The 137,159-nt window shown below is 48.2% G+C and overlaps 3 protein-coding genes across 9 annotated transcripts; 1 reads left to right on the plus strand and 2 right to left on the minus strand.

Annotated features, from left to right (window-relative positions):
• The first annotated feature begins 9,171 nt into the window (after window positions 1-9,171).
• LOC119844393 (dual specificity testis-specific protein kinase 1-like) lies at window positions 9,172-79,054 on the plus strand. 5 transcript variants are annotated; one of them, XM_038375147.2, is made up of 9 exons: window positions 9,172-9,317; window positions 50,158-50,357; window positions 59,071-59,192; window positions 59,336-59,384; window positions 60,886-61,035; window positions 67,876-68,049; window positions 69,220-69,303; window positions 71,055-71,141; window positions 73,517-79,054. In XM_038375147.2, exons 2-9 carry the CDS (start codon window positions 50,169-50,171, stop codon window positions 73,616-73,618), a joined length of 957 nt encoding a protein of 318 aa, XP_038231075.1. In that variant the 5' UTR covers window positions 9,172-9,317; window positions 50,158-50,168; the 3' UTR covers window positions 73,619-79,054. The 5 variants fall into 5 exon arrangements, with proteins under 5 accessions (XP_038231075.1, XP_038231069.1, XP_038231076.1 ...); XM_038375141.2 differs by having other exon boundaries at window positions 9,206-9,317; window positions 50,161-50,357; XM_038375148.2 differs by lacking the exon at window positions 9,172-9,317 and adding an exon at window positions 9,528-9,702.
• A 32,817-nt stretch (window positions 79,055-111,871) lies between these two features.
• LOC119844163 (ficolin-1-like) lies at window positions 111,872-123,587 on the minus strand. The gene is made up of 8 exons (XM_038374605.2): window positions 122,537-123,587; window positions 121,018-121,131; window positions 119,872-119,925; window positions 117,713-117,748; window positions 116,704-116,834; window positions 115,420-115,549; window positions 112,998-113,132; window positions 111,872-112,469 (listed from the first exon to the last, which is right to left on the minus strand). The coding sequence occupies exons 1-8, from the start codon at window positions 122,667-122,669 to the stop codon at window positions 112,222-112,224; spliced, it is 981 nt and encodes a 326-aa protein (XP_038230533.1). The 5' UTR covers window positions 122,670-123,587; the 3' UTR covers window positions 111,872-112,221.
• Window positions 123,588-129,921: 6,334 nt separating this feature from the next.
• LOC119844247 (zinc finger protein 436-like) lies at window positions 129,922-134,802 on the minus strand. 3 transcript variants are annotated; one of them, XM_038374846.2, is made up of 3 exons: window positions 134,550-134,802; window positions 131,887-131,992; window positions 129,922-131,508 (listed from the first exon to the last, which is right to left on the minus strand). In XM_038374846.2, exons 2-3 carry the CDS (start codon window positions 131,924-131,926, stop codon window positions 130,538-130,540), a joined length of 1,011 nt encoding a protein of 336 aa, XP_038230774.1. In that variant the 5' UTR covers window positions 131,927-131,992; window positions 134,550-134,802; the 3' UTR covers window positions 129,922-130,537. The 3 variants fall into 3 exon arrangements, with proteins under 3 accessions (XP_038230774.1, XP_038230775.1, XP_043354454.1); XM_038374847.2 differs by having other exon boundaries at window positions 129,922-131,505; window positions 134,550-134,801; XM_043498519.1 differs by lacking the exon at window positions 134,550-134,802 and having other exon boundaries at window positions 131,814-131,946.
• Between the last annotated feature and the right edge of the window lie 2,357 nt (window positions 134,803-137,159).

The following is a 137,159-nucleotide window of genomic DNA, read 5'->3' on the forward strand; positions in this document are numbered from 1 at the left end:
CTCTGGGGGTGGGTGCATTGTTGTGGCGGGGGCTGCGTTGCATTGGGGGGCTGTGTATTGCTCTGGGGGTGGGTGCATTGTTGTGGCGGGGGCTGCGTTGCATTGGGGGGTGTGTATTGCTCTGGGGGGGTGGGTGCATTGTTGTGGCAGGGGGCTGCGTTGCATTGGGGGGCTGTGTATTGCTCTGGGGGTGGGTGCATGTTGTGGCAGGGGGCTGCGTTGCATGGGGGGCTGTGTATTGCTCTGGGGGTGGGTGCATTGTTGTGGCAGGGGGCTGCGTGCATTGGGGGGCTGTGTATTGCTCTGGGGTGGGTGCATTGTTGTGGCAGGGGGCTGCGTTGCATTGGGGGGGTTTATTGCTCTGGGGGTGGGTGCATTGTTGTGGCGGGGCTGCGTTGCATTGGGGGCTGTGTATTGCTCTGGGGGTGGGTGCATTGTTGTGGCGGGGGCTGCGTTGCATTGGGGGGCTGTGTATTGCTCTGGGGTGGGTGCATTGTTGTGGCAGGGGGCTGCGTTGCATTGGGGGGCTGTGTATTGCTCTGGGGGTGGGTGCATTGTTGTGGCAGGGGGCAGCGTTGCATTGGGGGGCTGTGTATTGCTCTGGGGGTGGGTCATTGTTGTGGCGGGGGCTGCGTTGCATTGGGGGGCTCTGTATTGCTCTGGGGTGGATGCACTGTTGTGGCGGGGGCTGCGTTGCATTGGGGGGCGGGGTATTGCTCTGGGGGTGGGTGCATTGTTGTGGCAGGGGGCTGCGTTGCATTGGGGGCTGTGTATTGCTCTGGGGGTGGGTGCATTGTTGTGGCAGGGGGCTGCGTTGCATTGGGGGCTGTGTATGCTCTGGGGGTGGGCATGGTGTGGCAGGGGGCTGCGTTGCATTGGGGGGCTGTGTATTGCTCTGGGGGTGGGTGCATTGTTGTGGCAGGGGGCTGCGTTGCATTGGGGGGCTGTATATTGCTCTGGGGGGGGGTGCATTGTTGTGGCAGGGGGCTGCGTTGCATTGGGGGGCTGTGTATTGCTCTGGGGGTGGGTGCATTGTTGTGGCAGGGGCTGCGTTGCATTGGGAGGCTGTATATTGCTCTGGGGTGGGTGCATTGTTGTGGCGGGGGCTGCGTTGCATTGGGGGGCTGTATATTGCTCTGGGGGTGGGTGCATTGTTGTGGCAGGGGGCTGCGTTGCATTGGGGGCTGTATATTGCTCTGGGGGTGGGTGCATTGTTGTGGCGGGGGCTGCGTGCATTGGGGGGCTGTGTATTGCCTGGGGGTGGGTTGCATTGTTGTGGCAGGGGGCTGCGTTGCATTGGGGGGCTGTGTATTGCTCTGGGGGTGGTGCATTGTTGTGGCAGGGGGCTGCGTTGCATTGGGGGGCTGTGTATTGCTCTGGGGGTGGGTGCATTGTTGTGGCGGGGACTGCGTTGCATGGGGGGCTGTGTATTGCTCTGGGGGTGGGTTGCATTGTTGTGGCAGGGGGCCTGCGTTGCATTGGGGGGCTGTATATTGCTCTGGGGTGGGTGCATTGTTGTGGCAGGGGGCTGCGTTGCATTGGGGGGCTGTATATTGCTCTGGGGGGGGGCATTGTTGTGGCAGGGGGCTGCGTTGCATTGGGGGGCTGTATATTGCGCATTGGGGGGCTGTATATTGCTCTGGGGGTGGGTGCATTGTTGTGGCGGGGGCTGCGTTGCATTGGGGGGCTGTATATTGCTCTGGGGGGGGGTGCATTGGTGGGGCAGGGGGCTGCGTTGCATTGGGGGGCTGTATATTGCTCTGGGGGTGGGTGCATTGTTGTGGCGGGGGCTGCGTTGCATTGGGGGGGCTGTGTATTGCTCGGGGGGTGGGTGCATTGTTCTGGCAGGGGGCTGCGTTGCATTGGGGGGCTGTGTATTGCTCTGGGGGGGGTGCATTGTTGTGGCAGGGGCTGCGTTGCATTGGGGGGCTGTGTATTGCTCGGGGGTGGGTGCATTGTTGTGGCAGGGGGCTGCGTTGCATTGGGGGGCTGTGTATTGCTCTGGGGGTGGGTGCATTGTTGTGGCGGGGGCTGCGTTGCATTGGGGGGCTGTTATTGCTCTGGGGGTGGGTGCATTGTTGTGGCGGGGGCTGCGTTGCATTGGGGGCTGTATATTGCTCTGGGGGTGGGTGCATTGTTGTGGGCGGGGGCTGCGTTGCATTGGGGGCTGTATATTGCTCTGGGGGTGGGTGCATTGTTGTGGCGGGGGCTGCGTTGCATTGGGGGGCTGTATATTGCTCGGGGGTGGGTGCATTGTTGTGGCGGGGGCTGCGTTGCATTGGGGGCTGTATATTGCTCTGGGGGTGGGTGCATTGTTGTGGCGGGGCTGCGTTGCATTGGGGGGCTGTATATTGCTCTGGGGGTGGGTGCATTGTTGTGGCGGGGGCTGCGTTGCATTGGGGGCTGTATATTGCTCTGGGGGTGGGTGCATTGTTGTGGCGGGGCTTGCGTTGCATTGGGGGGCTGTGTAGTGCTCTGGGGGTGGGTGCATTTGTGTGGCAGGGGCTGCGTTGCATTGGGGGCTGTGTATTGCTCGGGGGGGGGGTGCATTGTTGTGGCAGGGGGCTGCGTTGCATTGGGGGCTGTGTATTGCTCTGGGGGTGGGTGCATTGTGTGGCAGGGGGCTGCGTTGCATTGGGGGCTGTGTATTGCTCTGGGGGTGGGGTGCATTGTTGTGGCAGGGGCTGCGTTGCATTGGGGGGTGTGTATTGCTCTGGGGGTGGGTGCATTGTTGTGGCAGGGGGCTGCGTTGCCTGGGGGGCTGTGTATTGCTCTGGGGGTGGGTGCATTGTTGTGGCGGGGGCTGCTTGCATTGGGGGCTGTGTATTGCTCTGGGGGTGGGTGCATTGTTGTGGCAGGGGCTGCGTTGCATTGGGGGGCTGTGTATTGCTCTGGGGGTGGGTGCATTGTTGTGGCAGGGGCTGTGTATTGCTCTGGGGGTGGGTGCATTGTTGTGGCGGGGGCTGCGTTGCCTTGGGGGGCTGTGTATTGCTCTGGGGGTGGGTGCATTGTTGTGGCAGGGGGCTGCGTTGCATTGGGGGGCTGTATATTGCTCTGGGGGTGGGTGCATTGTTCTGGCAGGGGGCTGCGTTGCATTGGGGGGCTGTGTATTGCTCTGGGGGTGGGTGCATTGTTGTGGCAGGGGGCTGCTTTGCATTGGGGGGCTGTGTATTGCTGGGGTTGGGTGCATTGTGTGGCAGGGCTGCGTTGCATTGGGGGGCTGTGTATTGCTATGGGGGTGGGTGCATTGTTGTGGCTGGGGGCTGCGTGCATTGGGGGGATGTCTATTGCTCTGGGGGTGGGTGCATTGTTGTGGCAGGGGGCCTGCGTGGTGCATTGGGGGGCTGTATAATTTGCTTCTGGGGGTGGGTGCATTGTTGCCATCTGTGGCGGGGGCTGCGTTGGCATTGGGGGGCTGAATATTGCTCTGGGGAGTTGGGATCGCCACATTGTTGTTGTGGCGGGGGCTGCGTTGCAAATTGGGACGGGGCTGTATATTGCTCTGGGGGCTGGGTGCCATTGTTGTGGCGGGGGCCCTGGCATGCGTGATTGGGGGGCTTGTATTATTGCTCTGGGGGTGGGTGCACTTGTTGTGGCGGGGGCTTGCTCTGCGTTGCCTTGGGGGGCTGTATATTGCTCTGGGGGTGGGTGCATTGTTGTGGCGGGGGCTGCGTTGCATTGGGGGGCTGTGTATTGCTCTGGGTGTGGGTGCATTGTTGTGCAGGGGGCCTGCGTTGCTTGGGGGCTGTGTATTGCTCTGGGGTGGGGCATTGTTGTGGCGGGGCGGGGGGCTGCGTTGCCTTGGGGGGCTGTGTATTGCTCTGGGGGTGGGTGCATTGTTGTGGCAGGGGGGCTGCGTTGCATTGGGGGGCTGTGTATTGCTGGGGGTGGGTGAATTGTTGTGGCAGGGGGCTGGTATGCTCTGGGGTGGGTGCATTGTTGTGGCGCGGGGCTTCGCGTTGCCTTGGGGGCTGTATTGCTCTGGGGGGGGTGCATTGTTGTGGCAGGGGGCTGCGTTGCATTGGGGGGCTGTATATTGCTCTGGGGGTGGGTGCATTGTTGTGGCGGGGGCTGCGTTGCATTGGGGGGGCTGTGTATTGCTATGGGGGTGGGTGCATTGTTGTGGCAGGGGCTGCGTTGCATTGGGGGCTGTGTATTGCTCTGGGGTGGGTGCATTGTTGTGGCAGGGGGGGCTGCGTTGCATTGGGGGGCTGTGTATTGCTCGGGGGTGGGTGCATTGTTGTGGCGGGGCTGCGTTGCATTGGGGGGCTGTGTATTGCTCTGGGGGTGGGTGCATTGTTGTGGCAGGGGGCTGCGTTGCATTGGGGGGCTGTATATTGCTCTGGGGGTGGGTGCATTGTTGTGGCGGGGGCTGCGTTGCATTGGGGGGCTGTATATTGCTCTGGGGGTGGGTGCATTGTTGTGGGGGGGGGCTGCGTTGCATTGGGGGGCTGTATATTGCTCTGGGGGTGGGTGCATTGTGTGGCGGGGGGGCTGCGTTGCATTGGGGGGCTGTATATTGCTCTGGGGGTGGGTGCATTGTTGTGGCGGGGGCTGCGTTGCATTGGGGGCTGTATATTGCTCTGGGGGTGGGTGCATTGTTTGTGGCGGGGGCTGCGTTGCATTGGGGGGCTGTATATTGCTCTGGGGGTGGGTGCATTGTTGTGGCGGGGGCTGCGTTGCATTGGGGGGCTGTATATTGCTCTGGGGGTGGGGTGCATTGTTGTGGCGGGGGCTGCGTTGCATTGGGGGGTGTGTATTGCTCTGGGGGTGGGTGCATTGTTGTGGCAGGGGGCTGCGTTGCATTGGGGGGCTGTGTATTGCTCTGGGGGTGGGTGCATTGTTGTGGCAGGGGCTGCGTTGCATTGGGGGGCTGTGTATTGCTCTGGGGGTGGGTGCATTGTTGTGGCAGGGGGGCTGCGTTGCATTGGGGGGCTGTGTATTGCTCTGGGGGTGGGTGCATTGTTGTGGCAGGGGGCTGCGTTGCATTGGGGGGCTGTGTATTGCTCTGGGGGTGGGTGCATTGTTGTGGCAGGGGGCTGCGTTGCCATGGGGGGCTGTGTATTGCTCTGGGGGTGGGTGCATTGTTGTGGCGGGGGCTGCGTTGCCTTGGGGGGCTGTGTATTGCTCTGGGGGTGGGTGCATTGTTGTGGCAGGGGGCTGCGTTGCATGGGGGGCTGTGTATTGCTCTGGGGGTGGGTGCATTGTTGTGGCAGGGGGCTGTGTATTGCTCTGGGGGTGGGTGCATTGTTGTGGCGGGGGCTGCGTTGCCTTGGGGGGCTGTGTATTGCTCTGGGGTGGGTGCATTGTTGTGGCAGGGGGCTGCGTTGCATTGGGGGGCTGTATATTGCTCTGGGGGTGGGTGCATTGTTCTGGCAGGGGGCTGCGTTGCATTGGGGGGCTGTGTATTGCTCTGGGGGTGGGTGCATGTTGTGGCAGGGGGCTGCGTTGCATTGGGGGGCTGTGTATTGCTCTGGGGGTGGGTGCATTGTGTGGCAGGGGGCTGCGTTGCATTGGGGGGCTGTGTATTGCTCTGGGGTGGGTGCATTGTTGTGGCGGGGGCTGCGTTGCATTGGGGGGCTGTATATTGCTCTGGGGGTGGGTGCATTGTTGTGGCGGGGGCTGCGTTGCATTGGGGGGCTGTATATTGCTCTGGGGGTGGGTGCATTGTTGTGGCGGGGGCTGCGTTGCATTGGGGGGCTGTATATTGCTCTGGGGGTGGGTGCATTGTTGTGGCGGGGGCCTGCGTTGCATTGGGGGGCTGTATATTGCTCTGGGGGTGGGTGCATTGTTGTGGAGGGGGCTGCGTTGCATTGGGGGGCTGTATATTGCTCTGGGGGTGGGTGCATTGTTGTGGCGGGGCTGCGTTGCATTGGGGGGCTGTATATTGCTCTGGGGGTGGGTGCATTGTTGTGGCGGGGGCTGCGTTGCATGGGGGGCTGTGTATTGCTCTGGGGGTGGGTGCATTGTTGTGGCAGGGGGCTGCGTTGCCTTGGGGGGCTGTGTATTGCTCTGGGGGTGGGTGCATTGTTGTGGCGGGGGCTGCGTTGCCTTGGGGGGCTGTGTATTGCTCTGGGGGTGGGTGCATTGTTGTGGCAGGGGGCTGCGTTGCATTGGGGGGCTGTGTATTGCGCATTGGGGGGCTGTGTATTGCTCTGGGGGTGGGTGCATTGTTGTGGCGGGGGCTGCGTTGCCTTGGGGGGCTGTGTATTGCTCTGGGGGTGGGTGCATTGTTGTGGCAGGGGGCTGCGTTGCATTGGGGGGCTGTATATTGCTCTGGGGGTGGGTGCATTGTTGTGGCGGGGGCTGCGTTGCATTGGGGGGCTGTGTATTGCTCTGGGGGTGGGTGCATTGTTCTGGCAGGGGGCTGCGTTGCATTGGGGGGATGTGTATTGCTCTGGGGGTGGGTGCATTGTTGTGGCAGGGGGCTGCGTTGCATTGGGGGCTGTGTATTGCTCTGGGGGTGGGTGCATTGTTGTGGCAGGGGGCTGCGTTGCATTGGGGGGCTGTGTATTGCTCTGGGGGTGGGTGCATTGTTGTGGCGGGGGCTGCGTTGCATTGGGGGGCTGTATATTGCTCTGGGGGGTGGGTGCATTGTTGTGGCGGGGGCTGCGTTGCATTGGGGGGCTGTATATTGCTCTGGGGGTGGGTGCATTGTTGTGGCGGGGGCTGCGTTGCATTGGGGGGGCTGTATATTGCTCTGGGGGGGGGTGCATTGTTGTGGCGGGGGCTGCGTGCATTGGGGGGCTGTATATTGCTCTGGGGGTGGGTGCATTGTTGTGGCGGGGGCTGCGTTGCATTGGGGGGCTGTATATTGCTCTGGGGGTGGGTGCATTGTTGTGGCGGGGGCTGCGTTGCATTGGGGGGCGTATATTGCTCTGGGGGTGGGTGCATTGTTGTGGCGGGGGCTGCGTTGCATTGGGGGGCTGTATATTGCTCTGGGGGTGGTGCATTGTTGTGGCGGGGGCTGCGTTGCATTGGGGGGCTGTGTATTGCTCTGGGGGTGGGTGCATTGTTGTGGCAGGGGGCTGCGTTGCATTGGGGGGCTGTGTATTGCTCTGGGGGTGGGTGCATTGTTGTGGCAGGGGGCTGTGTATTGCTCTGGGGGTGGGTGCATGTTGTGGCGGGGGCTGCGTTGCCTTGGGGGGCTGTGTATTGCTCTGGGGGTGGGTGCATTGTTGTGGCAGGGGGCTGCGTTGCATTGGGGGGCTGTATATTGCTCGGGGGTGGGTGCATTGTTGTGGCGGGGGCTGCGTTGCATTGGGGGGCTGTGTATTGCTCTGGGGGTGGGTGCATTGTTCTGGCAGGGGGCTGCGTTGCATTGGGGGGCTGTGTATTGCTCTGGGGGTGGGTGCATTGTTGTGGCAGGGGGCTGCGTTGCATTGGGGGGCTGTGTATTGCTCTGGGGGTGGGTGCATTGTTGTGGCAGGGGGCTGCGTTGCATTGGGGGGCTGTGTATTGCTCTGGGGGTGGGTGCATTGTTGTGGCGGGGGGGCTGCGTTGCATTGGGGGGCTGTATATTGCTCTGGGGGTGGGTGCATTGTTGTGGCGGGGGCTGCGTTGCATTGGGGGGCTGTATATTGCTCTGGGGGTGGGTGCATTGTTGTGGCGGGGGCTGCGTTGCATTGGGGGGCTGTATATTGCTCTGGGGGTGGGTGCATTGTTGTGGCGGGGGCTGCGTTGCATTGGGGGCTGTATATTGCTCTGGGGGTGGGTGCATTGTTGTGGCGGGGGCCTGCGTTGCATTGGGGGGCTGTATATTGCTCTGGGGGTGGGTGCATTGTTGTGGAGGGGGCTGCGTTGCATTGGGGGGCTGTATATTGCTCTGGGGGTGGGTGCATTGTTGTGGCGGGGGCTGCGTTGCATTGGGGGGCTGTATATTGCTCTGGGGGTGGGTGCATTGTTGTGGCGGGGGCTGCGTTGCATTGGGGGGCTGTGTATTGCTCTGGGGGTGGGTGCATTGTTGTGGCAGGGGGCTGCGTTGCATTGGGGGGCTGTGTATTGCTCTGGGGGTGGGTGCATTGTTGTGGCAGGGGGCTGTGTATTGCTCTGGGGGTGGGTGCATTGTTGTGGCGGGGGCTGCGTTGCATTGGGGGGCTGTATATTGCTCTGGGGGTGGGTGCATTGTTGTGGCGGGGGCTGCGTTGCATTGGGGGGCTGTATATTGCTCTGGGGGTGGGTGCATTGTTGTGGCGGGGGCTGCGTTGCATTGGGGGGCTGTGTATTGCTCTGGGGGTGGGTGCATTGTTGTGGCAGGGGGCTGCGTTGCATTGGGGGGCTGTGTATTGCTCTGGGGGTGGGTGCATTGTTGTGGCAGGGGGCTGTGTATTGCTCTGGGGGTGGGTGCATTGTTGTGGCGGGGCCTGCGTTGCATTGGGGGGCTGTGTATTGCTCTGGGGGTGGGTGCATTGTTGTGGCAGGGGGCTGCGTTGCATTGGGGGGCTGTGTATTGCTCTGGGGGTGGGTGCATTGTTGTGGCAGGGGGCTGCGTTGCATTGGGGGGCTGTGTATTGCTCTGGGGGTGGGTGCATTGTTGTGGCAGGGGGCTGCGTTGCATTGGGGGCTGTGTATTGCTCTGGGGGTGGGTGCATTGTTGTGGCAGGGGGCTGTGTATTGCTCTGGGGGTGGGTGCATTGTTGTGGCGGGGCCTGCGTTGCATTGGGGGGCTGTGTATTGCTCTGGGGGTGGGTGCATTGTTGTGGCAGGGGGCTGCGTTGCATTGGGGGGCTGTGTATTGCTCTGGGGGTGGGTGCATTGTTGTGGCAGGGGGCTGCGTTGCATTGGGGGGCTGTGTATTGCTCTGGGGGTGGGTGCATTGTTGTGGCAGGGGGCTGCGTTGCCTTGGGGGGCTGTGTATTGCTCTGGGGGTGGGTGCATTGTTGTGGCGGGGGCTGCGTTGCCTTGGGGGGCTGTGTATTGCTCTGGGGGTGGGTGCCTTGCCCCTGCAGGGGCATGCGGGATTGGAGGGTAGATGCCTGGCCGTGGGCCTGGCCCGGGGACGGGGACGGGGACGGGTGAGTGCACGGTGGCTGCCTCGCCCCGGCAGGGGGTGCCCGGTGGGGGCTGCGGAGCAGCCGCTCGCTGTGGCGCTGGCGGGGGAAGTGCGGCGCTCGGCCCCTCGCCGCTTGCCCGGGAGGCGGGAGACAGGGAGGCGCCGAGCTCAGCCCCGCTCCCGGCGCCGGCGGGCTCGGCTGCCTCTCGCCTGCCGCCGCGCGCGGAGCTCCCCGGGGAGCGGAGCCGGGCGCCCCCCGCAGCGCACCGGGGCCGGGCGCCCGCACCTGGAGCGCAGCAGCCGCCGGCGGCCCAGGCGGCAGCAGGTGAGAGCTCGCCGCGGAGCCGCGTCCGCCAGGCGGGAGCAGGGCTGAGCCGGCCGGGACGGGCTGGGGAAGGGGACGGAGCGCGCTGGCGAGGCGGTGGGCTCAGCCGCTGCCCGAGGGGGAGACAGCCCCCGCCTGCCTGGACCTCGCAGCCCCGCCACTTGGGGGGATCCACCCCCGCCTTGGGGTCCTCCGGGCCCCTCCGTGCGAGCTCCGCCTGCCATCCCTAGCCCTGCCCAGAGCCCCCCCACTGTTGTTGTCTCTCTGTATGGCTGCAGCACCCTCAGACCGCAGGGGGGATCTGGGCCGCGGGTGCCCCGGCGCTCTGCACACTCCCACTCGCTCCCGGCCCCGAAGAGCTTGCACCGCTCCTGGTTGCAGAGTGGTAGGTGCCTTACGGACTAGGCGTGCAAATTGAGGTGCCTTCTCTGAAGGCTCCACAGAGCATTAGTTTCACGTGTGATCATTTTAGCAGGAGCACCTAATCAACCAGTTTTCTTAGTGGTCATCGTTAGGTTTCAGAGTCAACACTCGGTATCTGACTATGGATGGTTCACATCTCTCTGCGCTAATGGGTCAAATTGAGTCCTGACGCAACAAGGGTGCAGCTTCCATTGACTTCAGAGGGTGCTGCACCCCCCCCCCCGTGTAAACACTAAATTTGGTCCATTGTTGCTGACTGACACTGACTGCAGACAGCAACTGTATCAGGTCACGTTGGGAAGGTGCTTTAGAACCCTGAGGGTAGGAAATTTTCTTCTCTCAAATAAAAGCTTAAATTCTGTGGAAACTGATGGGGCTGCCAGAGAAATGCCAATATGGCTGAGGCTGACTTGGACAGACCCCCAGGAACTAGAGTTCAACATACTAATTAATGACTATAGTAGCTGTAAATGCTTATCAGTTGCCCATGTGTGCTAAGCAGTTGTCCTGCAGAGGGATCTGTATTTCAGTGCTGGTTGAAGTGGTCCCCAGTGGTCCCTGTATATCTGAGAGGCACCTCGCATGCGTACTGTATGGCTAAATTAATTAATGTTTAAAAAGAACTTTAAGATTTTTGACTGGAAGGGATTCTAGAATGGTAAAATAATTATTTGTATTAGTTAAATGCTGCAGGCGAGTTAGTTCTCCTGCAAAATGGCTTTTTGTCCCATGGGCCTACTTTGCGTTTTCCTACAAAGCCTTCTGAATTGAAGAGAAACCCTGCCAGGGCGAGGATCAGGCCTATTGCTGTGCTCCAAAGCTGTCCTTTTTGGGGAGTGGAAAAGAAGCATGTTTAGAAATTAAGGGGCCTGAACCTGCAGTTCCACCATAGGCAATATTCTCATTGCATTCAGTGGGAGTTGAGCTTGATGAGGACTGTAGGGGAGGAACCTCAAGGATGCTGTCCTGGATCAGCCCAATGGTCCATCTAGTTAAGTATCTCGTCTTCAACAGTGGCCAGTAACTGCTGCTTCAGGGGAAGGGCCCTAGGTGTTTTAAATGCTGCAAAGAAGGAGCAGATACCCGGAGAAAAAATGTGGATGTGACTCAGTGTGAGGTTTTCTCTCTTAACGGGATGCCTGTGACTCTAAGTAACTAAAATAATTTGCTGTTAATGTTGACCACAGACCACATGTCAATGCACGTTTTAGCAGTGAAGGGAAAAGGAGGTTCCAGCTCAGTTTATTTTTTTGCAGAAAGTTTCCCCTTCCCAGCTTGTTTGTGATGGGCAGCTTACCACAGACGTGACTCACGGACATCATTCTACAACTGAGGAAGTCAGGGACAAGTGCCCAGTTCATTGTGGTTCAAGTGACTGCACAACAACTACCCCAAATTAGTAGGGCAAGAAATTCCAAAATAGGTTTGTGAGTATTCACCCAAGGCTGAAATTTACTTTCTCAAATTCAGCATTTCCGATGTGCAGAAGATCCAAGAACAAGACGCTGGGGAAAGCAGATACTGAGTGTAAGGGGTGGAAGGAATGAGAGGACTTTACCTCTTTATTACTCTTGTTTAATATCTGTATTACGGTAATGTGCAAAGGCCTCAATCAAAACAGGGCCCCATTGTGGTGGGTACTGAACAAACCCATGGGATGTCAGGCCCCTGCCCAAAGAGCTTGCAGTCTAATTTCAGACAAGATGCAACAAGCAAATAATAGGAGTGAATGGGGGAAGGGGAGTCTGATGGTGCTATGACCAAGTGATTGCATAAGGTCTCTGTTGCACAGCTTGATTGTGTTACCCTCCCCTCGGGTATGTAACTTGCTCCTCTTCCCCCTTGCCCAGTGTTACCCCATCTCCTCCTGGTGTGTTGCTGTCTTTTTCCCCACCTCTTGAGTGTGATTCAAGCCTGGTTGTGTCTCCCCGTTATCTCTCCCAGAAGTATCACCCCTTTCACACCCATGTGGGGTGTGATAACTTGGGAGCGCTATCCCCCCCATGCTGCCTGGCAGCCACATTCTTCCCTGCTACCAAGGCAGTTATTTTCTAACTGGCTTGTTACCTCATCTCCTCCCTGGGTACCCCCTCTCTGACCTCTCGCCATCTGGAGGTGTGCCACCTCCTCCTCTGTTTACTGAGCTGCTGCTCTATCTCCTGCTCCCATCTCCCTGTCTGTTACCCCAGGATAATAGAGGGGCCTCTGGAAGTGTAGGGCTGGAAAGTTCTGTTAAAGGGACAGTGTCAACTTCATAGGCATCCAGTTTAAATCAATGAGTTGAAAGTTGTTTTGGTTCCTACATCTGCCCCTAAGTCTGCTGCCCCAGCCTATTTTTGTGGTTTGACAACTACACTTTCAGATTTGTAAATGTGTTTTTTCTCCCCAGCTACTATATGACAGACTCCTACAAACAACAGGAGAAAGTGACCGTACAAGAGCAGCAGGGAATGCAAAGTGCTGACAATGGGACAGAGTAAATACACTGAAAAAAGCAAATCTTGAATCATAAAAGAGCATAGGAATACTGTGTCAGCCAATAGCAGTGTGGCCTTAAAAGGGGCTGAGCTGAAGCCAGTGGAAGCTGAGGGTGCTTGAGACCCTCAGCAGCATCAGCCCCTGTTTTAAGACCATGAAACAATGGGTTTTATCATACACTCTGTAAGGAGAGTGATCACTTAAGATGAGCGATTACGGGAGGGGGGGGGAGAAAACCTTTTATGGTGATAATCAAGGTGGGCCATTTCGAGCAGTTAACAAGAATGTCTGAGGAACGGTCGGGGGTGGGGGGGGGGGGGAGAAATAACATGGGGAAATAGTTTTACTTTGTGTAATGACCCATCCACTCCCAGTCTCTATTCAAGCCTAAGTTAATTGTATCCAGTTTGCAAATTAATTCCAATTCAGCAGTCTCTCCTTGGAGTCTGTTTTTGAAGTTTTTTTGTTGAAGGATAGCCACTCTCAGATCTGCAATCGAGTGACCGGAGAGATTGAAGTGTTCTCCGACTGGTTTTTGAATGTTATAATTCTTGACGTCTGATTTGTGTCCATTTATTCTTTTACGTAGAGACTGTCCAGTTTGACCAATGTACATGGCAGGGGGGCATTGCTGGCACATGATGGCATATATCACATTGGTAGATGCACGGGTGAACATGTTCTCTGTGTGTGTATAGAAATCTCCCCACTGTATTTTCCACCAAATGCATCCGACGAAGTGAGCTGTAGCTCACAAAAGCTTATGCTCAAGTAAATTTGTTAGTCTCTAAGGTGCCACAAGTCCTCCTTTTCTTTTTGCGAATACAGACTAACACGGCTGCTACTCTGAAACCTTTTTTAAGACCGAGTGAAAGATTGGAAATAGAGAGCCGTTGGTTTAAGCCAATTTTATCACAACATTTCCCCCAAATCCTTTAGAGTCAGGAGATTCAGAGCCGAGATTAAAAAAGATCATGTGGTTTAAAAGACGAAATATTAGATCACTGTAGTTTAAAAAACCACAGTGTTAGAAAGATTTGGAAGTCATCAGGCCTCAATCCAAGAAAGTTCTTAAACCCATGACGGATTAGAAGCACCTAGTTCCGCTGACTTCAATGGGATTGCTTACATGCAGAACGTTGGGCACGTGTTGCTGTATTGGGGCTTTTGGGCCTCATTCTATCTATGATAGGTTTCAGAGTAGCAGCCGTGTTAGTCTGTATCCGCAAAAAGAAAAGGAGTACTTGTGGCACCTTAGAGACTAACAAATTTATTTGAGCATAAGCTTTCGTGAGCTACTGCTCACTTCATCGGATGCATAGAATGGAACATATAGTAAGATAGATATATACACATATACAGATAAATTGGAAGTTACCATACAAACTGAGAGGCGCGAATTAGTTAAGATGAGCTATTATCAGCAGGAAAAAAAAACTTTCCTTGTGATAATCAAGATGGCCCATTTAGACAGTTGACAAGAAGGTGTGAGGATACTTAACTTAAGGAAATACATTCAATATGTGTAATGACCCAGCCACTCCCTGTCTCTATTCAAACCCAAGTTAATGGTATCTAGTTTGTATATTAATTCAAGCTCAGCAGTTTCTTGTTGGAGTCTGTTTTTGAAGCTTTTCTGTTGCATAATTGCCATCCTTTCTATCAATCCATTCTATCTATGGAAATCAGGAAGGCTGAGATCAGGGACCTGTTGGCACCACCGCCTTCATCTTTCCATCAAACCTTAACACTGACCCGCTCAGTTGAAAGCTTGCTCTTGCACATAACATCACTGCTGTCATCACTCAGGGCATTGTGCATTGATGGAGAGATGCAGCTGTATGTGCAATATCACACAGGCTATTGTCACACAACACCCTCCCTGTCTGGATAAATTCCTCAGTTCAGCACTAAAAAATAAAAATAAAAATCAGCAGCAATAAACTCTGTAATAATAAGGCTTGATCTTTCTCTAGTTTCTGTCTTTACAAAGGCTTCCAAAGCACCTTACAAATGTATGGACTGAAACCTAATGTCCTAAAACAGGCAAAACTCCCTTGAAAGCCAATCAGCAACGCTTTTGGGATTTGGTTCTCTGTTTACACAGCACTACTTAAATGCACCCACCTCTGGGGTGTGGGGGGACAGTCCATGTGGAGAGCACACTGAACAACAGGATAAGGAAGAGGGGACGTTTTGCCTGCAAAGGAAATGAATGTGTTTGTGCTCTTTTCCCTACCTATATGATATAGATAGAAGGCTGCTTGGTTTTTACCTTAAAAATGTCAGGTGAGGTCTTCCTTGTTTCTGCTGAAGGTCATTGTAGAGGACTCCAGGAGGTTTGTCAGCCATTATTTGAATGACCAGAGTTGTTGGATCTTTAAAGAGGTCATTTCAGGGTCTCTCCTACCTGATGCTAAGACATCGAAATCAGCATAATCTCTTTTTCCCCCTTCCCTTCAACATTAATATTTGCAAGTGAAATGTTATGTAAAGTAGCTTGGCTAGATTCACATTTATACAGTCTGGTTTATGTGGCTAGAGACCATGCCTTGGCACTTCTTGGGGCACTGAGTACCGATGGCAAATGCGTTGACTACTATTTCTCAAGTTTTTAATATGAGCTTTCAGGGCTAGAGGTTTAATTCTGTCTCCCGTGAATCCTGAGTGTCACTGCCATACAATGAATGTTTCGAATTAGTCCTTTTCCATTTGATCATTGTAGGTATCAGTGACACCAATATTTCTTACAGGGCTGGTTGCAATAGGACAGATGACAGGTGCTGCGTTTAAAAACAAAACTCTATGGGTCACATTCATCCCTGTGTAACTTCATCAAAGCCAGTTATGCCAGGGATGAATCGGGTCCTATATGGTTTGTGATATATAGATAATTAATTAACTCTATCATAATTACACTGAGGCTACAGCTACTGGGATAAGAATAGTATATTTTTACTCCTAGTGACTTAGCCATAAGTAAATAATGAAAATATACTTCTCAATAATCATTCATGATTCCACTCTGAAAAGTGACTTTATAAACCCAGCATTGTGGGGCTCTGGGTTCATTTCCTCTCGGTAACCCCAGATCAAGTCTGCTTGGTTTATAATTAGGAAGGCTGTTTCCCTGCAATCGCCCCCTGTGATCCAAGAGCCAAGCTGGGTACTTTCAGGCTCATGTGTCAAGAACATTGAAGAGTCTGCATTAAGAACTCAGTGTTGATGGTGCATGAGCCAGAATTGATCCAGCTCTCTTTCCCAGAGCTGCCTTGGCTCTCAGGGACTCACTGAAATACGATATAGTAAAAATGTAGGGCCAGATTCATGGGTGTACTAAGGTCATTCTGCTGATATAAATGTGCTTTGTATCTTGACTGAGCCCCCTGACATTGGATAACGTGTGCTGGCCTGATTCTGTGCCTACATAGATCACCGGTAGTGCAGCAGGCAGCACAGTTGAGAAAAGGGGTATGGCCAGCTGGAAAGAGGGCATGGTGTAGGTGTTCCTCCAGGTGCAGCATCTGGGCATTTTCCTTGGTGATCCACATGTAAATCACATGGAAAACTCTAATGTAAATTAGAGCATCTGAAAGGTTGTTCCGCATGTCTGTAGTTTTGGGGACACCTGTGCATATGGGGTATGGAGGGAACAACTCTGTTCACCACCACTCCCGAGTGCTAATAGTCTCTTACACTGACTCACTGTATGTCCTTGGGTTAGTTGCCTAGCCTCTCTTTTGTTCAGCTTTAGTTTTCCAATCTGTAAAATGAGGATAAAAATACATGCCTGCTTCACAGGGCGAAATGTGGTTATTGATGACTTATTGTCTGTACAGCACTTTAATTATGTTAAGCGCTAAGTATCCTTATTCTGTATGACCACGAGGTGTCTATTTCAGGTGTTAGCCCAATCTCTCATATTGCCTAGGGCTGTTACGATCTGCTGTGTGCCTCCCTGCTGGTTGTGTGCTAGTTGAGATGGACACTCATTGAAGGCATTGTGTTAGATGCGTCCAACATTAGCAAGAGGTGGTTCCTGTGACATTGCATGTAAGGTTCCTGGAAACAGCCCGGTTGCCTTGAGAAACTTTGGCTAAAACAAGTTCCTGTGCAAATATTGTCAGTTTATACTGTGCTGTGTGTGGAAATGCATTTAATCCAGCAAGGACAGCTGGTCTTTCAGGGAAAGTGTATCACGGAGATGGATAGGTCACTGACAAGCCATGGGGAAGTTTTAATGCCTCGCAGCTGTGTCTACGCTACGGAGCCTATGCTGGCATATCTGTATCATATATATCATAACTCTGTAGTGTAGAAGCAACCTGCGCCAACGGAAGGGATTTTTCCATCGATGTAGCTATGTTGACCTACTTTGTAAGTAGAAAAGGAGTACTTGTGGCACCTTAGAGACTCTCTAAGGTGCCACAAGTACTCCTTTTCTTTTTGCGAATACAGACTAACACGGCTGCTACTCTGAATACTTTGTAAGTGTAGACCAGGCCTAAGAACTCAGCAGGCAAAAGGGCAAGGCGCAGGGAGGAGGAAACTCAGCAGCAGAGAAAGAGAGATCAGCAAGATATGAGCTGATCCTTAATAAATGTGCTGTATCAAGTAACGCCCTTACTAAATCTGTTCTCATTTCTTGGACTCAGCTCATCCCTGGTGTGACTTCACTGATGTCAGGCATGACGTCTCAACACCAAAGAGATAATGCCTGGATTCATGCCTGGTATAAGCAGGTGTGATTCAGAGGAGTTGGACATACTGACATGGGGCCTGGATTTGACCCCAAACATCTGTTCGAGTAGCCTGCTTTATGGGTATCTGCTGATAAAAGCAAGGAACTGACTCTTCCTTATTGAGTCAACAATAAAATCATCATCAGCCAGGAGAGTTTGAGATATCACTCTCAGTGTCTGAATGGCTCTGTAGAGGGGTAAAACTATACCATATTCCCCAGGCACCCTACTACATGGCTAGTTAGGAACATCAAGGATGGCCTTACTCTGCAGATTGCTCCTTGCATGTGTCCCTCTCGCATCTGTTCACCCCCAGCCAAAGGATCAAAGGATACAGTCATTAAATACCTCAGATGGCGAGGCGGGGCCGGGATAGCCTGAGACGTGCCTGCATAAGTCAGCAGAGATGGCAAAGAGGGGGAATGTAAGAGGAGGCTGATGGGTAAGACACTGGACTAGCCCTTGGGAGATGTAGGTTCAATTCCCAACTCCGCCATGCACTCTTTGTGTGAGTTTGGGCAAGTCTCTTGACAGGAGCACTGTAGAAGCACAAGAGCCGTAGTAAGCCTAAGGGATTTGTGCTCCAGTCCCTTAATCTCGCCATGCCTCAGTTCCACAGCTGTGGAATGTTTTCCTTTCTCCAACCTTGTGTATTTATCCTGGAAACTCTTCGGGGCAGGGGCTGTCTCCGACTGTGCATCTGCACAACACCTAGCCCAATGGTGCCCTGATCTCAGCAGGGGCTCTAAAGGTACATTTACATTGTATTATAAACTTGACTTTGTGGGACCCAGGCTTGTAGACTTGAGTGTCCCCACTGCATTGTAAACCTGGGCTTACAGTTGCTTGACACGGGTCTCACAGCCATGCTAATGCGTCCACACTGCACTGTGCAGACCTTCTGACTCAGGTCTGTGGCTTCCCCTGCATTCACACTAGAAAATGACAGGGCTTGGACCCAAGTCACAGTGGGATTCAGGGTCTGGCACACCCCGCAGCAGAGTCCAAGGACCCAGATCCTGAGTAGAGTCAGTCTGATTTGTGTGTGGACAGGAGTGGGGCTTTGGCTCAAACCTGACTCCACAGCCTGGGCTGAGAGTGTGGTATAGACATACCCTAAGTGCCACAGTAATACACATAATACTAGTAATGAGGGAATGCATCCTGCTCTCTCTAGGTCAGGGGTTCTCAAACTGGGGGTTGGGACCCCTCAGGGGGTCGCAAGGTTATTACATAGGGGGTCGCAAGCTGTCAGTCTCCATCCCAAACCCCGCTTTGCCTCCAGCATTTCTAATGGTGCTAAATATATAAAAAAGTGTTTTTAATGTATAAGGGGGGTTGCACTCAGAGACTTGCTATGTGAAAGGGGTCACCAGTACAAATGTCTGAGAACCCCTTTTCTAGATAGCTATGGTATAGCCCCAGTTACCCTAGGGCAGTGATACTCAGACCTCAGTGGTTCAGGAGTCAAATTAGTGATCGACATTACCCAAAAGAGCCCCAGGAGTGTGAATTCAGTGTTGCATTTACTGTAGTTCTCTCTCTCTCTCCATATATTATTCTCACAGCAAATAAGTTAATAACTGACTTAATTAGTTAATAACATAGTAAAAGCATCCCCATTGGTTAATTATTAAACCACCCAGTGTTTTAATATAATGTGCCTCAAAGAGCCGCAAGAGACACATTAAAGAGCCGCTTGCGAGCCTCAGTCTGAGTATTGCTGCCCTCGTGTCTGAGCACCTCACAGTCTTTAATGTTTTTATCCTCACAACAGCCCTGTGAGGCAGGGCTGTGCAATTATCTCCAGTGTACGGAGAGGCACAGAGAGACTACAAGTGACTTGCCCAAGGTCACCCAGGGTGCCTGTGGCAGAGCAGAGAGTTGACTCCACCTCTCCCAAGTTCTAGGCTAGCGCACCCTAAACACTGCCCCCTCTCTCAGCAGTTCATGTGCCTATATACGTTGCTTTTGTGAGCAGCTGCAAAAGGGCAAGGCTTCTCTCACCCAGTGTGGGCTTACAGCTATCACCATGAGTTAAAGTGCGGTGCTAATAACTTCATTTCTCTCCTATTGAGTGGCCCCACCACCACTTAGCTGCTTCTTAGGGTGTGAAGGAACAAAATATGGACACCATGTAGAATCAAGCACATGGGTTTATTACGCACAGCGCTGGCGGAGTATCACCTTGCTTATTAGGCTCAGAGACACTGCCAAACAATTGATTACAATGGATTATATGGATTTTCCGTGGGCGGAGGGAAATGACAGGGTAGGCAGTCCCAAACCCTTGGATAGGTCTAGCAGCAAGACAAGATAAGCACAGTAGCCAGTGGTCAAAAGGTTACATGATGTCTCTGCCCATGGTTTCAGGTTAACACATGACACTTAATTAGTACACAGGTGTTTTCCTTTGAACAATATATAGAGTGTGTTAGTATAAAATATATACGTTGAATTCTCATTTGGGATCCATAGGAATGAAGTAGCTTCCCTGATTGTCCTACAGGTACACATCTAGGAATTAAAGCAAAAGGACAAACGAAAAGTATATAGCAATAAAGATTCTTTTAGTTGTTCATTTGTGTTTCTAAGGCAGGCACTGGCAATGGCTTGGAGGAGAGGTGCACATCTGTGAGAGGGAGGATATCATATCTCATACTGACAGGTTTCAGAGTAGCAGCCATGTTAGTCTGTATTCGCAAAAAGAAAAGGAGTACTTGTGGCACCTTAGAGACTAACAAATTTATTAGAGCATATGCATCCGATGAAGTGAGCTGTAGCTCACGAAAGCTTATGCTCTAATAAATTTGTTAGTCTCTAAGGTGCCACAAGTACTCCATATCTCATACCGACATGTTTGAACGTCTTCTATAAACTCAAGGCTGGTGTGTAGGAAGGTACCTCTTCTACAGAAGAAAAGGCCTTTTTCATTCCTTAGGTCTGTTTGCAACTTTCAGATAAAGCCCCCAATTATAATTTCCACCTAGCTTCTTGCTGACCAAGCTTATTTTAGCAAAAAGCAAGGTTGTCCTTTGTTTGTTCAGCTTCTTAGCTAATATTGTTCACTATTTGCTAGGCCTCTGTCTTCTTGACCAAACTCTGGATTTTGGGCCTGAAAAAAGAGCTGACACAGTCTATGTAATCAGGTTGTAACATAAACAGCATATGGATTATAGCCCTTCAGGGTGGCACAAAGTCACATTTTGTTTTTTGAAGGAGAGTAAATCCGTTGCATAAAAAAGCCAAAACACATTCTTAGAATTCAGAAACTGGACTAAGGTTGATATCTGGTGTTGGGATTCCCTCCGAGACCTTTTCCAGTTGGCTGATCTGGATTCCCTCGTCCGGTCCTGGGAGAACATTTTTTATCCAGGTCTCTGGAATCCAGACTCATCACTGAGGTTTCTTTATTATCACTTCATAAAGCTACACATGAGGTTCTGGTGCAGGGGTTGGGCTAGGGTGCACCACAACGGCAAAAGCACATAATAATAAATCAGATGCTATGCAAAGACTAATACCCACTCACTGCGTTTTTATATTGCATTACACTTTATAATTGGTTTACTGATTTTTATAACCAATCCCTGTATAGATCCTAAACTGTCTACACATTACAAAATATACAAGTAAGCAAAGCTGCAGCTGCAAACTTATCCCACTTACTCTTCTTATTATTTCTTTATTCACGAACTACATGTTATTTTCAAGGTCACTTGTGAATTCATGCTCTGTCCATTAATTAATCTCTGTTTCCTGACTTCTGTTTTCTTTCATTGTTCATGCAAGGCCTACACCTAGAATCTTGGACTCTCTCCTTTATTAGAATCCAGATTTTTGAAGTTGCGTTGCTGAACCAGCGCTGTTGTCAGAGAAACAAGCATAAGATGGATGTGCACTTGGCTATCATGTCAGAGAACAACTAGGAGTGTTTGTATGATGAAGTCCTAAAGATAGGTGCTAGCTGTACTGAACACTCCTTAGTCATGTTGAATTTAACAGAATTCATTAAGTTCCAACCCCGTCATTGTATTGCAAGAGCAGGTATTTTGCTTGTGAGGATGAGTTGCATAATTCAATAAAAGGGGCTTTGAAAATGTGTCTTCTAGGATTGAAAAACACCCAAAACACAACAGCCTCTGGGAGATGTTAGAACAATTTTGCACTGTAGCCTTTTTAGGGGAAGTGCTAAGTTGCGGAGTGCTTTCCTTCTCTCACCCCTAGATAGTAGCAGAGAAATTTGCCTAAAAAACCAAATCCTTTGTCCTTATTGAATTTGTGCCTTTGAGCAGCATCTAAACTGAAATCATTTAACTGTCCAGGAGCCATAGTTTCAACTTGGGAAGTGAGAATCACTGTGAATTGATGGAACTAATGTGATTCATTTTCCAATTTTCTTTATAAATATTTTGAAGTGTTCTAGATGGCGATTAACTTTCTGTGCTTAGAATTAATCACCGTTCCACTGGGGTTGCAAAAGGAACGGCATATGCCTTGATAAATGGGCTGGAAGATCGTAGGGTTCTATCAGGTAAGCTTCCTCCCTGGTGTAAGCCATCTGAAGCCAACGGTTACAATGAGAATGGCTTAAGCCCTTAAAGTCCCCCCTGTGCCCTTAGCAGAATGCTGGTTTGTGGCAGTGATGCTCCTGAGCAGAGATTCATTTGCGGCAGGATTTTTTTCTGGGGAACTATTTTTCCTCTTTTCTCAGTGATGGAAGAAAGGTGTGTGAAATATTGCAACATCTCAATCCAAATGTGGGCTCCTGGGAAGCCATTTGATTGGGCCTCTTCATTACAAGGCCCAAGGTTCAGGGTGGAACCTTGCACCCCACACAACCCATGGCAGTTTGGGGCAGGGATATTGTTTAATTTGTGCCAGGGCTTGCTAGTGCTGAGCCCCGCACCTCTGGGCTTGCCGCATCAGTTATGAAAATAAAAAAAAAGAGCTTGAGCTCCAGCTTCTCTTTCATTACAAATTAAGTAGTGGTGGGGTGGGGTCGCAGGAGAGAGCATCAGTTTGGAGAGAGGATTAGGGGCTCAGGAGTGAAGGTTTCCTGCTAAACAGAGGATGGAGCTGGCAGCGTGTCCCCAGAAATGTGGAAAGGAGAGGCCCTGATTCTCCAGGTAGTTTCAAGGCATCATCATCACAGGGCTCTGTTAGCACAAAGCCTCATGAGCTGGTTCAGAATGATGAGCGGTAAAGATCCCGGTACCATTTCAGCCGTCCCGGGAGGGACGGGGTCTCTCTGCAGCTGCAGGTTAGGTAGCGTGGTGTGAATGGTCCATGGCTCTGTTAGGCCGGACACACTCTCCCTATCTGCGCTGACTGCTGTCGGCTCAGCACTTAGTGTCGGAGTCCTGGGATAACCTTACACAGCCCGGAGAGCCTGGTGGAATCTGCAAGAAGCAGGAGAGAAAGCCTCTGAGTCAGATTGCGAAACCACCCCCTCAGATGGCACCAACCAGGCCCCGTGTTGGCAGCCTCAGCAGAGAGGCCAAGCGCTGAATGGGCCATTGACCGAAGTCCCTTTGTGCCCTCAGAGCCGTCTGTGCAGGCCGGGGTGAGGTGCATCAGCAGGGTGGTGGGAGGGAAGCCAGCTGCCCAGGCTCTGTCAGTTCTGTGAACGCACAGAACTGGATTCCCTGGGGCTGTTGACCCTGCGCCATTCATCACCACAAAATCCACTTCATTCTGTTGAGGTTTTTCCTTCTCTCGGGCATGTTTTACTTGCTGTGGCCTGACCTGCATCTCTCCTTGCTGTTGGCTGCAGGGCTGTTGCTCCTCTGCCAGCATGCTGCAAGGGGTCTAATTTAGGGGGAAGCATTCGCTTGTCCAGGAACCAGCTGAGCCACAGCTTCTAGGGTCCGCCTGGTCTGATTCTGACTTGGTAGATTTAGACAGGGGGTAGCTCAGTTCTGGGACTGAGGACACAGAGTAGCCCCCTGTGGCACCGTTCCCTTGGAACGGCTCTGATCCTGGAGACGGTGATAGAGATATCGGACTCCTCTCTGCCCATCTTCTCCAGGCTTTTCTCTTCCCCTCTTTGTGGCACTGTGCTTCCTTAGCTGCTGCTGGGGGCTTCTCTTGCAGATCTGAAGATCCCTGTAGTTTGAGAGGATCCAGTTTGACTCGTCTGCTTATTAATAGACGACTCATCCTCCACTCTTTCCACTGCCTCTGTTCAGGCCTTACTTAAGCATAACTCCCACTGACAACAGTGGGGACTGAAGCTCAGCGTTGGACCCCAGGAATATAGGGGTCAATGGGGATGTTGGTGATGTGAGCCACACCCCAGCTTTCCACTACTGGAGATAGGGTTCAAATCTAATTTGTACCACAAGAGGGACTCCGCATTGCGGTCTCGCCTTCTGCATTTGTGCCTATCGCAGATCCACAGCATGGTGTGGAGCTTCTGCTAAGCCGAGACCTCGGATTGGAACGGCAGAGGATGTGGGGCACAGCAGAGGTGCATTAGCAGCTTGGTATGGGGAGTGCAGGAAAGGAATATTTGGCCGGGGAGGGCTGTGGGTCGGGATTGAGATGCATCAGCTGAGCTGTCTGGAGAATCCAGGGGTGAAATAGCCGGAGGCGTTGCAGGATTGAGGTCCCCTGGCAGAGCCCAGGAGTGGAATGGCAGTGAGGCTGCAAGACCAGACTGAGGTTCATGGCACAGATCTATGTGGGAAGTTAGCACAGCTCCTCCCCACACTGTTCCTTTATCAGAACAGCACAATTAATGCTTTGTTTTCGTGAGAACTAAATTCACTCCTGGGTCTGAAAATGGCTTTAAGAATAACACAAATTGCCTTGACAGACACTTTTGCATTTTTATGAGGTGCCACTTAGCGTCAGCCAGGTTCTCAGGTGTGGGAGGGTGAGGAATGGATCTGAGATACTTGGAACCGGCAGTGTGGCCCGGGCACGGAGTGTGTCACTTTGGTGCTTGCCTAGAGCCAATGGGCAGATTTGCCAGACTGCAATGCAGAGCTCTGTCCTGTGGGCTGGCTTGTCCTTCCCCAGACTCCCCACATTGCAACTCTCACATCCGGGTGATGAGGCTGTAGAGAGGGTTGAAATTAGAGATGGAAAGACCTGCTAGGACCCATCAAGTTCATCCCTGTGGGGGTCTCTAACAGGCTGGCTCGCTGCTGGAGGCCTGGGGCTAGCCAACCCTGATGGCAGAATGAGGCACACCTGGGCTGAATCAGGTACTTCCTCTGTGGAGAGTGAGGAAAGGCTCCTGCAAGGAAGACCCTGAACCAGGGGAGTTGTCCCAGGCAGGGAAGTCTGGGAGAGACCCTGTCCAAGCAGGAGACAGACTGCAAAAGCCCCAGGCAGGAAAGCCTTGTGTTGGGTGAATTTAGGAATGGCCTTTGTTTGAGGATTTTGAGTTTTGTTTGAAGTTTAGTTTCTATGAATGAACCCAGTCCCCAGGGAGGGGTACTTTTGACCAAGAAAAAGCCTGAAGGGAAGTTTTATTTGAACAGTCAGAGAGGGGAAACTTAAGCAGGCTGCCCATAGTGTAACCCCTAGGCCACGAGAGGCATCCAGTCTGGTGATAGGGGCCAGGGTTGTTCCTACAGCGAATTCTCTGATGCGTGGTCTGGATTAGGGTTGGGTTTTTTTTGTTTAAGTACAAACAATGGGATTTCCATCCTTTTCCGTGGACTATTCCAGCACTTCATAGGTCTCACCGATGGGAAATGTTTCCTGCTTTTCAACCCTCACAGCCAGAAGGAAGCATCTAGTTCAGGGGTGGGCAAACTTTTTGGTTTAAGGGCCACATTGGGGAATAGAAATTGTATGGCGGGCCATGAATGCTCATGAAATTGAGGTGGGGGTGCGGGCTCTAGGGTGGGGCTGAAGATGAGGAGTTTGGGGTGTAGGAGGGTGCTCTGGACTGGGACCAAGGGTTTTGGAGAGCGGGAGGGGGATCAGGGCTCAGGTAGAGGTGCGGGAAGGGGTGCAGGCTCTGGGATGGAGCTGGGGATGAGAGGTTTGGGGTGCAGCAGGGTGTTTTGGTCTGGGATCAAGGGGTTTGGAGAGCGGGAGGAGAATCAGGGCTGGGGCAGGGAGTTGAGGCGTGGGGAGAGGCTCAGGGGGTGCAGGCTCCGAGTGGCGCTTCCCTCAAGTGGCTCCTGGAAGCAGCGGCATGTCCCCACGCAGGCACCACCCCTACAGCTCTGTGATGATGCGGGACTGTTCTTAATGTTTCTTCTGAATACTGTAGGGGTGCCTCAGTTTCCCTTATGCAGTTCTTAAGTGTCTAGGTAGTGGGATAAGGGTGTATGATTGTTGCAGAGCCCTACAGGGCAGGTGTGTGCAGGGGTCTGGACACAGAAAATGGCCGACACTCTGTTTCCTGGCAACTGATGGCCTGGGCCCTTCCCCCCTGCAAGGTGAGAGCTAAAGGGTTGGAGAGCAAAGGAATCAGGTGCCCTCCTGGCCCGGGAAAGGGACAAAGTCCAGAGGAGGAGGGGCTGGGGAGAGTTTCAGTTTGGGTCTGGCTGGGGACATGGAGTGAAGTGCAGATGTGGTTGTCTGAGCTCACTGCGCCCCAAAATGGACTCGGCTGAGGGGTCCTGTTCTCTGTACCTACAAACTCTGTGTTAGACCATGTTCCTGTCATCTAATAAACCTTCTGTTTTACTGGCTGGCTGAGAGTCACGTCTGACTGCAGAGTTGGGGTGCAGGACCCTCTGGCTTCCCCAGGACCCCGTCTGGGCGGACTCACTGTGGGAAGCGCACGGAGGGGCAGAGGATGCTGAATGCTCCAAGGTCAGACTCAGGAAGGTGGAAGCCAGGTGAGCTGTGTGTCCTGAAGACAGGCTGCTCCCAGAGAGGAGACTTCCCCAGAGTCCTGACGGCTTCGTAGGGAGCAGTTTCAAAGCATCGCCCAGGGACTCCGTGACAAGCTCCCATTGGAGAGCCCCCGCTGTGGTGCGGCCCCAACTCAGCATCCCAGCCGGAGCGGGGCTGAGCCACGTGATGCGGCCCCGACCCAGGACCCCGGCCGGAGTGGGGCTGCACCACACAGCTCGGCTCACGGGCCAGCTTAAAGTGGCTCGTGGCATGGTTCTGGCCCGTGGGCCATAGTTTGCCCATCCCTGATCTAGTTTGACCTCCTGTGTATCAGAGGAACCTCACTTAGTTACCCCTGCACTGAGCTCAGTAACTGGTATTTGGCTAAAGCGTATCTTCCAGAAAGGCATCTGGGCTTGATTTGAAGAAATCAAGAGATGGAGAATCCACCACTTCCCTTGATAATCTGTTCCAGTGGTTAAACACCTAACTCCTACTTCGTTTGTACTACTCCATAAAAATCTTAGTTCTGTCTGTACCCTTCCTTTGTTCGGTGACTTATAACTATCTGAAAAAAAACTCTTTTGGCCATGAAAGTTCATGTTTTCTCAAAGGGCTTGTCTGCATGGGAAAGTTTTATTTAAACATAGCCAGTTCCTCCAATGTGGACATCTCTAAAGTATTTTTATGGCCCCCATCTCAGTAGTATCAGCCCCTCACAATCTTTAATGCTTTTAACCTCACAACGCCCTTGGGAGGCAGGGAAGTGCTAGTATCCCCATTGTACAGATGGGGGACTGAGGCACAGCTAGACTAAGGGCGTGTTTGCACAGCAGATTACTGCGTGGCACTCCAGGGCTTTCACATCGGACGTGGCCAGATAGTGAACTGTAGATTCACCCCCTGGCTTACTTACGCACCATGTAGACAAGGCCCTCGTGGCTTGTCCGAGGTCACATACGAAGTCTGGGGCAGGACAGGGAAGTGAAACCAGTCTCCCACGTCCCATGGTAGTGTCCGAACCACCTGACCATTTTTCTCTCTTGTTTTGGTTTGAGGACGGCTTATTTTGCGTTATTTTAACTTGAGTAGAAACCGGTTTAAGCAAACTGAAACAAGCTACTTAGACTGAAATACGAGTGTCCACACAGGGGCTTGCGCCGCTTGAACTACATTGGCTTAAAAAGTTAAAGCACCTCAACTTTCTTGTGTGGACAAGGCTGTAGTGCAGCAGAGAAAGTGTTTGGCAGCGTGGGTAAAATCCATTCAGTTATTGCTGAGTTACGCAGGTTTTAAATTTCAGTCAGTCAGCTACCCTGCCGCATGCCTGCTACACTGCTGCTGCTCCATGCAATTCTTTATCTTTGTGCAGAAGGGAGAGTAGATTTTGTAGGTTCTTTGTGGAGCCCTTCTACGTACAAATGTTTCCCTGTTCAAGGAGACATGGGAAGGGGGGAAGAATTTGGGTTTGTGCCATTGTACCCTGGAGAACTGTATAATGGCAGGAAACCTGTGAAACTACGAAACCATAAGAAACAAGAGAATGAAGAAGGAAAAAAAAACACGAGGAGTCCTTGTGGCACCTTAGAGACTAACACATTTATTTGGGCATAAGCTTTCGTGGGCTAAAACCCACTTCATCGGATGCATGCAAGTGGGTTTTAGCCCACGAAAGCTTATGCCCAAATACATGTGTTAGTCTCTAAGGTGCCACAGGTACCCCTAATGTTTTGTTTTTGTTTTTTTTTTTTTGCTGATACAGACTAACACGGCCACCACTCTGAAAAGAGAATGAAGCCTTAGCAACTAAGTGGAGAACGGATATTTAGACTGTTTGTAACCATGTATTAACACCTTTCTAACTCCATTATCTAATCAACAATTGAGAAAAGGGCTTCTTTGTTACAGTGTCAAACACCAAACACCCCCCTCCCGCCATTAAAGTGTGAGACCTCACCATAGACAACCCTACACAAAACCAGAGAAGGTGTCACATTCTGCCCATGGTCCCGCCTTCTCGTGTCTGTGCTCTTTGCTTAGGCTGGTCAAAAAAAGAGTCCCCACACTTCTTCCAGGTGTTTCACTCGTGTCTCTTTATTTACAGTGCTTAGTGCAGCCCCAATTCCCCCCAACACCAATCCCCACACTGACCCTTCTCTGGGTCTTCTGGCCCCTGAGGCTTGCTGTAGTCGGTAGAGACAGAGCTGCAGTCCCCCTGTCTTCTCCCCTTGCTAGCCCCCCCTCACTGAGCCTTTCCCTGGGCTTATATCTCCTCCCAGGCACCAGCCCAGCTGGCTCCACTTGGCTCAGCTGATTCCCCTGAGCCTACCCTTGTTAGGGTCTGCTGCTGAGCTCCTTGCTGAGTGTCTGGACCCCTGCACCCAGCTGCTCTGCTGGGAAGCAGGGGAGGAGCCACCCCTTTAGCAGGGCATCCAAGGGGTTTATACCCCTGCCCTGCCACAGAAGGCCAGACTGGATATTCCTAATACTTTTTTCAATTAAAAAAACAACCAAATTTTGTTATTCTTTTCAACTCTTCATCATAAAGAAGCAAAAAAGGCCACAAGACCAGTTAGAAACAATCCTTTGCAGATCATCTTTGAAATAATTCCTGCAGTTGGCTCAAAGGAGACTCAGATGATTGCTATGTCCCTATTTCCAAAATGGCTGTAGTGGCTAGTGCAGAAGACTAAGGGTGTGTCTACACTGCACTCAGGAAGAGTGATTGCAGCATGTGTGGACGTACCCAAACTAATTGGCCCAAAAATTACAATGAAGCCATGGGAGCCAGGCTAATTGCCCATTACAAGCCCATCCCAGGCCCTGGGCATGTAGTAGATGGTTAATCCATGCTGCCTTGCCTTTGTTGCTATTTTTAGAGCTAACTCAGTCAAAGCTAACTTGGGTATGTGTGTACATGTGCTGCACTCACCCCTCCTGATTGCAGTGTAGACAGACCCCGAGAGTCAGAGCTTCAGGATTCGATTGACCACTGTGACCCTTAGCAAGACGCTTCACCACTGCCTACTCCAGTTTCCCTTCCTGTCGGAGATAACCCGAGTGGGTGTGAGGCTTAATTAGCATAAACCACTTTGAGATTATCAGATAGCAAAGGACAAAGTACTGGCACTGATTACCATTCCCATGTAACGCTTGCCATTTTGCACTTAGGCATGGACAAACCTTGTGCTTTTGCCTGGATTGCTGATATTTCTTGCAAGCGGCCCAGAACACCTATGCCCTTCAGTACTGGACTACAATCAGTGTTATGTCTGCCTGGATCCATACTTGTGTGCTGATCTGTGCACATTGATTGATTGATCTCCCTCTCCTGTGTCAGGCCCATGGTCTCATCACGTCTGTTCTTTGTTGCCCAGGGGTTGGCTGTGTAGATGACAATTCATATACCATTCTCGCTTTGTGGTTAGGCATGGAACTGTGCTACAGAGAATGCCCCAACACCAGCTAAGGTGTGCTGATAAGGGAGGCATTACAGTGTAATTAACACTCCAATCAAGCAGGGCATTTAAAAAAATCCTTTGCCCTTTGTGTTTTTTGATGTGAGTGGGAATGATCAGGCCTCTAGTGAATTATTCTGGCGCATTATAGCCCTCTTGTGCTCTCGTTAATCGTTTTAAACCTTGTGGTAGTCTGCTGCACTGGGTCGCTAAATGGATTGTAGTTTATTCCAAATGCAGCACAATTACTCTCTGCTTTGGGGTAGCTGGTGCAATTGTCCCTTATGTGTTCATTTGGAGAGTGAACCCTGCACTCGGCATTTTAGATGCTCACAAATTAAATGCCGTGGGAGTGGTTGGAGAGAGCCCATTTGATTCCAATTTATATCCCATTAAAAAGAGAGGAAACAATAGTGGCATGTTAAGCTGTTCCTTGATGCAACGGGGTGAAAAACTTGGCCTGTAAGGAACTGCTTTTTAACGTGGGTGCTTTGCATCTAACCTCAGGTTTTGGGAAGCATGAGATAGGGAAGTAGAGTTTGTATTGCTTGGGATGATGAATAGAAAATGCAGACAATGAAAAGAGGGACTGGTTGCTAGACAAAGCAAAGGGCCAGATTTAAAGCTGGTGTAAGTGGGAGCCACTCTAGAGATGCTGTGGTATGTCACCTGGTTGACACTAGGTCTGAATGTAGTGGAAGGGGCTCTGTTCTGTTACAGGTTGATATAAATCTCCACTGAAGATAAGGATGTTCATTCTGATTTACACTGTGGTAGCTGAGATCAAGCTGTTTCATTCCGATGTCTGACTGCCCAGTGTGCCTGCGTTATGTGGAGGAATTACACAGCCCAGCCAGGCATCAGCAGCCTCCCCCTGTAAGAGTCTCTCCTAATTCTGAATATGGTGCTGAGAATGCCCTGCTTTGCTAGTGAGTTGTCACCATGGTTTCCGTCAGCTGAGAGAGAGAGATCAGGCTCCTTTTGGCCCTGCTAGCAGCCTTCCTCGTCCCCTGAACAAGAGTAGAAAGTGTCTGTTGTCTGGTCATCTTGTGAACACTGGTGGCCTGTGTGCCAGGAGCGCATGGAGATGCCACAGAAGCATTCTCCAAGACCCCACTGGCTTTTCTCATCTGGTCATCCCGAACATGGAGTCACTACCATTAGAGATGGGCTTGAAACAAAACCCAGATCCAGTGCTGTGTGAATCTGGAGCCTTGCGTGTCTGTAATGGGCTGACCCAAACCCCCTGCAGCCTTCGGGGTGGGTTGAACGTAAATCCCAGCCTTGCAGCTCCAATTCAAGCAAGAGTAGCAGAAAGTGCTTGTCACGTCAGATCAACAGGTGCTTGATTCTCTCTCCCCTAAACAGATCAAGCTGCGGAGAAGCCAGTCGCTGTGGTTCATGCTGTGAGGCCATCTCTGATCTGCTGGGATATGCCCCCTTCCCTCTGCTCGCTGTGTCCTGGGGTGGAAGGAGCGGTTGGGTCAGAAGGGGAGGTGGGGTAAATGCCTATGATGTGGAGCCTTGCTTTGCCCGAGCAAAGGAGAAGCCGGCTGCTTGTTTCCCCTCTGGGTGCAACTGACCCAGTGATCCCTGGGTCTCCGCTCTGCAGCAGCATCTGCTGACACACACACGAGTGCGACACCCCAGGCTCTCGGCACCACATCAGCGCCAAGAAATGGAAGAGTGTGGGGTTTTCCCTTTGTAAGCCAAAGTCAGCAAATATATCGCTCAGCAAAAACCATCCTGCAAGGCTGCTCTTTCCAATCTCTCCCTCCCAGCAAGCCGCGTTGGGTCAATCCAACGCCAGCCTCCCTGTCTGCTGTGTAAGGGGCTCATTTCCTCACATTCTGCCATCTCGAGGGAAGAGCCGTTTCATCAAGCACTGTGGATGGTTTATTATCTCAAGCTCTGGATGTTTTTCGCTTGCCACTGATCGGGCATGGGGTGAAGCTTGGAAGGGCTCAGCCTGATAGAATGTGTGGGATACAGGCTGCAGACCAAAGTCTGCTCAGAGAACATAAGAACGGCCATAATGGGTCAGACCAAAGGTCCATCTAGCTCAGTATCGAGAGGATAAGGAATGCAGAGGAGTTAACCCTTAACTTGCTCCAAAATTAAAGTCCCTTTTATGTTTTGGACTTCTTGATGTCCGCTCTTAACGGCCCAATACCCAGCTCTAGCACAGCTTTGTTATTGTTGTTGAAGCACCTAGAGGTCCCAGCCAAGATCAAGACTCCATTGTGCTAGACACATGCATAATAAGAGCTTACAGTCTAAATAGTTCAGGCAAAGGAAACGGAGGCCCAGAGACCCAGCAGGTCAGAATTGAACCCAGGTATCCTGACTTTCGGGCCAGTGCCTTATCCACTGGGCCATGGTGCCTCTCCTCTAGTGGTCTCCCATGGCTGGAGAGAGAACACAAGTAATCCCAGGGTAGACTAATCCAGCCATACAGTTTGCACTGTTCTGGTGTCTTCCTTCTGAAGATCTCAGTGGATTTTATCCACATTTAGTTTATGAAGCCTCCCGGCCTCCTGTAGGCAGGTCTGTATCGTTTTAGGAAGTGGCAGAGTGGATGAGACCACTAGTCCAGTGTCCTGGCTCTGAAAGTAGCCAGCTGCATACAATGATGGGGCAAGAGGCCCTCCAGCAAGCAGTGACGGGAAAGTTTCATCCTGTTCTTCATATCCCCACTTTACAGATATGAATCAATAGGAGACGGATTCTGTCAACCTTATTCTCCTTCACCTGCCCACCTCTGTGTGATTGTGGAGAAAGAGCTGGAGTGGGCACTGGCACTCAGGACTCTTGGGTTCTCTCCCTCTCTGCCTCTGACGTTTTGACCTTAAACAAATCACCTAAGTTTTCCACTTGTAAAATGAGGCAAATAGTATTATCTATTTGTGCAGAGCGGTTTGTGGAGCTTTGTTCACTATAAAGCAGTTTGAGATGTCACATCGGAGGTGGGCACTTCATGCTGAGAGTGGGGGTTGGGTGAAATCTCATTGAAGCCGGTGGGCATATCTACTGCCCTTCATTCAGGATAAAGAAACAATCAAGCTCCTTTATGGACCAGGTCGCTGAAACAATAGAAACCACCACCCAAAACACAGGCATATGGCAAAGCTTGAATAGAAGCTGACCCAAGGGGCTTTTGTGGGACTGACTGCAAACACAGGGGCTGGGGCGTTGGTTGGTGAAGGGGGTGTGCATGTGTCTGTGTGAGAGAAACAAGCAGTAGAAACACAGAAGGTCTCAGAGAAGATGCAAAAAAGCCACAGACACAGCCAGAGAGAAGCCCTTTTAGTGTCAGTGCCCTGAGGGAAAAAATGCAGAGAGCGAGTAAGTTTTTGGGTGAAATGCTGGCTGAAAGAGGCTTGGATCTGTGTACAAAGGAACTGTTTGCGGCTGTTTGATTCCTACTGTGTCCAGGGAAGCAGGACTTTGTGCATCCTTTGTAGATTAACAGGATTGCATCAGAGAAATACTTGACTCCACCGTCCATTTCTCCTCCTAATAGAAACAATCAGTGATTTTCAAAGTGGGGTACGCCAGCTCCTAATGGTGGACAATGCACAGTATTAAGACTTCGCAATCTAATTAGGGTTGCCACCCATCTGGTTTTTTTTACCCAGACAGTCTGGTTTTTGGCTTCTGTGTCAGGGTGCCACTTACAGTTGCTAGTTGCCTGGTTTTTGGGGACCTGGCAACCCTAAATGGTACCTGAACCAAAAGTCTCGTTACTGCGGGGCAGGGTGTGGTGCGGGATCATTAACCCATGCCAGCCACTGCTCAGCCGAGGCCGCCTCCTACCTGCAGGCAGGCTCTTTGAGACAATCCAGCGAGTAATGGAGGGAGGGTGTGAGTGGAGCAAGCGATGGGGTGTAGGCCTTGGGGGAAGAGGCGGAGCAGGAGGTGGGGCCTGGGGGAAGAAGCGGAGCAAGGGCCCAGGCCTCAGGGTCTGGTTACCAGCATTTAGAAAGGTGGCAACCCTAAATTTAATCATAGGAATATTATGATCTTATCTCAAAGGGGGATACATGGTAGACTAAATTATTTGGAAAGTGATACACAGTTTGAAAACCACTGTGCTAGGCCCCTGAAAATTGGCTAACCACTTGGATCAAAAAGGGTTAACATTATTTCCATCCCCTGTCTCATCACTTGGTGTTTAACATTCTGGTTACTCGTTAACAGAAGCTGGCAGAAGCCCACTTCTTTCCGGATGGTCTGGGGATGAAATAAACCCAGTTTGAGATGGAAATGGATGTTCAAGAAAAGTTACGGTGCGTGTCTATAGAATTCAGAGAGATCTCGTTCCATTCTTTCGTATACAGCCAGTACGTGAAGTGCATTACTTTTGTGTGGCTCACTGAAAATGTAAAGCACTCGATGAGTGCTGCTGGCTGTTGGGCCACCCATTTACTCTACAGCACAACCACACGTGGCTGTTCCTAATCAAATCAGTTCTCAAGGACAACTAGTAAAATGCCTGAAGAAATCAGTGACACACGCTGGAGTTAAACCAGCTGATAGAATTAAAATTGAGAAACAACAATGCCTGTCCTGACAAGAAACAGAAACAATGGCATCAATATTTAGCACTTTTCATGTCTGGATTTCAGAGCCCTTTTGTAAAGGGTATTGTTATTCCCATTTGATGGATGGGGAAACAGAGTAGGAAAACGACTGATCCTGCAGCAGACCTGGAGTTGGAACCCAAGTCTCTTGATTTTGAGTCTAGTGCTCTAGCCACTGGACCAGGCTGTTACACCAGCTGGGCTGACAACACTGACCATAGGTTCCGACTTCTAGTTTTCCCGGGGGGTGCTCTATCCCAAGGATCTCCCCCTCTCTGCCCCTTCCCCCAAGGCTCTGCCCTCATTCTGTCTCTTCCGCTCCTGCTCTGCGCCCTCCCCCCGAGGCTCCACCCTTGCTCTGCCTCTTTCTGGCCCCGCTCCAGCCCCTCCCAGCCCTGCTCCACCCCCTCCCTGGGGTCCCCGCCCTCCCACCACTTGCTGCTCTCTGCCCTCCTCCAAACCTTTCCCCGAGCCACCAAACAGCTGTGGCTGGTGGGTTGAGCACCCACTATTTATTTTACATAAGTGCTCCAGGGCTGGAGCACCCACGGAGTCGGCGCCTACGACACGTACTGTGTTAAAATGATGTCTGGTGGCCTCGAGGAAACATATTGAGTGAGTGTTGTCTACACAATGCCCAGACATGTGGGGCCAGATTTTCAAATGCTCAGCACCTGGAATCGGGGTTGGAATTTCAGAAGAGCTCAGCACCCATCACCCTCCCAAAGCACTGAGGTCATTTGACAATCTGGCCCAATTGTGGGTGCTGAGGCCTTTTGCAAATTCTGGACCTAATCACGACCCATAATGATAGGCAAGTTACTGTAATCACACCCTGAGCTGCATTCTCTATAGTGGTTCATAGAATCATAGAATATCAGGGTTGGAAGGGACCTCTGGAGGTCATCTAGTCCAACCCCCTGCTCAAAGCAGGACTAATCCCCAACTAAATCATCCCAGCCAGGGCTTTGTCAAGCCTGACTTTAAAAAGTTCTAAGGAAGGAGATTCCACCACCTCCTTAGGTAACGCATTCCAGTGTTTCTTCATCCTCCTAGTGAAAAAGTTTTTCCTAATATCCTCCCCCACTGCAACTTGAGACCATTACTCCTTGTTCTGTCATCTGCTACCACTGCGAACAGTCTAGATCCATCTTCTTTGGAACCCCCTTTCAGGTAGTTGAAAGCAGCTATCAAATCCCCCCTCATTCTTCTCTTCCACAGACCAAACAATCCCAGTTCCCTCAGCCTCGCCTCATAAGTCATGTGTTCCAGTCCCCTAATCATTTCTGTTTCCCTCCGCGGGACGTTTTCCAATTTTTCCACATCTTTCTTGAGGTGTGGGGCCCAAAACTGGACACAGTACTCCAGATGAGGGCTTACCAATGTCGAATAGAGGGGAGCAGTCACATCCCTCGATCTGCTGGCAATGCCCCTACTTATTCAGCCCAAAATGCCATTGGCCTTCTTGGCAACAAGGGCACACTGTTGACTCATATCCAGCTTCTCGTCCACTGTAACCCCTTGGTCCTTTTCTGCAGAACTGCTGCCTAACCATTCGGTCCCTAGTCTGTAGCGGTGCATGGGATTCTTCCGTCCTAAATGCCGGACTCTGCACTTGTCCTTGTTGAACCTGATCAGATTTCTTTTGGCCCAGTCCTCTAATTTGTCTAGGGCCCTCTGTAGCCTATTCCTACCCTCCAGTGTATCTACCTCTCCTCCCAGTTTAGTGTCATCTGCAAACTTGCTGAGAGTGCAATCCATGCCATCCTCCAGATCATGAAGATATTGAACAAAACTGGCCCAAGGACCGACCCTTGGGGCACTCCACTTGATACCGGCTGCCAACTAGACATGGAGCCATTGATTACCACCCGTTGAGCCCGACAGTCTAGCCAACTTTCTATCCATCTTATAGTCCATTCATCCAGCCTATACTTCTTTAACTTGCTGGCAAGAATACTGTTGGAGACTGTGTCAAAAGCTTTGTTAAAGTCAAGGAACAACACGTCCACTGCTTTCCCCTCATCCACAGAGCCAGTTATCTCGTCATAGAAGGCAATTAGATTAGTCAGGCATGACTTGCCCTTGGTGAATCCATGCTGACTGTTCCTGATCACTTTCCTCTCCTCTAAGTGCTTCAGAATTGATTCCTTGAGGACTTGCTCCATGATTTTTCCAGGGACTGAGGTGATGCTGACTGGCCTGTAGTTCCCAGGATCCTCCTTCTTTCCTTTTTTAAAGATGGGCACTACATTAGCCTTTTTCCAGTTGTCCGGGACTTCCCCTGGTCGTCATGAGTTTTCAAAGATAATGGCCAATGGCTCTGCAATCACATTCGCCAACTCCTTTAGCACTCTTGGTGCAGTGCATCCGGCCCCATGGACTTGTGCTCGTCCAGCTTTTCTAAATAGTCCCAAACCACTTCTTTCTTCACAGAGGACTGGTCACCTCCTCCCCATGCTGTGCTGCTCAGTGCAGTATTCTGGGAGCTGACCCTATTCATGAAGACAGAGACAAAAAAAGCTTTGAGTACATTAGCTTTTTCCACATCCTCTGTCACTAGGTTGTCTCCCTCATTCAGTAAGGGGCCCACACTTTCCTTGACTTTCTTCTTGTTGCTAACATACCTGAAGAAACCCTTCTTGTTACTCTTAACATCTCTTGCTAGCTGCAACTCCAGGTGTGATTTGGCCTTCCTGATTTCACTCCTGCATACCCGAGCAATATTTTTATACTCTTCCCTGGCCATTTGTCCAATCTTCCACTTCTTGTAAGCTTCTTTTTTGTGTTTAAGATCAGCAAGGATTTCACTGTTAAGCCAAGCTGGAAACACATGCTGCTCCATCATTTTAGTATTAAGGTGACAATGCTTTTTTCATAATAATTGATATTTCTGGATTGAGGATGTGGGTTAAGGATATTCTTGCTATCTCAGATCCTTGATAATTCCCACCCTTTTAGCCTCCGACTCCTTTTTAACACCCACTTGGCTTTGCTTCTGCATTTGTATAGCATATTTAATATAGGAGCAAAACAGGTTTTATATATACTAGTGAAATAACTGCCTTACGACATCAATTAAAAGCCTTGTACAGAGAGAATCTAATAGTTCCAAAAGCTCGTATGAGGGGAACAAAGAATACAGTACGAGTGAAGATAGACAAGTAATTGTGTGACAAGGCGTGTGGAAGGGGCTTGTTGGGGGGTTCTGGGTGCAATGGTAATGGGACTCTGCAGTGGGGTCCAGGTGAAGGTGCTTGAGGCTCAGCGGGGTGAGGGGGAGTGTCTGCGTGTGGGGGGATAGAGCTTGGCAGGGGGATCTGGGTGTGGGGGACTCAGTGTGGGGTCCTGATGCTGGGGGAGTGAGATTCAGTGAGATGGGGATACAGGTGCAACTGATTGGGGCTTGGTGGGATGGGGATCTGGGTATAGCTGGCTCATCGGGATGGTCCAGGTGCAGGGGAAGTGAAGCTTATGGGGGGGTTCTGAGTGCAGGGTGGTGAGGCTCGGCAGGAGGGTCTGGGTATGAGGGGGTCTGGATACACGTGGTGTTGGGTGGATGGAGGAGCAGCTCCCTGTACAGGGATCCTTCCCCCTGTAGGTGAGGAGTGATGGGTGCAGGGTGGGGGAATTTGCAGATTTTCCTGTAGCTAGGGGAGAAATCGGGGGGGGGTCTGACCTGGCCGCGGATGCCATGCAGGGGAAGAGGAAGTCCTGTCCTCCCCAGCCTGGACTAGCAGTTGAGCCTGGCACAGGGTAGAAGCCACCAGCCAGGTCTTCCCCAGTTCTGCCTCCTTCCCCACAATGATTTACCTCTGCTGGCTGCCCTGGGCACCCTAAACATACTGTCAAGGAGGGTCACATGACTGCTCTTGTGGCTTCCCTTTGCTTCCCCATCAGAAAGTCATTTTTCTGCAGGGAAGCAAAGAAATCTGCAGGGGACATAAATTCTGCGCATATGCAGTGGCGCAGAATTCCCCTGGGGTGATCAGATTTATTGACTATACAGAAAGATTTTAAGTGATTATAAATGGTAGGCATAAAGGTCAGAAATAGTTACCTTAAGAAATAAAAATAGAAACATGCATTTTAAATCCTAAACTTTTAGTCTAAGCAAGAGTTGAATCATACAGGTTTTCTCATCCTGACAGATGATACAAGCAACAGTTCCTCAATACATAGGCTAGGGCTACCTTCCAGCCTGGGTCCAATCTTTCCCAGTTCAAAGTCTTTGCTTTCCAGATATTCTTTCAGGTGTTGAGTTGGGGGGGCGGGGAGAGGAGGAAGGAGAGAGAGAGAGACCAAGAAATGATGTCACTGTATCTCTTTTATATTTTTTCCCAGTTTGCTGGAAAGATGGGTTAGTCCACCCCATGTTGTGTGTGCCTCCTCTGAGAAGTCTCTGTGATAGTGGATTGTGAGTTGATGAATGTTGATGGATCATTAGTGCTGTCTTGCTATTGATGGATGCTCCTTTGTTGTAACTGGAAAGGCTGGTTGTGGGTGTTTCAGTAACAAATATAGTAATGCTTCATAACTTCACATATAGCACATGATATTAATATTCAACAGGTTAAGACTTTTAAAATGATATCTCACTAAGTATACTTTGTACAAAACATATAATCATATCGCCATGGTGAATATGGGGGTTCCAGGGTGCTACTTTGAGGTGCAGAGTGCCACACCCTCCCAGCAAGCATTCACATGTCTGTTTTCCCCCCCAAAATACTTTTATTATATTTCCCCAAAATACAGTTGCCACCCATGACTCACAAATTGTAGCAACATCCAGCCACACAGTCCAAAACTTCTTTTGTCTTAAGGGGGGGTTTGTGATTAACTCATCCTTAGTTATGTTAATTGAAGGGTGAGTTCACACCCATCAATCTCAGGGGCCTGTGATTCATCCAGTCACGAGCACCTCTCAGCATAAAAGTAAAAAAGCAACAGAAGGAAACTGGGCGGGGGGCAGAAGCTGTAACTTGGGAACCTCTTGATCAAATTACCCCAAATTTGGATCACTAACCTTCTCCTGTGCTCTCATGAGTCTAACTTTAAAGCATGTACAATGGCAGGAATGGAAACTTTCCAGCAGGTTTTCTGGGTTGGCATGTGCACACAAAAATGTACACGCTATGCACTACCTTGGGTGAAACTCAACAGATTGAGTCTATTTTGAGCTAAAAGAACAGGAGGACTTGTGGCACCTTAGAGACTAAGAAATTTATTTGAGCATAAGCTTTCGTGGGCTACAGCCCACTTCATCGGATTTTGAGCTGTATCACATCAGTAGTTTGATCTCTAGCTCTGTGCACACGCGCATGTGCGCACACACAAAACCCCACTAGAAACTATTTTTGCAGGGTGGTGTATCTCTCCAGAACCCTTAGCAGAAATGGCCCCAAATGTATGTCACCAACCCTATCCTGCACCCTCCCGAGGCACACCAACTGTCAAAGGAATCTGACTGAGCATGTCGATTTTAGAGGGCTTAGAAAGGTCAACCTTTAAACAGAAGTCATGATGCAACTGTAGCTGTAGTGGCACTGCCGCACCACTATAATGTGGCCCTAAGTCTCTTAATCACTTTTGAAAATGGAACTTACAATGCCAAGTAATTGAGACACTTTGGGAAATTTTACCCTTTAACACCAGAAGGGACCATTATTTAGGTTCTTGTCTGAATTTCTGCTGAACACAGGCCATGGAATTTCACCCGGTGATTGCTGTATCAAGCCTATAACTTCTGGTTATAGCATCTTTCTCAGAAAGGCATCTAATCTTGACTTCAAATGATGGAGAATCTACCATATTCCCTGGTAAATTGATCTTGTGGTTAATTACCCTGATTTAAAAATTACCCTCATTAAAATTAGTTAATTACCTTGACTGTTAAATGTTCAGCTTATTTTATTCAAATTTATCTACTTTAAATTTCCAGCCTTTGGAACTTTATTATAATTTATCTGTTAGATTGAAGGACCTGTACTGTAAGAAATGTTCTCCCTGTGTAGGTACTCTTTGTGAGCAGATTATTGTGTAACCTTCCATCGGTAAGGTAAATAAATTGAGCATCTTAAGTTTCTTGTTGTAAGGCACATTTTCCAGACCTCAAATCATTCTTGGGGCTCTTTTCTGATTGTGACTAAAGATGGGCCTAAATCAGAACCCTTAGATCTTAACTTCCACATACATGGGAAGAGTTTGGTTTTGGATCTGGGTCACAATCCAAGGTGAAATCCTGGCGCCATTGAAGTCAGCAGTTTTGCAGTTGAATTCATTGGAGCCAGGATTTCATCCCAGGCTCTATGTCTCAGAGTTATGTCTATTTAGGACATTGTGGTAAACACATGATCAGAGTGGGTGTATCATGTCAATATATAACTTGGAGGTGTTTCAGGCGTATTTACCATTTTTCCTGTTTGTGTTTTATATGTTTGAAGGCTATTTGCTTCACTTCAACGATGAAAAATATATTTGTATTAAAATCAGATGCAAAATAGCTCTCTGTGCTATAGCATAACTTGATTTTAATTTATCTTTCTGTGTGCATAAGGCCTGATGTTGGTTGTTAGAGGTGGAAACTTTTTTTTTTTTTTACGTGACTGAAGAAATCGATCCTGCATTACAGAGTTAGCTTGGAAAAAATACAAGCTTAGAATAAAAATGTTAGTGTGATTTCAAGACATATAAGAGAAGCAAATTGTCCACTGGTGTAATTGCAAGATCTGTGGAAACTCAGCCAATCATCATGCATACATTTGTATACTGTAATCCTATTGGTTCAAGTGCTGTAGGGATTGTCTTGGGATTTCCTCACACTTGGTAAAAAGCCTGGTTTCATGAAGTATAACTTTATCCAAAGGAGAGTGTTATTTTCACTGCACAGTACATGGAGTTCTGTTATACCTGTACCCTTTTTTACAGCATTTTGCTTACCTGTTTGGAGCAGATTTTTTTTTTTTTTTTTTGGACAGGAGAGCAAAATAAGATATGTATTTTTAATAGTCAGCAATATAGTATGGGTGGGCAAGTACAATTTGTGTCTGGTCTGGTAAATTTCTATTCTAATTTTACAAGGCTTACTGGCATCTTTGTATCAAAAAACCAACGTGGGCCAAAATCTGCTCCCATTTACAAATCGACTGTAAATCAGGAGTAACTACTGAAGCCTTTTTATCCATCCATCCCACACTCATCACAATGGTGTCTGAGCATCCTCTGCATTTACACTTGTGGAATTGAGCAACACCTTTGTCCCAACATCTGTCAGTCTCTTTCTGTCCTTCCCCACAACTGACTAATCATTTTAACCAATAAAATTGCGGTATGCACATTAATTATTGATGATCTCAAGGGAGGAAGTGGAGGAGTAGAAAAGTGGTGGAGGGTTGGAGTGATTTACCCCTCATGTCACAATTAGCCACTCAAGAATATATTGTTCATAAGGTAGCAGCAGAGTGAGACAAGGGGAGAGGAGAGGTGTAGGGTTGCAGGGGCTTGAGACAGCCAGTTTGGCTAGCGATTAGAGCATGGAACTGGGATTTAGGAACCCAGGGTTCTGCTTCTAATCCCAACTCTGAGATCTGTAGCCTCTATTATGCAGGAGTCAGACTAGATCAGTGGCTCTCAACCAGGGGTCCGAGGCTTCCTGGGGGGCCATGAGCAGGCTTCATGGGGGCCGCCAAACAGGGCTAGCATTAGGCTGGGGCCCAGGGCAGAAAGCTGAAGCCCTGCTGCATGGAGTTGAAGCCCAGGCTCAGAGCCCTGCCACTCGGGACTGAAGCCAAAGCGTGAGCAATGTAGCTTCGTGGGGACCCTGTGGCATGAGGCCCCAGGCAGTTGCCCTGCTGGCTACCCCCTAACTCCAGCTCTGGCTTTTATATGCAGAAAACCAGTTATTGTAGCACAGGGGGTCCATGGAGTTTTTATAGCATGTTCGGAGGGATAGAAAAAGGTTGAGAACCCCTGGACTAGATGATCATAGTTGTCTCTTCCCGTTTTAAAATCTGTGACTCTGTGAAAGGAGGAAAAAGAAGAAGCAGGAGAGATGGGGAAGGGAGATCAGATGAATATCAGAGCGAATCCATCGATCAAACCCTGCTCATACTTGAATACTCCCTTGTTTTCTTTGCTGCAATGTACTGCTTTAACTTGGCACTGTTGCAATTGCGAAATGCCTAGAAACATACAAGTGGTTTACAAAGGTTAATAGGTCTGTGGCTCCTGGCCTCGCCCCGGATTTCTGCTTCCATTGCCAGAGTTGGGCAGCCGATTATAGATTACGAAAACAACCACACGTGCTAAGAGCTGTGGCCACGCAGCTGGGCTGGGTTTAATGGGATCATGGAAACGGCTTCTGTTCCCTGCAGATGGGGCAGTGTGTGAAACGCGGAATCCCATGCTCCATCCATCTAGGAGGGTGGCTAGGTGAGGAGAAGGTAGTGTTTACACCCTGCAGCTGCCACATGCAATTAAAACCTTCCTTTCCTGGGGCTCCTTAGGAGAGGCCTGGAGGGGATGCAGAGTGAGCCCAAGATGCAGATGGTGGCTGGGTTAGGCTGAGGCATGAACTTCTGGAGTCTCTCCTGCTGGAGCAGTGAGGAGGAGCGTTTGCTGGGGGAGAACAGGCAGCTACCCTTGGCTGCACTGACTGTACTTGCCTCCTCCTCTTTGTCAGAGAGAGGCGAATCAGGTCTGAAATGATAGGTATGGGGCAGAACTAAATCAAAGTAGTAAGAGATGGGGAAGACCATGTGGTCCATCTCCCAAGAGGACATCTCCCTGCTCCCCTCTAGAAAGTGTCCTGGTTACAAATGTGGCTTTTAGCCCCCAGAAGTAGTGATGGAAGAACTCTATGTCTGGCAGGAAAGGTGCCACCCTGAAGTCCTCTCTTTATCTAAAAAACCAGCACATGCTGCCCTGCCACTGTTCCTCTCAGCTGGGTGTGTCAGCTTGTACTAATCATCTTGATGGATTTTGCCATGGGGGGGGACGACACACATGATCACTAGAAATGCACTGGCACCAACAGTTCCTGTCTGTAAATAGGCTTCAGATGGTGATGATTTTTGCTCACTACTGACCTGAGCTAGGCTTGAACCATCAACTGGAGGCTTTATAGCCCATGAGCAAACCCCTGAGCCATCCACCCACCCATGACCCCTTTTTTTAACTTCTCAAATATCGTATTAATCCACCTCCCTGTGAGTGGCAAAAGAGCCTTGGCTGTGAAGAAGCTCACAACTAGTTAAGTCCTGTCCTAATGCAGTGAAAATTCTGATAGCAGTGATATGGGGTGGGGTGGGCGGCAGCTTTTCCCATTTCTCCCCGCTGTTAGCGGGATTCTCTGCACAGAATGGGATAGGAGCCCTGAGTTTGGCAGGAAGGGAGCTCAGGGCAGGGGCAGCTTTGAGTTTTTAATATGCTAAGGATATTTGCTTCTAGTGTCAGAAGAGGAGGGTCACAGATCAGTGGTGCCTGATTCTCCCTTGAGGCCAAGCTCATATGCACTGTGAAGAGCAGGATGAACCAGTGGAGAGGAGATGGAGGGATGCAGGTGAAGGATGATTGCTCTGGAGATGTGAAAACCTGGTTACTACGTTTAGGGAATAAACCACAGCTGGTGCCTGTCGGGAAATGGAAGTAATTGAATAAGTGGCAATAACAGAGAGAGCAAAAGGCGGGCAGCAAGATTCGGCTTGTCATATCCTTCTCGTGTTTTGTATCACTCAAAGGTCTTGTCAGGCCTGGTTTTGATTCCCAGAGCTGATGGGTGCCTTTGGAGTGTGGCTGTTTCAGGAGCTGGGTGGGTGATGGCTGCACGTGTAAGTATTACACAAAGGGGCTTCCCAAACACCCCCGCTCTCACTCCAGAGCTGAGCTCCCCATTCCTGTCGTCTCTCTCTTTTGACAAGTCATTCTTAATCTTTCCCTGTTTGCTGTAGAGGATCTTGGTCAGATGGTTCCTCAGTTTCTTTGAGAATGTGTAGTCACACACTCTCAAAGAAACTGAGGAACCACCTGATGAAGATCCTCTACAGCAAACAGGGAAAGATTAAGAATGAGCTCTCAATAAAATTTGTTAGTCTCTAAGGTGCCACAAGTACTCCTTTTCTTTTGACAAGGAAACTGCCTCCGCAAGTCTTCTCTCAGCCTTCTCTGAGAGCTTTAGCTATGTGGAAAGGCATTTGGAGTCTCTCTCCCTTGACATGGGTCCTGGGGTGATCTTTCCCCTCTGGTTTACTACCCTCCTTCCCTTTCTGTACTGATGCCTTTGGTGGTAAGATTTCCTGTCAGACTCAGTCATGTTTGCAAAAAGAAAAGGAGTACTTGTGGCACCTTAGAGACTAACAAATTTATTAGAGCATAAGCTTTCGTGAGCTACCGCTCACTTCATCGGATGCATTTGGTGGAAAAAACAGAGGAGAGATTTATATACACACACACAGAGAACATGAAACAATGGGTTTATCATACACACTGTAAGGAGAGTGATCACTTAAGATAAGCCATCACCAGCAGCAGGGGGGGAAAGGAGGAAAACCTTTCATGGTGACAAGCAAGGTAGGCTAATTCCAGCAGTTAACAACTCCTTTTGCCCCTCCACCCCCACGAACATGATAGAGTTCTGTGGTGACCTAGAATCCTATTTTCGACGTCTCAGACTCAAGGAATATTTCCAACACACCTCTGACCAACATATTAACCCACAGAGACCTGGACACTAATGCATCAGCTCTCGTCCCCTAATGCCCCTACTCTACTTGCGCTACATTGATGACATCTTCATCATCTGGACCCGTGGAAAAGAAGCTCTTGAGGAATTCCACCATGATTTCAACAATTTCCATCCCACCATCAACCTCAGCCTGGATCAGTCCACACAAGAGATCCACTTCCTGGACACTACGGTGCTAATAAGCGATGGTCACATAAACACCACCCTATATCGGAAACCTACTGACCGCTATTCCTACCTACATGCCTCTAGCTTTCATCCAGATCATACCACTCGATCCATTGTCTACAGCCAAGCGCTACGATATAACCGCATTTGCTCCAACCCCTCAGACAGAGACAAACACCTACAAGATCTCTATCATGCATTCCTACAACTACAATACCCACCTGCTGAAGTGAAGAAACAGATTGACAGAGCCAGAAGAGTACCCAGAAGTCACCTACTACAGGACAGGCCCAACAAAGAAAACAACAGAACGCCATTAGCCATCACCTTCAGCCCCCAACTAAAACCTCTCCAACGCATCATCAAGGATCTACAACCTATCCTGAAGGACGACCCATCACTCTCACAGATCTTGGGAGACAGACCAGTCCTTGCTTACAGACAGCCCCCCAATCTGAAGCAAATACTCACCAGCAACCACACACCACACAACAGAACCACTAACCCAGGAACCTATCCTTGCAACAAAGCTCGTTGCCAACTCTGTCCACATATCTATTCAGGGGATACCATCATAGGGCCTAATCACATCAGCCACACTATCAGAGGCTCGTTCACCTGCGCATCTACCAATGTGATATATGCCATCATGTGCCAGCAATGCCCCTCTGCCATGTACATTGGCCAAACTGGACAGTCTCTACGTAAAAGAATGAATGGACACAAATCAGACGTCAAGAATTATAACATTCAAAAACCAGTCGGAGAACACTTCAATCTCTCTGGTCACTCGATCACAGACCTAAGAGTGGCTATACTTCAACAAAAAAGCTTCAAAAACAGACTCCAACGAGAGACTGCTGAATTGGAATTAATTTGCAAACTGGATACTATTAACTTAGGCTTGAATAGAGACCGGGAATGGATGAGTCATTACACAAAGTAAAACTATTTCCCCATGGTATTTCTCCCTCCCACCCCACCCCCCACTGTTCCTCTGATATTCTTGTTAACTGCTGGAATTCTCTGTGTGTGTGTGTATAAATCTCTCCTCTGTTTTTTCCACCAAATGCATCCGATGAAGTGAGCTGTAGCTCACGAAAGCTTATGCTCTAATAAATTTGTTAGTCTCTAAGGTGCCACAAGTACTCCTTTTCTTTTTGCGAATACAGACTAACACGGCTGCTACTCTGAAACCTACCTTGCTTGTCACCATGAAAGGTTTTCCTCCTTTCCCCCCCTGCTGCTGGTGATGGCTTATCTTAAGTGATCACTCTCCTTACAGTGTGTATGATAAACCCATTGTTTCATGTTCTCTGTGTGTGTGTATATAAATCTCTCCTCTGTTTTTTCCACCAAATGCATCCGATGAAGTGAGCTGTAGCTCACGAAAGCTTATGCTCTAATAAATTTGTTCGTCTCTAAGGTGCCACAAGTACTCCTTTTCTTTTTGCGAATACAGACTAACACGGCTGCTACTCTGAAATCTGTCATGTTTGTTAGCAGTTCTTTCTTTCACAAGACTGTGTGGGAGCTGCTGGCCAGGCCTGGCTCTTGGCTGGGCTGCCACAGAGCTTGTACTTCCTCAGGAAAGTTCCCCATAGGAGCTGTTAGAAGCTGTTAGAAACTCCAGAGTTGTAGGGCTTGTCTACATGGGGAAGTAGCCAGGAATCGCTATCTCGATTGCTACCTTCCTGTGGGAAGTAGATTAAGCGAAACCACCCAAAGGCATTCTCTAGTGCAGAATAAGAGCGTCCACATGGGGAATTAGTGTGCAATAGTTATTGCGCTTTAAATTCACACCCTTGCCTGTTTTTCAGTAGCCTCCCCATGTAGACAAGCCCACAGAGAGTGAACGCTGAAAACTGGAACCATTTGGAAATAGGAGGGAGGGGTCTGAATATTGCATTCTAGGATATGTCTGGGGGAGGAGGGGGTAGTGCTTGGCTGTGAGGGGGGATGCTGAGAAATGTAGGGGGGAGGAACATATTTTAACATGCTGTAACAAATACAAAATATCCAGCTTTGCAGACAAGGCTACTGTTCTCTGGGTGACTGGGGCAAGGAGGGTTCTGCCAACGTAGGTCTCATTTTAAGTCAAGTCACTCACAATGCTTGACAAGATAATTGCTGTGGATTATTGTGCCATATGCATTTGGGTGCGAGAGGAATATACGTGACCCCTGTTTGGGTAGCAAGAGGTTTTCTGTGGAAAGTTTGAGTGCCTGACAGGCCTGGGAACTTCCTGAGAAGACATTTGCGGTGATCTCTGAGCATCTCAGACATTTACATATTACATGAATTGCTGCTTTAAAACACAAGTTGAATGTTCAGAGCAAAGGGTATTGTTCATCTGAGCCCCACCCCAGGAGCAGATGAAGTTCCAGGCCCCTGTTTCAGAAGCTGGCCCATTACATGAAAAGCCTTTCAATCAAGTGTCTTGGATTAGGAACATTCTGCTTATTATGGTTGAGAATGCATCATGATGTCAGAGAGGGCTAACCGTGTCATGGATGTTCAGGAAGAATATGGGGAAGAAGGAGATTGAATACCAGTCGCTGGTCTAACGTATGGTTGTTTGTGTTGTGGTAGTGCCTACATGATGGTAGACCCATGATCAAGAACCCATTGTGCTGCATGATGCACTGACACATAATGAGAGATGAAGCATTTACAATCTCAGTAGACAGGTCATGGAAAGGGGAGGGAATAGGGATAGAATAGACAAGCAGAGTGAGGGTCAGCAAATGGCAAGGTAGGTCCACCATTTTTAAAAATGCTTTGCATGGTCCTGGATGAGAAGGGTTCATGTGGTGGACAAATGTGGCATTTCCCTGGGAAGTTGCTTCCTAACCTTTATCACTTAGTGGCTGCTTTATGCCCTGAAGCATGAGTGTTTATGTAGCCCTTCTTTAAAAAAAATAACGATGTGACCCAACTAATGTAACTGTGGATGTCCCTGTTATCTGTATACATTTCTTATCCATTTTGTAATCCTGCTAAGGTCTTGGCTCCAGTGATAAATGAATTCCATGTGTGAATAATGCATTGTGTTAAAAACAGAATTTCCTTCTATCAGCTTTAAATGCTCTGCCTTTCTGTTTCCCTGAATGTCACCTTGTTCTTGTAGTATGAGAGAGTAAAGAGGAGTGGCCATCTACTGTGTCTGTCCCGTTCATTTTTTCTCATGCCTCTGTCATGCTCAGCTGAGCTCCAATTGCCAGTGATGGTGTCAAGGTCAGAAGGGACCGAACTGGTGGAACAAGTGTGACACGATGATGATGTCTTCTAAATAATTATTTTAAGTTCCTAAAGGGGGCGAGATCCTCAGCTGGTATAAATCAGCATGGCTCCCTGGAGGTCGATGGCATGATGGTGAATTATGCCCACTGAGAATCTGGCCCCAAATCAACTTGTTTTCCCGATCATGTGTCTGGCCCTGTTGCTCCTGGTACAGAAATGAATTCTGGATGGAATGAATTGTATGTTCTGGGAGCATCAAGGGTACAGGGGAAGGCGCAGAGCCCTTTAATCTACTCACACAACAGCACAACTATGTATACTACAAACTTTCATTGGGATGCAATGATGTGTCCCCCTCCCCCCCCCACAGCTTTGGGGGCTGCTCCATCGCCCAATCTTCCTACAGACACTGCTCCAAGCACTCCCAGGTTCCTAGGAGGCCTTCAAATAAATCTTGGCATTTTAAAAGGCCATTTCTCTCTACCCTACATGTCGGCAGTAATCCGAGGACAAACGGCCCCATTTATATAAAAAGGAAAAAAATCCGCCCCAGTCTGCAGAATAATGCAGGGGGCCCTTTCCAGCCCCCTGAGGATGCTGCTGGAATCCTCCTGCATACAAAGAGGTGATTGATGAACTAAGTCAGCCCGGGAAGAGATGGTACGTGGGAAAAAGCTGAGCGGAGAGGCTCTGAAAGGGAAGCCCTTTTCCCGTAAAAGAGCCACCTCCTGGGAGGTCAGTTGTCCCTTAAACTATTGTGCCTGGTGCACCCAAAGAACGGGACAAAGTCTGACTAGGCTGGGAGAGGAAAAGGGGAATCCTCTGCTGTGTTACTTGCATAGCAACACATGACCCCAAAGGTCACAGTAGTAGCACCAAGAAGGCACTGAAACCCCACTGGATGCGAGGGTTTTTGTGTGGCCGATTGGCTAGAGCAGCAGTTTGGGAGTCAGAATTCCTGGGTTACGTACCCAGCTCACCCAGAATCACACAGAAAGTCAGTGGTAAAGTCAGTTCATGGCTTTGGGGCTGTTTCCCCATGTGCATAATAGAGGTAATAAGGCTGACATGCTTTGCACAGAGCTGGACAGTCCTGTAGACTGTGGTTCATGCAGGGCAGGACACATGAGCCTGATCCACTGTCAGTCCACTGGGCTTACCCGTCCTTTATCGCCTGGAGGTTTTGGTTGTATAGACCCTTCTATCCAGGGCACTCCCCGCACCCAGGCACTAGTCCCGTTTTGGAAAGTGCTTGGAGATTCCCAGCTCGAAGGTGCTACAGTAGAGCAGATGACAGGTTTGAGAGTAGCAGCCGTGTTAGTCTGTATTCACAAAAAGAAAAGGAGTACTTGTGGCACCTTAGAGACTAACAAATTTATTTACTTATGCTCAAATAAATTTGTTAGTCTCTAAGGTGCCACAAGTACTCCTTTTCTTTTTTAGTAGAGCAGATGGTTACTATTCCATCAGGCAGACTGTGTCCCTTCCCCCTCACCTGAGCCAGCTCTCTGCCTGCCTGCTGTTTGGATCTGTATATTGCAGGAGAAGGAAGAGCCTTGTAATTTCCCAGGCTGGGTGGGGAGTGGAATCCCAGTGTGGGGAGACTTCAGGTTTTGCACTTCGTGTGTTGGCATGATGCCTACTTGCTCAGCTCTCCCCAGGCTGCTCCCAGCGGCAATCTTCCTGCAACCTGCCATCCAAGTGCTGGGCCAGAGCAATTAGTTTTCCTCCAGGAAAAGCCAGCGCCAGGAATTGATGAGGCTTTAATAACAACAACAGGAAGTCTCCTCCCCACACTCCCACCTCAAGTGCAAAGACTTGGGAGGAGAAAAGCCATTTCAGGAGAAAGCCTAAAAGGATGTGATGCTTGAATCCATTGCAGCTTCTTGTTTTACCTGTACTAGCCACAGCTGTAGTCCCCCAGCTCAAGGCCAGAAGGGACCATTGTGATCATCTTAGTCTGGCCACCTGCATAACACAGGCCACAGAACATCCCTAAAATCATGCCAAGGGCAGATCTTTTAAAAAACCATCCAATCTTGATTTAAAAATTGTCAGTGATTAAAGAATCCACCAGGCCCCTTGGTAAATTGTTCCGGTGGTTCATTACTCTCACTGTTAGAAAATTACGCTTTGTTTGCCATCTGAATTTGTCTCGCTTCAACTTCCATAGTGCAATGTGATTTGTTTTAGCAGCCGTCCCCATGATGTGCGAGACGGGACTAATCTCCCCGGAGCCCTCCAGCCCGATGCAGTACTACGGAGAGTCCTCCGACACCTACTACCATGTTGATCGCTGGCAGAAACTCCGGACGGCCGTCAGGAAGCTGGAGTTCTGGGAAAACTTCAATGCTGAGCTGATAGGCAGCGGCTTCTTCTCCAAGGTTTACAAGGTAAAGCAATGGGTGACCTGACATAACATGAGAGGAGCTGCCCTGGGACGTGGAGCAGCTATCAGCATGCAGGTGTGGGATAAATGTGTCCATGCGGAGAACTCCTCCTCCTAACGTCTTTCTTGGCAGGACTCTGCTCTGCTGTCTTACTTGCCAGACTTTCTCCCTCCAACCTCATCCTGTGAAACTGCTTGAAGTTGTGGAGGAGAGGAACCTCCCCCCACATTGACCCTATTTTTCCCCTTCATAGAAGCTCTGAGGGGTCGCTGTGGTTTACAATGAGGGGGAAGACAGTCTTGTGCCTGAAGCATGGAACTGGAAGCCAGGAGTTCTGTCCCTGACTGTGCCACAGACTCACTGGGCATAGGCCCTGAGTTTTCTTTTTCCCCAGGAGTGCTCCACCCCCTCCCTTGCCCTGCCCCCACTTTGCCCCTCCCCGAGGCCTTGCCCCACGTCTTCCCAGTCTGCTTGAACCCCTTCCACGAGGCCCCGCCTGCTGCTCTCCACCCTCCCCCAAACAGCTGATCAGCAGTGGCTGCTGAGCACCCACTTGTTTTTTCCCCATGGGTGTTCCAGCCCCAGAGCACCCACGGAGTCATGCCACTGAGTGACCCTGGGTGAGTCGCTGCCTCTCTTTCTCAGATTCCCCCTGGAGGAGACTAGTTTGTCAGTTGTTGCCAGGTGCTCTGAGATCCTCAGATAAAAGGGGAGCCATAGAGGAGATAAGGTTGTGACTGTGTCCTGGCCTGTACAAGGCTGGAAGATAGTTACACTGTTCGCAGATTCAGACAAAACCGAAGTGCACAGTGAAAAAGAATCTAATATTAAATCCCACACACTTCCCAAAGTAGCAGCCTCCCACACCCTTTGGAAGCTCCAGCCTTGCGCTTGTCTCTTGATGCATCGTCACAGTGCGTTAGACTAGCTGGCGTGGTGTTATGGGCCGATGGGTCATACAGAGCAGTCAGATTGGGATAGGTTATTTCCCTCGCCCAGCCTCAGGGCAGGAATCCCATAGATCACTACAGGCTGGTCTTTGATGCCTCGTGAGGTACCAGCGGGTGACACCTAGTGACGTACCTCCGGATGACGCGCAGCATCGTACCAGCGGGTTACTGCTGTGTTCTGAATGTAGGAGCTTCTAATTCACTTGCTGAATCAGGCACAGTTGAAGTGGAAGGCTGTTGAAACCCCTCTCTGTGCAAATTCCTGGGTGCTGCATTCCATATATCACCTGTCCACCTTCTCCCATGGCAAAGTGCTTGGAGCGTCTCATGCACGGGGTGTGGCATGCACATGACAGTGGATCATGTGTAAATAATGCTTAGTTTGGGGGTGGAAGATCCCCCCCCTTTGCCTAGTTAGCCTCCATATCCACTGCCTTGTGGCACCCTTGCGAACAGCCCCAGGGGAGGGCAGGGGTGTAGTTTCTTTAGGGGAATGGGGCTCAGACCTTCAACTCCAGGAGAGGCTGCCGTTTCCTTTCCTCTGCTTCTTTTGGAGTGCCACCTTCCAGCCAAATTTGCTTCTCTACTACTTTGTTTTACAGTAGCCTTCCAGCATGCTGCAGCTCACAGTAGTTCTGTGAATGGGGACGTGACACCTACATTGGATGGAAACAAATCGCCAATGGGTCCCACAGTTTGGTCAGAGTCCTTCTGGTGTGACTCTTTTCCTTGGGAGTCTATAGAATAGCTAGTCCTTGGAACAAGACAGTAACCTCTGGTCTTCTCCATGCAAGCGCAAGATGCTACCACCAGATCAATGGGTTGACCTATATAGACACTTTTGGCCAGATCCTCAGCTGGTGTACCTCAATGTTGCTTTGTTGAAGATAATGGTGGCATGCTGGTCTACACCAGCGGAGGATCTGCCCCTCAAAGTGTAGAAAATGTAGCAGTTAATTGGAAGTATAACTGCGTGTTGACTTTTCAAGGTGCTAACTTATCTTGCATCCATCACTGTGGTATCTGGGCACAGTGTCTGTATAAAGTTTTGGTGGATTTCTGGTTGAAAGAGAGAGGGAGGGAGGACAGATTGAGACTTGTTTTAAAGGGTATCTCCAGCCCAAATGGTATAGTAGCTCTTTTCAAGCCTATGCAATGCCCCTCCCCACTTCCCACAAGAGCCTTGGTTGAGTAATCACTCATCCCCACCTCCACTGAGTGCCTACTGCCTCTTCTCTCTCTCTCCTGCCTTTCTTTAGCAAATTGCCTTAGTAACAGTTGCTGTTTCTATTGTGCGTGACATTTCCAGTCTGTCCTGCTGCTGAATGGGATTCCAGCAGTAGGCAGGTTGGAACACACAGCTTGAATGAAGATAAAACAACTTTTGTTAAGCAAAAATATAAAAAAATAAAGGTTGAAAGAGATGTTTGGTTCAGAGACTCGGAATGCAGAGAAGGATGGGCTCGCCTATTGTCCTACAGTGGGATTTGACATTTGATTGGAGACTCGAGTGTTACGGTTACTAAGCATGTGGATTATTTGCATTCCCAATTCCCTGTCTTCCTTGTAGGTCTAGTAGTCTCCTCTGGACCTTGTATTCTGTAACTGTGGCATGTTTGCTGCTCCTGGTTTTAAGTACCCTTGAAGATGACACTTTGAAGTTCTTTACTGGTAGTTGTTCTCCTCCGAAGAACTTTACGCACATGAATGCAACCTCATAACAAAAAAACCCCCACATTTCTGATGTGGACACTGAAATGTTGCCTGTAGCATCTGTACTGCTGTCATTTATCTCTCACCTGTGCGCACAAGCAGGTAACTGTGTAAGCAAGGTGGCTAAAGAGAAAGGCTCGACTTGGATTTCAGCACGAGACAGACTCGAGAGATCTTGGTTCAGTTCCCAGCTCTGCCCTTGACTCGCTTTGTGACCTTGGAATAGGTCCCTTTCCCTCTGAGTGCCTCAGTTTCACCATTTGTGACATGGTATTCAGGCTCAGGGTGTGCTTGAGCCTTGATTCATGAATAGTTATCGAGTACTTTAAAATTCCATGATGATGACGCTAGTTAAAGGCAAAACCATGGATGGATTTTTACTGGTCCGGTTTTTAGATACAATTGGAGATAAGATTTTGAACTTCTACAGCTCCTTTTGTTGACGGACCTTAAATTAAGTAAGCCTCACAACTCCCTGTCATGCTCCTGATTTTTGATGAGCAGAGTTTAAACTTCAACTCTCTGTCCCCTGACTTAGGCCCAGCACAAGCCCCTTTATCACTTTTCAGCTCATGTTCAGTGGCGGGAAAGCCCTGGAGATACCTTTCCATCCCTCTGATCCTCAGGCTGACCCAGGGCAGAACTAGACCCCAGCATAAATTAGCAGCCAAAGGGCTGCTCTAAGATATGGTAGGGACTGCTCTGCTGGCAGGGGATTGGGGAACACTGTGTGCTCCAGCCACGCCCTCAATCCACCTGGGAATGTCCCCTCTGTCAGGGGGTGGAGAGCAGATGGCACAGATCTGCCTATGCTGACTGTATACCACCTGGGGATTCCTCTTATGTCGAGGGAATCCCTAAAAGCTGGTTAGGGCAACTCCCCATGTGCTTTGGGATTGGGCCCATAGAAAGGCAAAGGATTATTGATGTCCCAGTCTTCTGAATCTCGGGGACCTGGGTTCAGATTCAGGGCTAGGTCTACATCTAAAGCAGGTCTGGTGGTCTCATGCTAGTCGTTGTCTCCTGCATTTCCACCTCAATAGCTCCTACGCTTCAGCATAAACTAATAACGTGTGTAACAGGAGAAGCAGACAGAAGGAAAGGGGAAGAGGAGTCATGTTATTGAGCAGTAAAGCAACTGGGAAAGAGCCAGGTGTGACCGAAGTGAGGTGGGCAGTGCCAAGCTCTCCTTTACCTTCCTTATGGTGCCAGCACCGACTCAGCTTTTGAGAAGGAGAGAGGGGGAGGAGCAAAGGAATTAAAAATGAATGACAGTGGAAATGGTACCAGCTTATTAAGCACTAAGTTGCATCCCTAACAGCAAAACCTTTCTATGTAATAAAGGACGTTAGCGAGTGTCAAGGTTCCTTCCCCACTCTGAACTCTAGGGTACAGATGTGGGGACCTGCATGAAAACCCCCTAAGCTTATTTTTACCAGCTTAGGTTAAAACTTCCCCAAGGTACAAACTATTTTACCTTTTGCCCTTGGACTTTATTGCTGCCACCACCAAGCGTCTAACAAATATATAACAGGGAAAGAGCCCGCTTGGAAACGTCTTTCCCCCCAAAATCCTCCCAAACCCTACACCCCCTTTCCTGGGGAAGGCTTGATAAAAATCTTCACCAATTTGCATAGGTGAACACAGACCCAAACCCTTGGATCTTAAGAACAATGAAAAAACAATTAGGTTCTTAAAATAAGAATTTTAATTGAAGAAAAAGTAAAAGAATCACATCTGTAAAATCAGGATGGTAAATACCTTACAGGGTAATCAGATTCAAAACATAGGGAATCCCTCTAGGCAAAACCTTAAGTTACAAAAAGATACAAAAACAGGAATCTACATTCCATTCAGCACAGCTTATTTTATCAGCCATTTAAACAAAACAGGATCTAACGCATATCTAGCTAGATTACTTACTAAGTTCTAAGACTCCAGTCCTTTTCTGTTCCTGGCAAAAGCCTCACACAGACAGAGAGAACCTTTGTTTCTCCCCCCTCCAGCTTTGAAAGTATCTTGTCTCCTCATTGGTCATTTTGGTCAGGTACGAGTGAGGTTATCCTAACTTCTTAACCCTTTACAGGTGAAAGGGTTTTTCCTCTGGCCAGGAGGGATTTTAAAGGTGTTTACCCTTCCCTTTATATTTATGACAGTGAGAAACCCACTCCCTGATGACTCACCCCGTGCCAGCAGGTTTGAAAGCCCGCTCTGCAATTCTGCATCGGATTGAAGTGGTGTAATGTGTGTCTAGAGGACTTCAATAGCTTGGTCACCACAATGCATCTGTTTAGGACAGAGGAGGGTCGGGAGGAGGATGGGGCTGCTCAGAAGCCTGGGTGAGTGTGCTGTGGCATGTCTCCAGAAGTGCTGCACAGGCATGGAAGATAATTGGCACCATTGTCAGTTTTGCACAGAAAATAAGGGTGGAATTTGCATAATGGGTCCACACGTTTTTGTTCAGCTGCCATTTCTCAGCACTCTAATGAGCTAATAACCCTCCCCAGAACTATATGGTAGCTCTTCTTAAAGCTTCTTAGAACTTGCAGCTTGTGAATCTAAGAACCCCTCAGTGCCAGCTGGCAAAGGGTTTGCTGTAATGTCAGGCCTGACAATCTCATTACACCCAACGCTCTCTGTTTTCATAGTGTTTATCCAGAAAATGTCTTGTGAGATATTAAGTGAAAGCCAGTAACACTCTGGTCATTAATATCATCATAAAATACATGTATTAACCCTATATGAGGAATTATCTATACCTACTGATATTATGCTTTTAAGTCAACAAGGCAGAGTGGACAAACAGGTCTTCTGCCAGACAGAAGTATGTCTGTGCGACTATATCCGTCTCCATGTAAACGAAGCATTGTGAACTAAATACAATGGGAGTTACATTTGGAAGCAAAACGGGAAAAACAAACTAACATGGTGATGTGAAGGCAGCCTGGTGCCAGCACACCAGAGAGCCAACAACAGGAGAGAAGAGTTCTGCCTCGGGGTGCATTTCAAAAGGATATATTTCAAAGGTTACTGGACTATAAGAAGAAGAAAAAAGAACCCCCTTGATATCGATTTACCGACGAAACCCCTTGAAGGCTGTAGGGGACTCATGGAAAATCTAGATCTGTAAACCTGCAAACTCCGCAGAAAAGGTTTTAGGTGAGAAATTGTTTTAGATAAGACTAGCTCGCTAGAGTGAAGTTCTAGGCTTGGGGAAGCGGGTTATCTTTGTGTTTTATTTGTAACCCTTGCCTTTTCCGTTATTCTTATTCCACACACACTGGAATCAGTGGATCTCTGTTTTTTGTTAGCAAACTTATATTTGTTTTCATTGTAAATAGTTTACAGCCCTGTGTTGTTAAAAGGACCTGATCCTGACTTGCAGCCTTCCAGCTGTTGTACACTGTCTCTTTGGGGACAGCTTATCTGGTGATTACTGTGGGGTTCCCAGTGACGGGCTGGACACTGCAGGGGGATGTTTCTGGAGCATTCAGTTACTGGGGTGCACCTAATGTTAACCTGCGAAGTAGAGTAGGGCTGGCAGAGTCCTGAGAAGAGGGTGAGAATCCTGAAAGGTGGGTGTTGTCCAGGAGCCAACGCCCAGCTACCCCAAGGTAAACTCTCTCACTCGGGTGGCAGGGGCGTAAACAAGGTCACCACAATCCTGGGTGCCCAGAGAAGGTGTCACGCAGCTTTGGACCTCTTAAATGCTCTCAATGCCTTTTGCACAGCCACAGATTTCAGGAAACCCACAGCCTCTATAGAGTAAAATGTCATTCACTCTGTGTATGTCAGGGCGGTGTGTGTGCATTGGTCAGTTACCAAGTGCAGTAAGGAGATGAGTAGCGGGGTCGGGGTTGAGCCGGGTTAAGATACCAGAGGGTCAGGTACCAGCTAAGGTTATAGACAAGTAGCAGAGTCGGGGTCAAGCTGGGGTCAGGAGCCAGAGTTTAGGGTCTGCAGCAAAGCATGATCTGGAGCGGAAGCAAGCAGATGGTCTGTATCATTGCTCAGATAGCTCCCCAAGATGGCTCCTGGCTTATATACCAGCAGGAGCCAATCAGTGGGCTGCGAGGGCCCTGCTGTGCGGTACTTCCTGCGGTGCCTAGCTTTACGGGGTCCTCTAGCAGAAACCCAGTCTAAGCTTCCAGTGGTGATGTGGAAGTGTTGGCAGCCCAGAACCCCCATGGTCCTAGGTTCTTACAGTGCATCTCTATCCATATACTGTAATGACGGTGCATGTAATAATAATGCACATTGTAAAGATTGGTTATAGATTAGTAAATCCCATGGTTGGGTAATGCCCGATCCAAAACTTCTTTGCAATCCTTTTAAACACAGAGGCAGGGTTATTCCTGTCATGGGCATTGGGTATTTGATGGCATTATTCTCGGAAGGGAGCAGGACCAGAGTTAACGTTGCCCCAAGACTTGTTTATCTTGCAGCCCTAGTTATAATTAGCATTCCTCTCTCAATCCAAACTGGATTGATGTAGTCTCTTTGTTCAGTCCACCTGCTATGGGGTGGTAAGGTAACCTTATCTGTAAGGTAGCTTGTGCAGGTAGCCGTATCACACATGACGTTTTGGGGCATTGAATGGTGTCATGGTGCCAGCTCATTCTGTGTTTAAACGATTTTGTCCTTTGAACAAATGACAAAAAGGGCAGAAAATTAAACTGCGTGCCTGGGTTCACCCTGATAGCCCCAGCAGCAGTGTCAAGAGACTGATCAAGTCTGTACCAGCTGATTTCCTCCACCTAACAATTACCTTGGTTAAAAATAAAACATTAAAGGGACAGTTGGCCAGAGGTGGAGTTGGACAAGAAATAGTTTTTCCATCCTGCAAATATTTTTGAGAGTTCTAAATTTGTCTTGTCTTGAATTGTGATGAAAGGTTCCAAGCTTGAAAATGTTTTGCAAACTGAAACACTGGTTTGTTTGTTTTTTTGTTTTGGTTCACTTGAACATTTTGTTTCAACAATTTTTAAATGTTTTGTTTCAATTTTGACATTTTTTTTCTTTCTTTAAACCTTTAAAAAGATCAAAATTAGCTTAGATATTGAAATGAAAATTCATTTTGAACTGGAAAACCAGGGTACTTGGTTTAAAAAATGTCAAAACAAAACATTTGGATGATTTAGAAACTTTTTTCCTGCAAATTTTTTTGAGTTGGTAAATGTGTGGAACCTGTCTTGTTGAATGAACGGTTTCAGTTTTGACAAATCAGCATTTCTTGAAAAAAATCAGTTTGTCAAAAAATTCCCAACCAGCTCTAGTCAGCAGTTCGTTCTGTGACTTGTGGGTCCGCCCCAGGATTTAGGCAGACCCATTGAAGTGACACTAGACAGCACAGTCTCTGTTATCAATCTGGGACCTACAGAGCTGCAGAGAACCACAGGGTCTGTCAGTGTCCAGCAGCCTCAATGAACTGTGTTCATCACAGCAAGCCCTGTTTCTACCACCGGGGGCAATAAAGGTCCCTGCTAAAAATGCCTTATTTTATTTGTTACGTTTTTAAGGGGAAGTTAATGTTCTGTTTTTGTGTCTGAATTTGAGAAATGGCAGCTGTTGGGAAGCCCTGGAAACCAGTTTCTCTAGCTGTTTACTGAGGAGGTGCGTGGTAGAGTAACCTTGCCTTGAACCACCTGCTAACATGCATCTCGGAGGGTGGCGGGGAGAGGGAAGCCCAGATTCCATGGTTCATTCAGTGTCTCAATGGTGCATTGTGATGTAGTCCCTGTTCAAGCAAAGCTCGTGAGCACAAACTTAACTTTAAGTGCAGGAGTAGTCCTGTTTGGGTCTGCTGGATCTGGGTGCTCTGGAGCTTGGGCCAGATACTTGACAGCCCTGCACCTTGTGCAGTAATATACACCTGTGCAAAGCGGGTATGAATCTGTGTGGTAGCATTTTAACCCTCATGTTGCACAAAGTGTAAGGCAAGCAGGGCACCAGGCCTTGTGCGATCTTGGGAAAGATTTCCTTTTCTTGTGGGGGCTGGCGTACGTTACTGGGATAAAATGCATCTCACTGTGTCGTTTTTCACATTGCTCCAGGTGACTCAGAGTGCGACCTGCAAAGTGATGGTGGTGAAAATCTACAAGAACGACGTGGACCAGGAGGTGATAGTGCGCGAGATTAGCTTGCTGCAGAAGCTCTCCCACCCAAACATTGTCAGGTGGGTGGTGCCACAGGAGAGGCAGTGGCTAGGGAAGAGGGCCTGGTAGAGATGTGCCAGGCCTGGGTTTTTAAGTCAAGAGTCAGTGTTTGAATCTTTGTATGAGAAGAAACCTAAACCTGAGTTTTTGTCCTGTCTCTTAGGTACCTTGGGATCTGCGTGAAGGACGAGAAGCTGTACCCAATTCTAGAGGTAAAGGCTTGTTGCTGGGACACTTCTTGCTTTTAATTGTGAGGGCAGTCAGGGTCATAGGGGATGAACTCTTGCAATCTTCCTTTCCAGAGGAAACATGTAAAGCACAGGTAACCCACACGGTCGCTCTTCGTCTGTCTCCAGTGGCTGGATCACACAGAGATGTTCTCTGTGAACTCTCACTTTTAGATCCAAAGATCCTGGGTCCTGCCCTGGCACAGGGGTGGTATTGCTCACAGATTGCATAAGGCACTTTCACTGCAGGGAAGGAGACAGCAGAATTGCACTATAAATGCAGACAGTACGTTTTCCAGAACACAATGATAGGGCCCAATCCTGTACAGCGTTCTTGGACAGAATTCACATTTACAGCATTGGGTGTCTTGTCTGACTAAAGAGGGCAGGATCAGGCCTACACTCTGAATAGTGTCTTCCAGAGAAAACAGTGTCTCAGACTAGACTCACACAAATGATGCTGAAAGGGGGTAGGCTGGGAAAACCAGAGCTGTTTGGAGTTGGCTGAAGAGTTGAGAGTGAGGAGGAGCTTCAGAGAAGAAGCCTCTTGCACCAACAATGTCAAGATAATGTTGAGGGGCAGAGAGGAGACAGTTGCTAGATGAGCAAGGAGGGGAGGTGGCCCGGTAGAGCAAGAACCTGAAGGCAGTAGAAACACTGCAGCATTCGACAGCACTGACTTCAGACACTATGGACAGGCTGTTTTGGAAAGGCCCCTGGGTGCTGTCGCTCATGATCCAGCTGCATCAGCAGAGGTTGGAGGGGGAATATTGCATGGCCGCACCCACGTACCAGTCAGAGCGCTGAGCCCCATGCTGAAATTCACTCGATCAGGGTTAAACAACAAAGGCAAAAGGGCTCCTGTCCAGCATGTGTGTCTTTGCAGTTCCCCACGGCACTGCAAAGTGAGAGGCCCTTGAGTGGGTGTGGAGTGCTTGGGCTCCTGGGGTAATCTGGTGCTGCATGCTAGTACTTTCCCAGTGTGCTGTTGCAATCTTGCACTGCACAGTAATCATCGAATATCAGGGCTGGAAGGGACCTGAGGAGGTCATCTAGTCCCACCCCCTGCTTAAAGCAGGACCAATCCCCAATTTTTGCCCCCGATCCCTAAATGGCCCCCTCAAGGATTGAACTCACAACCCTGGGTTTAGCAGGCCAATGCTTAAATCACTGAGCTATCCCCCGGCCCCCTGATTTGCTTAAACTGCAGTAGTCCTTGTGGTGGAAAACTCTCGGATACTGCCACAATCAATTACTCTCTTTTAATGGGAGTGGTTGTACAGCACCCAGCACATTGCTGCCCTGATCTTGGTTGGGGCCACTGGGCGCTGTTGCAGTACTCACCCGCATCACGTGAGAGGGGCTGATGAGATCAAGCAATTCCCAAACAGAGATGAACAAAGTGTTTGCAGAGGCATATTTGCAGAGCCTCCATTCCAGCAGAGCCTGGCTTCCATAGGCTTCCTGTTTTGTCTCGTTTTTGCAGTACGTTAATGGTGGGTGCCTGGAAGAGCTCCTGGCCAGCAAGGAGATCACCCTCAGCTGGAAGGAGAAGGTGGACTTGGCTTCAGACATTACCAGGGGGATGATCTACTTGCACTCCAAGAACATCTACCACCGGGATCTCAACTCCAAGGTGGGCTGTGCTCAGAGGTTGATGTTCACCATCCCCAGGCAAAGGGCTGGGCCAGTGCGCCACTTGCTCATACGGCCGAGGCACCACTTAAATCCCACTTGAGCCCACAGTGAGTCTCAAGTGGGACTTATGTGGTGTCTTGGCCACGTGCTGATCCTCTGCACCAAGGGTGAGTTGTGAAAGCTTCCTTGATACAGCCTGACATTATGGAAGAGCTAAAAATAGACTCCTCAAAGCATGGTTATGGTCAGAAAAGCAACTCGGGTAGAAATGGACGTGCCGGGATTTCCACACTTCTTCTCCCGCCATAGTTGCGAGATGTCCCCTGTCCAACTTGCGAATCAAACCCAGGGTTCTGTCTCTAATCACAAGCTCCGCAAGGGAAAAGAGAAGCGACCCATCAATATCAGGGAGGGACAAGATGCATTGAGTTATTTCACCCTGCCACCTGAACTCTTTCTGTTTTATATGTGTAGCTGTAACGGTTCCCACTTGGGGAGCGTGGTCTAGTGGTCACGCCTGCAACTCCTGGCTGCCAAGGGGGTTGTGAGGATAGGAGTCTGGCCCCTCCCACTCCACCGGGACTCCGACCCAGGGCCCTTTGGGCTACCAGTAGTCTGGCAACCAAGGCTGCTTAAGGCTGTCCTCCCTGGACCTCTTCCTCCTGTCCACCCCCACCCCACCCTGGGGTCAGCTTAGTCCAAACCACAGTAGGTAAGCGGGGGTTAGCACTGTCCAAGGTCCACAGGGTACTTCCCTCTCTAGTTGTCCCACGGTGGGTCCCCTCAAGGAGGGCCCCTTTGGGCAGCTGTATCAGAGTCTTGCGCTTCCTTCTGTTCTGCCGGAGCTGTGGACTGCAGGTCTGCTCCCCTCTGGCTCTCCCACCCAAATGAGCTAATTCCTGGCCTTTTAATTCCTCCAGCAGATGGAGCATTTGCTGCGGGTGTGGCCGGACAGGGCGGGTTGAGACCAGAATAATCCCTCGAGCCCTTGTTGCCTAGTGTAGGGTTTGTACACCCCATCCCCGTGACCCACACGTACATGGCCTGATGATCTTTCCCCCTCTAGTGACTGACAACATAGAGGTTGATGAGCCGGTTGCTACAGCCTTGGCTAATGGAGCAGGCTCTCTTAGCTAAAAAGAAAAGGAGGACTTGTGGCACCTTTAGAGACTAACAAATGTATTTGAGCATAAGCTTTCGTGAGCTACAGCTCACTTCATCGGATGCATTCCACCGAATGCATCCGATGAAGTGAGCTGTAGCTCACGAAAACTTATGCTCAAATAAATTTGTTAGTCTCTAAGGTGCCACAAGTCCTCCTTTTCTTTTTTGCGAATACAGACTAACACAGCTGCTACTCTGAAATTTCTTAGCTAAGGCACTACAGCAGAGGTCTCCAAACTGTGGGGCTTGCCCCCCGGGGGGGGTGCAGAGGAGTGTTCCGGGGGGTGCATTGGGGCCCGGGACAGCCCCCATGAGGGGTGGAGGGCAATGCCACCCAGCCCCGTCTCCAGCTGTGGCCTCGGTTCCCGGCCCGTGCTTGTCCCTGTCCTTAGCCTTGGCCATGGCTCTGCACCTGGCTGTGGGTTGCGCTCCCAGCCTTCTGCAGCCTGCTTGTGACACTGCTTCTTCCCCCCGCTTTAGCCAATGGCAGGAGCTCCATTCCTGGCCTGGGGCCGAGGCTGGGGGCAGGTCTGGGAGTGGAGTTGCACCCAGCCGAGGGTCTGGCTGCTGGCCCTCGTCGCGGCCCAGCTGCAGCTCCTCTCCCACTCCCAGCCTTGGCCCCTGGCCATGGCTCTGCTCCCGGCCCTGGCCCTGCTCCCAGCCCCGGCTGCAATCCCCTTACCTGTGTCTGCGTCCCTGCCCTGGGAGCCACGTCCCCAACTGGGGAGGGGCGCGGACAGGGGTAAGGGGGGGACACAACCCTGAAAAGTTTGGGGACCACTGCAGTAGAGGCTCATGCTTTCCGATCCAGAGGTCCCAGGTTTGATTTCGCTCCATGCTGATGACCTCCACAGGGCCATCACATTGCATCCGTCACCAACGAAATAACCGAGACTTTGGTGTCGGGAACTGGTGGAACAGAATCTCTGCCTTGTGCTGCAGCTGTCCTGGCCCTGCAGTACTGAGCGCGGAGAGCAGTTCTGGGCTGTGCCATCCTTGGCTGTTTTTCTGCTCATCATCCACACTTCTCATTAGACATGGTTTCTGTCTGCGGCTGCGTGGGGTGATAGTGACGCTCGAGGGGCCTCTTTCTCCATTGCATTATTATAGACAGTGTGGCTCTAACCCTGGCAAATTGATCTGCAGGGAGATTTCTCCAGTTAGGGCCAAATCCACCCCTGGTATAAATCCATTTACATCAGTGGAGCTTTGCTTAGGATGACTGGCTCTAATGGTCCCCTTGTTGGGAGGCTGAGCAGAGACTGAGAGACCTGCAGGCTGAATTGCCCGCTGGGCCCTAGAGACGGCCCTTGTGGGTCAGGGTGAGAGATCGGTTCTCACGTGGCTAAGCACAGCAGTGGGATTCAGCAGACCTGGGGTCTGTTCCCCACTCCTCTGCTCCCCTACTGGGGGACCCTGGGTGAGTCACTTCCCCTCTGTTCCTTTCCTCATCTCTAGAATGGGGATAATGATGCTCAGTGGATTCAGGGGCAGGAGAGTCTCTGGCTGCAATGACTAATGGGTGCAAAGTGCTTTGAGAGCCCCTGGCAGAGGCTCCCAGCGTTATCGTCAGACACTCTGGCAAGGGCTGGGTGCTGCCTGTGCGTCAGTAATAACAATAATATTTAGTGCTATAAAATGCTTTACATAGGAGGGTCAGTGTCGTCATCCCCATTTTACAGGTGGGGAAACTGAGGCATGGGGAGAGGACATGGTTGGCCCAAGGTCACCCAGCTGGCTAATGGCAGAGCCAGGAATAGAATCCAGGTCTACCGAGTCCCAGTCCAGGGCTCTAGTCACTGGATCGCAGTGCCTCTCGTAGAGGGCTCCATTCTCCAAGGCTGTCAAGCCAACCTCTCTCACCTCTGCAGGTGGACTTACAAAATTGTGAGCCTGGGGATAAGCCGTTAAATTCATCCACTCTGCCTATCAACCCAAGTTCCCTTAGAGCAGCAGTTCTCAACCAGGGGTCTGAGGCCCCCTCGGGGGCCGTGAACAGGTTTCAGGGGGTCTGCCAAACAGGGCTGGCAATAGATACACTGTGGCTCAGGGCAAAAAGCCAAAGCCCAGCTGCCCTGAGCCCCACCACCCAGGCCTGAAGGTGAAGCCTGAGCAGCTTAGCTTCGCGGGATCCCCTGTGGCGTGGGGCCCCGGGCAATTGCCCTGCTTGCTGTCCCCTAACGCCGGCCCTGGTTTTTATATGCGGAAAAACAGCTGTTGTGGCACAGGTGGGCTGTGGATTTTTTATAGCATGTTAGTGGGGCCTCAGAAAGAATAAGGTTGAGGACACCTGCCTTGGAGGGGAGGGAGGATGGCAGCTTTATAGAAACACAGTGATGCCACCAAGACAGTGATCAGATCTCCCATTGACTTCAGCAGAGCTATTCTGATTTACAGTAGGGAGCAACATTGATTTACACCAGCTGAGTGTCTGACCTACAATCCGGATCTGACCAGAGTCCACTGAGCTTTTACTGAAGCAATTCCCATGATCCTTTGCAGCTGAAGCTAGGCATGTAGGGATCTGTTTGCTGGTGTTGTGTCGTGACTCCTCCATTGATGTTCCCTGAGCGTCTCAGCGGAACCTTGAAATATTGATGGAGTTTGGCTGTGATGAAGCCAGCCACACATTACAAGCCTGAGAAATATCAATACAGGATGCTAGATTGGCTTCATTATTCCCACAGCGGTTTGCCCAGCTTAATCACCAGCCATCAAAACACAAACTCCAGTGGGGCAAACAGGTTCAATCTGCCTGTGGCTTTCCTTGCTGATGTCCTATAAAATCCATTGAAATATATTTTCCCGTAAATGTATCTGCATGTTGCATTAACTCATTGTAAAATCAGAGCCACCCGGTCCTGCTCAGAAAGTCAGTGCACGTTTCAGAATGTCACTGCACATCATGTGTGTCTCTCTGCAGTTGTTTGGCCCTGATATGAATTTCTCTGTTTCCCTGCAATGCTGACAGCCTAGGATATGGAAGGATGGGGAGGGGAGGCAGGCATTAAACCCACTTGATAGTGACATCCAGCCATCTGAAGCAGCTGTTTGCTTTTTCCAAACCTGCCTTACTCTGACCAGACCATCCTACAGAATTTGACAGAGATGAAACCAATAGGTTTCTGTAGAAATTGAACAGGATTCTATAGGAATTACTCTCCAAAGCCTACTGGCATAGGGTTTAATAGAAAATGATCTGCTTTCTAGAGGTTGCATGAACCATTCTAAAGCAGGGATTTATTTCTCTGCTCAGTGTGTAGCATAATCCAAAAAATCCTATAGAAATGTTCTTGTTTTCTGTCCAAGTCTGTAGGACTTTGCCACAAGATGAGGGGTGTGTGTTTACGTACGTGTATGCGCACTGTGCAGTTTGAAAAACCCAAACCAGGTCCGATTCTATCAACCCCCTAACAAAGTTTAGTTGGGGAGGAGCTGTCCTGATTTTAGACCGTCTCCTCTATTTACGAAAAGTCTTCCATTTAGATGCCTAATTCTCATTAAAATTTAAGGGATTTGCGCATGCATCTCCCTTAGGTGGCCTTGAAAATCTTAGCCCAAACCTCTCATGTTCCCAGGGTCACTTCTAAAAATGAGCCCTTCTTTTAAAAGCAGCAAATTCTAGGCACTGGTTTCCTGAGCGATTGATGTGCGCCCTCAGACTGGTGAACTACAATTAAGGCCCTTCGTTTCCACGTTTTATTTTGTTTAAAATTTCCCAGGAATTTGCTGGTGTTTGTTACAAACATTAAAAAATGGGGGCATATTGGTGGAAAAAATGAACTTCACAGGTTTATAAGTAACTATCAGGATTAATATCAGGGGATGGGAGGACAGGAAAAAAGGCAACAAGTTGAGAAAAGAACGAAGTTTAATGCTGTGAGTTCCTTCTTTTGATTTTCTTTTAAAACCAGAGGTGGGACACGGGGGCTGGGATCCAGGAGAGAGCAGGTGAAAGGCGGAAAGAAGAGACTTACATGAGCCTGTGATAATTGCATGAGAATCTGCTAGAGAGGAATAAAGGCGATGCCTTTTAATTACTCGCCTATTGTCAAGAGACAAATGTAAATGCCCCTTCCACTCCTCCCGAAACGGATGGAGGAATGAATGTTTAGTAAACTTGAAAACATCCTCTGTGCCCTGAGGCTGTGCTGAAGGGTTGGGGCCCAGAGGGGAGCGAAAGGTTGCACCCCTTGAATTCTAGCCTCCCTGCTGGACAGAGCCACCTGCTGACCCCAGCACTGCTCCTGCGCAGGGGAAGGAGTCGGGCTGTGCTGAAGGGCTGAGATCAGCAGGGGGCTCAGCCAGGATCTGTCTGTCTCTAGCAGCTCTGTCACTGCAGAATCTGCCCATTGTCTCTTGAAATGCCACTGTCCAGTCTGCCTGGTCTTTAGTGGGGCCAGAATGGTGTGTAGAGACTTTGCCTTCAGCACGTAGTTCACAGCAGGATCGGGGCCTTCCCTCTGATGGGGCTTGATTCTGGCATCTGGATGGAACAGGGAAAGGTGGCCCATGTCACTGCTGCTGTTTGCGGGTTTGCAGAGGATTTGCAGTTGCAGTATCAGGGTCATGGCCCATGGGCTGACAGGGTCCTGTGGCTTCCACAGGTGGTTCCTGCAGGAAGTCCTTTCCCTGTGTGGGGTGGGAGGAGAGATTTGGAGAAAGTGCGTCTTTCCACTGAATAAATACTCTTCCACCCCTTTCATCTACCTCCTTCTTTACCCGTCGTTTCCATCCCACAGCGTCCTCTGTGCTTCGAGAAGGTTCCATGTGAGGGGAGTGGGGAAGGATGGAGGTGCAAGGAAGGTCCTTACAACTCTGGAAACCAAGCTGGTTTCCTGTCGCTCCTGGGCGGATACACACACACACACTTTGAAGTTGACAGGCCAAGCAGCTCTGGACGGGGTGTGGCTCATGGGTGTGAGAGAAGTGGACCTTGAGAACATGCTCCCACTCGTGTTGTTCTCTTGCAGCAGGAAATGTTCTGCAGAATGGCTCCTTTCCTGCTGGGTTAAGATAAAGAGAAACACGAAAGCCGTGTGCAAAGAGGGGTGGCAGAGCGGGACCTGAGCCTGGCGTACTGGCCATGGTATTCCTGTCTCTGCAACCCCTTGCCAGGGAACTCAGAACTGGTTTTAGGAAGATACCCTGCTGTGAGGGATCAAAGCCCATCTTTTTGGGAGGGGTAAGCACTGATCAAAGAGCATTATGACAGGAGAGGCAGTCTGGGCTAGTGGTTTGTACAGGAAGTGGGAGGCAGGAGCTCCTGTGACCTATTCCTCACTCTGCCATCGACTTGCTGTGCAGCCTTGGACAAGTCACTTAAAACACTCTTGCTGCAGTTTTTCATTGGGCGAGCACAGCCCCCCTGGGGGGTGGTGAGGGTCAGTTCAGGTCTGTCTAGGGCTGTGTACATGCTGCTGCAAGCTATGGCTGGGCCAGTCATCCGAAAGACTCCATCCTGCATGAGCATCCCGAAAACATTCTGTCCCCTCCACCCCTGTTGATGCTAATGGGCACTCCCCTGCTCAGCCGAAAGCTGATCTAGTGCATGAGGTGGGTGCGTTGCAAGAGGGGTGTTGTTGGGGTGGGGGGGGACAGGATGGGGAGAAAAAAGCTCAGCTGCTCTATACATGTGAATCTCAGACTAGCAGCCCTGGGGGACTCGTTTCAGAACTGCCTCATTCGCGTGACCCAGCGGGGCCGGGAAGCCTTGGTGACGGATTTTGGTCTGGCCAGAGAGGTGGTGGAGCTGCCCATGAAGAACCCGGAGAGGAAGCTGTCCCTGGTGGGCTCCGCCTTCTGGATGGCCCCTGAAATGCTGCGGGGGGAGCCGTACGACAGGAAGGTACACTTCTGCCTCCCTGCCTCTCGTGTGTCCACAAGGCCCAGATCAGGTCCCCCCGTCACTCTCCAGAGCTTCCCGCACAATCCGTGGTGTTAGCTTCTCTTCCAGATGGTGGCTCTGTGACGTTGATTTGGTTATGAGTTTATTGGTCCCTGGCAGGATCAGCTCCACACTATTGGGGTCCAAGGCCTGGCTGAGTGTCACCTGGCTGGTGAGATTTCTGGTCAGACCCTTCAGCGTGAGGGCACAAGTGCTGTGCTGGAGAATCTTTCTCCCTGGGATAGGTGGGAGAGGAAGGGAAAGCACTTCCCATAATGGGTATTGCTCTCCCTTTTTTCATCCCGACTCTGCTCTGTCCAGCTCTCCAATGAGTTAGGGAGCCATGCCAGCTTGCCTAGGAAAGTTCCTTTGGAGACAAGAGGTTCTAATGCTTGATTGGCCCGGGTCAAGTTATGGCTGCTTGTGAGAGGTGTTCTCCTTGCTTTGGAGAAAGAGCTGGTGAAGCCTCTGTTAAAGAAAACACTTGAGCAGGCTGTTTGGTAACTACACATCTATGTAACTATTGTGATCACTCTGTCCTCCATTGAAATGCAGCCAGCTCTGGGGTGGTAATGTGGCTGCCACTATAAAGGTGCCAGCAATATTGAACGAAGCTTTAGGGACAGGAATGGAAGAAGAATATCATATGCAGTTATCCACATCTGAATTAGCTGAGGACACTGAGGTTAACACCCCTCCCTTTTGCAGTGTTTTGGGTGTTTATCTTATAGATCTGCTCTTGGAATTATATTGAGGCAGTTCTATGGCCTGGCTGTACAGGAGGTCAGACTAGATGATCACAATGATCTCTTAGGCCTTGGAATCTATGAAAAAGGTGTCACTGGGTGTTTGGCCATGTGCAGTGAGTCCCTCTGTTTTATGTCTCAGCTGAAAGACAGCACTTCCTGCAGTTCCCCGCGCTATATGTTGAAAGGAACAGAGCAGCTTGGTGAAGGCAGGCAGAGAATGAAAGGCAAGGGATTGTTCTCTTGTTACACGTTTCCCTGCCCACACCCTTGCTTTTGGGTGACCTCAAAGCAGGGTCGCTCTGTCTGCCCTCCTCTTTCTGACCCTTTGCTTCTGTACGCACCAGAGCCCCCCCTCACTCTGTGTTTCTGCCCCCTCTTGCAGGTTGATGTGTTCTCATTTGGCATAGTTCTGTGTGAAATACTGGGCAGAATCCCCGCCGACCCGGAAGTGCTTCCCAGAACGCAGGTAGTTATTACTGCAGCTCAGGTCTCTCTCTCTCTCTCTCGCACGCGCACAGACGCGCGCGCACACACACACACACACACACACGTTTCGTTTAGTTGCCACCTAGATTTTCGGTGGGAAAATCATCAGCTTTGATCAAATATAATCAGTTTTTCGGAAGTGCCATTTTGATCCCCCCGTGTTTTCATCTCAAACCTCTCTTCCAGACATACCGTTTTGAATTGACGTTTCAGCTCTTAAGTGGAACAGTCAATTCAAAGCACACATAGTCATTCCATATCAATGTTTTGAACTGGAACGCTGTGGTCTTTTGTGTGGAAAGGGTGAAATATTGTTTTGATTTTTAAAATGGCACGTTCGTTGGTTCGGTTCAACGTTGCCGATCAAAAATGCTCAGGCGTGACTTCCCTTTCCACAAAGTTCTTTTCTATTTCAACGGCTTTGTCCAAACCAACGTGGCACTGTTGGAACTTCCCCTGGGATGGAAATGCCCTTTCCCGAGCCGCTCTGCTTAGGAGGGAAAGAAGGAAGGAAAGAACTCAAAATAACCTGAGACTGGGGAGAGACTAAACTCTCCATCTGTGTGCATGAGAGGAAGGGAATTCGGTGTCAGAAAGTGGTGGCTCAAAGAATGATGCTACAGACACAGAAAAAGTGAGGTGCTGCAAAGGGCTGAGCTCCTGCTGAAAGGCTGGATTTCACGTTGACAGCGAGTACTCATCACCTCCTAGGATGGAGCTCACTGACTGGCTGCTGTTTACTCATCTCCAGCTCAGGTGTTGAGATGGTGGTCCCCATCACCATGGTGCCTAAGCACCTCATAATCTTGAATGTATTTGTCCTCACCCCTGCACCCTGTGCAATAGGGCAGTGCTGTCATCTCCATTTACAGATAGGGAGCTAAGGCACCTAGAGATTAAGGGCCAGATTTTAAAGGTACGTAGGTGCCTAAAGATGCAGATAGGCACCCGGTGGAATTTTCAAAAGTGCTTGCTTGGGAATTAGACACCTAAAAGAGCATTTAAAACCTCCACGAGAAGCCTATCTGAATAGGGAAATGAAAATATGGCCCCAAGTGACACAGGAAGTTTAGGGCAGAGCAGGGATTTGAACCTGGGTCACGTGAGTCCTCGTCTAGTGTCCTAACCACCTGACCATGCTTCCTTGTAATTTCTGAATCCATTTCAAATCATTTACGCTGGAGGAACAGCGTTGCCTAAGGGTGAGCGTGCACGGCTAGGAAGTGGGGGAGTCTGAGTCTTTTTCTGGCTCCGCTACTTATCAATCAATTGATCGTTTTTCTAAAGTGCCTGTTACTTTGGTACGTGTGTGTGCTTAGCCATTAACATAATGGCTATGATAGAGGGGTTGTGAATCTTAATCCATGGATCAGTGTTTTGAGATCCTTTGATGTGAGGTGCGAAGGAAGGGCATAGGGGTTGATTTGTGATCCGACTCTTCCATACCATGTCTCCTGCTTCTCACTGAGGTCCACGTGGCCACTGGTGGGGTCGAGCTTCAGGGACTGGGAAGTGCCTCCAGAGGGAGGGTAAAACATCCGTCAGGTTCCTTCTCCCTGGCCAGCCACCTGAAAAGAGCCATATCCTGAGCCCTGCAATTGTTCTGAGGCGTCACAATCCCATTCCTCAGTGCAAAGTGCTTTCACACAGCCCATGCAATATCCAGTCAGACCATTCCCTCCCCCTCGCCTGTCATTGACCCAGAATCTCATTGTCTGTCTTCTCCACCAGGATTATGGCCTGGACGTTGCAGCTTTCCAAGGAATGATCAGTGAATGTCCCAAGCAGGTTTTGGACCTAGCCGCTAGTTGCTGTCGGGTAGGTTTCTCCCTCGGTTTCCTTTCTCTCTCTTTCAGTTTTACCATCTCACTTGCTGTGTGTGAGAACTCGAACTGCCCTTCAACCCCAGTGGGGACTGAGCCCTACCCCTTCCTCATAGCCCTCTGCCACTTGAGGGAAAGGAGTGACTCGAGGACCTGGCAGTGGGGGGCGAGGTTTTATCCTCTATGTAGACTAACTGCTACAAGAGGACACTTAGCCAGTGTGTGACAATGGCAGAGTAATGAGAAAACTTGAGGGAATCTGGCAACACGGGCAGGTTTTGTATCCGGGTGTCATTGTCAAACTTACCCGCTGCACCAAATGGTTTTTGCACTGGCAGTAGTGGAGGAAACTGCATGTATTTTCCCAGGAGTCTCTCTAAAAATCTCCTCCCTTCTCTGTGCAGTGCCTTGGTCCCACTCAGCAAAAAAAAGGTTAGATGGCCACTGGCATACACAGATGTCTGATATACAAATGGCAAGGATGCAGATGGAGAGACAGGACCTAGAGGATGTGGTCTACCTTTAAAAATTTGTTCTCCGGGACCCACCGGTCACACCACATCATCTTTTGCTTTTTCATTTTCCTTTAACTTCTGGTTTTTCAAATAAAATGTCACAGAAATAGCCAAGATGCCTCACTATGTTGGCTGGAGCAGCTCTGTTGCAAGGCCGTACGGGGCAGGCTGGAAATGAGGCAAAAACTCACCATATTATTCACAAGAAGAAAGAAACAAAGGCAGTTTCTCACCCAGGTAGACAGCAGAGAGTTGTTTGACTATATTCCAACAAATTGCTTTGGAACTCAAAGGCAGCAAATTAAAGGAAGCTGCAGCAACAATCCTCATGATGTGTCATTAATTTATTCTAGAATCAAAATGGTGAATCAGAGTTGGTAGCTGGCTTCAATTCATGTGTCTTCAGCTCCTGCGTCTCTAAGGCTGACACGAGGAGAAGTGGATGGGGATGATTCAGGCAGCTTGCAGAGAGCTGGTCTGTGTCATACAAGGTGGAGGACCTTCCTGCAGGCCTCGCGCTGCACCGCACTTCAAAGGGAAAGTCAAGAACTTGACATTGCAAAACGCCTGCCATGGTCAGGCCTGCCCGAGATGTGTCGGGAGGGATTCAGGGGGAGCTTATCAAAGGCACAAAGGGTGGCTAGACACTCCACTCGCACTGGAAGGCAATGGGAACTGGGCACTTGCCTGCTTTGTGGCTTTGAAAACCTCCCCCTAAAATCCCCTGGCCCTGCACATTTTGGGTTGGATTCTGGTGCAGATCCTCAAAGGCACTAGGCACCCAATTCCCATCGATTTCAATGAGAATTAGGTGCCTAAATATCTGTGAGGCTTTGGGCTTCTGTGCATGAATAGTTTCAAGGCCCAGTCTGAGAAACACGACTGGCCTTATTCTTCTCCGTGCAGAGGAGAGGCAGCTTGCACGTCCCCCGCTTGGGTGTCTCTAGAGCCTGGTTCAGCCACTCAGCCCTGGTGAGTTCAGTGCTTTGGGCAGCTTCACTGGCACCTCTGCTGCCATGGCAGGGGCACAGCTTTACCAGCATGCACAGCCTCTCCTGACCCCAGATGGGGAACATCCCCTGTCCCAGGGCTTTGCCAGCTCAGTGGCTCCGATTCCTGATGGCCCTTTTGCAGGTCCTTTGCACTGGGTTAGTGGTGCAAAGGGCTGCCATGTGGAGGTGAGTTTCCCTGAGAGAGCCAGAGTCTCCACTCACACTGGAGTAACACCAGGTGCAGGAGAGAGGAGAAACAGGAGGATCTTAAGCCTCAATGTCCTTGACGTTGTTAGACCCCTATGCAAATGCTGTGCCAAAATCAGCTGTAACCAGGGGCTTGATTTTCCATAGATCAGGTACAACACATCATGCAAACAAGTTCAAGGCAAAATGGATGAGCAGGTGGGCTTGGTCCTGTTTTAACGTGATAAAGCGGCTAAGAAGTTACTCCTGACAAGGGGCAAAGAGGGGACAGCATAGCTGGGACGGAGGGTCGTGCTGATGTCCACATCTCAGACACCCTCACACCTTACTCCTTTTGGACCCTGCTGCCTTGCAAATCAGGAAGCAGAGGGTCTCGGGGCTTCCCACCACTCAGCCTCCAGGGCTGTGCCTTGTGCCTCTCGTTACTTGTGCCCACAAGTTGCTTCCATGCACCCTCATCCTGGAGCACAGCACCCCTTTGCTCCTTGCTGTGTGCACTATGGAAGGACTTGCAAGGGCGAGACCCTGGTCAGGTCTGCAGCTTTGATGTCCCACTAGCCTAGCTTGCAGCCCCTGGGAGAGTCAGCCCTATTTTCCCCATGTCCCCTCCCAGCAGGAAATTCCCTTCAGCCTCTTGTTCCTCCTCCCCCTTTCAGGTGGAAGCATTCAAGAGGCCCTCTTTCTCTGAGCTGCTGGATGAACTGGAAGATGTAGCAGAGAGTTTGGAGGCTCTAAAGGACAATCAGCTGTCTGGATGATTGCCCAGGCTCTTCTGAGCCCGGATGGAGTCAGACTCAATCTGTAAATTATCTGTACATCAGAAAAGGCGAGAGGAGAAAGAGTGCAAGGGTGAAAAAGCAAAGTAATGCCCTGGTATTTATTTAATTGTATTCTCATTCTCACATAGAAAGTGTGGCTTGAAAAAATACAAAGGTGGACTTTCCAAGGGTTTTTTTCTAGTTGAGGTTTTTAACAGAAATAATTCCAACACTGAGCAGTCTTTGCTTGGTTGTTTTTGTTTTTTAAAGAAGAAGATACTAATTTCTGATGTAAATACAGAAGGTGAAAGATTCTGGAGGGGATGCTTGATGACTGAATCTCAGCTGGGGATGCTCTCTGAAGCCCAGGATAGAAGTGTGGCTCCCCCCGCCATAGTCCTACCTGGGTCTCAGCCCTCCAGCCTTCATCGGAGCCATCTCTGGAGGCTGTGGATTTGGCACTGTATAAAGGGGAAGTGGTGGCATGGCAGATAGTGAGCCAGTAAAGTCGTCTTACAATACATAGCCTTAAAACTGTCCTCCAGTAGCCTTGAGAGGAGAGTACGTTCTGTAATGTCTCTGGTCATGTGACCTTCCTAGAAACCGGCCAGCATCCAAGCACACTTGTTGTGCTCAGAGCATTTTGGGGGGTTTGTGTAGACAGAGGGTGATGGTTTGGGAATCCTGATTGGCTGCTGAGGAAGTTAAAATTGCCTGTTTGTGGAATATTCCACTGAGACGGGAGTATTTGCTTTAAAAAAATATAAACGAATGAACCAATATATACCTTTGGAAAAGCTGCATCAGGGATGCTTGCTGTGTCACAGGCGTGTCCGTGCCAACAGAGAAGTGCTTGCCATGTTACAAGCGTGCCCATACCAACAGAGGTGCTCACCATGTTATAGGTGTGTCCATACCATCAGAGGGTCTTTGTCTGGTACAGGTGTGTCCTAGCTTTCTTACAGCAGATGCTAGACTGTCTGGGTTTATTCCCATGGCTCTCACACCCAAGACTCTCGTGACAGGGTTGCACACCGTACAAATACATCCCAACAAGCTCTGAGGCAGGTCTGTCAGGGGGTTGCTAATCACTGGTTAGGGGCCATGATTGGCAAGCAGGCAGGATAACGCTGACTACCTCCACCCTGGGGAGATCCCTGTGAGTTCCTGGCTGTGTTCGCGTCTTGATACCCCTTGTCGTGGTGGGCACTGGGGCATGCACTCCATGATGCAGGCAGTCAGGACAGGGTGTATTGGGGTTGGCAGCCCTGGCCTTCGCTGATTTGGGATCTGCTTCAGGTCATATTCTACTGCATCACTGTTCTGGGTCCATCCCCAGCTGCCCTCTCCGGGGGGGGATGCGCTCCCCGAGAGGCAGGTTCAGACTGTGGTACCGTAATACCCACCTTATGATTCTGCCTTATCTTATTAAAGACTAACCACTCCCTGAAAGGAAACCCTAGCTTATCAGTGCACCTAAGCAAGTGTCCTGAACCTTGCTAATGGGATCCCATCATCAGGTTCATGTAGACCCAGCACTTCGGGCTCTCTCTCATCTCTGCCAAGCCACCCTCCCATAGCAGTTTCTGAACTAACGCTGCCAGGCAGATGTGTTGTCCGGGGGACTGACAGTGCCAGCGCAAGGCTGGAGACAGAGGCGCGCTTTGCAGAGCTGCAGGACAAGAGTCGTCTTTGTTGGACCCCATTGATTTGTTAATCGGAGATGGGGAGGCTTTGATCCGAGAAGTCAGGCCACAGCAAAACAGCTTATTCCCACCTGAAGTGAAGGAGGAATTGCACAGGCTCAAGTCCTGAGGCATTGTGGGGATGCCTGAGCATCTGATTTATGGTCTCCGGAGGAGAAATGAGGAATGTGTCACTCACCTACCCCCTTTGCAAAGCCATTTCCTCATGGGTGGGTGTTTGTGTGTGATGACACTGACCCACCTCACAGGGTGTGGTGACCTTGAATCAAAGGGCTAATGTGCTTTGCAGATGCTAAGGTCTAAGTGTTATATTTTCTTCGGATCCAGCAGAAAGAGGTTAAATACAGTTAGGGAAATAGTTGGAGGAGATGGGGTGGGCTGAGATGGGAGGGATTCCAAATTAGAGGCAGGAAGGGGAGGGGTTAATTAGAGTTAACTAGCAATAGCAGAAACCCTTTTCTAGTGTAAACTTGAAAAAAAAAAAAAAACAAGTGATAAATCCAGCATCTGACTTGTTCTGGGCTTCTCCTAACACATGGTAGGGTCTTGTATACGAATGATTTCTCAGCAGCAGGGCCAGCTCCACCACTAGTTTAAAGTGGTGTACTTCCATTGAATTTCATGAAGTTGCACCAGGTTACTCTGGCTGAAGCTCCTGCCCCTAAGTTGTAGCTCTTCGGGGCAGGGCTTGTCTGTACAGTAAGGCTGAACACAAGAGGATCTCAGTCCTGCATGGAGCCCGTAGGCGCAGCTGTCACACAAATGATGAAGCGTAAGTGGGGACCAATTCACACACTGCGGTGATGTGATGTAACCTGACGCACAGCCATTTCTTATTGTCTATTTCACACTTGGTAAATGTCCTGACAAGTGTTTTCAGATGTTCCTTGGCTCTGGCTGGTCCATGAAGCCTGTAACAATGCAGCACCTCGAATACAGAGACTTCGAATGCTGGTGGATTCTGTGTCCTGCAAAATACAAACAACTGTGTGGGGAAATGGCACTGACATCTGTGCAAGTGAATGTCTGCAGTAATAAGGGACAGCATTGTAATGGTTTTGCATTCTCTCAAGGGACTGCAAGGGTTTGGAAGTCTGCAAGAAATATACTCAATGCAGCAAAGATGCATCTTACAGTGAGAGATTTACTAGTTCAAACATGTTTCTGGAAGATTATTTGTTGCTCCATTTTCCTCTGTATCGCTGCTATGCTTTTTGTCATTTGCTGATGAGTTTATACACAAAGGACTTCTTGCTTAAGAGTTACAATATGCTCAGCAAATATGGATTTCTGTGCAACGGGCTCCGAGGAGCAGAGTCTTAAGGAGCAGCAAGGTGAGATTCCCTAATTATTCTGCCCACGAAGGAGACGGTGGCTATTTGACTCGCTTCCCAATTTGGAGTCTCTGTACCAGCTGAGTGGAAGTTACAGGAGCTTGTGTTTTACTGCCTGGCAGTACAAACACCATTGATATGCACTGTGTATCGTCAGTGTGAGCCAAGCACCACCTGCGTCATGGCAAAGTGCAGGGTGGTAGAAGGCAAATAGCTAGGTTTGCATTGAACTATTAAAAGGATGCATGGTGGGAAAGGAGGAGACCTGCTGAGGAATCCCCCTGCCCTCTTCAAAGCAGCTAGGCTGTACAATCAGCTGTTGTGGGGAGCATGGGATGTACCTCTTAATCTTTTGAGGGCCAAGTATGGTGACATTGTGGAGCAAGACCCACGGCCCAATCCAGAATCTATGTTCAACTCCCATTGGCTCAGCGGGAGCTGGAGTGGACCCTAAATGAGGGACATAAGGTATGTCATAACGTGGAGAGCCCTGAATGATATAGGGCCTGATCCAAAGCAAGTAAAGTCATTGGATCAGAGTCCCTTGAAACATGGGATTGGAAGGGGCCTCCTGGGTCATGGTGTCCAGTCCCCTGCTTTGTAGGCCACCCCACTGTATCATCCCCATCAAGAACTTACCCAGCTCCATCTAAAACCAGTTAGGTTGTTTGCCCCACACTGCTTCTGTTGGGAGGCTGTGCCACAGCCTCGCTCCTCTGATGGGCAGAAACCTTCTTCTGACCGCCAGCCTAAATATGCTCCTGGATAGTTCACCCCCATTTGTTCTTGAGCCAAAATTGTTCTGTAGCTTCGGTAGCTCTTCTCCCTCCCTGGGATTTCCCCCTCTCCTCTCCCCATGTGTTAATTGACTTCAGTGGGCTGTGGTTAAGGCCCTCTATTGCTTTAATAACATTAGCAGAGACCATCCCCCTTTGCCTCCTCTCCACAGCATCTGGAATGCCAGCTGCGTGAGCCCACTCCTCTGTTGCAAATACTGAACAATAACAGAGGAATCCAATTTGGCATGGAAGGCAGGCACATGTGGGGCTAAAACGAGGTAGGGCCCTGCTCATAGGGAGTGCTGCAGGGCATAGGCACAGGCCTGCTTCTGAAGTACAAGTTGCAGTTTTCAAAGGCCGTTGTGGGATTCAGTGCCCAAGTTCCATTGAATTCCGGACTGGATGGAGTTCGGAGGCCCAGCTCCATAGACTGGACAGATCTGGAGCAGAGCAGGATGTGGGTTGCTTTGTATTATTTGGCTTGGCTTGGCTGAATGGGTAGTGCTAGTGATGAGTGGTCTCTGCAGGAGAGCTAGCTGGATTCTCACGCCTCTAACCTCATCTCCCAGGACAACCTCCTTGGTGCATGAAGAATGATCCTCTAGCAATAGGTGTGTCCCATCTAAGACAGTCTACTCCTTCAGTCCTTCCAATTGCCATATGACTGGCTTCTCTGTAGAGGGCTGGAGCAGTCGTTTGTGAGGTGAGCCCACTCTCCAGTTATTTACTGCAACCCCAACCAATCCCAGCAACCCCTCACCCAAGGGTCTGATCACAGTGAAAGTTACAAAGTAGAACATAATTGCAAAGTGAATGGAAACTTTGTTGAAGGTCTAATAAAGTACTGTTGACTGCTTTTAATTGTATTGTTCTGATCAGTAGCATCTTTTCATGGATGCCTGGAAAGGAAGTACATTGGTTAAAGGGATATGTTTTGTACACACTCAGGCTGTACAAAGCAGAGGTGTCCAGCTGGTGTCATTGGGAGCGTTAACCGGACAGATGTGTAGCTGAGTGCAGTATGCTAGGCCTGTCTTTGGCTAGGAGTGGATAATGGTACTCATTTAGTTCTGGAGAGCTGAATGAGGGAGACGTTGATGCCAGTCAGGTCCTTTCTAGAGAGCAGGGGTGAAATTGTGGCTCCACTGAAGTCAGTGGGAGTTTTGCCATTGCCTTCAACAGAGCCAGGGTTTCTCCCCAGATGTATAAAGAGTTCAAGTTAGAGATGAGCCAAAGCAAACACCCTGGGGAATTTCCACCCCAGATGTGAAGAGCATTGCTGGGATCTGTCTCTAGGAAGCTGGCTTTGTTCCCCCATCCTGCTCTTTGGGAACGTCCAGCTCAATATTTGAACTTCCCAGCTCAGAGCCCTGCCTCTGAAATCAGGGAGTCACGATGCTGGGGATCTGCGTAGCTCTGCTGTTGTCCTCCAGGTTGCATTACTCACCTCCCAGTCACAGTTAATCACAGGCTCAGCACATCTGTTCCCTAGCAGGAGCCCACTCCTCCAGCTCCCTTTCTCTCTACTCTGACAGACTCTCCACTCCACAGAAGCGAGCGAGGGTACAGACCATGGTGTATGTATAGTATCCAACAGGACAGTGTGTTTCTATCACATGACGTCTTTTTAAAAAATGCCATTTGGAATAAAGTCCAGTGCTTCTTTCCCACACAATCCTAGGCTCTTGTGTGTTTGTTGTTCTCCTGTGTCAATTGAGTAGTGTCACAGAAAGTCTGTGTGTTTCCACTCTGTCAGCTATGGCATCTAAACAGATGGTTCATGCTCTATTTATCTGTGTAATTGACGCTGTAAATCTTTACTTATATTGCACTTGCAAAACAGCTTTCACTGTGAGATGACCAGATCTTCCGCTGTTCATCCTTCTGTAATGGGGCTAGCTGATCTGCACTAAATCAGACCCTTCGCTTTAGTTTAGGAGATAGAAGATCAAGAGAACAACACGTGCGATGTGCTAAGAAAATCAAATTGACACTTCCATCCTGGCAACCCCGGGCTAATCCAAACGGACCCAGCGACAATAAAATGATTTTCCTTCCCGATCACATTTATATTTCATACTTTCTGACTCATACATGGCAAACAGCAGCATTAATTGCTTTTTCAGATGCAGCCCACTCACAAGAACACTCTGTAAAGTCAGAGGGAGGATGTGTTTTGTTTTGAAACAAGGTTATGGACTCACAGGGTTCTCCTGTGTCCAGCCAAAACAGGTGGAGAGGAGGTATAGCAGCCCCCTGGACCAACTTCTCCAGCCCCGCTTCATGAGAACTCTCATTTGTGCTAAGTGGAGAAGACCATGATTTTAAAGCATCCAATTCTCATTTACCACTCATGCAGTAAGGTGTAGTAGTGAAAGGAGTTTACACCCTGCCAGTTGCCAGAACTAGTCTAAATGAGCATCAAGCCCTCAAAAATGGAAGCCTAAAATTAGGTTCTTAAATGCATATTTAGGCACCTAAGTGCAGCAAAAGAGGAACTCCAAGAACCAAGGGAAGAAAAACCCTTTGATGTTTTTGCAGCCATTTTCTAAATGCAAATGATCACATGGTGATTGCACAGCTGATCTCACTTGATTGTTTCCCTGCTATTGCAGTGGTCTCGGGTTTTGGTGTATCTTGGTTCTTTCTGTTCTCTGCCTGTGGCACATATTAGTCTATTTAGTCTACATATCCAGTAATATGTCTGGTGGGCTGTAATCAGGGCTTAAATTCTCAGAGCGTATTTCCTGGGGCTTGGGGCTTCAGCCCTGTGGGAGGCCCTGGTGCTTCTGCCCTGCAGGTTTGAAAATACTTACCAGAGCTCTGCTCCAGACAGCTGTAGCCTGTCTGTAATACTTCGGGCTAATTTCAGTGGTTAGCTTTGATGCACGAGTACTGGGTGTGGTTGGTGGCCTGCAATAGACAGGAGGTCAGGCTAAATGATGGGGTCCCTTTGTGACCCTTTTCAAAACCACCAAGCACCCGGTAGCTCCCATCAGGCTCTTGTTTTGGAAAAATCTTGGCCTAAACCTTTAGATTGGAATGCTGGTCCCGTTGAAGTCATTGACTTCCAGAGAGGCCCAGCGTCGGGCCCTGGCAATGGAGAGTCATGCAGACCAGGAATGCTCAATGTTCAAGTAAGTGAAACCCTCTTAAGTTAATACTGGTAAAAATCACTGAGTCTGTCCATGAAAGCTGCCTCCATACAGCCTGTGTGCAGAGTGGGCCAAACTGAACTCCAAGGATGAGTCTCTTAGGTGCAGTGGCTTTGCTGCGTAAGTCGAAAAGTGCTGGGGCTAGAGACCTGGCACAGCATTCGTTACCTGTATTTTACTTATGCATACGGCTCTGTCTGACGTGATGATTCCTGCCTCATCCCAGGAGGCCTGGGGATCTGACCGGGGCAAGGAAATTTAGGCTGAATGTAAAGCAGCTTTCCTATCCATGGACACATTGGACCATCTCCCAGAGGCCATGGTGGAAGTCCATCTCGAGTCACTTAGAATTAGACAGGACAAAGCACAAGAGTAGCGACTGTAGGGAATGATCTTGCCTTGGCCCTCGGGCTATGGACTACGGGAGACCTATTAGGTCTTTTTCACCACTGTCTTCTATGGCAGGGAGAATGTGCAGTAACAAGGCCTGGGTCTGCACCAATGGCCTGCCCTTGACAGGGATTTGCTACATCACTAGAGTAACCCATTCACTGTCCGAGATGTTACCCACTGGTCCGGGTGCACTGCGCGCCCGAGGCACTCAGGACGTGAGAGTCTGACAGCCCTCAGCTGGAGAGCCTTGTCTCTTTATCACGCTGTAACAGACTCACCCTCTGTGGGTGCGGCATGTAACATACACTGAACGGGTGGGGTTACATGCTTCTGGGCAGAGGACGCTTATTCCAAGCATCTGAGGCTCACGGAAGTCTGAATCCCAGCCTAGGCCAGCTCCCGTTTATGTGATGGCTGCTATCTTGGCCAGAGCCATTGAGCTCTGGAGTTACAGGCATAGTAGATCTCCACAGCTCGATCTAAAGAGCCAGGCTCTGTCCCTGGGTCTGTAGCAGACCCATATCCTTCACTGGTCAGGCACACGGGCAATGCAAACACAGTGGGTCACTCCAGCCAGCATTTTCCAGTGGCCTGTTTCTGGGGCTAGGAGAAGATTGTGATCAGCTCACGGCTTCCTGGGGATGGAAGCAGCAATTGTCCAAGCACAGTGGGAACGCCCATGCGAGCCTGCAACCCTTGGACTCGGCTTCAGGGAGCCATCAGAGGTGTTCTTCCCCACTGGTGTCTCCCACAGCCTAATTGCATTCAGTGCCTGGCTGCAGATGCTTCAAAGGGTTTTTCTCCCCTCGCCTCTTGCTTGCTTCTCTCCAGCACCTTCACAAGGAAGAGGGGGTTCAACATTGCGGATGCTGGAGAGGAGGGAGGGGGGTGGCCAAACTGCAGGGCTGCTGTGCTAATTGAGGAAATGGCTGGGATTATTTATTGTTCTCTTCCGGGCTGGTGCTTTTCCCAGGAGAGCTATGGCAGGAGGGAAATGCTTGGGGCTGAAATTGATCCTTAGAGGAAGGGTCCCTAGAGAGCTAGAATTAAAACCTGCTGGGTGATTATGGGGAACGCTTCTTTTAAAGGGGATGTGGGGGCAACCTTGGCTTATGATGTTCCCTATCTGGACCAGAGGATTACATGCCACAGTGTTAAGTACTGCTTAGTGTTTATGGGCATGTCACAGGCAGGCTGGAGCTTGAAGGGGAGTCAGGCTCAGATTTGCTGACCTAGCAATTAACTGCCAGCTGATCCTAATTGGGTGTCTTAATTACGAGTGACCCCAGCTGTGAAAGGGTCAGGGAGGCCTACACAGAGATGAGAACCAGGGGAGAGGTCCCCTTCTCTCAGGGAAGGGTCTAGTGCAGTGGTTCTCAAAACTTATTTTACTGGTGACCCCTTTCAGACAGCAAGCCTCTTGAGTGCGACCCCCCCCTTATAAATTAAAAACACATTTTTATATATTTAACACCATTATAAATGCTGGAGGCAAAGCGGGGTTTGGGGTGGAGTCTGACAGCTCACGATCCCCCATGTAATAGCCTTGTGACCCCTTGAGGGGTCCTGACCCCCAGTTTGGGAACCCCTGGTCTAGTGAATGCAGGCTGAAGAGGGCCCAAGGATGTAGTTAATCTGTTGTGGGCCCTGGAAAAGGGTCAAGGCTCAGGGGGACAGTGCTTGGATCAGCATACCAGAGGAGGGACAAGGAGCTGAGAGGATGTGAGGCGAGGCCTCGGAGCCAGAGGAGCGGCTATATCAACTACAGGCTTCTGGGAAGCTGCACGAGAGGCTTGGAGGGAGGAAGCGGCCCAGGGATGCAGCAGCACAACTGAAGAGAGAGGGACTGATGCGTCCCTGAAGTGGGGCATGAGAGCTGAAGTCTGCAGCCCTGATGCACGTGGAGCAAACACCACTTGGTCTGAGCCGGGGCTGTAGACTTGGCTCCTACGACGTGTCTGCATTGTTTGCGCTGTGCAGCCTGCCTTTTGCAACCTTCATTTCTACCCTGGGACTGCAATAGGGTGACCAGACAGCAAGTGTGAAAAATCAGGATGGGGTGGGGGTGGGGTAATAGGCACCTATATAAGAAAAAGACCCCAAAATCGGGACTGTCCCTATAAAATCGGGACATCTGGTCACCCTGGACTGCAAAGTCTTTGGCGCGGGAGCTGTGTCTTCTATGTTTGTCTGTGCAGCACCTAGCTCATCTCTGGCGCTACTGTAATAGAAACACAATTAAGCACAAACTCAGCTTTGGGAAGCGGTCACTTCTTTTAAATTAAGTGGACTATCCTTGTCATCCCTAACTCTAAACCTAACTCAGTTTAGATGGATCATTCTACATTTTCATCTCGTGTATACTGCAAATAAATAAAGGAATAAAAAACCTGCTGGAAAGTGATCTCTGCACTGCTCCCTGCTGGATTTGCCTTGATTTACTACTAGCTGTATTTGAGTCAAGGTGTAAGAAGGGATTTAGGACCAGCAATGGTGATGAGTGGGAGAGATGGATCAAGCAGGTAGAACATCTTAAACTGAGAACGTTGTTGCATCTATCTTCTATCTCTTCTAACCTGTATCTCTACCCACTGGTGGGTGATGCAGGCAGCAGAAGCTGCAGTATTTCAGTGGTAAGTGAGGCAAATTTTAAGTTAACTGATTTAACTAACAAGAAGAAATAACATAAAACAAATCCAGCAGCTGTGCTCTAATCTGGCTGGATTCTAATCTCATCACCAACTGGTCTTTGTCGGTGAGTGGCAGGATGAACCACGGCCGTGCCCTGTCCTGTGTGCTGTGTGGGAACTTTACGCTTCCCGGGGAAACTCAATTCTGTAGAGTCCAGGAGCCTTCCTGGTATGTGAGGTTGCTAGGGAAGAAGCAGCTAGGAATGTTGGTTCCAGTCCAATATACAGTGGTCAGATGCCCTTGAATCTCATGTGGTCTTTAAGTGGCTTTCACAGTTCCTGAAGGTCAATGGGTTTGTAATAACCTGCCTATTCCAGACAGGCCAGGGCCACCCCCAACCTTCACTGTCTTTCAGTGCATCAAATGCTGCACATAGTGTCTTCTGGGATTTATCAGCTCTTGGGGTGGGAGTTCACTGCCCCTCCCCCCCGCAAAGCAGCCGTCAGTACCTCCCTGGGGCCCCCAGGTCCTGCAGAATCAGGTTCCCAAGTACTGGTGTGTTATTACTTGTAGTGCATAGGAGTCCTAGACATGGTCCAGGACCAGTGCTAGGCACTGACAAACACAGAACAAAAAGATGGTCCCTGCTCTAAAGAGTTTACAATCTTAGTTTAAGACCAGAGATAACAGGTGGAGACAAACAGAAGAGGGAGCACAAAGAAATAATGAGACCATTGTAGTCAGTAATATGACCAGCCATCTCAGCACTCATAGAGCATCAGGGTTGGAAGGGACCTCAGGAGATCATCTAGTCCCACCCCCTGCTCAAAGCAGGACCAATCCCCAATTTTTTTTGCCCCAGATCCCTAAATGGCCTCCTCGAAGATTGAACTCACAACCCTGGGTTAGCAGGCCAATGCTCAAACCACTGAGTTATCCCTCATAGACTGCAATACTAGTCCACGTAATTCTTATTCTTAATAAATAACTGTGTGGGTTCTATACACGTATATAATGGAATTTCAGTCCCTGCCCTGAGGGGCTTGTGATCTAAGTCTATGCCAAGAGATGGATACGACGGCAGAGGGGTGAGCACAAGGTAGCAATAGGCCAGTTATGATTTGCTTAGTAAGCAGCAGCCGCCAGACATCTGAAACATCACTGCTCTCTGGTCCCAGTGTATGTGAATCAAGTCATGTTATCCGATTAGAGACAGCTAATATTAATCATATGAGTGTCAATGGCGCTTCACCCAGTTTACACCAGTGTCAGATCTGGCCCCTATCTTTGCTACTTTCCAGTGATTTCAGAAAGTCACCACCCCTGTGTTCAGTCTGATTTACCCAAGGCCTGATCCTACCCTGCTGGAGAAAAGGGGGATTTTGCTAATGCATTGAATGAGATTGGGATTGGAAGCCAACAGCAGAAGGCCCAAATGTCACTGAAGGAGCTACAAGAAAAGGAGTACTTGTGGCACTTTAGAGACTAACAAATTTATTTGAGCATAAGCTTTCCTGAGCTACAGCTGACTTCATCGGATGAAGGCGCTACAGTGACATCGGCTGGCCAAGTGTGGTAATTACAGTTCCGAGGTCCCACATACTGTGAGAGGGTAGCTCAGGGCATATGTGGGTTTTCCAGCACAGTTACCTTTTAAGAATTTTGCAAAGATCTTTTGTGAAAAGTTTTGCAATGGCAAAACTCCCATTGACTTCAATGGTGCTGGGATTTCACCCTCAGTTCCTGGGGATGCTCCATTTCCAACTTTAAATCTTGTCATCTCCTATGTGACTAATCCTCTGGTTCTCCCTGAGTGCCAGCTACTTGATGAGCTTGAAACATTTTAAAGGAGGTAATGGACCAAATTTTGCTCTTAACTACATGGGTGTAGCCTCTTTGGCAATTGCTGCTGCAGAATTCCAGAGTGCTATGAGTAGCTTTTCCTGCAGCTAGTGGAGTGGGATAATTTAAACCTCATGCCATGGAAAAACAATTGTGTAACTCCACTGCTCTACAAGGCTGCCATATTAAACTTGCACATTTAAAATAAAAAAAGGAGTGTAGTGGGGTGTTCACCTGCTCTGGCCTTCAAGGGCTTAAAACAGCCTAGGAGAGGGCTGTGGCTGGGAGCAAGCAGTTCCTGGGCTGATTGGGGGAAGAAGGCTCAGCTGGCTCTTATAAGAGGGCAGTGTGCCAGGAGCAGAGGGAGTCTTCTCTAGCTGTGGAGGGAGATTGACCTGGCTGCTGGGGAGCATACTTGGGTACCTAAGGTGAAGCAGGGCTGGGGAAGGCTAGAGGAGCTGGGAGGCTTCAGACTGGAAAAGCCCCAGGCTGCAGGCCTGGCAGATGGCCTAAGACAAGGTACTGGGATTGCAGGGGGCAGCCCACGTGTAGGCAGAGGCAGCAGGTCCAAATCCCCGTTGCCTGTGATGATTGGCTTATTACCCTACAGTCCACCCCAGTGTGCAGGGGCTCAATGGTGACTGGCAGTAGCCAAAGACTGAGGTGAGGTGGGGATAGTGGATGGGGGTTCCCTGGGGAGGGAAGAGCCAAAGACTGTGGGGGTACTGCTGGGGGCAGCACCCTGGGGAGAAGGGGCACTGGGGTCTGGGAGGGACCTGGGGGCCAGCAGCAAGCAGGACACTGGCCTGCAGGGGGCACTCTGGAGGCTGGAAGAGCTAATTCCCTGAGAGACCAGCAGGAGATGCACAGGGGTGAGTCGCTGCAAAAGTGACAGTTCTCAGGCTAATGTTATTTCTCTTTGCATTTTATTCTGGATTTGCAGGGGTAAATAAGAGCAAAACTTGACCCAGGTACTTTAGTATACTTAGTCAGCTGTAGACCAGTGGTCCTCAAACTTTTGAGGGTTATGCCCCCCCACCCTTGGCTGTGCCCCTCTTGCCTCCCTGGGATTGCAAGTGGGGCTGGATGGTTCTCTCTATTTCCCCCCCCCCCCCCGTGGGGCTGGTCTGGGCCTGCCAGGCCCCCTGAATGTTCCTCTGCACCCCCCTAGGGGGCATACCCCACAGTTTTGGGACCTCTGCTGTAGACAGCACCTAAATGACTTCATGAGCTCCAGCTGGCTGCAAATGAGGTCAGTGCCACTGGGAGCAACAGAGGATCCTGGGGCTGGGTCCCTTCTTTTCCAGCTAGTCTCTTCTCCCTCCCTCCAGCAGGGAAGCAGCAGACCAAAACAAGACACTTCACTACACGTGTTCCTCCCTTTAGGGAGAGGATGAGAGAACAAGCAGCACATGACCGTGTGCTAAGCAACCTGACTGGTTACTACATTGATGAGCACAGTTTAAGAATCTACACAGAATAAAAGAATTCTGAAAATTTTGATCAGAATCCATATCATGCATGTGAATTAACACAAAAGCGTCTTAATCTCTGCCTTTCTTGCTGCCTCTTTGCATTAATGGACATCCCTAAATTGAAATACTCTTCCAAGCGCAAAATGCACATTGTGAGTACTGAACACCTCTAAAATTCTCTTTGGTAAACACTCCTCTGTGATCCAGTAACTCACCAGCATTCCCATGAAGAAAATCTCCCAGAATCAGCTTGTGTTGTCTCAGATGCTCCTGAAATTTTGATGGAATCATACTTGGCAAAGTAGTCTATGTTTCCAAAGTCGCTGAGCAGTTCGTAGGGTCCTACAGGAAAAATATAAGCAGAGTTACTGCATAGGCTGATAGTAATCTGCAAACCACTCTCCTTCTAGTAGGCTTTGTAATGGAGAGCACTGAGCCAATGCAGAGATTGTGTGTGAGATTCTTCTATCCCAGCAACAAGGGATTGTTTCAGATTTCCAGGAGCCCTGCAGAATCTCAAGTCTTCAGAAGTCAGTTTTCTAGCTCATCTGAACACCTGCTTCTGATCCTGCCCTTGTCTCAGTGCTGGATGTTATGAGATAGGGGCTTTAGGAGCAGGGCCGGCCCTAGGTGCTTTTTGTTGCCCAAGGTGGAAAACTTATTTGGCCCCCCACCCCCAAAAGGTGCAAGCAACACCCACGCCCCCTAAATGGGCATTTTGGCACCTCTGAATGTTGGCACTGGGAGCAGCTGCCCAATCACCCACCCCAAAGGCCAGGCTGGCCCTATTTAGGAGTCTGAGAATGCAACCATGCCTTTAATGTTGAATGTGGACCTACCAAACTAGTTGCATCAGAAACAGTGTTGCTGCACAGATGTGCTAACCCAGTGGTTTTCAAACTGCGGGTTGCGACCACGTACTGGGTTGTGGAATGTAAGGCACTGGGTTGTGGCGGCTCCGGTCAGCACTGCTGACCGGGCCGTTAAAAGTCCCAACGGCTGCGCTGCCTAGCTAAGACAGGCCAGTCCTACCTGTTCTGATGCTGCGCTGTGCCCCGGAAATGGCCAGCAGCAAGTCTGGCTCCTGGGGAGGGCACGGGGCTCTGCTCACTGCCCCCGTCCTGAGCACGGGCTCCACAGTCCCATTGGCCAGTTTCTGGCCAATGGGAGCTGGGGGGAAGGGTGGTGCCTGCAGGTGAGAGCCACATGGAGCCACTTATGTGCCTCTGCCTAGGAGCCGGACCTGCTGCTGGCTGCTTCCAGGGCGCAGCGTGGTCTGCAGTGCCAGGACAGGCAGGAAGCCTGCCATAGCACCCCTGCTGCACCGCTGACCCGGAGCTGTCTGAGCTAATCCTGTGCCCCAATCCCCTGCCCAGCCCCCCCAAACACAGGGCTCCTTCCTGCACCCCAAACCCCTCATCCCTGGCCCCACCCCAGAGCCTGCACCCAGAGCCCTGACCCCCTCCTGCACCCCAGCCCAGAGCCCCCTCCCACACCCTGAACCCCTCATTCCTGGCCCCACCCCACAGACCTCACCCCCGCACCCGAACCCTCTGCCCCAGTCTTGACCCCTCCCATACCTCCAAACCCCTCATCCCCAGCTCCGTTGTGTTGCAGGCATCAACAATTTTCTTCTACTGGGTCACCAGGAAAAAAAAGTTTGAAAACCACTGTGCTAACCCAATGCAAAGACAAATAACACAACCAGCCATTTCATGTAGCCTGTGTCCCTATGACTGGGTTTCCTCCCTTAGGGTGGACTTCATCCTGGTGCAGTAGGCATAAGCCCTATTTAACGTGTATTTTGAAGGTTCAGGTGGTGCATGGCCCTTTTGCTGATCTTAGCAGCCGTGAGAACTCAGTTTCTCTGCTCCCATGTCCTGACACTTGTTTTCTTTGCCCCAAGGGCTATGTCTTTGGGCATGTGTGTGTTTGTTTGTTTTCTTAGAACTTTGCCCCCTCCCCATCCCTTTCTCATTCTCTCTGCTGCTGCATTTCGTAAATCTTCAAAGCAAGATTTTCAATCTGTTTCTATTGTTTCTAGCAATCCTGTTTCGCAGAGGTGTATATACATCCCTGAGATGTTATACCTGAATTGTTAAGGGTGAAACAAACAGTATAGAGATTCTCACCTATTGCTCCAGGAAAGCCAGGGTCTCCTTTATCTCCTGTTGAAAAGACGCATCTGTTTCTCCCACTATTCATACATGATCATACCTTCCTCTGTCAATTCACATTACTCCATTCAACATTTTCTAGTCTGGCAAAAATGGGACCTGTAATTCACTTCTGGTGCAGCCCTACTGGTGGAAGCTAGCACAGGTGTTTTTAGCACTGTGTCACTTCGTCTTCAGCATTAGACAATACAGTGGTAAAAATGCCCCGAGCCTGATCTACCCTAAAGCTACTGTAACCTACACACTTCCTGGGTGTGGTGGTGTGTCCCATTTTGTCGCACCAAGACCACTTAGAGAGATAAAATGAGTCTGCTCTACAGCCTTAGTTAACAGCCAGGTGGCTTTTAGTTCATGTGGTAGAGACTCATGCACTAAGCTCCAAAGGTCCCGGTTTGGTCCTACCTGCCACTGACCAGGGTCTGTTGGCGTTATACCGGTGGAGCGAAAGGCTCCATTTTCACTAGATTTCAGAGTAGCAGCCGTGTTAGTCTGTATTCGCAAAAAGAAAAGGAGTACTTGTGGCACCTTAAAGACTAACAAATTTATTAGAGCATAAGCTTTCGTGAGCTTATGCTCTAATAAATTTGTTAGTCTTTAAGGTGCCACAAGTACTCCTTTTCTATTTTCACTAGAGTTGGTGCTGCCTCTGTGCAGACTCTGTTCCCTTCTCTGTAGCTTTTACTTTAAAGATCCAGCATGGGAAGATCTGTCCTCAGATGGCCAACCCCATCCCACAGTGGGGATTTTTTAATCACTCCCATTGACTGAATTTTCCAATCACAGCACAGAATTATTCCATCTGCTTCCTAGAGACAGGCAGAAACATCAGCTGTAGTCTCAGGATGGAATTCTGACCCATTCTTACCCTTCCACAGTTTTGCAGGGAGTTGTAACCATAATCAGTAGCTAGTACCATATTCAATACAGAGAATTATCCAAAGAATCTTACCTCTAGGTCCTGGGAAGCCTGGATCTCTGGTTGCTCCTATGGAAATATAAGGAGAAGGTGCTCACCATAATTGATTCATGTTACTTAATTATTTAGATTTCTCAAGCCACTTCTCCAGGCTCTAGGTGTTCCACATTATTTAAAAAACACACAGCAGGCCAGATTCTCTGCTGGTGTAATTTGGTGTATTGATAGAGGTCAATGGAGCTGTGCCAGTTTTCCCCATCAGAAAATATGGCTCATTGTCTTCAAGTCGATATCTAAAAACCTCATGCAATTCATTTACTCAATGGCCTGTCTCCTAATAATAGCAGAAAGCAGCAGAGCTAGTGGAGAGAAAATTGCTTCTCCATCTGTGGTGTCACTGGGGCGTGTTGCTCCTTTGTAGATTTTTGGTGTGCTTGTTCTTTGTTTTTATTCAGGTGCCTAGAGGCCTTTGGGCAACAGCTGCTGAACAGGGTGAATAATTATTATTTCAACTTTTACTAATAGAGGACTAAATTTTTCAGGCCTCAAACATTTTCAGTACAGAAATGGATGCAAAGGCCGCGTGATTCTGAGCCGGTATCCTTGCGAGCCCCTCCATAGGTGCCGAATCTGCTGATAGAGACTATTTGTGCCAGGAGCATCACACATCTCTCGCAGGCTAGCTGGTCCCTGTGGATGGACTAGGCCCAGCATTCCTGGACCAGAGCAGGTGGGTCCAATCCAGCAGTGAAAGGGGGCGGGGCTACACCTGGGCCTATAAAGGGCCGGTGAATGTGGGATGGATTGAGACAGGCTATGCCTGGGAGGGTCCCCTGGAGCAAGGGCCAGGAGCTCACGGTTACCACTCTCAGGCTGCTTCCCCAGAGAGGGAGCAGAACTGGGAGGTGGCCAGAGGCCCCTACGGGGGGGTGGAGCTGAAACCTGAAAGTAATGACTGAGTTAAGACGGTTTTTCTCTTTGTGGGCTTGCTTCTGTTAAGAAAATAAGCCTCCCTGAAAGAGACTGGGCATGGCAGCATGTACACTGGAGCTGGGGAGCAGCTGTGCTTGCTGACAGTATCCCAGTGGGGGAGAGTGCCTACAGAATTAGGGTGATACCTCCTGGACCCCAGGAAATGTCCCTAGACAGCTTTCTGGGAGTGCACCACAATTTCATTCCATGAGCCCCACTCCTAGCCCTGGCTTCTTGGGTGGGAATCTAGGCACAGCCTGAAGCCTAAATCCTGGCCCACAGTCTTAGATAAAGGCAATCAATTTTTTCTTGAATTTATCCATTAGGCAAGGATTGGGGTGGGGGTGGGGGGATTAAGTAGGCTGGGAGGGTCACGGATTGTGGACACACTAGGTATGTGCGTCCACACAAGCTGTATTGGTCAGCCTGGGAGCTAGATGGACTGAGAAAACCCCAGAACCAGTGTGTGTCCAGCAGCAGGAATAAAGAATCCTCTTTATAGTCATTATGGCCTGTCTTCTCTCTACCCCCAGCGACTCCCTCCGAGGGCCATGGGAGATGATGATGAAACTGGCAAGTCTGTGCTTTACCTTTGGCACCTGCCTTTCTGGGAATGCCCTGCAAGCCTATTTTGCCCCAAAAATAAGCAAAATTGAGTGTGTAAAAAGTGTGTAAGAAATCAGTAGGGCTGCTTTCCAGCAAAACCATGAGCTGCCCTGCCAGAGAGGGTGGAACAGCTGCCACCGAGGGTACAGAGCTGGTGTGGAAGCCCTGACCTCTCTCATCTCCTGGGATCCACTGGCTCCTAGAGGATCTGTGAGGCTCAATGATTGGAGAGAAATCTGCATGATTAAAACCCTCTGGAGTTTTTGTCCCCTTTAGCCCCCTCCCATGGGCCCTCTCATAGGGGGAGGTGAGTGGGGCTATATACAGGCTTTAAAATTTGGCCCAATCTTTATTTGTACTTGGAGAGAGATATTCTAGGTATTGGAGGTCTATAGCAGAATACAACAATAGTTCCAATGCTATACGCACACACACCATGGTTCATTCTCATTCTCACACTGCTGTTGCCCCACAGCAGTAGAGACAATTCCTTTCTGACCAGGAGCTTTCAACAATCGGAAAGCTCGTAATCTCTCTAAAGAACTCCAAGGGCTGGAATCCTTTAGTCTTTTAAGTGAGTTCACTCCACCAGGAGGTCATTGAAAACAAATACTGTGGTGGCAAAAAGACATGGACATTTTTGTAACTACTAAGAACAGTTGTAGCTAGGCAGGTTATCACATCTTATGCTTCAGGGCATCTTCTGATCCCCTGCTGGGGGCAGGAAGGAGTCACCACCACCACCATGGATATCGTGACATCATTATCTAGGTGTATTATATTTTCTTTTCCCTGTACGTTCCTCTGAAGCATTATTTTGGCATTGTTTATATTCTACCTACCCCATAAATGATTTTTTTTTTAAAAACGTCAGATCCTGTGATTTATTGACTGATGGTGAGAAAATGCCATTGACATATGCCTGATAAATATGGATTCTGTCAGCATTCCCAAATGCCACATTAATTCCAACCCCCTGACAACTTCCTCCCTGCGGATCTTTTGTTAAGTTCAGAGATGGCCCTGACCTGAAAAACAGAGATCTGGTGAAGGACCCTCACATACTTGTTTTGGGTCAGGCCAAGGGCTGACTGAAGCAAGAAGAGTTTTTACTTAGTTTCAGCAGGGCAGGTATTTAAACAGTAGTAGGAAGTGGTCTGGAGGGTGTCAGAGGAAATGTAGAAGGACTTTCTCCTCCAGCTCCTAGTTCTATCATGAGAAGCTGGAACTTTAAAGGGACAGAGTTAGTAGTTGAAGCCAGATTCTTAGTGAGACAATGTTATAATTTAACATAGGGTCATCTTTTTGCTTAATTTTCTGAGTTTGATGCTGCAGCCCTGGGCCAGCCTTGGATTGCGGAGGGTTTGTTTTGCTTCTGCTTCAGGATGTCCTATGTCTCCACCAACGTTCCCTCTAATTTTTGACAGGCCGTGTGTACAAAAAATTTCTTCTGTGCAAAGTTTTGAAGCAGAGTTCAAATTTGTGCACCACGAGGCAAATATGCCCAAGCAAGTAAAATGCTTATACCTTTAAAGTTTTAATTTGCAATTTGTGATAGTTTTACACCATGTTATTTTATAAATTAATAAATTTGTGATAATAGTTTTACACCATGTCATTTTTAAATACTTAGAAAAAGGAAATTTAAGTACTTTTCATGAAGCAAAGTTAGTTTTAAGCATTATGCTTTATGATCTTTTTTTATAGACAATCACGAGCATATATCAAGCACATATTAATCATGATCATTATCAGTCCATAGGCTTCTGCCCGTTGGTGTCCACTTTCACCTTTCATTCTATACACGTCTGAAAAGATTTTGATAAACATATAATAAAGACAATTTAATAAGTGTGCTATTATGTCAGTTTATATGGGTTTTCAAATAGAACATCATGAGTAAAAAAAAAAAAAAACAAGAGTTTGTTTTAAATTTAAAATTTTCCTAAAAAATATCAATAAATGATCATCAGCCAAGAATAAAATATGTAATTACAAATGCATTTTTATTTCCTTATTGGTCAAAATGTCAAAGACTGCTAAACTAACCTTACTGTTTTTCCCTGCGATCTTTTTCATTTGCCCATTGAGTATAAACTCTGTTCAGATCTATCAGTCCTCCATCTAGCTAGTAACTCTTAATACACATCAGCATGTCCAAATGATGTACTTGTAAATGATACTGTAGTTTGTTTTTTAGAGTGCTCAGTAAGCTAAAGCCATGCTCACAGTCTGCACTTGATGCTAGGAATGTTCCTCCAATATCCATCAACTTTGCAAGATCCTGAAACTTTTCGTTCTGGTGAGCAAATGCCACCGTATCCAGGAAACTTAAAACCAGTTGGCTTTTGATTCTTTCAGCTACTGCAAACTTGAAGTCATTGTACTGACTGAGTATAACAATCTCTTCAGCAAGAACGTCTTTGTATTTTGAACATAGGGATCTGACCTGATATATTCCAAAATTGAAATCACACTTAACTGTTGCTGCACAATCAAAAGCGGACCACTCCTGGACTTCATCCTCTGGAAACCTGTCTGCCAAATGTGCACACAAGATGTTTATGAAAGTTATTATGGAACTGGTATCAATTTCATTATTTTCTCGAGAGCTCATATCTAAGAGAGCCTTAACTCTGTCACTCCATAAGACTGGTGTCAGAGTAGCAGCCGTGTTAGTCTGTATTCGCAAAAAGAAAAGGAGTACTTGTGGCATCTTAGAGACTAACAAATTTATTAGAGCATAAGCTTTCGTGAGCTACAGCTCACTGAGCTGTAGCTCACGAAAGCTTATGCTCTAATAAATTTGTTAGTCTCTAAGGTGCCACAAGTACTCCTTTTCTTTTTACTCCATAAGACTGAATCTCCAAGGTACTGTCTTCTGATCTTGTTCAGTTTACCATGGGCAAGGTGAAATGCTTCAAGAGGTGTAAGGCCCCGTTTCTGGAGCAACGTGGATAGTGAATCAGCTCCGAAACAAACAAAACATCATTCAAAACTTCTAATGTTATTCGGTATTCCATGGTATTCAGCTTTTTGTGGCAGTATTTAGAAACTGGATCAGTATCTTTGTCTTGCTCAAAATATTCCAGAAGAGGATTATAGTTGCGAATAATTGCTCAAAGTGCAAAGTGCCTACATAACCAACACACTTCATTGAGTGGCCTGAAAGCCACTGACACACATTCAGAAGCATCCACTATTTCCTGAAATTTGCATTTTCTCCTGGATGACTGACAGAACACCGTGTAGACAGTTCTCATTAAGATTTTGATGTCTCTTGTCAGCTTGACTTCTTTCCATGCATTGGAAATCCCCAAGTCTTCCCGGTGTACAACTCAATGTTGCTAGACTAAGTGTGGAATATCACGTTTCAGGTGAGCCGCCATGCCATTGAGTTTGCTCAACATCACGAAGGCACCATCAGATGTGAACATCACCATTTTCATTACATCAAGTTGGTGTTTTTTTATAAAACTCTTTGATTGCAGACACTATTGAAACAGCATCACTTTCTTGCAATCGTAATAGTTCACCAAACGAAGTTTTATAGTCTGCAGAATTTATGGATTTATATTTAAAGTAGAGTATCAAGTATCTGTTAATGGCTATATCGGTGCTTTCATCAACGGCTAGAGTATGAAACATTGCCGATGCTATTTCATGCATGAGGTCATTTTGGACAATGCAGTTGATAATTTCAAGAAATTCAAAAGCATAATTTTTACTTCTCCAGCTCACTGGTATGCGCACATACTTTTTCCATATGGTCATTAATAGCATTAAAAGCATTGAGCTGTTCATTTTAATAGCCAACAACACACTGTCAATAAGTTCCTTGATTTCTTGTGTTCAAGATTAATTTGTCTTTACTAGTCCAGGTTCAGTCCCCCAATTTCACATTCCCCTTCAGTGAAAAATCTTTGTTCCCCCCACTAAAGATATCTGAATCTGTAGCATCCATCCTGCTTTGGCCTCTGTCAAGGTTCCTTCCCCACTCTGAACTCTAGGGTACAGATGTGGGTACCTGCATGAAAACCTCCTAAGCTTACTTTTACTATCTTAGGTTAAAACTTCCCCAAGGTACAAACTATTTTACCTTTTGCCCTTGGACTTTATTGCGGCCACCATCAAGCGTCTAACCGGGTTTATTATTGGGAAAGAGTCATTTGGAAACATCTTTTCCCCGCCCCCCAAAATCCTCACCAAAACCTTGCACCCCTTTTCCTGGAGAAGGTTTGATAAAAATCCTCACCAATTTGCATAGGTGACCACAGACCCAAACCCTTTGATCTTAAGAACAATGAAAAAAACATTCAGTTGCTTACAAGAAGAATTTTAATAGAAGAAAAAGTAAAAAGAATCACTTCTGTAAAATCAGGATGGTAAATACCTTACAGGGTAATTGGATTAAAAACATAGAGAATCCCTCTAGGCAAAACCTTAAAAGTTACACAAAGACAGGAATATCCATTCCATTCAGCACAGCTTATTTTCTCAGCCATTTAAAGAAATCATAATCTAGCACATCTCTAGCTAGATTACTTACTAAATTCTAAGACTCCATTCCTGTTCTGTCCCCAGCAAAAGCATCACACAGCCAGACCCAGACCTTTTGTTTCTCCCCCCCTCCAGCTTTGAAAGTATCTTGTCTCCTCATTGGTCATTGTGGTCAGGTACCAGCGAGGTTATCCTAGCTTCTTAACCCTTTACAGGTGAAAGGGCTTTTCCTCTGGCCAGGAGGGATTTTAAAGGTGTTTACCCTTCCCTTTATATTTGACAGCCTCCTCCAGCCCCACCCTTTGGTAAACCAGCAAGAGGCAAAGGCAGCTCCTGGCCTGGCTCTCCTGGGACTTCCCGTCACAGTGATTAGTCTGGAGTTCTGGATCTGAAGTCTAAGGGAGGCAGGAGGGAGCCATCAGGAACAAAGGGAAGGGCAGGCGGAAGCAATGGAACCAGAGACAGAGCTGAGCTGTCCGGTAACGCTGGGTGCCCACATGTGTTTGGGGCATGGGTGACTTGAGGGAGGCTTCTCTGCTCCTTGAAGTCTTTAAACCATGATTTAAGGACTTCAATAGCTGAGACATAGGTGAGGTTTTTTGTAGGAGTGGGTGGGTGAGATTCTGTGGCCTGCGCTGTGCAGGAGGTCGGACTAGATGATCAGAATGGTCCCTTCTGACCTTAGTATCTATGAATCTCACAGGTGGGTTAGGGATTTTGCAGCCAGCTGACTCTCCTGCCCAGTGAGGGTCTGATGAGCTTTTCTGTCATTTCCAGAACTAGAACCCATGGAGAGGTATCATAAATAAATATAAAGGGAAGGGTAACCATCTTTCTGTATATAGTGCTAGAAAATCCCTCCTGGCCAGAGGCAACATCCTGTTACCTGTAAAGGGTTAAGAAGCTCAGCTAACCTGGCTGGCACCTGACATAAAGGACCAATAAGGGAACAAGATACTTTCAAATCTTGTGGGGAGGGAGGCTTTTTTTTGTGATCTTTGTTTACGTGTTTGTTCTCTCTTGGGACTGAGAGAGGCCTGACAGAAATCCATCTTCTCCAACCCATCCTAATCCAAGTCTCCAATATTGCAACCAGTAGAGGTAAGCCAGGCAAGGCGGATTAGTTTATTTTTTGTTTTATGTGAATTTTCCCTGTACTAAGGGGCAGGTTTATTTCTGTTTTCTGTAACTTTAAGATTTTGCTCAGAGGGGGATCTTCTGTGTTTTGAATCTGAATACCCTGCAAAGTATTTTCCATCCTGATTTTAGAGATGATTTTTACCTTTCTTTTAAGAACCTGACTGATTTTTCCATTGTTCCAAGATCCAAGGGTTTGGGACTTTGATGATTTTGTAACCAATTGGTTAGGATATTATTCTCAAGCCTTCCCAGGAAAGGAGGGCTGGGGGGGGGGGATATTTTGGGGGAAGACATCTCCAAGTGGTCTCTTTCCCTGTTCTTTGTTTAAAACACTTGGTGGTGGCAGCATACTGTTCAAGGACAAGGCAAAGTTTGTACCTTGGGAAAGTTTTTAACCTAAGCTGGTAAGAATAAGCTTAGGGGATCTTTCATGTGGGTCACCACATCTGCACCCTAGAGTTCAGAGTGAGGAAGGAACCCTGACAAGAGGGATAATGATTTCAGGGAGTGATTGGCATTTTGGAGGGGTTATTTCCATGAATGATGTGACATTGCCCACCTCAGAAATACCCAGGGACAGTTTTAGGGGATATCCAAATGTTGGATATTTGCTCTTCAGGCACGTTAAGCCCATCTTTACATTGAACCCATCTTAATTTGAGCCAGGAGAGAGACAGATTTATCTGTCACCATTGGCAGGGAGACAGCTTTGCAGAGACTGTGAAACCAAAACTGCATCAGAGTGGCTTCTTTACCATGGGCTGTTAACACATGAATATTGTTGTTCCCTAGCCAGAATCCAGAGAGCCAGCTGCCAAAACCTTTCTAGGAATTCCAGTCATGCAAAAAAAAAAAAACCCCATGCATCCTCTTGTCTCTGGAATTGGAAACCTGCGGTCACATTTTTGTGTTAGCTTTGTAGCAAAGCAGTTAACTGAATATTATGGGTTGGAGAGCCATGCTCCACTCCTCCCCCACTGCTTCTTTAGTTATTGGGAGTTTCCCTGTATTGTTACTTAGCTGAACAAAGCAGCATATTCCCAGCCTGCTGGGCTAGATAAGTAGAGTGTCATGGTGTTCTTGTGCATTGAGTGGTCCCTTTCCACAAAGTTTTAGATGGAAAAACTCTTCCCGGGGTAAGTTTCCAGTGTAGGACCCATGAGGAGGGGAGAAGAAAATCCCTGAGGTTTTTATCCCTGCACTTTCAAGAGGGGGAGAGAAATCAGGCAACATCCACGAGCCACCATCAAGGGAGATGTATGTCAGCCGTGTCTGGGCCTCCTGGGAAGGGCAAGCTTGGGGAAGAACCTACAACGTGTCACTAGCAGCAGGCAGGCCTGCAGAATGATGCCCGCCAACGGTCCTAGTGTCCGCAGCAGTGAAGTCCAGCTCGGTTCCATCTAAACTGAGAGCCTCTTCTATAAACTGGCTGAAAAAGTAGCATTGTGGCATTCCCACAGCCATTGTCTCAGGGACTCCAGATTACAGCAGGGCAGGAAATGATTTTCTGGTCCCATGAATATTTGAGAGTTTTGGACATTTTTCCCTTTTCACATTAGGATGAAGCTGAAGCCGTGAACGCTTTCAGTTTTGACAAAGAGGTTTTTGTCAGAAAATGCCAGTTTGTCAAAAAATTCCCAACCAGCTCTGCTTCAGCTCAGGGCTGCTCAGTCTGCAAGTAAAATCCGGCGCTGCCAGCCCAGCCCCCTCAGGCTGGGATGTGAGGGGTTCTTTGCTGCTCACCCATCATCTGCAATAATAAAGATTTTGCAGCAGGCTCAATTCTCCCTTTATTTGGAGAGGAGTAACTGAGGGCAGAATGTGGCACTGAAGCTGGACCTTGCTTAGAAGTTTTGCTGATGATGCATGAGAGAAGAGCAGTTTGCATTTCTCTCTCCCATAGGCACCTTGGCTCTGAACTGCTAACAGTGCTCAAATTGGTAATAATTATTATTTTGGGCAATAAATCCATCAGATCTGGCTGCGAATGCACAAAGGGAGGACGTGTGCTTGAAAAGAAGAGCCTGTTTTTAGTGTTACTCTTCAGAGTGTAACCTACCTAAGAACTAGCTTCAAGCTATGGATTTGCTTGTATTTTACTTTCCTGCTGGAGCTGTAAGTTCTGTATATAAACCCACTGGCCAGAGGCCTGCCCTGCTTCTGGAACAAGATTGTGTGCTGAATGCATCTGATGAAGTGAGCTGTAGCTCACGAAAGCTTATGCTCAAATAAATTTGTTAGTCTCTAAGGTGCCACAAGTACTCCTTTTCTTTTTGCGGATACAGATGAACACAGCTGCTACTCTGAAACCTGACTAAAGATGGTGCATGATAGTTGTTCATACCTATAGGTCTTCCCCCATCATCTGTCTACATGTCACCAAATACAGCCACAGTAGCACAGCCCTATGGTAGACCGTGTACTGGCCACTCAGGCCGTTCCTTCTGGCTAAACGCTACTGGCAGCTTCTAGCTCCTGGACAGAACAAACCCACAGATGATACTGTAGCTGAATGGCTTTGAATCCATGACAAAATGTGTAGAATTTATTATCTTGACACTTGTGCCCTTGTTGCAGAAGGAGAAGAAGAGATGAGCTGGATGAGGGGAGATGTCATGGCTGAGACTTCCAAACAAGATTATGAGCATTCAATAAGACACATAGGCCCAGACCCTTAAAGGTAGTTAGGTGCCTAAATACCCTTGAAAAGAAAAGGAGTACTTGTGGCTGAACACGGCTGCTACTCTGAAACCTGTCATAAATACCCTTGAGTATCCCAACCAACATCCATAGCATTTTAACTAAGTGTATGGCTCTAACAAAACGGTACCATTCATGCTGAAGTGAATTGTTCTCTATCGGACTGAAAATATACTGGACTCCTGTTGCTTCTGCCCATGAGCCTGCTCTCTAGCGGTAACTTGCAGTCTGCTGCACTCCTTAGGAGTAGCTCTGAACATCATGTGTAAGACGGTTCTGCCAATGAGTCAGAAACCCAGTCAGCTACACTAGGTGTGTGCTTACAAAGGTTCAGGTGAACCGCACACACCTATGGCATGTATGTGTGCTGGGAATGACTGGCTGAATTCAGTAACCGCTGGGCAATTAAAGGAAACACTCACCTTCCTTCCAATTCTGACTCCTCCGTGCATAAAAAGAAATACAAGCGAGCTGGATTGGAGCCATGAAAGGCTCCCATGCAAATTATTGCTGCAAAAGACAAGAGTAATATGAGTGAGCCATGGGCTGGAGGTTAGTGTGTGTATACTAAACTGGGCAGACCATGCCCTATGACCCCAAGCCCTGCCCCAGAAGGCCCTTCTTGTAGGGTTGCCAACTTTCTATTGGCACAAAACCAAACAGCCTAGCCCTGCGCCTTCCCTGATGCCCTGCCCCCCACGCACTACATTCCCCCTCCCTTGGTGGCTCGCTCTCCCCCACCCTCACTCACTTTCACTGGGCTGGGGTTTGGGGTGTGGGAGAGGGTGAAGGCTCCAGGGTGGGGCCAGAAATGAGGGGTTCAGGGTGTGAGAGGAGGCTCTGGGCTGGGGCAGGGAGTTGGGGTGTGGGAGGGGGTGAGGGCTCCGGCGATGAGGGGTTAGGGGTACAAGAGGGGGCTTGAGGCTGGGGAGTGGGGTCGAGGGATTCAGAGTGCGGGAGGGGGCTGCGCATTGAGGCAGGGGTTGGAGAGCAGGAGGGGGTGAGGAATCTGGGGTGGGGCAGGGGATGAGGGGTTTGGGGTGCAGGAGCGGACTCTGGGTTTGGGTGGGGCTCAGGGTTGGGGCACGGGCTTACCTTGGATGGCTCCTGGTCAGCAGTGTAGTGGGGCTAAGGCAGACTAGTTTATATCTGTCATGGGGCACCGTGCTGTGCCCAGGAAGCAGCCAGCAGGTCCGGCTCCAAGGTGGTGAGCCCGGGGGGCAGGAGGTGCAGCGTGATGCCCCAGGACAGTACGGACTAGCCTGCTTGAGCTCCGCAGCACCGCCAACCGGACTTTCAACAGCCTAGTCAGCGGTGCTGACCAGAGCTGCCAGGGTCCCTACCTTCCTCCCCCACTGAACACAAGCCAAATGAGAACTTATCTGTGTATTTTCTGTAGAGTATGTTGTAACAGTAACACAGTCCTAGCAGTGTGAGAATTCAATAGCACAATCAGATACTAAGGGTCAAATGCTGCTTATAGTTACACTGCTATAAATGTGGGTTAATTCCACTGACTTCAGCAGAAAGAAAAGGAGTACCCGTGGCACCTTAGAGACTAACAAATTTATTAGAGCATAAGCTTTCGTGAGCTACAGCTCACTTCATCGGACACGGCTGCTACTCTGAAACCTGACTTCAGCAGAGTAATTCCAATTTTACACTAATGTAAATGCCAGCAGAGATTGCTTCTGTATCTTCTCTGAGCAACAGGGAGAGACTGTGTGTGATGGAGTGAATTTAATTTGGACAAATTAGAGGGACTCTATGGTCTATATTTGTGTCTTGAAGGAACTATAAGGGGTTGTTCATTGGGCTGAATTTGCCTGAAGAATTGTTACTTTGCATTTCTTTCATTGTGATTGGGGCTGATGCATTCACACTACTTAAGTAAATTTGTTAAACAAAAGAAACTAGATTAAACAAGACAAGACAGTGCCCCTTTGCCAGTGGCCTGGGGCCCATCTGCTCTGTGCATGTATCAGCTGCAGTTGATGGGGGTGCAGATACTCCCTATCTAGCTGGGCTGTCATTAGGGATTAGTGGGCTCAGAAGGAGCAGGTGTAACAAGGAGACCTGGGGGAAGCTTGGCAAACCTGCAAAGCCAGAGAGGCCTAGGTAGGAGAGAGGATGAAAAGGCATCCAGTCTACAAGAGATGGTGAGCAATTTTTCTGGTTCAGGAAGACTAACCTGACCAGATTCAGAGGCTTTGATTGGGAGCCCTGAACTAGGATCTTCATGAACAGTTTGTAGTAATTGCTCCTTCCTTGAAATCTTATTAAAGGAGGAAATCTTATTAAATCTTATTGCTTTGATTGGTTTGTTTTGGCTTCTACTGGCTTAGATCCTTTATAGGGAATATTTTAATGCCCCAATTCGGGCAAAGTAAGGCAGGGCTCACCTGCAGAGCCAGAGCTGGCGTGCAGGGATGGCTCATACCCTTTTACAACGTGCTAGAAAAGAGATATTTAGGCCACCCCGCAACTTGCATGTATAAAGCCAGGCATCCTAAAGTGTATTTGGACTGCAAAAGAGAAATGGAGAGGATTTTGCAAGTGTTCAGTTCACTAAATGCCCTTTCATTGCAGCAGGAGTTGTAGGTGCTCAGGACCTCTGAGAATCAGGTTGCTTGGCCTTAACATTAAATAAAAAAAAGTCAAGTAAAGATCAGTTACAGATAGGAAAAATAAGCAAGTCAGGAAAAAACTTCCCCTAGGATTCCTAGCCCCCCACGTGGGAACTGTAGAATAGAGGGTTAAATTGATTTTAAATGGGTTAGAAATAGAGTTCTCTGTTTACTTTTTACACTATAATTAGGCTTAGCAGAATTCAATTTTTATTTTCTTATAATTTTGACATGTATTTATTTGGTGTTTTGTTTTAAGCATTTTTTATCAATTTAAATTTTCAATTGTAGGAGATTTTGGGGAGGGTTAGACAATTAATTATTTAATGACAATGGATGTTGAGATTCAAAAAGTTAAAGCTTTATAAAGGCTAAAACACAAACTGTCAAAATATATACAGTAAATATTCTTAAAGCACACTGGTAAGTTCTTAAGAAGCACTTTTCATACTTTGCCTATCTGTACATTTTGATGATTATTGATCAGAATATTTGTCAGTTTATGTGTACAGTGAAATTGATATTTGTTGACATTTACTGATAAAAATCTAATCCTGTTCAAACCCTAATTATAACTATTAGGCCAGATTCATTCCTAAACAAGGAAATGTCTGTTGTCAAATGTTATGTCTGCTATTATTCCAGATGCTGCAACATTTGTTACTCCATACCAGTCCTGTACTGAATTCATAGTGGCATAGGTACACGTCACAGTCATCTGCTGAAGTGCTGGAGGCACCAGACACAGAACACAAGACGGGTGTCTGCACAAGTACTTGAGATAAGGGAAAATAGGCTTACTCGTTAGCAGTGGAAAAGCTTTTATCTTCTGTAGGCCTTGAGCCATTAGAGGGCAGAGGTACACATGCACATTAGCCAGATTCTTGCAGCACAGTTAGACAATTTCAGTTTTAAGAGACAGAATTAATAGAGCACTCAATATTGCAGGCAAGCAAATTTGGTGCAGGTTTATTGTGTATACTATGTAGTGATTCAAAAAGGAAACAAATGCCAGCTTATGCGAAATGAGCTGGTGGGTCTCAGTGTAATTCCTGGTGGACAGGTACATTGCAAAACAACCATCATAACTAGCACTCTTAAGGCCAGTCTCAGCAGCCAGGGAAAGGACTGAATAGGTTATGGAGACTGGTGCATGTAGCTTAGTAACTGATGCATCCAATGAAGTGAGCTGAAGCTCATGAAAGCTTATGCTCTAATAAATTTGTTAGTCTCTAAGGTGCCACAAGTACTCCTTTTCTTTTTACGGATAGCCTCATAGCAAGAGTCCAAGGGTCAATTTATCTTGTAGTTATAGTTCAGGGGAGTGTCAGCCACTAGTGAGAGGATGTTGGGAAACTAGCCCCCAGCTTCAGAGGCCACCTAACATCCCCAGCCTGTGAGCCACTCAAGCACTCTCCTCTGGGCTTTGCCAGCCCTTAATTTGCCTTCCAGATTAACAGTAGGTGAAACCTAGTCCCTGAGTCCCTTTGAAGAGTTCCCCTATAATGTCTAGCCCTTTGTGCTCTGAACACTGAAAGAAATACCAGCTCTCTGCTGTCTCCAAAGGAACAGTGCACACACCAACTTGTAAGCTTTAGCTCTGGACCAGCACTTTTCTTGATATCACAGCACTGAGATATATTTATAGTGAAAACAAGAATATGTTTATTATCAAAGATTCAAATGATAGTAAGAACATTGGAAATAAAAGATTACACAAAACCAAAATCATAACACACTTTTCCTTCTTTCCCCCCCCCTGCTGCTGGTGATGGCTTATCTTAAGTGATCACTCTCCTTACAGTGTGTATGATAAACCCATTGTTTCATGTTCTCTCTGTGTGTGTGTGTGTGTGTGTATATATATAAATCTCTCCTCTGCTTTTTCCACCAAATGCATCCGATGAAGTGAGCTGTAGCTCACGAAAGCTTATGCTCTAATAAATTTGTTAGTCTCTAAGGTGCCACGGGTACTCCTTTTCTTTTTGCGAATACAGACTAACACGGCTGCTACTCTGAAACCTTTCTAGAGACTAAATTTAACTACTAGGATAGTTTACTGTCTACAGAAGTTTTATTTCACCCAAAGTATTTGCAGCATTTTCAGCGAATGTTGGCTGAGATCCTATTTTCATGAATGTAAATGAACTGTCCTCTACGTCCCAGATGCAAGATGAGGGGGTGTCTTCTCTTCCTCAAAGTTCATTGACTTGTCCTCAGAGACAGGGTAACCATCCATGGCTTGTTTTTCCTGTGTGGTGCATTCCTGTTGACTTCACATCTCTTCATTAAGATCTGACTTTGTATGTAAATAGGCATCCATTGTCTTAGTATACAATACTCAATTTATATCCCAACAGAGACATACATTACTTACCTTCTGTCTGGAAGAAAATCTGTTCTCCACCTCTGCTAGTGACTAATGCCTTGATACAGACTTTAAAAAGCATATTTTCAGTATATATACCTAACTCCTTACATAGTATCTGCACATACCTTTCACAATGATATTAATGACCAGTGTGATTCTGGCTTTCCTTGAAGACCTCACATGCCATTCTCTGGCATACCAGAATGAACATACTAGAATCAAGATATTTTTGTAATGCCCTTGCCAGTTGGCATTAGGGAGTTCTTGGGTCATACTACCTATTGGGTTTTCCATACAAAATGGATCATTAAAGGCTCTCTTAGGCTTGTTACCCGAGCATGCTAACTGCCTGATGAACAGCAGTGTGAAGGTAATGCCAAATAAATTGGAAGGGATGGACTCTCAAGGGAAATTAGTGAAAGGGCAAATGGGGATAGTCTAGTCAAAGGTCACAATGGCCAAAGAGAAGATGCACTTAAAGAGGCTGAGGGGCTTTCTGGTTGAATCATTGTCTCCTCGTTTATTGGACTGAGGCTGTGAGGGGCTAGAATCCTGAGAATCTCAGGGTGCCAAGTATCAACCGTGTTAGTCTGTATCCACAAAAAGAGCAAGGAGTCTGGTGGCACCTTAAAGACTAACAGATTTATTTAGGCATAAGCTTTCGTGGGTAAAAAAACCTCATTTCTTCAGATGCATGGAGTGAAAATTACAGATATAGGCATAAATATATAAAAGTATATTTATATATCTGTAATTTTCACTCCATGCATCTGAAGAAGTGAGAATCTCAGGGATTGCTGTTGGCTCTGACTGAGGGAGGGATTAACCATTTGTGTTACTCACTGTTGAAATTCATAATGTTGTCCCCTGGCCTGCTCATCCTAAAAGCAGGAAGTAAAAAACTTGTCCCAGTGGGGCTGCCAGGATGGCTGTGTCTGGCTGCAATGTTCAAAGGCGCAACGGGGCTCACTGTATTGGATCTTTTTTATTGTCGCCACCCAGTCCCTAGGCAAATTATTGCACTGAACTCATCTGCGGGGCTGTTGAACTTCTGCACAATGACATGGAGAACAATTCTCCACTGCTGGAGGATTGGAAAGGTGGATAGTTAAGGAACTTTAACCATAGCGATGGGATATGTAACTGATTGGTGCAGAGAGATGGGAGGTAGGAAATAAATACATATCTCATGAATGTAACTTGGAGAATGAGGCTTCCACTGCAAGTGTGAATGTTGCAATCCAGGCCAACACAGCAGGGACTGAAACAGGGACTTCCAGAGGTAACAGCAGAAGCTGCTATAGCTTGAACTAATGAGCCAAGGCTCCCCAGACTCCTATCCTCTGTGGGTTGGGCACTGAGACGGACCTGTTTCACACACTCACCAGTAGGTTACACAAGTATACAGCATGAAGTGGTTTTCAGTGAATATTCACTCACAATCCCTTTCTGAATATTCCTGAGAGTAAACTCATTCAATATGCTATTCAGGGAAAGCTAAAGCAAGAGAAATGAATTCCCTTCTAAATGCAATAAATGTCTGTGAACATTTTTTTTTCTCATTTCTTAATTTCCTTATTTTTTGAAGAGTTTCCGCTTTTTAACAGAAGGTGGTGCGGAGCTCACTTTGCTTGCCCAGGCACTGCATGGAATGTGTCAATGATTCTCAAATGTGCCAGAGATTAACAAAACAAAGAACAAAGCCCATAATACAGAGTGGACAAAAGATACAATCGCGGTTACCTTTCCATATCACCGCTTCCTCCTGTATGTTGACGTCTACTCACAACCTTACATAATCTTCCATAAACAATGCCTGTCAGCATAATATTTGTAGTTCTTTTTCATTATTAAAGTAGGGCTGTCAAGTGATTAAAAAATTAATCGCGATTAATCGCAAGATTAAAAAAATTAACTGCAATTAATGGTGTGATTAATTGCACTGTTAATAATAGAATACCATTTATTTAAATATTTTTGGGTGTTTTCTACATTTTCAAATGTATTGATTTAAATTACAAAACAAAACACAAAGAGTACAGTGCTCGCTTTATTTTTGATTACAAATATTTGTGCTGTTAAAAAACAAAAGTATTTTTCAGTTCACCTCATACAAGTACAATCTCTTAATCATTAAAGTTGAACTTACAACTGTAGAATTATGTACAAAAAATAACCGCATTCAAAAATAAAACAATGTAAAACTTTAGAGCAGAGGTTCTCAAACTGTGGTCTGTGGACCACCAGTGGTCCGCAAGCTCCATTCAGGTGGTCTGTGGATAGTTCCCTCTAAGGTGTGAGCTTGGGTAGCTGCACACGAGAAAATGAAAGGCCACCCACCTAATTAGTGGAGCTGCGCAGGTGTGGCTCCACTAATTAGGTGCTTGGACCCTGGAGAAGACGCACATGTAAAGTGAGGTGGTGGCCTTAGGAATAGGGGGTAAGTGGGAAGGGGCAGTGGGGTGAGAAGAGGGGGTGGGGAAAATTTAGGATGTGCAGGGTTGCGGCTGCCAGAGAAAGAGGCGACTTTCCCCAGCTCCAGGGCTGTGGCTGCTGGGAAGAGATGGCCCTCCTTCCCAGCCTCTGCTCTGTGGCTGCTGTGGCGGGGGAGAGACCCCCTCCTTCCCAGCCCCAGCTCGAGGGCTGCCATGGCAGGGGAGAGAGGGCACATCCATCGCATTAGAAAGGTAAGACTACTGATATTAACATATGAGTTGTGTGCTTTTATTTGTAGATCAAAAAACATTTATTATTATTCAAGTTTTTTTTTATATAGCACTTTCATCCAAAGCACTTTACAATAGTTAGTTAACAGTACAAACAACATTTGGAAAGATCATTAAGTGGTCCACCAAGACCTTCACTAATTTTCAAGGGGTCCATGAAAAAAAGTTTGAGAACCACTGCTTTAGAGCCTACAAGTCCACTCAGTTCTATTTCTTGTTCAGCCAATCACTCAGACAAACAAGTTTGTTTACATTCACAGGAGATAATGCTGCCCGCCCACTTCTAGTTTACTATGTCACCTGAAAGCGAGAACAGGAGTTTGCATGGCATTGTTGTAGCTGGCATCACAAGATATTTATGTGCTAGATGCGCTAAAGATTCATATGTCCCTTCATGCTTCAAACATCATTCCAGATGACATGCATCCATGCTGATGAGGGGTTCTGCTCGATAATGATCCAAAGCAGAGTGGACCGATGCATGCTCATTTTAATTATCTGAGTCAGATGCCACCAGCAGAAGGTTGATTTTCTTTTTTGATGGTTCAGGTTCTGTAGTTTCTGCATCAGAATGTTGCTGTTTTAAGACTTCTGAAAGCATGTTCCACACCTCGTCACTCTCATATTCTGGAAGGCACTTCAGATTCTTAAATCTTGGGTCGAGTGCTGTAGTTTTCTTTCGAAATCTCACATTGGTACCTTCTTTGTGTTTTGTCAAATCTGTAGTGAAAGTGTTCTTAAAATGAACAACAAGTGCTGGGTCATCATCCAAGACTGCTGTAACATGAAATATATGGCAGAATGCAGGTAAAACAGAGCAGGGGACATACTATTCTTCCCCCAAGGAGCTCAGTCAAAATTTAATTAATACATTATTTTTTTAATGAGTGTCATCAGCATGGAAGCATGTCCTCTGGAATGGTGGCTGAAGCATGAAGGGGCATATGAATGTTTAGCATATCTGGTATGTAAATACCTTGCAATGCCAGTTACAAAAGTGCCATGTGAACACCTGTTCTCACTTTCCGGTGACACTGTAAATAAGAAACGGGCAGCATTATCTCCCATAAATGTAAACAAACTTGTTTGTCTGAGCGATTGGCTGAACAAGAAGTAGGACTGGGTGGGCTTGTAGGCTCTGAAGTTTTATATTGTTTTGTTTTTGAGTGCAGTTATGTAACAAAAAAAATCTACATTTATAGGTTGCACTTTCATGATAAAGAGCTTGCACTACAGTATGAGGTGAATTGAAAAATACTATTTCTTTTATTTATCCTTTTTACAGTGCAAATATTTGTAATAAAAATGATAATATAAAGTGAGCAGTGTACACTTCGTATTCTGTGTTGTAATTGAAATCAATATATTTGAAAATGTAGAAAAACATCCAAAAATATTTAATAAATTTCAATTGGTATTCTATTGTTTAACAGTGTGATTAAAACTGTGATGAATCGCGATTAATTTTTTAAATCATGATGAATGTTTTTGAGTTAATTGCATGAGTTAACTGCGATTAATTGACAGCCCTATAGTATAGTCAATAAAGTGCAGCTACTTTCCTGAGAATTTCTTCTGCTCTTCAGATCTTGAGCACAGAGTGCAACCTTTGTGAGGCAGACAGTTGTGGCTAGTGGCTGGATCACAGAGCTACAAACCAATGTCTATCCTTGACTCCTTTTGATTCAATACGTATAAATTTGGACAAATCATCTAAACTATCACTACATCAATTTCTCTGTCTGTAAAACAGGGATAATGATTCTCATCTGCCTTTGTCAAGCCCTTTGAGATCTTCTGATGAAAAGAACCCAGTATTTATTTTCATTTGTTTTATATTATTAATATAATAATCCCCGCAAATGACTGTGAGGGCCATGGTGCATAAGCCAGTAAGAAAACTAGAGCAAGGGAAAAGATGTAATCACGCCACACAAAATGTACTTTACATGCCTGGTTAAACGTACTTTATTAATTTATTGTGACATATGCAGTTTTCTTTTAACCAGTGAGGATTATGCTTCATAGAATAGCATAGCACTACTGTAGAGATAAAGGGGTCTTAGTAATTTAAGACTTCATTCTAAAGCCCTGGGTGCCATCCTGGCCCCACTGAAATCAATGGCAAAACCTCCATGGACTTCATTGGTGCCTGGATTTCACTCCAGGGGTTCAGTCTTTGTTGGGAAGTGGGGAGAGCTTAATATCCTTCGTGTAAATGGTAAACGGTGTAAATATCTTTGGTGTAAATGCAAATTAGCATGGGGAAAATATCTTGCTTTCTCTAGGCTCATGATCATAAAAAAAAACTGATTAAAAATTTTTGATCTTCTGCAATTAACAGCAGATGCATCATCATGCTATGAGCTCTGATGCAATAATGAATTTCATCACCAAGTGCCAAATCTTAAAACTTTCACTCAGCGCTTACTATGGCAAAACTGTCACTGAAGTCAGAGTGATTTTCCTTTAATTTAGCAGGAATGAAAAAAGGGACGTCAGGATGTGGCTCAATAATTGTGACAAATGCGCAGCAGCAGCAGCTCAGAGCTCGGCTGCTGCCCTGCCTTTTTGTCATGATCTCGCTCATTTGTGCCGGCAGCGCTGGCTCTGCCTTGGTTCTAACAGAAGTAGAATGGAATGGGCTGGGCATTCACATTTGAACAGAGAGCTCCTGACAACATGGTTTTACAAAAGGTAGATTGTGCCAAACCAACCTGATCTCCTTCTTTGAGAAAGTAACAGATTTTTTAGACAAAGGAAACACAGTGGATCTAATTTACCTAGATTTCAGTAAGGCATTTGATACTGTGCCACATAGGGAATTATTAGTTAAATTGGAAAAGATGGGGATCAATATGAAAATTGAAAGGTGGATAAGGAATTGGTTAACAGCGGGTCCTACTGAAAGGTGAACTGTCAAGCTGGAGGGAGGTTACCAGTGGAGTTCCTCAGGGATCAGTTTTGGGACCAATCTTATTTAAACTTTTTATTACTGACCTTGGCACAAAAAATGGGAGTGTGCTCATAAAGTTTGTGGATGATACAAAGCTGGGAGGTATTGCCAATTTAGAGAAGGATTGGGAAATCATATAAGAAGATTTGGATGACTTTGTAAACTGGAGTAATAGTAATAAGATGAAATTTAATCGTGAGAAATGTAAGGTTATGCATTTAGGGATTAATAACAAGAATTTTAGTTATAAGCTAGGGATGCATCAATTAGAAGTAACGGAGGAGGAGAAGGATCTTGGAGTATTGGTTGATCATAGGATGACTATGAGCCGCCAATGTGATATGGCCGTGAAAAAAGCTAATGAGGTCTTGGGATGCATCAGGTGAGGTATTTCCAGTAGAGATAAGGAGGTGTTAGTACTGTTATATAAGGCACTGGTGAGACCTCACCTGGAATAGTGTGTGCAGTTCTGGTCTGCTATGTTTAAGAAGGATGAATTCAAACTGGAACAGGTACAGAGAAGGGCTACTAGGATGATCCGAGGAATGGAAAACCTGCCTTGTGAAAGGAGACTCAAGGACCTTGGCTTGTTTAGCCTAACTAAAAGAAGGTTGAGGGGAGATATGATTGCTCTCTATAAATATATCAGAAGGATAAATACTGGAGAGGGAGAGGAATTATTTAAGCTCAGTACCAATGTGGACACAAGAACAAATGGATATAAACTGGTCATTGGGAAGTTTAGACTTGAAATTAGACGAAGGTTTCTAACCATCAGAGGAGTGAATGTTTGGAATAGCCTTCCAAGTGAAGCAGTGGGGGCAAAAGACCTATCTGGCTTTAAGATTAAACTCGATAAGTTTATGGAGGAGATGGTATGATAGGATAACATGATTTTGGTAATTAATTGATCTTTAAATATTCATGGTAAATAGGCCCAAAGGCCTGTGATGGGATATTAGATGGGGTGGGATCTGAGTTGCTACAGAAAATTCTTTCCTGGGTATCTGACTGGTGAATCTTGCCCATATGCTCAGGGTTTAGCTGATCGCCATATTTGGGGTCGGGAAGGAATTTTCCTCCAGGGCAGATTGGAAGAGGCCCTGGAGGTTTTTTGCCTTCCTCTGTAGCATGGGGCACGGGTCACTTGCTGCAGGATTCTCTGCTCCTTGAAGTCTTTAAACCACGATTTGAGGACTTCAATAGCTCAGACATAGGTGAGAGGTTTTTTGCTGGAGTGGGTGCGTGGGTGAGATTCTGTGGCCTGCGTTGTGCAGGGGGTCAGACTAGATGATCATAATGGTCCCTTCTGACCTTAGTATCTATGAAACTCAACATGACCAGGAAAAGGAAAAGGTTGGTATTAAAAGTCAGTGTGTTTGCTTGGGTGCTTCCAGCTATGGGCCTCAACCGCACACACTGATGTCAATGAAAAGACTCCCATTGACTTCACTGGGCTTCAGATCAGGCTCTAAGGCCCAGATCCTTTAGGCACCTAACTTCCATGGAAATCAATGGGCTTTAGGCATCTAACTACCCGGGAGGGTCCATTCCCATACATTGCGGGAGAGTGACCTCCCGCTGCACTTTCATTGTGCTAAATCGGCCTGAACTTCATCTCTGAAACTTTGTAGGAGTAGTGAGCCCCTTTGCCTGTTGCCCAGATGACACTATCTGCGTAGCTCTTGTGGAGCCCCAGCAGGTACAGACCATTCAGATTGGAACCGTGACACTTGTTATACCACCAGCCTCCCTTGTACAGCAGAGCACAGTTCGCCGAATGCATATCATTGTCATCGTCTTTGGTTGTAAACGTCATATTTTTATGGCCAGACAAGGAATCACCTGTTAAAACATCAGAAGCAAGAACATGGTTGTGTGTGTACAAAGCATTTTCAGGCTCTGAGAGATGTCCTGGTACCCTGAATTTGACTATTAATCAAGTCACAGGGATTCTCTATTCCACGCTTTGGCTATACAGCTATGGTTCCTTTTGTTTAATATGTAGCGTGTCTCTAATAGCTCCTTTCCCTTCCCAAACAATATTTAAAAATAGGAGGCTAGCTGTGGGGAAAAAAGACCCAGTGGGGCCTCACTTTATTAAGGTCCCCCAACCATATGTCCTCTTTCTAGACTTTGGAGGACCAAAAATTCTGAGTTCGACTCCAGTTAAAATTCTGATTCCACTTTTCACAAGTGTGGTGAAAACATCATGCTGATGGTCTACACTGGAATGTCACATGGACTTTCTTCCCATCTCCCCTTTTCAGGTAATCTCTGAGTTGGTAGAACTGCCGGAGATACTCTATGCTTTTGATGGTTGTTCATGATACCTCCCTTGTACAGAAGGTGCAGAATGGGCTCCAAACTTACCTGCAGTGCCTGTAAGAAATTTTCCTAGGTTCAGTCTGTATTTGTCAGATAGTCCTGAAATGCTGAAGGTCTCATAGTGGGCAAAGGATTTATTGTTTTCCACGTCACTCAGATCGACACGAAGTTCACAAGTTTCTAGAGACAAAATGGAAACAAAAATGTCACTCACATTCCATGAACATTCTGCCTGATCTTTGTAAGGAGGGATTGAGACATGTCTGTCCAACCCCAGGAATACAAGCAGATGAATCACTTTATGTGTCCTGTATCAGAGGGATAGCCATGTTAGTCTGGATCTTTAAAAGCGGCACCTGCTGTGGCACCTTATAGACTAACAGACGTATTGGAGCATAAGCTTTCGTGGGTGAACACCCACTTGGTCAGATGCATGTAGTGGAAATTTCCAGAGGCAGGTATAAATATGCAAGCAAGAATCAGGCTAGGGATAACGAGGTTAGTTCAAGCAGGGAGGCTGAGGCCCTCTTCCAGCAGATGAGGTGTGAATACAAAGGGAGGAGAAGCTGCTTTTGTTGTTGGTGAGCCATTCACAGTCTGTGTTTAATTCTGAGCTGATGGTGTCAAATTTGCAAATGAACTGAAGCTCAGCAGTTTCTCATTGAAGTCTGGTCCTGAAGTTTTTTTTGTTGCAGGATGGCTACCTTTACATCTGCTATTGTTGTGTCCAGGGAGGTTGAGGTGTTCCCCTACAGGTTTTTGTATATTGCCATTCCTAATATCTGATTTGTGTCCATTTATCCTTTTATGTAGGGACTGTCCATTTTGGCCGATGTACATAGCAGAGGGACATTGCTGGCACATGATGGCATATATTACATTGGTGGATGTGCAGGTGAATGAACTGGTGATGGTGTGGCTGATCTGATTAGGTCCTGTGATGGTGTCGCTGGTGTAGATATGTGGGCAGAATTGGCATCAAGGTTTGTTGCATGGATTGGTTCCTGAGTTAGAGTTACTACGGTGCGGGGTATCGTTGCTGGTGAGAATATGCTTCAGGCTGCCGGGTTGTCTGTGAGCAAGGACTGGCCTGCCTCCCAAGGCCTGTGAAAGTGAGGGATCATTGTCCAGAATGGGTTGTATAGTTCTGTTGTTTTCTTTCTTGGGCTTGTCTTGCAGCAGGAGGCTTCTGGGTACACATCTAGCTCTGTTGATCTGTTTCCTTATTTCCTCGTGCGGTCATGTTAACACCACCCTATACCGAAAACCCACCAACCGCTATGCCTACCTTCATGCCTCCAGCTTCCATCCTGGACACACCACACGATCCATTGTCTACAGCCAAGCGCTGAGGTACAACCACATTTGCTCCAACTCCTCAGACAGAAACCAGCACCTACAAGATCTTCACCAAACATTCTCAAAACTAGATACCCACACGAGGAAATAAGGAAACAGATCAACAGAGCCAGATGTGTACCCAGAAGCCTCCTGCTGCCAGACAAGCCCAAGAAAGAAACCAACAGAACTCCACTGGCCATCACATACAGTCCTCAGCTAAAACCTCTCCAATGCATCATCAGTGATCTACAACCCATCCTGGACAACGATCCCTCACTTTCACAGGCCTTGGGAGGCAGGCCAGTCCCTGCCCACAGACAACCTGCCAACCTGAAACATATTCTCACCAGCAACGACACACCGCACCGTAGTAACTCTAATTCAGAAATCAATCCATGCAACAAACCTCGATGCCAACTCTGCCCACATATCTACACCAGCGACACCATCACAGAAACTAACCAGATCGGCCACACCATCACCATCACCGGTTCATTCACCTGCACGTCCACCAATGTAATATACGCCATCCTGTGCCAGCAATGCCCCTCTGCTATGTACATCGGTCAAACTGGACAGTCCCTACGAAAAAGGATAAATGTACACAAATCAAATATTAGGAATGGCAATATACAAAAACCTGTAGGGGAACACTTCAATCTTGCTGGACACACAATAGCAGATGTAAAGGTAGCCATCCTGCAACAAAAAAACCTTCAGGACCAGACTTCAATGAGAAACTGCTGAGCTTCAGTTCATTTGCGAATTGGACACCATCAGCTCAGGATTAAACACAGACTGTGAATGGTTAGCCAACGACAAAAGCAGTTTCTCCTCCCTTGGTGTTCACACCTCAACTGCTAGAAGAGGGCCTCAGCCTCCCTGATTGAACTAACCTCGTTATCCCTAGCCTGATTCTTGCTTGCATATTTATACCCACCTTTGGAAATTTCCACCACATGCATCTGACCAAGTGGGTATTCACCCACGAAAGCTTATGCTCCAATACATCTGTTAGTCTATATGGTGCCACAAAACTCTTTGCTGCTTTTATGTATCCTGTCTCCAAGGAGATGGTTTGGCAGAGAACAAAAACCAGAAAAGAATTTATCAATGATTGTGTTACCAAGGGATGTTAACAGGTGGATATTGTCATTCCCCAGCCAGAATTCCGTCAGCTGGTTCCCAAAACCCTTCTTGTATGAATCCCAGTCACGGAAAAAATCCACTGAACCATCTGCGCGTCTCTGGAAAACCTGCAAGGAAATGAGAGGGTGAGAGGTGGAAGACTGCACCATGGTTTCTATCCATCATAAAGCAGCTGCCTGACATACCATTACTTCATACCTGCACATGAACCCACTATACTTCTCATTCACGTAATGCTTTCCAATATATCTCCCTGCAATAGATCAGTCCTGCTCTATAAAAATGGGCACCACTAGGCTCAGAGATGGGATGTGACCTGGCCAAGTTCACAGAGTGACTCTGGCTCCCATCAGCTCATTTATCTGGACAAATCCATTTCTATCTGCTTCTTTTAACTACACGTTAGACTGATGGAGCTAACTCTTCAGCCTAGGAAGTGTTGCAAACCCCCTCTTAGCTGGTAACCTCTCTGCTCCATGCCCCATCTCTCTTCCATTCTGTGGCTTGAAGAACGTAAAAACTCTTCAGTAGTTGGGATACAACGGAGTTACGACCATGCAGTCTTTTGCTATCACATAAAGGTCTTTCACGCCTTGGCCAGACTGTCAGGTGCTGAGAATGCTGTGAAGGCAACGTGCTTAATCTTTGGGGCATGTCTGCATGGCTCCAGGGACGACTCAAGCTAGCCATCCGAGCTCAGACCTTGGGGGGTCCAAGCTGCCACCTGAGCCGCTATGTCCACACTGCTAGTTTTAGTGTGTTGGGAACCTCGTTCCCAACTACAGTGTAAACATACCTTGGGAGTGCCACACCTCCTGGGCTGATGTAAGGAACGACCAGCTCCGAAGGAAGCTGAGTCAGCAGATAAAGGAAGCCAGGTGTAGCCCTCCCAGCCGCTAGAGGGAGACATGGTCACATGCACTGGGTAGATTATTACACCCTGAAGTCACCTGTAGAGTCTTCCAGGCTAGACAAGACCTAAAAAGCAAATGTGAATAAACCAAAACCTAACAAATACAGAAACTTCCAGGTTTCCACAAACCCAGTTTCTCCTCTTTGAACTGATGGGCTGGCCTGGATATGAAATCTGTGATGACATATTTGGGGCATAACTGGATGAATTATTTCAGCTCTGTCTCAACATTTCCTCAATTTAGGACAGATTTACAGCTGCCAGCAAGTGGCAATCCTCACGCCTCTGATTAAAATCAAATGTGTTCTCTATAACATCCTCGTCCCCTGCACACTCCCTCTCACTTACAGTCCAGCCTCCGCCGTCTGTATCCATGTCACAGAAGACAGTGATGGTATCATCAGCAACTCCTGGGTAGATGGCGTACCAGCCGCTCAGCGTTCTCCCTTTGGCTAACAGCTCCTTGCAGTTTCTGGGTCCTAGACAAAATGGAAAATTAACCATGTATTGATTGAAAGCACGGGACTGGATTTGATAGTGCAAGGGGTGGGTGAGGAGTCAATGTGATCTTGACTGATATACTGGGGCCTCCCAGAACTAAAAGCAGGCACTGCTATGCTTTGAGCTAAATGGTTAAGGCCCCTGACACTAGACCCCCACTCCTATCCTGTGTGGATTGGGCACAGAGGGGGACCTGTGAGACACAGTCACCAGGGGGTTAACTCAGCAGAGTTTAGACTGCGGATTTATTTCATCTTTTTTCACTAGGGAGAGGCTGTGCCTGGCCCTGGCAGGTGCATAAGGGCAGGGGAAGGCACCTGGACCTTCATGCCCTACTCCTAAGCCCTGTCTCTGCCCCCCTGTTCCCTGAGCAAAAGGGCTGCTCAAAGCTAATGCCAACAGTGTCCACAAAAAGCGTGGAGAAGAGTGGGGTTAGGGCCCTGGCTCTGCACCTTGTATCCTGCCACCCATCAGTGGGAACGGGCTGGCACTCCCACACAGGCAGCTTTCACGAGGGCATCAGGGACTGCTCCGGCCACCTTAAATAATATTATGAGTTAGTGGGTCTTTCTGAAATAAGACTCAATACTACTCGTTCTGTGCCTTGGGTAGGGGAGGCGGTGTGGGAGCAATAGTTCCTACACTGAAGAGGGAGAAGGAAGTGTTTTGGTAATAGGTTGTTTTGTTTTGAAATGGCGGCTATTTGAGAGGTTAACCATCCTCCTGAGGGAGGTGGATCAGAGACAGACTGCAGCTCAGAGGTGCCTGATAAACAGAATTTATCCCATGGCTGGCACAGCTGCTACTGTCAGTTAAATCATTCTTTTGCCATATGGGAGAGTGCTGAGGTTCTTACCTGTTGTTTCTGGTTCTCCGGACTCTCCTTTCTCTCCTAAAACGGAGCACAGGTTCAAATCCTTGCAAGAGTTGGAGATCACACTGTAACCTCAGAACTCATGGGGTGTCAGCCTGTCTTGCTGCAGGAAAATACACTAATGCCATGCATCTGAAGAAGTGGGTTTTTTTTTCCCACGAAAGCTTATGCCCAAATAGATCTGTTAATCTTTAAGGTGCCATTGGACTCCTCATTGTTAATGCCCTTCCAACATCTCCAGTGCTGCATGAATTTGGCATCAATGGTACAATACAGAAAAAGAGGGCAGAAGAGGAGCATTACATTTAGAAGCGTGTGAAGTACATAGACGCTTTTTTTAAAAAAAAGTTAATATTTGGGGCTTTATTCTCCATTTGTAAAAATTTAATTGATTTGGGTAAACAAGATGAAAGTAGCTTGGTGCAGAATTGCTCCTGTCTGACTGTTCAGAGACTTCAGGCAGCCAGATGCAATGGGTAACATTTTCAAAAGCACATACGAAACTTACAAGCCTAAGGCCCATTAAAAAGCAGAGCTGTCCGGAGCATGACAATTCCATTTCGCGGCAACTTTGGAGGTTTGGAATTTTGTTTTCATTCCACACTGGCATGAAAACAAAACCTTTTGAAGCTTTTTTGTGGAAAATAAAATTGTGTTGAGTTGTCCATGTTCCAATCGAAACCTGGGCTCTTCTATTCGAGAAGGTTTTTTGGGTACAGGGCTCTCTGGTTACTTCTGACAAGAGAGACTCTCTCTCACACTTTATAGCCTGGTGGTTAAGACACTGGGATGTGGGAGAAGGGAGTTCAAGTCCCTGTTCTTCTTGAGACAGGATGATCCGGGATGAAAAATTCTGCTCTGAATCAGCCAGAGGAGAGACTTGATCCTGGCTCCCCTACATCAGGATTTAAATTCACCCGGAGCTGTTCAGAGCTCTGCTCTGGTAAATATTTCTGGGCCCCTGTGCACCTCATGGGGCTGAAGCCCCGAGCCCCTGTGCCCCCCACCCCCGTGGGGCTAAGCTCTGAGACCACCCCCGTCCCCTCAGCTGAAGCCCAGAGCCCTGCCACCCCTCAGGGCAGAAGTCCTGAGCTCCCCGCACCACCAGCCCAGCAGCTGAAGCCATCCTCTCCCCAGGGCCTGGAGGTTTTTATAGCCTGTTGGGAGAGGGCACATGGGGGGCTCTGGGAAATAATCTTAATGATTTAAGTAATAAGTGAGAAATAATAATAATCTGAGCTCTGTTCCACATCACAGGCCAGTGTGCTGATCACCAACCTCTGAGAGTCTTGCTCTCTAGAGAGTCATGGCCTGTTACTAAAACTTCATTTTGGTGAAAATATTCCAATCGGTTCTACTCCTTAGGTGCTTTTGAAAATTGTACCTCATGTTTCTTCAAAACCCAGAGCAAGTTCTAGATGCAGTAGGTGGTTGCAAAGAAAGATGAGGGTGAAATGGTATCTGTAACAAGCCTCAATTACCGTCTCCCTCATGCACAGTATTGAATTAGCTGAGCATGAATTCCTGTAAGTGCTAAGAAATATTTGTAAGTACCTGCAGTCTTTTGTGAACCAGCAGGCACTACAGACCTATTGCACCTTACATGCCTGTCACTGTGGGTATGTCTACACTGCTGTGATTTGCAGCTCATGTAGACATACTCATGCTAGATTTCACTTAGCCGCTTGCTGACAATAGACGTGAGGATGCAGTGGCACAAGATTCAGCATATGCTGCACAAGTTTGCCTGACCGCTCTGGCTACCCACATTTGTAGCTTAGACCGTGCTACCATGTGTTCACTTCTGTTGCTAGCAAGCTAGCTAGATTAAAGCTAATATGGGTACAGCAACATGAACTGCAAATCACGCCCCCGGCTGCACTGTAGCCATCCCTGCATGTCATTAAAGTACAGAAGGGCCACAGCTTTGCAGTGAGATTATTTGAATTGATCAATCATCTTTCAGTCCAAGGAGGTTAAACAGTGGAAAGATTTATCTGAAGTGCAACAATTTCAATGGGGGGGGCTCAGAACTGAGGTTCTACTGGGGTAAAAGTTTTCCCAAATGTAACCTGAAGACAAGCATGTTCTAAAGCTGTTACTGTGATGGAATCAAAGTGACTAGCTCTTTCTTCCTTTACCTTTCTCCCCTGCTGGTCCCATCTTTCCAGGGATCCCTGGAGCTCCCCGTTCCCCTACAAACACAAGAGGGTAAATATTTGACAGCGCAAACCCTGACCAATTCAAACATACCAGCTAGAAGTGAACTGAATCCCCACATCTGCCATTTCTGATTTGAGTCATGAGGCTGCAACTTAGAGTCCAGAGAGAGGATCCTTCTGTTGGATTTTCACATCACATCAGTGGCCGGTTGGGGTATCCATCCCAGAGAATGCATCAGACCCTGCTTCCACTAAGCCATCGTCATGGGTGTAACTCAGATAACAGCTAGCTCTTAGTTTTAACAAATCTCTCTGTATTAGCGTTTCTCAAACTGGGGTCCGTGAGGGTACTCTAGGGGGGTCCATCGGTCCTGCTGATCAACTCCTCCCGCTCCCTCCCTCAACTTCTTTCCCTCCCTTCCAGAGCCTTCTGCACTCCATACAGGAGGTGTTGGGAGGATTGGGGATGGGGTGTGCTCAGGGGAGGGGGCGTAAAGAGGCGGGGAAGAGGAGGGGCAGGGCTGGAGTGGGGGAGGGAAGAGATGGGGTGGGGCCTTGGGGGAAGGGGAGGAGTGGGGATGGGGCCTGGGGCTGAGCAGGGGGCTTGGGGGGGTCCGTGAAAAATTTTAAATCAAAATGGGGTCCTCGGGTTGCTAAAGTTTGAGACCACTGCTCTGTATGGTCAAATCGTTTATTGGTATATGTGAGTCCTGGCAAATAGATCTGTAACCAGCGGTGAGGGAGGATGTCAGTCTGTTACAGCAACAGATAGCAGCACTTGGCCCTTTGGATCCTGCTCTACCGGCTCATACTCTGGAGATCCCTGGTGTGCTGGCCAAGGTGGTGGCCATCAAAGATACACAGCTGGCCTCCCTTCCACAGCAGCCCACAGGCTACCATTGTTCTGGTCAGAGGAAAAAGAAATTGACTATGTTTCAGAGCCAGCTTGTTAGTTCTGGCCCCTCCATGTGGAGTTATAGACTAGCATAGCGACCAGCCTGTTTGAGGCACCTTTTCCTCATGTCGGGGACTCATGAGGATCTCCACGGGCTGAACTATTTTAACATCAGTCATTCACTTTTCTGCCATCCAAGCCAGAGTCTCCCTCAGCCCCTGGACACATACCTCTCATTCCTGCACGTCCAGGGTCACCTTTGGGCCCCATGGCACCAGGAATCCCAGGGCAGCCCTGGAGAACAGCGAGCTTCTCTGAACCGCTGAGACCCACTATTTTCACATCTGGAGAAAGAAATGACATGTGAGAAGATCCATAGGACTGAACCATTCTGCAGATCCCTGAGAGAAATAAATCCTGCAAATGAGAATCTCCACAAGCTAGCTTCTTCTTTTCTTTTTTTAAATACAAAAACCACAGCCTCAATTTGAGGAAGGAAAAGACTATTTAAAACTTTCATGAATTTGCATATATTAAATTAACCACAAGAAGAGACCGGATGGCAGACACTGGAGAACCTCAAAAAGAATTTTCAAGTGACACTAAAACTGGTGGATTAGATAGGGTCTGGGTGAAAACTAATCACACTGCCATGTGATCTGGATAGATGAGAGCAGTGGGGACTGCAAGCAACAAGAGAAGATTCAAAGCTAGTAAATGTGAAGTCAGTGGGAGTTTTGTCATTGGCTTCATTGGAAACAGGATTGTACCCCGACATCTGGGGAGAGGAAATCAAGAAAGCTACACAGGATGTAACCAAGCAGCCTCACCTACTGCGTTAAACACAAACCACTGTCATTGCTTTCCCCTTGTCTTATTAATATGATCCCAGGGACTTTTTCCTACACCCATGTACTGCTGCAAGAAAGGTAGGTAACCAGGGTTCAGGAGGCTGGGAGGAAAGTGTCTTTGAGCAGCTCTTAAGAAGTGTGAAATAAAGGAACATTTGAGAAATGCCAGAGTATTATGCATGTGTGAATTTCAATAAACTTTAGAGATTTTCTGACTTTCACATTAATTCCAAAGATTTGACTAATATCTCCATAGGAGCAAACCAAAAGTAGCTGTGGGTAGAAGTATCTATTCCCATTCTAGTTTACTTCTTATATCAGACTTACTCTGTTCTAGTCCTTGCATCAGATCTGTTCTATTCTACTTTATATCATGTGCATCATATTCTGTTCCTTTTATTAGGTCTATTCTATTCTATTCTATTCCTTATATCATCTCCATCTCTGTAGTACCTGAGCTCACTGGACAGAATCAGTAGAGAATGGAACATGGCAAGATTTTCATTTAATCAGATTATTCTTTAACTGGAGAATGTTGCTGTTTGAGGACTGCCAAAGAGTAAAATCAAGGCTGATATAATAAAAAGCATCTCATCTTGTGAATGCCATTCTTCTCCAATCTAGTAGCTGGGGGTTTCACAGCCCCTTTGTTCTGTCTCATATTATGCCATGGAACAGCCCAACAGCAATGGAAAGGCATTAGTTATACAGTGCATATGTGAGCTGTCTTGTTTCTTGATTAAAAGTGATTTAATTAAGGAAGAAAATTAGAAGGGCTAATATTAAACTTCATATTCTGACTGATGAGGAATTCTATGCATTCTAAATTCTGCATCTTAAACTGGGGACTAGTCAGATTCATGTTATGAAAAGGTAACAGGTTTGGTCTGTGACTCACCTGGGCAGGTCTCCTGAGCCTCACAAACCACAGCTGCTAGGCAGAGTACGGCGAGGAGGGTTTGCTGGGCAGCCCTCCCCATGGCTGCTGCTGGTCTCGGCAATGGCAGCTTTGCTCGTCTCCTCATCTTCATGCTCTGTTAGCATCTCAGCCCTGGGAGCCTTTCATATTGTATGAAAATACAATAAGTAAACTCCACCTCGGAACTCTAATCTCCTTTACATCCCAGTTTCCACGTTCCAGCTGTAAAATGGTTTTCCCCTTGGATTATTGTGTGGACAGTTTCCCAACTTCAAGATTCTGATAAGAAAGCTTCCTGTCGCATTGTTCCTCCTGTGTGACTCAGTAAATATTTTGGTGCCAACGGGTCAGCTTCCCATTAATTTTACTTGCTTTCCTTTAAGTGTTGGTGTCAGCAATTCTTCATTTAACTCCTTTATACCAAAGAGTTGAGATTATTTTCCAGCTAGAGCTTCATTCCACAGATGTCAGGGTGGAAGATTAATCTGGCCAAGAAGGATATGCAATTATTGTAAGCATTGCAAAACCTCTGAAAGTATGGTTTATACCTGCCCCAAGACAGAAGAGTGGTTAGATCATTAAATCCTGAGAGAAGATTTCACAAGGTTGAACACAGATGTTCACATCCTGGTTTTTATTTGCTACCTAGTGCTTTACACAGTGAAGAACTGCAGGTTTGATACTGTTGTACTCTTCAGATTGGTCTCCGTTCTAACTACTTGTTGTTGTTAAATTGTTCCATGAGACTGCCCTTAGACCAGAGGAGGTTTTGATTCTATGAAGTTATCAATGATACATAGTGCACGACATCAGAAGCCTATTCTATTCTGTTCTATTCTTATACTCAGTAGTGCATTATGTGACATGATTGACATCTCTCATGTGTGGTTTGTTCTCTTTTATCCCTTCCCCCGGGGAGACTATGTGCAGTGGAGTGGTTTGGCAGTGTGTGGGGTGTTGTGGGTTGTTTATTAATGTACATGGTACTCCAATGGGTGATCGCTCTCCTTACAGTGTGTGTGATAAACCCATTATTTCTTGTTCTCTGTGTGTGTGTGTATAAATCTCTACTCTGTTTTTTCCACCAAATGCATCCGATGAAGTGAGCTGTGGCTCACGAAAGCTTATGCTCTAATAAATTTGTTAGTCTCTAAGGTGCCACAAGTACTCCTTTTCTTTTTGAGAATACAGACTAACACGGCTGCTACTCTGAAACCAGATTTATATTAGAACAGGCAGGTTGAAGAAATGTACCTTGTATTTGGAGTGGAGGCTGATGATGATCATGAAGATTTTTAGTTGGGGTGGGGTGGGGATTTACCCAGTCTTGGATTGCCGCCGGGGAAGGTTTTGGCTTCCACACAGAGGAGCTTTACTGCTGTCAGTCTGAGAGGCTTGTAATGTATACCTCAATGTGTGTGTGTGTGTGTGTGTGTGTGTGTGAACTCTGCATAGAATCATAGAATATCAGGGTTGGAAGGGACTCAGGAGATCATCTAGTCCAACCCCCTGCTCAAAGCAGGACCAATCCCCAATTTTTGCCCCAGATCCCAAATGGCCCCCTCAGGCATTGAACTCAACCTTAGGTTTAGCAGGCCAATGCTCAAACCACTGAGCTATCCCTCACCCCAACTTGAGTTTAAACTCCAGTAGCTTCCTCTTTATTGTTGTATGGGGGGCTAAAGTTGAACTGAATCTCAAATAATGCTCACCTGTTGTTGCTGGTGCCCCAGCATTTCCTTTATCTCCTAAAGAAAGAAGTTTCAGATCTTGTGTTACCTGGATATCACATCCTGATCTGAGTGTGCAACCCAGCATTGGTACTAAACCCAGACTAGGGCACATGAATGCTGATGTTCCTTTTCACTACTCTATTACAAACTTATAAATAACGTTTCCAGGGTGGCAAATTTGCCAAGGAGGCACAGGCTGTAAGGTAAGCTTGCCTTTTAACCCAAGAGCTATATTCAAATGCCTGTTATGTGAAGCATATTGGGAATACATGTCAGAAAAGCAAGATTTCAGAAGTTCCTTCCTTGGACCATGTGAAATGACAAATACTATTATTACAGCCCAAACCCCGAAGAATCTCTTGGTGCATCACAGCGAAACTGAGAATATGCCATCCAACTCAAAGATACAGCCTTGGAATGCTGTGTGACCCGTTGGATGGATCCAAATGAGATGATAAGAAGAGATGGGGAATAAGGAGTATTCAGGGAATAACTAAAGCAGCAGATGACTCTCACAGGACACAGAGCAAAACTTTCAGCAGCTCCCCCCAGCACTGCATCATCAACAGGAAGAGGTCGCAGGGAACAGACAGAGCACAAGCAGCAGGGTATGGAGGTATTTGGAAAGCAGCTACTAATCCCATGACACTGAGTTCAGAGGCTCCTGCGCATTTCAAGTGAGGTCTCAATTAACAGAACATTCAGTGCCATCTTTTGAAAATTCTAATGAGCCATTCTCAGTCTCACAGATGCTCCCTGGGGTTTGTGACAGCTTGTCTTCTCTCTAAAAGAAAAGGTATACATTGTCCCCAAATGTGAAATAAGAAAAGGAGTACTTGTGGCACCTTAGAGACTAACAAATTTATTTGAGCATAAGCTTTCGTGAGCTACAGCTCACTTCATCGGCTGCATTCGGTGAAAATGCATCCGATGAAGTGAGCTGTAGCTCACGAAAGCTTATGCTCAAATAAATTCATTAGTCTCTAAGGTGCCACAAGTACTCCTTTTCTTTTTGCGAATACAGACTAACAAGGCTGCTACTCTGAAATGTGAAATAGTTATGGGTGAGGACAAAGTCACAAAGTTCAGCCACCAGGTTAGCCGTGACAGTATCGGGGATACTGTTCCTGACGGCTTGTAGTCCATCTTTGTGTGGAATGTTGGTGTAGAGGCTTCTACATCCATAGTGGCCAGGATGGTGTTTTCAGGAAGATCACTGATGGATTGTTGTCACTTGATTACAGACCTAAGAGTGGCTATTCTTCAACAAAAAAACTTCAAGAACAGACTCCAACAAGAGACTGCTGAATTGGAATTAATTTGCAAACTGGATACAATTAACTTAGGCTTGAATAGAGACTGGGAGGGGATGGGTCATTACACAAAGTAAAACTTTTTCCCCATGTTATTTCTCCCCCCCACTCCCCACTGTTCCTGAGACATTCCTGTCAACTGCTGGAAATGGCCCACCTTGATTATCACTACTAAAGGTTTTCCTCCTCCCCCTTTCCCCCCACTGGTAATAGCTCATCTTAAGTGATCACTCTCCTTACAGTGTGTATGATAACACCCATTGTTTCATGTTCTCTGTGTATATAAATCTCCCCACTGTATTTTCCACCGAATGCATCCGATGAAGTGAGCTGTAGCTCACGAAAGCTTAGGCTCAAATAGATTTGTTAGTCTCTAAGGTGCCACAAGTACTCCTTTTCTTTTTGCGAATACAGACTAACATGGCTGCTACTCTGAAACTTGTCTTCTCTCTGTCCCTCTAGCCTGGAGCAGATGGCAAGTGCAGGTCATCTTCTCCTAGGATGTGCATTTGCATATGGGGGCCAGCAAGTGGAAATATCTCTTCCGCGCCTTGCTGATCTGCCTGGTTCCTCCTTTGTTGCTCTGTTTGTGCCTCCCTTGTGGCACCTGTCCTCTGGGAACAATCCTCAGGTAATACAACCACTAGGTAACCATTGCCTTGCCACACCTATCTTGTGCTGCCATGCTCCCTGTCTGGCCTCAGCTCAGCAGAGCACTTGAGAATGTGATTAGCTTTAACCAAGTGCTTACTGATGTCAGTGGAACATAAACATGCTTAAAGTTAAGCAAGGGCTTCTGCTGTTTTGCTGAATCAAGGACTCTCAGTGGGAGTAACATCAGAAAAGCAAAAAGAAACGAGTACTTATGGCACCTTAGAGACTAACAAATTTATTTGAGCATAAGCTTTCGTGAGCTACAGCTCACTTCATCGGATGCATGAAGTGAGCTGTAGCTCACGAAAGCTTATGCTCAAATAAATTTGTTAGTCTCTAAGGTGCCACAAGTACTCCTTTTCTTTTTGCGAATACAGACTAACATGGCTGCTACTCTGAAATCTATCAGAAAAGCAAGTGTACCCTCCCACGACAGCGCTAACCTTTATGCCCAGGGAGGCCAGCAGCACCTCTTTCTCCTGGTGAAAACAGGGAACTATTTAGTCAAAATGCAATGGCAGAGCTCTGAACCCGCTCACCTGTGCAGGAACAGGAGGGGCCTGTATAATGTCCGGTGGCTGGCTACAGATGGGAAAGGCTGTAGTCGCTCCCTGAGTGGAGGGAGTTGGGAAGCTGGCAAACCTGCCTGGGGGAAAGCCAGATACGTAGGAAGAAGCCCAGGGAAACAGCAGCAAAGGGTAGGATTGTATTGGACTGTGGCTGTTTGTTATAGGGTCTCTGGGCTGGAACCCAGTGTAGAGGGCAGGCCTGGTTTCCCCTACCAGCTGCTGGGAAGCGGTACAGGGTGTTGGAGGTGCCAGCCAGCCAGTGGGTTTGGAAAGATGGTGAATTCCCCAGAAGGGGAGGACATTAGTGACCTGGCCATGAAGAGCCAAGGTCACGAAGAGGAGACTGCAGTCCCTGGAGCGAGAGGGGCAGCAGGGCAAGACCGCACAGGAGAAGACCTCACCGGAGTGGGAGTACTAATACACAGAGGACAGCCAGCAGGAGGTGCCATGAGCAGTGAATAGACCTTGTGACATAAGGGTAAAAAAAAATCACAAGAATGTTGTGATTATTCCAATCCCAAGTCTGACAAACCCCAAAAATTCAGTGTTACGGTGTCATAGATTCCAAGGCCAGAAGGGACCATTGTTATTTACTATTCTGACTTCTTGTATAACTAAGGCCAGAGAACTGCCCCACACTAATTCCTAAAGAAGAGCTTTTAGAAAAACATCCAGTGCTGATTTAAAAATGGTCAGTGATGGATGGATCCACCACAACCCTTGAGAAATTGCCCCAATAGTTAATAATGCTCACTGTCAAATATGTAGGCTTAACTTCCCATCTGAATTTGTCCAGCTTCAATCTCGAGTCATTGGATCATGTTACACTTTTCTCTGCTAGATTGAAGAGCCCCTTATTAAATATTTGTTCCCCATGTAGGTACTCATAATGTGATCAAGTCAACCCACAACCTTCTCTTTAAGCTAAATAGATTGAGCTCCTTGAGTCTATCACTATAAGGCAGGTTTTCTACTCCTTTAATCATTCTTGTAGCTCTTGTCTGAACCCTCTCCAATTTATTAACATCCTTCATGAATTGGGGGCACCAGAACTGAACACAGGATTCCAGCAGCAATCGCACCAGTGCCAAATACAGAGGTATAATAACCTCTCTACTGCGACTCAAGATTCCCCTGTTTAGACATCCCAGGATTGCATTAGCTTTTTTGGCCACAGCTTCACACTGGGAACTCATGTTTAGTTGATTATCAAACATGAGCCACAAATCTTTTTCAGAGTCACTGCTTCCCAGGATAGTGTCCCCCATCCTGTAAGTATGGCCTACATTGTTTGTTAAATTAACCGAGCGCAAAGCTGTGATTATCCCAAGAGCATCACTTAGAGGTGGTTAAGAATTTTCAGTCAAAGCCATTTTTCAGAAGAAAACTGGGTTTTCAACAAAACAATTTTTTTTGAAAAATGTGTCTGCTTTCAGTGGAAAATCTTGAATTTTCATTAAAAAAATGGAACATCCCCAGCGGTGCCCGTCATGATGCACTGCTCCCCTCACCAAGACAGGAGATTGTGAGGCCTCATGAGAAATGTCGTCTGACCAGTGAGTCCAGCCAATAGAGACAGTGGGAGTATGAAACATGTGAACCACAACTCCCAGGAGGCACCGCGGTGGCATTTCAGAATTGAACTACTGTATATCATTTTTTTGGCAGAAATATTTCTGTTTTTGATGTTTTTGGTGAATCCTCAAAATTTTCTGTGGAAGAAAAGCCATGTTCCAACCAGCTTTAGTATCAATTGCAAACGGCACTGTGTAGACATTTTGCATATGCTAATGGCATAATTGTCCTTGCCTTTGAAACCCAGTCTCACTGCATCTTTTCCATCACTAACTAGTATGAGTGCACATTTTAGGTCCAGTGTGTCCGGGCCCTGGGTATGGTTAAGCAGCAAATAAGAGGAGACAGTTGTAAAGAGAATCTGAGACACCTTATACTTGTTATTTAATATGGAAACAAACTTAAAAGAACCACCCCCTCGGTTCTTCATCATCCAACTAGTCTTGACCTGATAAACTCTCAGTTCTGTGTTTGCTCGGTAGGGTCTAGCCAGAAGGTCCATACATATTTTAAAGCCCGCTTCCCCTTTCTAACGTGTCTTTCCATCCCATTCTGTTTCCTGGCTTGTTTTACCTTCTCGCTAATTAGTTCCAAACAGGGTCAGTGTGGAGATTAACTCAGCTTTATTATAACAGCCCTGGAGCAGGCTCAGGAAAGCTCTGGTAACTCCTTTGGCAAAGTGCGGCAGAACCTGGGGGAGAGAGCATGCTGTTTTCTTTAGCGGCCAAAGTGAAGGCCCAGACGCCAGCAGCATCACAGAGCCATGGGCTTCTTTTTCTTCAGTTTGCTGCATACAATTGGTTCAGTTCCTGATTGGTAAAAGGTGCACAATTCACAGATGTCCTTATTTGTGTTATGGGAATGTCCCAATTTAGTCAATTTTCAGAGCAGCATCTACAATCACAGGATATGAACCACCCAACCTTTCACTCCCACTTTGATACATATCACCACTATATGTACAATTTATTGACGTTGCGTTTTCGATGGTCAAACATATTATTAACTTTTGGAAATCAGAGCAAACACTTTTACATGAAACCGGATGGAGAACACGCATTTTGTACAGGCACAAGGGAAACTCATACCAGATAAGGGCCCAGTCGTGCCAATGCTTATCAAGCATAGTACCTACTAATGTCTGCAGTCACACTGCAGTCAGTGGGACTATGTAGGTTAGTACGCAGTCTGCATGGTACTAACTGTGTGCAGCAGTGAACCCAAGAGAGAAATGGGAGGGTTTTTATTTACTTTGGCCGTTTTAACTTGACATCGCTATATAGCCAAACTCTGGTTGAAAATGCCTGTATGGATATGTCATCTATCCAAGTCCCCGTAGCAGCTGAACCTAAATCTTACAGCAAAGTCTCTGGATTCCACCATGCTCTGTTGCAGCAGACTAGAAATTTCGTGGCAGTTTCGTTTAAATTAAGAATGGAGGCTTTTCATGATTTTGGTATGAAAATGAACACAATGATCAATACAGCTACCCTGTTGTTAGTTTTGACTCCCCCCCCCCCCCCCCCCGCAAAATCAGTTTGTTGGTTTTCAACAAGCTCTGCCATTTAGATTACCTGGTTTCACATGCATTAAGCCTCTGATGTGTTTACTTGTCCCAAGAAGCTTGGCTGGATTTTAACACTCCAAACTTTCCTTAATTGGAGGGCATCTCAGAACGCCCTTCTTTGACCAGCTCACTCCCTGCCCCAGACCAAGACATGCACGGCTCAGGATTCCCCAGGCAACCCAAATGAAAATAAGATTTGCCAACTAATAAAAAGGAAAAAAAAAGAATGTAAGTATGCAAATTCACGATACTCAAACAGGCCCAGAGTTATCTGGGAACCCTGCTCCGTTCCCTCACCCAACTCAAACCACTCATGACTCAGCAACAACAACCACTTCTGCCTCCTTTCCTGCTTCCCATCACCTTGTATCCCGAACCCCAAACTATCCCTTCCCACAGCATCTCCTCTTTGTCTCCTCACCACACCGCTTTGCAAGAGCAGCACACGAGTGGGAAAGAGCTCCACATGCCCCAAAAGGAGGAGATGCCCTGGATTCCGTGCCAGGCCGCGTCTTGGATGGGATGTGGCCTGTAGCTGTTGGCCCATGGCTTTCATATGTGCTGGGCTCTTAGCCCGTGTGGATTCTCTGGTGTGTAATAAGGTTCGAGCTCCGGCTGAAGCTCCGCCCACAGTGGGCACAGGTGTAGGGCCTCTCGCCTGCGTGGGTCCGCTGATGCTGGAGGAGATTGGACCTTGCGCTGAAGCTCTTCCCGCACTGGGCACACTCGTGCTGCCGCTCCCCTGTGTGGATCTTCTGGTGCTCGCTCAGCTCCGAGCCGCGGCTGAAGCTTTTCCCGCACTGGGCGCACTGGCAGGGAGCGTCGGCTGCATGGAGTCTCTGGTGCCTGATGAGGGCGGAGCTCATGGAGAAGCTCCGCCCACACTGGGCGCACTGGTAGGGCCGCTCACCCGTGTGGATGGTCCAGTGCTGCATGAGGTGGGAGCTCAGGCTGAAGCTCTTCCCGCACGCGCAGCGGTAGGGCCGCTCGCCCGTGTGTGTCCGCTGGTGCTGCACCAGGTGGGAGCTGACGCTGAAGCTCCGCCCGCATTCAGCGCACACATAAGGCCGCTCCCCCGTGTGGATCCGCTGGTGTCGGACCAGGTGGGAGCTGACCCGGAAGCTCTTTCCGCACTCGGCGCAGTCGTAGGGCCGCTCGCCAGTGTGGATCCGTTGGTGCCGCAGGAAGGTGGAGCTCTGAGTGAAGCATTTCCCGCACTCGGGGCAGGCATAGGGCCGCTCCCCTGTGTGGGTTCGCTGATGGATAGTCAGAGACGAGCTCTTGTTGAAGCTCTTTCCGCAGTCCGCGCATGTGTTTGGTCTCTCCTGGTGGGCGAGGCCATCTCCCACCTGAGCAGATTTACCCCAGCTCTGTGCCAGCGGGTTCCTCCGCCGCCTTTCTGATCTGCACCGAGTCTCACGGCCTCCTCCCCGCTCAGGGCTCTGGGATCTCGTGGGTAAAGTCACGGGAGACTCCACCATCTCAGGGGCTTCATGCAGGGGCTTCTGCTCCTCATTCTCTCTCGGCATCCCATCACCTGCTGGAATGAAAAGGGAATCCAGCCATGATTTGCTCCCTGCACTGGGGACAAAGAGAACCTCAAGAGCAGGAAGGGCAGTGGGGCTTGTCATGAATATTAAAAGTCACCAGAACTAAACTCCACAAAACCCTTTCTCTGGGAGGGGGACTTATGGTGCCTCAAAATCCCACCTGAGCCATAGATAAAGGATGGGCAAGGAGAAGAACCCCTGTTTCATATCAGTTTGGACGGGTGGGAAGCCCTGAATGTCTAGGATATGGTTACTGCAGTGAAGGAGGCAGGATGACAGAATGGCGAGGTCTTACAACAGCTTGGATGGAATTCTACGATTCTTCTCCGTTCATTGAGTTTTGGGATTGGTGCAAGTTTACTCCTCACCTGTGTGGGCACAGCTCACAATCACCTCATGGCCTTGCATATCTGGGACCCACAGCTCTTCCCCTTGTTCTGTCTGGGATCACAGCTGATTTCGGAATGGGCAGTCCTACTCAGGGGAAAGGAAGTGGGTGAGATCAGGGTTTATCACACATTTGCAGAGTGTTTGTTACAAAAATGGTGCATGGTTTTTAAATGATGCTTCCTTTCCGATGGCAGGTATATCTCATCTCAACAGAGGGGAAAATGTTCTTGGAGGCTGGTGGCATAGCTAGAAATGGAAAGGTGAGTGGGCAGGCAATGACTGATTCACGCTAGCTCATTCGAGATGACATTGTGACATGGGCTAGCTGCCCGAGTCTAAGCCGACCCCTTTGGGCTGAGTTAGGGAAGAAGCAAGAGAAATTAAACTGGCTGAAAGCAGTATCTAGTATTTAGTTGGGGATTGGTCCTGCTTTGAGCAGGGGGTTGGACTAGATGACCTCTTGAGGTCCCTTCCAACCCTGATATTCTATGATTCTATGATCTACCCCCAATGCACACACTGCTCTGGGAGTGAAATGTGGGGTGAGATGCAGCTTGTCTCCCTTGAGGCTGAGGGAGCTGCCCTGACACCTGCACAGGGAGCAGGAGTCAGCGCTGGGAGGGCTCTGCTTCCAGGGGGTGGCTCTGTATCAGTGGGGGTGAGGGGGGGAGTGACCAGGCTCCCAGCTCTGTGGGGAAGGGCGCTCTAGGGGCATGGGTAGAGCAAGTCCCCACCCCCTGTGGGTGGGTGGGAGGAAGCCATTCCCATTGGGGTATCAGGCCCCACTCTCCAGTGTGTATGTCACTGTCCAGTCTCTGTCCCGGCCCGGTGTGGAGGGGAGGCCCCAACGGAGTGGGGTTGGAGAGTGAGCCTGTCCTGCACTCACCCTGCAGAGGCAGCCCCTGTCCCATGGGGCTGGGGCTGGCTCCAGCTCCCTGCCCTGCCCTGTTGGCTCTTGTTGCTTGCAGGTCTGGAGCAGCCAGCCGCAACATCACATGGTGTGTGTGCAGGTGGGACCCTCCCTGCTCCCTTCCTGGCCCTGCCGGATGCGGGGGCTTCACCTGCCGAGCTGGGCAGGAGCGTGGGGTTCCTCAGAAAATGACAAACCAGAGGTGTTGGAGTGCAGTTCAGGTGTTGGAGCGATGCTCCAGCAGGGCTACAGCCCTGCTCATATTTGGGTAGGTCTGGGTGCTTAGTGGGTGGGCAATAGACTGTAAGAGGGTGGTGGGAGCTCAGAGCCAGCCAACCATATTCCCAGGTACAGCTCTTTTAGGGAGATCCTGTTGTAATACACCCAGTGCAATGGGTGGCTGAGGAGTCAAGCACGGCCCCTAGATGGAGGTTTGTGGAGACCCTGCATCCAGGCGGGAATGAATGACTTGAGGCTGGAAGGGCCAGAAGAACTGTATGTTCCTAAGAGTGGCAATATTATTTCAGAACACCTGGCTACACCTCTCTTAACCGGCAAACCAAGTGTGGGACACTGAGGCAAGCTGACTGCAGTGCTACACAGTGAGGTGGCATGCCCTGCAACCAGACCGTTTAGGAACATCGCCTCTCTGCTGGCAGATGCGTTGTGCTCCCTTGTAGAAAATTTGGGGACCTCCCACTGAAGGGGACCTGATGACTTAGGCTTCGTACTTGATTTTTGCCTGTTGCTTGTTCATGGGTGCTGGGACTAGAGGTGTGGGGGGTGCTGCTGCACACCCTGGCTTGAAGTGGTTTCCACTGTATACAGGATTTACAGTTTGGTTCAATCGCTCTCAGCACCCCCACTATACAAATTGTTCCAGCTGCCCTATGTTCATCTCCACATCTGCAGAGTGACCATGGACAGGACGGGTGTGGAGAGGACATGGGAATTTTATACAGCTGAGTGACTGCACAAGCACTACACTCCTGTCCTCACGGAAAGCTCTGAGGACAGGGAGATTACCCTCCTATTTTATTTATCAAGTTCTGGCAATGTCCTCAGCCTGATGCAAAACACAGAGGTGAAGTTAAAGAGCTTACTAAGAGGCAGACACAAAGAACGCAAAACCGGGATTTGTCAGACCAAAGGTGCAGCTGGTCAGACAGCCTTCCTGAATGGTGGCCAAACCAGCTGCTTCAGGGAAAAAAAAAAAAAATCAGGGGGAAATTCTTGAAGTCATGGGGGCAGGATTTTATCCTGTCTGTAGAAATATTAAATACTGACCGTCCATGAACAAAACGCCATACAACAACAGAATAAAACGAGCCACTGCGGTGACATTGCTCCCCAGGGCAGCATATTCCCTCAGAAGTGTGTTTACTATGAAGAAGAAGGGAACTGGCTTTGATTTTTGTTCCCCCCTCTGGTTAAAAGGAAAGCAAACTGGCCCAATGCTGAGGCAGTTGCTAGATCTGGGAGCTCATATCTCGGCCCTTATTTCTCCTTCTGCCCCTTTCAGTCTCTCTCCTTTCCCAGTGGCCCTCACCCTCCAGCTGGCAAGTTGATCCCTGTTACATTTCCAGTGTGATCTCTCTGCCCAGGCTAGGACAATAACAGTGAGTCGGTGCAGTGAGCGGATCTGGGGCTCAGGCACACAGGGGGCAGCAGTGGGGTAGGGGGGAAGGAGAAGGCAGGTACAGATACTTTCCTGCCTTCTCTTTCAATTACCTGCAGTTCCTGGCTCAGAAGGTGACCGTAGAAGCTGTTTGCTTCCCTGAGACAGTACTTACAGCCAGGGACGGGGCCCATTTTTGGTTTGCAGTGGCACTTTCAATCATGTCTTTCAGCAGCCCAGGGCCCCCTGGACATGGGAGATCAGCAGCTCCTTGCTCTGGGCTCCTGGACAGAAGGGGAGCTGGGAAGGGCCCTTCTCACCCGGGAAGCTCATCCTTAAAATCCCGAGGACAGGCAATCCAGAGGCAGAAGGAGAAGCAGCCTCCTGTCTTTTCCCAACAGCCATCACCCTCTAGTGGCAAGAGCTAGGGGGACACTTGTGAATTTTGCACGGTGCACAGGTGGCGCGCAGAGGCTGTGAGCAGTTCAGCGGAACCCATGCCAGGGGTGATGGGTTATTTGTTGGCAAGGTCCACATTTCTTGGCCAAGGTATAGTCAAGAGCCAGACTCCGGAGAAAATAATACAAAAATAAGAACTAATGATAATAAGTAAATAAAAAGATTTCAAAAGCGTCTGGCAGGTAGAGTTGCCAACTTTCTCATTGCACAAAACCCACCCCCCCTGGCCCCGCCTCCTTCCCCGCCCCTTCCTCAAGGCCCCGCCCCCATTCACTCCATCCCCCCCTCTCCGTCGCTCGCTTTCCCCCACCCTCATTCACTTTCACTGGGCTGGGAGAAAGGGGCTCCGGGCTGGGGCAGGGGATTGTGATGCAGGAGCGGGTGCAGGGTGCGGGCTCCGGGAGGGTTGGGGTGTGGGTGGGGGTGAGGGCTCCGGGATGGGGCTGGGGATGAGGGGTTTGAGGTATGGGAGGTGGCTCAGGGCTGGGGCAGGGGATGAGGGGTTTGGGGTGTGGGAGGGGGTGCAGGCTTCAGCTGGGCATATGGGCTATGGGGGGGCTGGGGATGAGGAGTTTGGGGTGCAGGAGGGGTCTCAGAGCTGGGGCAGAGGGTTGGAGTGCAGAAGGGGGTGTGGGATCCAGGAGGGAGTCTGGGTGCAGGAGGGGGCTCAGGATTGGGGTTGGGGGGGTTCAGGATGCGGGCTGGCTCCTAGGTGATGCTGACCTCAGGCAGCTCCCGGGAAGCAGTGGCATGTCTGGCTCCTAGGTAAGTTGCGCTTACCTCAGGTGGCTCCCGGTTGGTAGTGCAGCAGGGCTAAGGCAGGCTCCCTGCCCGCCCTGGCTCTGCGTGGCTCCCAGAAGTGGCTGGCATGTCCAGCTCCTAGGCAGAGGAGCCAGGGAGCTCTGTGTGATGCCCGTGCCCGCAGGCGCTATCTCCACAGCTCCTATTGGCTGCGGTTCCTGGCCAATGGGAGCTGAGGAGCCTGCGCTCGGGGTGGGGGCAGCGTGTGGAGCCCCCGGCAGCCCTGGTGCCTAGGAGCCACAGGATATGCTGCCACTTCTGGGTGCCATGCGGAGCCAGGGCAGGCAGGGAGCTTGCCTTAGCCCTGCTGTGCCACCAAGCAGACTTTTAATGGCCCTGCCAGGGTCCGTTTTTGACTGGGCATTCTGGTTGAAGACTGCCCTACTGGCAGTCTGGATTTGACCCATGGTCCGCCTATTGATTCCCCCAGTATATGCTATGCTCATAGGTACTGAAGCATGCGTGTCTGTCTGGAGGACAGAGCGGAGACCCCAGGGGAAATTCCTCGTAACTCCCAATAATTAGAGGTTGGCTTATGCCAGGGTTGGCCAAACTTACTGACCCTTTGAGATGCATATGATAATCTTCAGAAGTTCGAGAGCCAGGTGTGCCTGCCAGGCTCAGGGCTTCTCCGTGCTGCAGGGTGGTGGGGCTAGGGACTTCTGCCCTGTGGGGTGGGGAGGTCTTGGGGTTTCAGCCCTGCAGGAGGCGCCTGCAGGGAATCAGGGCTCCTGCTGAAGGAGAAGCCCTGAGTTCCCTCCCCATCCCAGTCTGGTAAGCGGAGAATTAGGGAGAGGGGTGTGGAGGGCTCCGTGAGCTACACTTTAACTGTAAAAGAGCTGAGATTTTGCCACCCCTGACTTATGCCCTGAAGTATGAGGGTTTGTATCATTTCCAAGACTCCTGGTTTTAGGGGTTACTATTTTGTTATTACATCACAAGATATTCTTGTTACACATATAACAATCCTTCTCTAAATTCTGCAGAGCTATCTATTTTTACACCCCCACTAACATAGTATCTGAGTACCACACAACCTTTAAAGTATTTATACTCTTTGAGGTAGGGGAGTGCTACCATTCCCATTTCACATGTGGGGAACTGAGGCGCAAGGAGATTATGACCTGCCCCAGGTCACACAAGAAGTTTGTGGCAGAGCAGGGAACTGGAAATTGAATCCAGATCTTCCAAATCCTAGGCTAGAGCCTTAGCCACTGGCTATCCTTCCTTCTCTAGTTTTTTTAAAACTTCTATAACATGTTGTGGCAATGAGTTCCACAGACTAATTATTCATTCTCTATAAAAGTAGTTCCTTTTGTCAGTTTTGAACTGACCACCTGTCAATTTCCTTGAATGTCCCCATGTTCTTGTATTATTGGGTACCTCCTCTAGAACATTCATTAATTTTTATATAGTGTTTTCTCTTGGTATCTCATGTCCTTGTTTAGAAGATGGGGCTCAGC

Source organism: Dermochelys coriacea, chromosome 16 (genome assembly GCF_009764565.3).
Source record: "Dermochelys coriacea isolate rDerCor1 chromosome 16, rDerCor1.pri.v4, whole genome shotgun sequence".
NCBI lineage: Eukaryota > Metazoa > Chordata > Testudines > Dermochelyidae > Dermochelys > Dermochelys coriacea.

What these genes read in the sequence shown, in the direction of transcription:
- LOC119844247 (XM_038374846.2), bottom strand. Translation starts at nt 131,926, where the DNA reads ATGCAAGGCCATGAGGTGATTGTGAGCTGTGCCCACACAG. An exon ending in TGTGAGCTGTGCCCACACAG is followed by an intron (nt 131,509 to 131,886) that starts GTGAGGAGTAAA and finishes TTTTCATTCCAG; the next exon opens with CAGGTGATGGGATGCCGAGA.
- LOC119844393 (XM_043498766.1), top strand. An exon ending in AGCTGTACCCAATTCTAGAG is followed by an intron (nt 59,385 to 60,885) that starts GTAAAGGCTTGT and finishes TCGTTTTTGCAG; the next exon opens with TACGTTAATGGTGGGTGCCT. An exon ending in AAGTGCTTCCCAGAACGCAG is followed by an intron (nt 69,304 to 71,054) that starts GTAGTTATTACT and finishes CTTCTCCACCAG; the next exon opens with GATTATGGCCTGGACGTTGC.
- LOC119844163 (XM_038374605.2), bottom strand. Translation starts at nt 122,669, where the DNA reads ATGAAGATGAGGAGACGAGCAAAGCTGCCATTGCCGAGACCAGCAGCA. An exon ending in CGGAGAACCAGAAACAACAG is followed by an intron (nt 116,835 to 117,712) that starts GTAAGAACCTCA and finishes CATTTTGTCTAG; the next exon opens with GACCCAGAAACTGCAAGGAG. An exon ending in CCACCTGTTAACATCCCTTG is followed by an intron (nt 113,133 to 115,419) that starts GTAACACAATCA and finishes TTTTGTCTCTAG; the next exon opens with AAACTTGTGAACTTCGTGTC.